Below are 102,451 nucleotides of genomic sequence, written 5' to 3'. Positions count from 1 at the left end.
GAACATGCAAAATGGGCTTGAGATTTGGGTAGAAAAAATAAAGCAAAACGTACAAACGCACACAGACACACACACAAAAACTCAGTTGGCGAACCTTTTCTTCACGAATTGGGGACGCAGCAAAACCATTCTGATACTGTTGTGTACTGCTTTGTTGTTTACTTTCGAAAAACTGACGACTTTCGAAAACTGATTCGAACTTTCGTGAACTCAATTCCTCAGTATCGGCAGTGTAGCCACTAACTTTGAGAGGAACCGGAGGAACTTCCATAGATTTCGGTCGAACACCAACAACTTGAGGAGCTTTAACAGGCTTGAAACAAGATTCATCTGATTCACTTCCACTATACTTCCAACGATCACTTTCATTTTCACTCTCCGAAGCTTCTAAACGGACAAGTTTTGGTGGCAAGACTGGTGGGGGAGGTCTTACGATCTTAGGAACTTCGAATTGAATAGGTTTTGAGGGAACTGGAGGTGGAGGAGCTTTGGATGTGAGTGGAGCTTGTGGAATGAATGTTGGCACAGAATGGGGTAAAACTTTTGATGGTCCACGAAGAAGATCGTTTTCTAGGGTTTTCTCCATTGCTTCTACGAGAGATGGCCGACGTTGTTCCGGTTGAGGGGCAAAACAGATTTCTGGAGGAGAACCAGGGACAAGATTGATATCGGGCAGTGGATCTTGTTTTGGGGGAGCTACAACAACTGGAATTGGGATTGAAGTGACTTGTTTTACCAAATTTGGTGCAGATAGTTCACGACTTTCTTGTTCTTTGATTTTTTCTTCAAACAGTTGTTTTGTTTGGATTAGTGTTTTGGGGGCTTCAGGCTCTGGTTCGCTTTTGTAACTTTGTTCGTAGTCAGATTGATAGCTGTCATAGCTGCCATTTTGAGTTGGAGTTGGGGTCCAGAGTTTTTCCATTCTTAAACCTTCAGCAGAAGGTTTTGGTGATGGGCTTCGTGTAAAAGGTCTTGCAGGAGTTGGTAAATTTGCAGCTGGTCTGAGAATAGGTTGTCCATATTCGATTTTCGTCTCCTTAACAAACGAAGAACTACGGGACATTGATTCTTCGAGTATTGGTGACATTTGGGGAAGAAGCTGAATTCCACCCATTGGAGGTTCTTTCATTATTTGTTGGGCCTGAGATTGCTCGATTTTCTTGATCTTGTCAGCTAGTTGAGGTTTTTGATAGTCGACTTTGGGGATGTAACACATTTCAGGAGGAGAACCTGGAACAAGGTTAAAGTCCATTTCTAGCGGAGGAGCTGCTGGTTTGATTGAAAGCTGGGGACCGGTAGGTTTATTCATTTCATCAAACTTGTGATACTTTTCAGAAGATTGTGGTTTCATTGGTTGATATTGTTGTTGCTGTTGTTGGTGTTGAATTTCAATCTTCTTGAAGTATTCTAAAGAGGATTTCTTGCTTACTGAAGAAGACTCAGTTTGACCATTTTCCATTACTTGGAATGGAGCTTGTTGAAGAATTGGAACTTGTTGAACTTTTGGTACCGAATCGGTGACTGTTTGATGAGTGGATTGGAAACTTTCGGAGATATTTTTGAAATCTGGTAAAGTTGGTTGTGGTTCTGTGGATTGAGGAGTTGTTGGTCTATGCAAGACTGGTAAGTCGAGATATGCAGACTTGTGTTCAAGGCGCATTGTTGCTGCAGTTGTGCAACGATGTTCGGTTATGATTTTTGATTCGGAAGTTCCATGTAAATCGGTTTCAGTTGTTGTTGTTGAGTGTTTTGTTTGGAAACCAGGTGGTTCTTGTTTAAAAGTCTAAAAATTTGGTTTATCGAAGTTTGTGGTATGAATGAGAGAGGTATCAAAAAGAGAGAAGATTGAAGTTGAAAGTAGAAGAAAAATATGTGATAATTTACAATGAAGTTTTTTTTTCAACTTTTTCGGATTTTTAACAAACCTCAGCTGTGATATCCTTGGCATCATCGAAAATGACAGTTTTGACAACTTCTACCATTCTTTCAGGAGTTGGTTCAACAATGACACAATCAGCTATGCTTTTGGCTTCTCCACCGGCGTTTGTAGCCCTAACCATAAACTTTCCAGAATCAGTAGTTTGACCTAAAATTCAAAAAAGTTTGATTCAGCGTTGCCACTCTTCAAAAAAAATTCTCTAAAATAAAAACCTTTTTCAATAATCAAAGTATGGGTATTTCCCACCGACTTGATTCTATGTTCTGATAAACCGACTTCTTTCAAAGGTTTATCATCTTTTAACCAAGTTACAGTTGGATCGGGTGTTCCAGTAACTTCAACTTCCATGACAATACGATCGCCACGTTTGGCAACTTGGGCTTGCAAACGATGACCAAAAACAGGAGGGAATATGGTTTCTATAAAAAAAAGCAAACAAATTCAAAATAAATAAATTTTTAATGACACAATAATTTTATATTATCCATCCATTCTTCGTCATTAATCTTGTGTGTTAACATAATATAGAATTTATAAAAGTCAAATTAATATCTTTAATTTGTAATTTAAAAATGAAAAAATATGATCTAGACAGACTTTCGTTGGCTTTGAGCCAAAAATAGCCTCTCGGTTGACGAATGTGGCAAAGTCCTTGAAATAAGATGCAGTAGGTATTAATTAATCAAGAAAAGATTTCTTTGTTAAAATAATTCATAGACTTTTTGCTTGGGTTTAGTTAATGAAGGCAAATTATTTTAAATTATGACAACAAAAAATTCATCAAAGTGAAAAATTAATTATAATATGCAATATTTTGAAAATTTTTGTGTTCTTTTAAATTTTTCATTTTTTTTTTGTAATTCTAATGTAGTGATGATTTTTTATATTAGTCATATTTAGAAATGATCATTTTCTTAACAAATTTTAAGTGCTTTTCAGATGAATTTGATTTTATTGGAGTCTTTTAAAAAAGATAAATCATTAAAACAAATTAGGACAATTTTATGTGTTATACTTAAAATTAATTTATTTCTTAAAAGACTTAAACAAAATTCGAATACAAATTTTAAAAAAATCATAAATACAAATTTTGAATTCTTGACTTTTTTTTTTTTTTTTGAAAAATCAGTGATTTATGTGTTAATTTCTATTAAATTTAAAGAGGGACTCCAATTTTATTTTTTGTTTGCTTAAAAATTGCTTTACGTTTGCTAACCGGGATCGGGTCAAAATTCTGGCTTCAAAATTCTGCTTTTCAAAATTCTGCTTTTTTAACGAAAATTCTGTTTTTCAAAATTCTGCTTTTTTTCTATTCTGCTTTTCAAAATTCTGCTTTTTAAAATTCTGCTTTTCAAAATTCTGCCAGCATTATACTTGAACAAAAAAATTCTGCCAATTCTGTTTTTTTTTATAGCATATGCGCTGACTAAAGAAAAATACACCTCATTAATGTAATTCAACATTGGTACTTTCCTAATTTTTTTTGTTTAAGTGTCGGAAATATTTTTTAAAATGGATAGACTGACTTTCTTTCAAATAAAATCTATAACTTATTGGAACCGATGTTGTTTGATACAAAATTTTCTTTTTCTTATTCAAATTTTTGAATATTCATCTTTATTTGATAAATTAAAAAAAATTTGAATTATTTTCTTAAAAGTTTAGTATTAAAAACCTTTTCTTAATATTTTCAAATTTATTCATTTATAAAACAAAAATTAATATGCATCCAAAGAATGACAAATTATGTAGGTAAGTAATCAAATAAGCAGACAATTTATCAAGAAGATGATTTTACAGAATTTTGCAACAAATTAAAAAAGGGTTTGGAAAATGTTAAAAAGCGCGCGCTTTTTAACATTTTCCAAACCCTTTTTTAATTTTTTGCAGAATTTTGAAAAACAGAATTTTGAAAGGCAGAATTTTGAAAAACAGAATTTTGAAAAACAGAATTTTGAAAAGCAGAATTTTGAATGCAGAATTTTGTAAAGCAGAATTTTGAAAGCAGAATTTTGACAAAAGAATTTTGACCCCCGCAGAAGTTTGACCCCAACCCTTGCTAACCTTATAATTTAATTCTATTTTTGAATAGCCTTATTATTTTATCTTGCTGATTTGTCCGAACTAACTCCCGCCAAAAAATTGGGACAAAATACAAATTTTGGGAACTAGTTTTAATGAACTTACATAAATGTTTCAAATGAAACAACTCTCATGAATCTTGGTGAAGAAAGCTAATGATGAGTGGGTCATATTGAACTATTTAAGTCATAATCGTGCAATAAAAAATTAGCTTTCCTATGTACACAATTTGCAATAAAAGAAGGCTTTAGTAACGTTTCTTGCATTTGTTTAACTTTACATTTATAAATTAATAAAAGTAGTTATTTTCAAAACTTGAAATTTTTCCTTCTTATAGTATACAGATTTTTACAAATATACCAAAATGTAGGAAATTTAGAGTTGTGTGTGAGAACTATTTCGCTTAGATGAACCTAAACTGAAGATAAGTGTAAAAATCACGATCATCACCGAAAATTTTACATTTTTTCGTCAATAACTTTTTATTGAGAAACTTTACAAAAATAAGTTATTTAATAAAAAAATTTAAGAACACGTTCTTCTAAAAAACAAGACAAAAAAATCCATTCTACGATAAAAATGAGCCGAGAAAATCACAAAAACGCATTTTTCAAAATGGGGGCCAAACCACAAGTTTTCGAGACAAAAAAAAATATATTTTTATGTTCGTCTTAACGCGCCTCTTTATATGAAATTCAAATCTTTTCCAAAAATTCTCAGATGGTTCCCTAATGCCTGTAGTAAAAACTAAAGAATAATAAAATACTTTGTTTTTTTAAGGATTTCCATTCGAAATGAAAAATATATAAAATTTCTTTTTATAGTACGTTAAGATAGTTTTTAATGGCTTTCACCCAAATAGATGTATGATGTATGTATGTGATTTGATTTTTAATACAAAACAAAAAAAAAAATAATAAGAAAAACTAACTTAAATCATTATAGTCAAATGAAAAAAACAAAAAAAAAATATTTAACTAATTTTTCTTAAATTTAAAAATAAATTGAAATGCCATTTTCTGAAAATTTTCATCAACACTTAAAAATAAACCGTTTTCTTGACATCTGACTTTATCGTAAACGACTAAGTTGATACCAACGAAAACTTTTTTACAGAAGCGTTTAAGTAATTTTAACAATGAAACCAAAAATTTAAAAAAATACATTTTTAATTTTTTTTTTGTTAAAAAATATTATTTTTTTTTTGATAAATTTATTTTTTGAAAATGGAATTTTATTGAAACTTTGTTTTTATGTAATACGTCAATTCAAATTTCCTTTTTCATTTGTTATCTATTAATTCGTATTGAATTATATTTGGAATTTCTGTACGAGTTTTATAATTAGGTATATAATAAAACACTTCTTATCCTCGTACAATAGTTGTATTTATTTACAAACGTTTTCGAAAAGTTAACTTTTCATCTTCAGGTGATAGCAAAAAATATAATTTTAAAAAATTTTTTGATAAGTTTACAAATTAATCAAAAATATTTTTATATAAATTGAAATTTTAATAATTTTGTTAAGTAATTGAAATTTAAAGTTATTTTAATAATGTCTAATAATGATAATTTTATAATAACAAGAAGAAAAGGGAAGTGAATAAATGCGTTTAAAATTTTTTCTCAAAAATGTCCTTAGATGATAATGGTTTTAAGAATTTATGCAAAGAAGATCGTTCAAAAGTTTTGTTTTTATTCATGTTTTTTGTACGATTTATGAACATTTCTTCATAAGCATTTAATAAATTTGGGTTGTTAATTTCTTTTAACAAACGAAAACCTGCTATTTTATGATTTTTATCAATCATATGATCTGCTGGTGTTGATTCGTGTAATGTTTTTGAGTGTATCGCTTTATAGTGTTCTGACCATCTAATTTTAGTTTTTCTTCTTGTTTGGCCTATATATATTTCATCACAGTCTTGACAAATCACTGAATAAATTCCAGATTTCTCAAGAATATCTGTTTTGTCTTTTATGGTCCCAATTAGATTTTTGACTTTATTACCATTGCTATTTGGTGATAGTTTTATTGAAAAATTATTTAGTACTCTTTTTAAAGAGTAAGTCAACCCTTCAATGAATGTACCACCCATATATGCTAATACATTTTCTTTAATAGGAACTAAAGAGGTTAAATTCTTCAAATCTTTTTTCTCTCGATGTTTTTTTAATAAACTATTGACTATTCTATTAGTATAACCGTTTATTTTTGCTATTCTTTTAATATTTTCAACCTCTTTATTATAATTGTTTTTGCTAAGAGGAACATTAATAGCACGGTAACAATAGGAATTCAAAGCTGCAAATTTAGTTTGTTTTGGATGATTTGAGTTGGATGGAATACATCTGTCAGTGTTTGTTGGTTTTCGGTATATATCAAACTCTATCTGATTATCGACTCTTTTCACCATGACATCTAAAAGAAAGACACACGAATATAAGAGCAAATATTGGATTTTTATTGAAATGTAGAAAAAACAATATCATCCCGAATTTCATCAAAATTAAATCAGCAGTCAATAACTCACGTACTGAAACAGCTATAAGAAAAGCAAAAAGAACCTGGCTCAATTGTGAAATCAACTATGCACACGCTTGTTTAAGCAACATCGACAAAGAGCTATATGAGCAACATAAAATCTTAACGAATTGTGTGCATTATACTACTTTAGAAATGTTAAACAATTTTATTGATACCTTCATGATCTATATCAATCGAAATGAAAAAATCAAAAAAGAAACATTAAACAATAAATACGAAAAACTTTTAAGAACGCAAAAATTTGAAAAAACTGAAGTCCACATCATCGATGATTTCGTAGTAAACAAATCATCCACAATACTCACAAATGATGAAATGAATTTTTTGAATTTTGGACTTAATTTTGCAATTCAAGGAAACAATAATTTAGATCCAATTATCGCAGAAATCGAAACAACCATTTCAAATTTTTGTCCTGACATCCGAAATGCAATCCGTGTTGATGTTGAAAAAACCATTGAAACTTTTATATCATCTCAAAAACAATATGGTACATTAGCAAAACAGCAAAACCGTATTTTAACATCTCTGCGAAAAAAGATTGCTGAAGACAACATCATCATTTTAAAAGCAGATAAAGGTAATAAAGTTGTAGTATTAGATAAATCTGACTATAAAGCGAAGGTTTCCAACATTCTTAATAATGGGAGTTATGTTCTTGTCAACAAACCACAAATAAAACTTAACGGCTGGCAAGCGAAAACAAAATTGACTCTTAAATCGTGCAATAACATCACGACAGAATATCTAAGAAAAAAGTTAATACCTTCAAACTATAGTATTCCAAAACTTTATGCATTACCTAAGATCCACAAGGTGGGAGATTTAAAAATGAGACCAATTTGTAGTGGAGTTGGATCACCAGTACATGACTTGGCGAAATGGTTATGTAAAGAGTTTTCAAAATTTCAACAACCATCTGGATATTATGTTAAAAACTCATTACAATTTATCGAAACTGCAAGAAATGTAAATATTCCAAATGACTTCATTCAAGCTTCAATAGATATAGACAACATGTATAACAGTATTCCAATATCAAAAGCTGAAGAATCAATTGAGAATTGGCTAAGAAATATAAATACGCTAGATGATTTAAGGGTAAGTGAATACATGCGTCTTGTTAATTTATGTTTTTCAAAAAATTATGTCCAATTTGATGATAAAGTCTATCAACAAACTGAAGGTCTGGCTATGGGCAACCCTTTATCTGCTTTTGCAGCAAATTGTTTTATGGCTGAATTCGAAACAAAAGCTAAAGAAAACTACCCTGACTTTCCATTATTATGGGTCAGATATGTTGACGATACCTATATTATCATCCATAAAGACAAACTTGCAAATTTTCTCGATTTTTTAAATAATGTCATGCAAGGAGTAATAAGATTTACTTTTGAAAGTGAAATTGATTTTCAGTTACCATTTTTAGATGTCATGGTGAAAAGAGTCGATAATCAGATAGAGTTTGATATATACCGAAAACCAACAAACACTGACAGATGTATTCCATCCAACTCAAATCATCCAAAACAAACTAAATTTGCAGCTTTGAATTCCTATTGTTACCGTGCTATTAATGTTCCTCTTAGCAAAAACAATTATAATAAAGAGGTTGAAAATATTAAAAGAATAGCAAAAATAAACGGTTATACTAATAGAATAGTCAATAGTTTATTAAAAAAACATCGAGAGAAAAAAGATTTGAAGAATTTAACCTCTTTAGTTCCTATTAAAGAAAATGTATTAGCATATATGGGTGGTACATTCATTGAAGGGTTGACTTACTCTTTAAAAAGAGTACTAAATAATTTTTCAATAAAACTATCACCAAATAGCAATGGTAATAAAGTCAAAAATCTAATTGGGACCATAAAAGACAAAACAGATATTCTTGAGAAATCTGGAATTTATTCAGTGATTTGTCAAGACTGTGATGAAATATATATAGGCCAAACAAGAAGAAAAACTAAAATTAGATGGTCAGAACACTATAAAGCGATACACTCAAAAACATTACACGAATCAACACCAGCAGATCATATGATTGATAAAAATCATAAAATAGCAGGTTTTCGTTTGTTAAAAGAAATTAACAACCCAAATTTATTAAATGCTTATGAAGAAATGTTCATAAATCGTACAAAAAACATGAATAAAAACAAAACTTTTGAACGATCTTCTTTGCATAAATTCTTAAAACCATTATCATCTAAGGACATTTTTGAGAAAAAATTTTAAACGCATTTATTCACTTCCCTTTTCTTCTTGTTATTATAAAATTATCATTATTAGACATTATTAAAATAACTTTAAATTTCAATTACTTAACAAAATTATTAAAATTTCAATTTATATAAAAATATTTTTGATTAATTTGTAAACTTATCAAAAAATTTTTTAAAATTATATTTTTTGCTATCACCTGAAGATGAAAAGTTAACTTTTCGAAAACGTTTGTAAATAAATACAACTATTGTACGAGGATAAGAAGTGTTTTATTATATACCTACTTTTTCATTTGATTAAAAATTTTTGTTTGGAATTTGGTTCACATGATTTTTTGTCCCTCTTGTTTGTTATTGATTTTTATATTTATTTTTTTACAATTCTTTCGTTTAAACACTGGTCAATACTAGGAAAAATGTATTTACATATAAAAAAATGTTTATTAGTACAGTAACTAAAGCAAATTATTAGGGAACCCGGCCGAACAGCTCGGATTTTGACGATTTTTTTTTCAAACGTAGGTAATTAAAAATACTTTAAAGTCTATAGATTAAAAATTGCCGATGTTGCCGTATTGTTTTTTAAATTAAAATTAATTTTTTTTTAACAAAACCATTTTTTTGCTTAAATTTCACAAAATAAATTATACCAAAAGATTCTCTAGGTAATTTAAGAAAAAAATATATATGGAAGTAAAAGACAATCTTCCATCGTTTAAGCAATAAATGCAATTTTCTCACAAACTGACTTCAAACACAAAAAAAAAATATTTTGAACACAACGGCAACACTGACAATATTTTAAAATACATATTTAAAAAGCCAGAAGCTCATTCTTATCTCTTAAATTTAAATCCACCAAATTTAATCAAGAGTTTTTGAAAAAATGGTCCTCAACCTCAGAATTTAAAAAAAAAAATGTTATTAAAAAAATTTAAAATGACTTTTTTCCAAACTTTTTCTAATAAAATATGAATTTATTTAAAAAAAATGTTTAGCCATAAATATTATCAGTTGAATTTCGAAGCAAAAAAGGTAAAATATATCACACTTTTGAAAAAAAAATGAAAAATTACTTCAATTTCAATGGTTTTTTTTATTAAAACTGAATTTTTGCATTGAAATAATTAATTTTCTCAAATACTGTGGTAAATAGGAACTTTAAATTTTTTCTATTTAACTTTCAACAGTAAGGGTTATTAAATGAATAAAAAATAATTTTATGTTTAGATGTTGAACTTAAAAAAAAAATAAGTTACATTTTTTTTCAAAACTTTTATTAAAAAAAGTTCTTCGAAAATTAAATACTTTTTAATTTTTTTCATAAACCGTAATACATATTGACATTTCCTTTTATAATTTGAAATCATAATAAATGCGGCCAAAAAAATTTGAAAATAAATGCATTTTACATTACGACCAAGTTTAAAAAACGACATGTTAAAATTTTTTCAATAATTTTTTTTTTTTTCAAAAATCTGAGTTCAATTACCATTCTTTCAAAAGCCGTTCATTCAATTAACTTCATTTTAATTTTACATATATGACTAAGCTTTTAGCTTTTAAAAAATGTATATTTGAATATTGTAGGTGTTGCCGTTGTGTTCAAATATTTTTTTTTGTGTTTGAAGTCAATTAATAAGAAAATTGCATCTATCGCTTGAACTATGGACGATTGTCCCTCACTCCCATACATTTTTTTTCCTTGTGTTCGTTAAGCTCTCTGCAAACGATGATTCTCTTCCTGTAGAAAACAAAAATTCTCTTATGAAAATCATAAACGACTATGAAAAGCAACAAAACTTTGCAGCCACCGCAGATGACCAGCAACCAGAAGAAGATAACAGCTCCGACATCCTAGCATAAAACTTTTTCTTTTTTTTTTTTTTTAACACTATCATTAATAAATCTTTTGAATTGTACTTTATTAATTATATGAATTGAGTCTTAATTTTTTTTTTTATTATTACTTTTGCTAAATCTCACTTTTGAATTATATAAATTGTATTACATAATTGATTCTTAAATTTTTCTATTACTTTTTTTGTTTTTCAAATAATTTTCATTTGTTTTTTTCATAAATAAATTTCTATAGCTAAGATATAATTTTATTGTTGTTCTGTTCCTTCTTCGTTTTTCTTTTCCTATCTTTTCTGCTGCATAGAATTGTTTAATTTATTTGATAACACGACATAATGGCACGCAATGGCATGAGTGAAATTTGTTCTCGGGCGATTTTGAGTGTATTAACTGAATCCCAGGAGGGCTTTAAGATCTGTAGTATTAATGCACGTAGTTTGAACCCATCAAAGATAGATTATATGCGCTATCTATTTAATAAACAAAATGTTGACATAATTTGCATTAACGAAACTTGGTTTAAAGAATGTATGGATGACTCTTTTTATAGTTTGCCTGGTTATAATTTGATACGTAATGACCGAATAACTAGCACAACAGGCGGTGGCACTGCTATTTATTATAAGTCTTCCATTAATTGCAGAGTTCTTCAGAAATCTTCGGGTTGTGTTGAGTACATCATTGCAGAGGTTTATGATGGAAATGTGAAGGGCTTAATTTGCTGTGTTTATGTACCAAATAGAAGTGTTTCTCCTATTCCTTTTTTCTCGGCACTTTCAGATTTCTCAGATTCTCTGGAACATGTTATTATTTGTGGAGATTTCAATAGTGATTTACTTTTAAACGATTCACGGGCATATCAGATGCGTGACATGTCAGCTTCACTAGGTCTAAGCATAATTAACTTTCATCCTACAAGATATGGTCCAAACCAACGTCCCAGCTTACTTGACTTGTTTATTGTAGCTGATAAAAGTTCAGTTCTCTCTTGCGATCAAATTTCATTAGCTGGAATCTCTGATCATGATTTACTTTTCTGTGCGTATAACTTAGACTTTTCTCATCGCAGCGTTCCTAACTCTTTTTGTTTTAAGGACTTTAATTCAATTAACATGGATGCACTTAGGCTAGCTGCTAATGAACTGCCTTGGGATTTTTGTAGATCACTTTCGGATGCTAATGAAAAACTTGATCACTTTCAAAAATTAATCTCTGTTCTTTATGATCAAAATGTTCCTATAAAAAGAGTTTTCATACGTAATAAAGACAGCCCTTGGTATACATCCGATGTTTTAAGAGCAATCAAAAATCGAAACCATTGTTACAGCAAATGGAAACACTGTCCTAGTGGAAGAAGTTGGTCGGCTTATAAGGTAGCGCGAAATAATGCTACAAAAGTTCTTCATAATGCAAAGAAAAACTACTTTACCTCGAAACTAAACACTTCCCTTCCTTCTAAGGAACTCTGGCGAAACATTCGTGAAATTGGAATTGGAAACAAAACCAAAGATGATTCCGAATTGGATCCGAACGAATTAAATGAATACTTTCTATCTGATACAGCTCAAACACCTAGCATAGATACAAATATGATAACTCAAATAGACACTAGACCCAAATTCACTTTTGAGGTTGTATCTTGTTTTGAGGTTATGCAAAGCCTTACAACTATTAAATCAAACTCTGTTGGTGAAGATGAAATATCTTTGCGATTTGTAAAAATTATTGCTCCGTTTGTAATTTTTCAATTAACACACATAATTAATTTTTGTATCACGACATCAGTGTTTCCCAACAAATGGAAGTTAGCAAAGGTTATACCCGTCCCAAAAAAAAACAAATCCACGTTTGCATAGTGACTATAGACCTATCAGCATATTACCTTGTTTGTCTAAAGTTTTTGAAGGTATATTAGCTAGGCAAATAAAAAACTATGTGGAAACGAATGATCTTCTTTTTTCCAAACAATCAGGGTTTCGATCAAAACACAGTTGCTCAACAGCGATGGTAAACATTCTCGAGGAAATTCGGCAAGATTATGACAAAGGTCATTTGTCCTTACTTTGTTTGCTTGATTTTTCGAAAGCGTTCGATAAAGTCGACCACAATGTTCTTTGTTGGAAACTTAGGAATTTTTTTAATTTTGATCAAAACGCTGTTAAGTTGATTGAGAGCTACTTATACAAAAGATCGCAGAGAGTTTTATTAAAGGACACATATTCATCTCAAAAATATCTCAAACAGGGAGTACCACAGGGATCAATTTTAAGACCCATCCTTTTCTGTATTTTTATAAACGACCTACAAAAAGAATGCTTGCATTCCTTTGTTCATATGTATGCTGATGACGTGCAGCTACATATTGCACGACCTTTTACATCCCAAACTGAACTAGTTTCTCTTTTAAATGAAGATATAAATAGAATTCATGAATGGTCAGTCAGAAATGGTCTTCTTTTAAATGCTAAAAAGTCACAAGTCATTGCAATTTCACACAAAAACTTCAACAAAAATGTGTTAGATGATATAATGCTGTCTAGTACTAAACTTTCTTTTGTTGATTCAGTGAAGAGTCTAGGAATTCATATAAATGAAAAATTGTCTTGTAGCAACCACATAAATTCTGTTATTGGCAAAATATATGGTTGCTTAAGAAAGCTTTGGGTAGCTGCAAGCTTTACTCCTGTTGATACACGGCGAATGTTAGTTAAAACTTTAATTTTACCTATCATCACATATTCAGAAGTTGTATATAGTAAACTCGACTCATTATCGAGTCACAAACTTGAAGTTGCTTTTAATGATGCAGTGCGCTACGTGTATGGAATCCGACGACATGAACATATATCAGCATACACTAGTAACATTATCGGATGCTCATTGTCAAATTATTCCAAGGCTCGAAACTGTATATTTCTCCATTCCATTATGCAAACCAGATCACCTTTTTATCTATACAATAATTTGAATTTCCCGCGATCATTAAGATCTCAAAGCCTTCTTCTGCCTAAGTTCAGATATTTAATTTCTTCCCGATTGTTTTTCATTCATGCTGTTAAACTATGGAATAGTTTACCCATTGCAATTAGAAAACTAATAAATATTGAAAATTTTCGAAAAGAAATAATGAAACACTTTTCTACGCAGCATTAATATAAAATATGATTTTTCTTTTTGCATTTTTATTTTAAAATTTTCTTTTTGAATTACATTAATTTGAATTATATACATTAATTTTTAACTTATCTTGGTTATAACTATTATTGTTGAGCTCAAAATAATTTTTTTGTTATTGTTATAGTTTTTTTATATTATCATTAAAATGTAAACACATGTAAATATTTGTACTATAAAAGATTAAGTTCTTAATGTACAGCTCTAGATATTTTAAATAAACTGAAAACTGAAACTGAAACTTGAATTTCCTAGACAATCTTTTGGCATCAATTAATTTATGAATTTTATGAAAAATTTTTGAAAAAAATTTGTTTTTGTTCAAAAAAATCTTCAATTAAATTTAAAAAATCAAAACGGCAACACCGGCAATTTTTAATCTATAGACTTTAAAGTATTTTTAATTACCGACGTTTGAAAAAAAAGATCATCAAAATCTAAGCTGTTCGGCCGGGTTCCCTAATATTGCCAATTTTTGAGCTTTAGTTACTCCACTATATGTTGATAAAATATTTTCTACTTCGTATACGCCATTTCGCTACATATTAATTATTAACAATTCGAAATTTTAATATAACTCAATTTCATACTTTTATTTTAGAACATCATTCTGATAAAAAAAGTGTAGTCATATTTTTGTATGTATGTTTTTTGTGTTCTACTTTGTTGAATTCAACTGTGGAAGCTGCAATAATAAGGCAAGTTTTTAAAACAATTAATCTTTTTCAGACCATACAAATTTTTTGTCATGGTTCTGTTTTAAAATTAAAGTGAAAAATGAAAACAAAAATGTCGTAAATATTTAGTTTTTGGTCATTTTAGCTCTTAAAAAACATTTAACGAATTATCACGACAAAGAAGCTCATACAAATTTCAATAGATAGATGTTCAAAATCATCTCTATAGGCCTAAGGGTTTCCAAGTTATTACTTTTCAAATGTAGCGTTGTCAATTTCGTCTAAATCGTATAATATTCAATACGGCTTTTAGTACAAGTAGTCTGGTCTGTATAAAACTAAGTTTTTCAAAAGGTGAATTCAAAAATGTTGTTTGAAATATTTTTGTGTTTATATAATTGTTTAAACTCTTTTCGCGTTTTCGACCAATAAACGTCAAAAATATAACTAATTTAATTTTAACGCATTCAAAAATGTATTGGTTTCGAAAAAGTTTAAAAATAACCAATATTTGCCAACCATAATGTCAACAATTAAGCTAAATTAAAAACATTTTATCATTTTTATCAAGAACTATAATAATTTTTTTTTGAACATTTTTGACATTTTTTTGAACTTAGTACAGTTATGCGTTTAAAAAAATTATGTATTATCGAAATTTTTTAAAACCTACCAAGCAAAAATTTGTTCCTCTTTTGCCAAAATAATTAAATAGTTGCAAAATCCTGTTTATAATTATAAACTTTTCCCCTAAACTATGTCAATGTTAATTTAATTCAGAACAAAATAAATAAATTCAAAGAAAAAAAAATAATAAAAAAAAAAAAAAAATAAATTAAATAAAACTAAAATTTATATTCAAAAGAAATGTGCACTGCTGCCTTTTAAAAATTTATAAACATTTGTTTGGCATAAATCGATGAGATGACATTTGGCGGGCGGCAAAATCGATTTAAAAATAAATTTTCTCTCTCTCAATTTTTGTCTAATGTTTATGGGCAGTAAAAAAAATTAAAAAAAAAAACACTGACACAGAAAATGAAGAGGATTACCACCAAATAAATTATTATTAACTTTTTTTTTCTTAAACAGAAATATAAATAATTTTTTAGGTATAAATTCGTCTAAAACTCAAATACATCAAAATTTTCCCAGAAACAAAATGATAACATCTGTCAAAAAAAAAAATATTTATCTAATGCAATAAAAATGTCTAACCAACACAAGAATAACGAACTAAACAGGAAATTCATATAAACAATTTCATAAAAATAGCTTTATTTCGAATATACTCACTCTTAACAACCACATCAGCGGTACTAGTTGACTGTCCCATAGTATTCGATGCTGTCACAGAATATCGCCCAGCATCCAAGACACCAACCTGCTTCAAATCGATTGTCAAACGATTAAATTTGTTAGTGATCTTAGTTTTATCACTTTCGAACAATTCAGCCCCATTTTTGTGGATTTTAATTTCCGGTGAAGGGAAACCATCATAAATGGCTTCCAAGAACACATCAGCTCCCTGATCAACGATCTTTCCAACCAACGGGGTTGTGAACCTCGGTGCAATTTGCTTTCGAGTGCTCTTCGGTGATAGATCACTGCCCGATTGTATCGAAACAATTGATTTCTGCTGAATTGTTGCTGGCAAATCACTGCTTTTATGGAACTCCTGATAATGATGACTTTCCACAACTTCCGGGCGTGCGCCGCCAAGTTGTTTAAGACTCTGATCGATATGAGCACTTGAAGTGTGAACTTCCATCTGGGGAAGATTCCCCTCATAACTATTCACCTGAGAAGTCGAAGTCGTTGTGAAAGTTTGCTTTTTGATAGTAACGCTTGAAGAACCGGTATTGTGTTCCTGGGTACTTTGTTGCATATCAGCTACCGAAGACGGTTGATTACCACTTCCAATCAGGCTTAAAAATGCAATACAAGTTGCTTTTCCGGTTTCATTTTCAGCAACACAACAGATTTTACCAACAGTTTCGGGACTCGCCTCGGGAATAGTCAAAACCTGCCTATCGCCACTGGTTGAAATGAGGAAATTCTTTCCATGAACTGGTTGATCATTGAAGAACCAACGGATTTTTGGAGTTGGTTTGCCTTTCACAATACACTCGAACTTAATAACTTCTCCCGGAAGACCGTTCTTGTCACTAAAAAGCTCTGTGAAAGTTGGACAAACTAGTTTCTCTTCGATTTCGATTTGCTGAATACGTTGGTTATCAGGGGCATTGACACTTTTCACGATCAAATGTGAGAAACATTTGGCATCACCCGACTTATTCGAAACCTTTACCGTGTAAACACCTTTATCATCGACCGATACACTGCTGAAGACAAGTTTGAAGATACCCTTTTCGCTATCAGTGATAACCTTGATTCTATCGGAGGTTTCTTCGAGTTCCTTGTTGCTGAGATACCACTTAGCCTGAAGAGGTTGATCGCCAACAGCTATACACTCCATTTCAACGGGATCACCTTCAGCGACTAGCACGTCACTTAGGAACTTTTCAAACTTCGGTTGTCTATCGATTGTTACTGTAACGCTTTCACTGTGATTTCTTGTCGCTGGTTCGGCGATATTTAACGGAGTCACTTTCAACTCACAACTGCTTGAAGCTTCTCCAGCTGAATTGATCGCAACAACTTTATAGTGTCCAGCATCTTCCTGATAAACTTCCTGAATCAGTAACGAACACCGATCTCCTTGGAAGAGCAACTGAACATCGGCGGATTCTTTCACAGGTCTTTCGTCATGATACCAAATTACTTCGGGCTCTGGTTGCCCCACAATCACACAGTCTAAACGAACCGATTTACCCTCAAATATCGAAACATCTTTCAGAGGCAATTGGACCGAAGGTTTAATAGGTTCCATATCACTTGCCATTTCCGAATCGGACGTTTCATTTGGTAGCCGACCTTTAACCATAACGTTACACGTACTAAATGCTTCACCTGCTAGATTTTTAGCTGTCAAAATGTATTCACCAGAATCTTTGGGATATGCTTCGGGTATCATCAGCGTGACACGTCCATACTCGTACTGAAAGTAGATTCAAAGAAAATATTGAAAATTTCGAAAATTGGGTGGTATAAAAAGCTATCTAAACATTTTACAATGTCAGAGTGTGAGTTTTTGGTTTTTTTTTTTGTGTGTTTTCGTTTCAAAAACAGGCAGTTTTTTTTCGGGTGATTTTCAAAAACTAAAGACGAAAGAAAAACAAAAAATTGCAATAAAAATTTTGTTTTTATTTTTTCTTCCTAACACTTTTCAGTCTGTGAAAAGAAGACTCATTTGAGTGAAGCATACGAAAAATTGTAACGATGAGATCGTTTGGTTATTTTTACATTTCGGTACACACTTCGGTGGTGGGCGGTAGGGATGGGCTGGCTGAGAGTGGTGAGTTATAGGCTAGCAAAAGAAATGTGTGTACAAGAAGAAATTGTCTATCCTAATTTAATATTTAAAATTGTTACGACGAGTGGGTGAACAAAAAAAAAAAAAAAATTGGGGGAGGGGGTTGTTCTATTTTTCTTTGACTTAAAGCAAGTAACAAGATCGTCAATAGTGGGATGTGTGTTTTATAATGGTTTTTCTACTTCTTGTCGTATATACAAGAAAATAATAATTATTTTAAATAATTTATAATTCTTTTGGCAAATTAAGTGGCAAAAGACCCGATTTTGCTAACAGTGAAGACAATTGTAATGATTTGTTATGGGCGAGATGGCGTGCGAATTAAAAACAAATTAATTGAGGAAAGGATTAGTTGTCAAAAAAGCAAAGTAGAGTGGGATTTGGGATTGTGCAGTTTGTTATTTTGCAATGAATTGTTGCATCAGGATGTTTATAGAACAAAATATGAATTACACAGTTCCTTTCAGTTTATTATAATTGAATGAAAAATATTAGCTATCGATGAAAAACTAAATGTTTCTTATGTAAATTTAAAACTGTTTTTTTTTTTTTTTTATATAAGAATACATATCACTTGAATCGTTTATTTCAGAAACAGCATAAGTCCATGAGCACTAACTTTTCAGGAGCAACAAAAAACTCTTTTTTTCTGGTAAAACTCCACAACACTTCAAATTTAGAGTATGCCGAGTTATAATCTAGCTAAAGACGCATTTAAAAACCTTAAAAATATAAACTTTTTTTCAAGTCTTAGCGGGATTGTTAAGACATTAAATTCGCTGGACTTATGTGGTTTCTGCTCAAATCGAATTTTTGTTGGTAGGTAAAACTTTTTTTTTTCATCTAGCTATAGCTTTTGAACCCCGCTTATGATTTTAATGAATAAAATTGCAGTAAGAATAACGTCGACCATTGTAAATTCATTATTATACATCATTGATAAAAACAAGAAAACTCTAAGTTAAGCAGAAAGAAACACACAAGGACTTACCGACAGGTTGGGGTCGAAATTCTGTATGTTGCAAAATTCTGTATTCAAAATACTGTATGCCAAAATACTGTATGTCAAAATTCTGTATGTGCAAAATGCTGTAGGAACAAAATTCTGAAAGTCAAAATTCTGTATAGCAAAATTCTGGTTGGTCAAAATACTGTATTTCAAAATTCTGTACATCAAAATTCTGTAAATCAAAATTCTGTAAAAATGCTGTAAAAAAATATCGTTTTGATAATGTAAAAAAGTGCGCGCGCACTTTTTTACATTATCAAAACGATATTTTTTTACAGCATTTTTACAGAATTTTGATATACAGTATTTTGCCGTACAGAATTTTACAAAACAGAATTTTGCTTGTCAGTATTTTGTTGATACAGTATTTTGACGTACAGAATTTTGTATTTACAGTATAATGACGTACAGAATTATGGTATTATAGTATTTTGACCCCACAGAATTTTGTCGTACAGAATTTTGACAAGCAGAATTATGACCCGCTCCCCTTACCGACTATTGTCAAATTTTTTGATCAATTTTTGCATGTGTGACACCAAAATTAGTCTTCGGAAGAACCTTGTCAAGGTCAACACTGGATTTCCATTTAGAGCAACTTAAAATCAAATGTTTGTCCATCGAAATTACGAAACAAACGCCTATAGGACTGAGTCAGTGTTGTTGTCTTTAAAACAGGTTGGGGTCGAAATACTGTATTCAAAATACTGTAAGTCAAAACACTGCATTTCAAAATTCTGTATATTAAAATGCTGTAAAAAGGCTGCAAAATCGTTTTAATAATGTTGTAAAAAAGTGCGCACTTTTTTACTTTATCAAAACGATTTGGCGGAACCTAGAATCATGTACATGACATATGTCAATTTTACTCCGACTACACGACACCAGTTGGATAAACCCGTTAAAAAAATTACTTTCACTTTTTCTCCTTGTTTTTTTTTATGCATTTTTAATTTACAGGCAGTTTGTTAAGCTTTTTCGACATTTCGCGAAAATACAGTGCTTTTTTGTAACTACTTTTCAATATACACCATTTTGAAATGCAAAATTTTGTTATACAGCATTATAACATACAGTATTTAGCTCATACAGTATTTTTAGTTACAAGATTCTGATTTGCAGTGTTTTGAAATACAGCATTTTAATCATACAGTATTATGATCATACAGTGTCATACACTATTATATAGAATTTTGATCATACAGAATTTTGAAATCTTAATTCCGCGGTTGACACTGTTATTGTGAATTTAGACTAATGTCAATAGTTTTTGAAAAAAAGAAAATTATTTGGAGCATATGATTTGTGGGAAAATCAAGGATAAATTAAAGGGGAAACATAGATTGCCCACAAAAAAATTGGGAGAAAGAGGGTGCGTGGGTGAAAAAGTGGGTGGGTTTTTTAAAATTTCTGTCAATAGCAGGTATAGTGAAAAAATGCAAAACTACGATTTTAAATTTTTTATTTTGTCTTTTACAAAAAAGTTGGACTATAACAAAACTTTGTTAAAACTTAGGTAACTAATTTTAAATTTTTTTTTTTCGGCAAAATATTATTTTTTGTGTTTTTGACGAAAAATATTTGGAAAAAATGACCGAAAAAATGTTTGATTTTTGAAAAGTTTGGGATGCCATGTTTTAGATTAAAACCTTTTATTTCAGAAAATTTAGAAAAACTATTGGACCGAGAGTCGGCAGCATATTTCGGCAGTTTTGGTATAACCGAAATTCGAGTGTGTACATATCTAAATATGCACACCAGTATGTCAACGCAAAAAGTCTGGCAGTGATCTTTTTCAGCTTTCCCTTGCCAGACGCATCCAAAGTGCAGTAAAAAATCATCTTTTGGCATTTTGGTATAACCGAATAAATGATACAACTAAAAATCAAAAAAAAAAAATCCCCGGAGTTAAAAAATGTGGGTACCAGAAGTTTTTTTTCAGCTTTCCCTCCGCCATGCAGACCGCTTTAAAGCATTTTTCTACAAAAAAAAACCCAATAACTTATTTTCTGTTAGGTATAACCGTATGATGGTAACAAATTAATATTCTATGTCTTTTCTTGCTTTAGAAAATTAAAGCTTAGGCCAGTTTCTTTTCAGCCTTTCCCGTGCCAGACGCCATCAAAGGTATCTCAAACATGTTTTCTCTTTAAAAAAACACATAGTTTCTGGTTATTCTTTCTCAAAAACCAAATAACTTTTTTTTGTTAACAGTAACCATAAGATGATCATATATTAATATAATATCTCTATTGCTGGTTTAAACGCTCAAATTATGCAAAAGCGCATTTTTTGCTAAATATTTTAAGATTCGCTTGTTTTTCACCTGCGATTATCTTTTTTGTAAAAATTAGCAGTCCTTTAAGCAATTAATGGGCCTTTCAATATATAACTCCATCTTGGGAATAAACCCCCCTCCCATACGATTTTTTTCTTGTCTGAGTGCAACCTACACGCCCTAGGTTTTTATTACACCTTATGCAAATTACCCTGTATTAGTAGGTACCTTTGTCCCTATACAAGAAATTGAAATTTTTTGAAGTTTTTTTGCCTAAAGATTAAAAACGGTCTATCAAATCAAAAAACTGAGGTTGTTGAAAAAATTAACAGAAAACATATTAAAATTTAAAATTGAAACAACGTAAGAAAATTTTACAATTTTATCAGACTTGAGCGTTTGTTGCGTTTTATCACCCTAATTTCGAACTGTTTTGTAGGATCGATTTCCAGTGGGTGCAAATTTTTTCTTTTTTTATTTAAATTGAAGCTTTTTTTTTAAAGTTGAAACAACTTTGATTTTAGAACTACTTTGATTATAAAATTATCGTCTTCAACGTAAAATCAATCCGAAAAATAGTTGAATCAACGTAGTTTACATTGATTTTAAGTTGCTTTTTCCTTGAGTGTAGGTATTACAAAAGTTCAAATAACACAAAAAAATTCAGGGGTCGAATTACGGCATACGTTCGTAAACGAATGGTTGCTATGTGTCCCTATCGTTTTCTAATGATTAAATAGAGACAGAAATAGTCAAAACGTTAACGTATGATCGTATTCGTGTGCCGTAATTCGACCCCAGATTACAAGTTTATTGAAACAAAAATTAATTTCATAATATTAGAAAATATAAAAAAAAATAATAAACAATAGAAAATATCTTCGTTTCTAAAAGAAATATGTTACCACTGTCTGTGTTGAAAAGTGATAAATTTTGACAATCTTTACAAAAAAAAAAAAAAAAAATAAATTCATGTCAACATAAAAGATAATCTATCTAAATAAAGGTGACATTAATTCACAACAAAAAATAAATAAAAAATTATTAACAAAGAATCTTTCATCGAAAAATTAAGAAAATAAATACATAATATCAATTTTTTTTCTTAACAAAAAAAATTTTTTTTTTCTTCTTCCATTGGAAAATTCCTATAAATACAAATAGCTACATGTGTCGATAATTTTTCATAAACATCAAAACATATCAAAGAAAGAAAAATGACATTTAAGCAAAATAAAATTTATCACTGGCCCACAAAATCTACAAGATAGACATTAGAGATGTTATAGTTCGAGGCTGGATATATATTAAAAATGTTCGCCCACAATATGATTTAAAATTTTTGCAGACCCACCACAGAGTTACGTTGTGTACATACAAATGAGTTTCTATATTTTTTCTAAAATTTTATTTTCAAAAAAAAAAAAAAAAAAATATGAAATGACGTAGTTTAATCGTTTTTCCACCCACTCGTTCCACTTTCACTCTTTTTTTTGTTTTGTTTTTGAAAAAAAAAAAAAATGGAAAAATCGTGTTTTTTTTAAAGAAACAAAAAACACCCACAAACAAACTTACCCTCATTTCACGACTTGCATATGGTTTTCCATTATGTGTCCAATAAATTTCTGGCCTAGGGATGCCCCCTACCAAGGCTTCGAGTCTGATTTTTTGGCCGACACGCGCCATGACATTATTGAGTGGGATCTTGAAGTGTGGCATTTCGGTTGGTTCAAGAGCTGCAAAGAAATTACAAATCTGTCAACACTTTTCTTAAAAAAATCAAAAGAAGAAAAAAAAACTTACGTTCCACAATGAGGCTAGCCGAACAGTGTTCGATTCCTACTTGATTTGAAGCACTACACGTATAAATAGCATCATCTTCTAAGAAAACTTCTTCAAATCTCAACTTTGCCTCGCCATTGTTATAACTGATGACGTAATCTGGCGAATCATCGATACATTTGTCCTGTTTGTACCACTGTACCGTTGGCAATGGATTTCCTGTCACAATGCAAGTAAACTCAAATGGACTACCTTCGGTAGCTTTGCCACTCTCGAGGAACTTTACAATTCTCGGAGGAGTCATTTGAACTTCAGCTGGGTTCTCTCGAACAGACAAGGTGGCGCTAGTGTCGCTAACTCCAACTAAGTTCGAAGCCCTACAGCTAAATCTAGCTGAATCGGCTACAAAAGTCTCCTCAATTAGCAGAGTACAGACACCATCATTGCTCAATGAAGTCTTATAATCCGGATTATTGTGAATAAGGATGCCATCTTTGTACCAATCGACAGTTGGAGCAGGACTTCCCACAACATGACACTCGAACATAAAACGATCTCCCTCTTTGGTAATGGCATCCTTTAAAAGTCTCGTAAATCTTGGTTGCGAATATTTGATTTCTGTAAACATTTCATTAATTTTCAGTTCCTTTCGGATTTCATCAATATTCTCCGAATGAGCGACTTGATCATTATTTCCATTATCCTTGATGATTGTTACAATTTCAGTTTGTTCCCGAATAATTCGATCTTTCTCTTCTTTTTCCCGAGCAATTCGTTCTTTTTCTGCACGTTCTCGGGCCAAACGTTCCCTTTCGATAAAGTCTCGTTCCAATTGCTCCCTGGCAAGACGTTCTTTTTCCGCCTGTTCCCTAGCCTTACGTTCTCGTTCCATGAAGTCCCTTTCAGCTTGTTCTCTGGCTAAACGTTCCTTTTCAGCTTGTTCCCTTGCTTGACGTTCACGTTCATAGAAGTCCTTTTCAGCTTGTTCTCTAGCTTGACGTTCTTTTTCTGCCTGTTCCCTTGCCAAACGTTCTCGCTCAGCAAAATCTCTCTCAGCTTGTTCCCTAGCAAGACGTTCCCTTTCAGCTTGTTGATTTGCCAGTAATTCTCGTTCCATAAATTCGGCTTGAGCTCTTTCCCTTGCCTGGCGTTCCCTTTCCAAAAACTCACGTTCAGCTTGTTCTCTTGCCAAACGGTCCCTTTCAGCTTGTTCCTTGGCAAATCGTTCTCGTTCGGCTTGTTCCCAAGCTTGTCGATCTTTTTCAGCATTTTCACGAGCAATTCTATCCTTTTCTGCATACTCTCTTGCAAGGCGTTCCCTTTCAGCTTGTTCCCAGGCGATTTTCTCTCTCTCCAACTGTTCGCGAGCAAGCCTCTCCCTTTCGGCTTGTTCCCTAGCAAACCTTTCTCTTTCGGCAAGTTCTCTTGCCAGTCGATCGTTTTCCGCTTGTTCCCTTGCCAATCGTTCCCTTTCAGCCTGTTCCTGTGCGAAACGTTCTCGTTCTGCTTGTTCCCTAGCAAAGCGTTCCCTTTCCGCTTGTTCCTTAGCAGCTTGGGCCTGTTGTTCTCGCAAACGCTCTTCAACTTTCATTCGTTCTTGTACAATACTGATGTCAGTCTTCAATTTTATAAATGATTGGAGTAAAGTGAAGACGTCATTTTGCAGGGTTATCACTTTCCTTTCATCGTGACCACATTGATGGGCTTTTTCTAAACTATCACGAAGTCGGCCCTCTCTTGCTCCAATGTAAGTTTCAATGTCATTGACTAAATTTGAAGCTTCAACGGGATCTCGCAAATAAGTGACTTTGTTCGAAACACTTGTGTAGAAGTAACTGATTTCTCGGTATTCAGCATCAATCTGAAAAAAAATTGAAGAAAAATGTAAAATTGTTCAAAAAACGGTCAAAGAAATATTACCTTTTCAACAATTTCGAAAAAGTCTGTTGCCGAATTCAGAGAATTCCGTTTCGATTTCACTTGATCCTTGAAATTCTTCCATTTATCTTCGAGTTTCTTCAACTCATCTCGTATAAATTGTTCACTATCTGGATTGGTGGCATAGAGTGATTGTGAATTTTCGGTAAAGTTTGTTATCCTTTTTTCTAGGAGCTGTCAAAAATTGAAAAAATAAACATTAATATTGAATTTTTGAAAAATGAAAACAAATGCGTTTTTGAAAATACTATTTTGTGAATTAAAAAAAAAAAAATCAAAAATAGATTTTTACGTCATAAGCGCCAGAGATTTATTGCTTCAATATGCGCTTCATAGAAATTTGCAGCGAAATATGCTCATTTTTAATAGCAGTGCCCCAAGAAAGATTTTTAGTTTTTTTTTTTTTGGTTTGTTTTTGAAAAAAAAAGGAAAAATAAGTTCACTTTTTTTCTTTGCAATGTGTGGGTGATAGACCATTGAAATGGAACAAATTTGTATATTGAGCGTTAAAGCAATAGCCGAGGATGAAATTTGAAAAGATTAACATTTAATTGCAATCAAGAAAATATGCACGAATTTAATTTGTTTAGTTTCTATATCGGCGGTGGTGTAGCAAAAATAGAAACGAAGATACAGATACATTCTTTTACTACATTCTAATTCGAATCTTCGTGGGGTAGGCATGAGTTTCACTTCTTGGATATTGTCGTCATTTTCAATATTCGATTTAATAAAAAAGATGCCTTTAACTAGGACAAGTTTACACTGAAAATAATAAATTTCGTAAAATTACGCAAATAGTTTCATACACTACATTTTCGTTGGCCCAACGAAACTTTCGTTGGCTCAACGAAAATATGTAATTTTTCGTAATATGAAAACCTTCATCAATTAATGAAAACGTTTCATACACTTTTTCTCCCTTTTTAGTGCCAAAAAATCCAATTCAATGAAAAGATTCATCAATTAATGAAAAATTTCATACTCATTTTAAAGAACAAACATACGATTTTTTTCCTTACTTAATCAAAGTTCCAATTAAGTAACGAAAAAATTCATTAACTTATGAAATTCAACATTAACTAACGAAAATCTTCATAAGCTTATGAAAATTCTTCATATACTAATGAAATATTACATTGGCTTATGAAAAAATACATCAGTTAACGAAAAAAAATCGTTGCCTTGACGTAGACGTAAACGTAGACTTGGGTGCATTTCTGTTTTATGGATTAAAAATTGAATCTTGCTGGATATAGTTCACATTAGGTTTTTGTTTAAAAATTTATGTAAGTTGAGCTCAATATAAAAAATATTTGCGTATTGACAAGGTGTCTGACGGATAAGTCAACTGATGAGTCCAAGTGAGCTCCACCGGGTCGAAACGCCATTTTTTTGTTTGGACTGTATTAAATTATTAATAATTTAATAAGTCCAATAAATATTTATACTATAATCTACTAAAAAAACAAAATTAATACAACGAAAAGTTTCGTTAGCTAACGAATATTTTTTTCGTAATTTAATTAAAATATTCATTAAATTTACGAAAAAATTCGTTAGCTAACGAAAGTTCTTTCATAAATTAATCAAAAAATACATTGACTAACGAAAAATATGACCGTGGTTAATTAAATTTTACGTTAATCAATGAAAAAGTTTCGTAAAGTGATGTAAAAATTCATTAATTCGCGATCAAAAATGTTTATGAAAAATTTCATTAAAATACGACAGTTTTCGTTAGTTGATGAAGTTCTTCATTAACGTATGAAAGCCATTTCGTTGCGCCAGTTAAATTTTTCATCGGCTGAAAATTAATTAAATTTTCGTTGGCTCAACGAATTTTTTCGTTGTATTTACGTAAGGATTTGGTTCAGTGTAGGATTTAACCTTTGTTGTTTTGGGCTATTTCATATAGGGAGAAATTTTTGCAACCATTTTATTTACACTTACTGCCGTTTATTTGATTTCTAACTTTTTCTAAATGACTACCGATTTCAACGAAAGTTTTTATATGGAGTGTGTAGCTTTAATATTCAAGTTTGAAAAAAATTACAGAAATAAAATATTTCAAAAAATTTTTGAAAACGTGAAATTGTGAAATTTTTATAAAAATGGCATTTTTATTTTTTTGCAAAATGTTTGCATTTTTTTATTTATAAATTAAAAACTTAAAAAAAAACGGCTCTAAGAATTAAAAAACAAAAAGTTTCTACAAATTTTTTTGGTAACGATATAATTAATGATAATCTGCAGATGAGAAGATGTTTTTGCAATTTTTTTTTTAAACATCTTTTCTTTTTTAAATTCTTCTTTTATGTAACATTTGTATATAACATTCCAAGTTACTTTTACTATGCAAGTATGTCTTACCTCGCCGTGCATTTTATTATATTTGTAATTTTTTTTTTTTTTGAAACATTTTTGAAATCGACTACTAAGTCGATTAAAACAAAATTGTAAACCAACTTCATTAATTTATTTTCTTTTTTTTAAACTTAGTTTTAAAAAAATGGCTCTCACCATTTTGAAATTTTTATAAAAAATTCAAGAAGTGTTATTTTATGGAAAAAGTCCATCTTTTCATTCAAGTTTTTCAATCTAGGTATATTAACGGTATTTTCCATAGAACCATTTTTTTACTTGCTCTATAGGGCATTACAACATTACGATGATGGAGAAGATCAAAAAAGTGATTTTCGTCATGCCGTCCGTCGCACATAGGAGTATTGTCATCAAAAACCTGGCCATAATTATTTTTCGTGGTTTTTGTTATTATTTCTGTTTAAAATGAGTATTCCTACAAGAAAATACAATTTAAATCTAGTTTTTGTTATTTTTATTTTTTTACCAAAAACTAAAAAAATTGATTAATGGCCTGTACTCTGCCTGTCGACATTATTTTTCTCAAAATTTTTTCCTCATCCCTAATACGCAATTCTCAGTTTCTTTTCTCTCTTCCCCAACCTTAATTAAGATCACCCAAAATAAAATACACTAATAACATCAGTAAATTTAATTTAAAAATAAAAAACGTTGCATAAAGTAAGGAGTATTTTCTATCAGAAAGTGAAAAACTAATTGACCCTCGATTCTCTAAAGATCACCTAAGAGCACCCAAGTTTTGTTGCATTGTGTTAAAGAATATATAAACTAACTCATAAGTTTCAATTCATCGCAGAATAACGGGGTATACTAAAACAAAATCATTAAAGTTCAAATAATAACTTACCAAAAATATCAAGTTTTTAGATACTAGTTTTAAGCCCGAATTAAAATAGAAAAAACCATATAACATTTTCAAAACTTTATTAATATCGTTAATAAATAACTGAAGAAGAATTCTCCATTTAAATTTTTTTAGATTTCTATCACAACAATAACACTTACCAAAATACTTCGAATTCAAATAAAAATGAGGTAGATGTAACAGTTAACTTTGAACTCATTTTTTAACAAGACACGATCGAAAAACAAAAAAAATAAGTACAGGATATTGACCCATGTTTATTTTGCACCCACTTTGCCAAAATTTTTGGTGTCAATTTTCAGAAAATCGACTTATAACCAGGTTTTTACTGCAAATACTCCTATGTGCGTCGGTCTGTGCGTGTGTGCGTCTGTGCGTCCATCTGTACATCGAGCTAGGGCCTAAACGAATAGATGGATTTGCTTGAAACTTGGTACAGATGATTTTTACGTTATTCCCTATACCCGTTTTTTTATTTTTTTAATATCTCCCTTTTAACGCATATCTCCCATATAACGTTTTCGAGGTATTGCAAATTTCTCGAAAACGGCTCTAACGATTTTGATTAAATTTGGTATACGTAATAGGCTTATTGATTCTAATAACACTACGTTTTTAGTTTTTCTCAAAAAATGCAGAGAACGGAAATATGGCGTTGCCGTTTTTCAAAAATTTACATATTTTTTAAGTTCATATATTTCATCAAAGCATAAGTCAATTTTATTAAAAATTTACAGACATCATTTTGAAGTATAAAATGTAAAAAAAAAATATTTTTAAAAACATTTAAAAAAAAAAAAAATTTTAATTTAATTTTTAAACTTTGTTTTTTTTTTATTACTTGCTCTATAGGGCAAGTATTGGTTTCGTGTAGAAAAAAAAAATCGAGGTTTTAATCAAAACCAACATTACGATGATGGAGAAGATCAAAAAAGTGGTTTTCGTCATGCCGTCCGTCGGTCTGTGCGTCTGTGCGTCTGTGCGTCCATCTGTACATCGAGCTAGGGCCTAAACGGGTGGATGGATTTGCTTGAAACTTGGTACAGATGATTTTTACGTAATTCCCTAGGTCCGTTTTTTTTTATTTTTTTAATATCTCCAATTTAACGCATATCTCCCATATAACGTTTTCGAGGTATTTCAAATTTCTCGAAAACGGCTCTAACGATTTCGTTTAAATTTGGTGTGCGCAGTACTCTTATTGATTCCAACAAAACTGCGTTTTTAGTTTTTCTCAAAAAATGCCAAGAGCGGAAATATGGCGTTGCCGTTTTTCAAAAATTGACATGTTTTTTAAGTCCATATATTTCATCAAAGCATAAGTCAATTTTTTCAAAATTTACAGACATCATAGGTATTGAAGTGTAAAATGTAAAAAAAAATTAAAAAAGAAAGTTTTTCAAAAATTTTTTAAAAAATTGAATTTTTTTAACTTTCGATTTTTTTTTGTTTTTATTTTTTTTCTTCACAAAATCTTAAATTTCCAATAGATATTTAAGATAAAGATGCTTTGAACTACAAGAGCAAGTACGTGCGACCCAGTCGTGCATTTTATTTTTTTTATCGACACTAAAAAAAATCTTAAATTTCCAATAGATATTTAAGATAAAGATACTGTGAACTACAAGAGCAAGTACGTGCGACCCAATCGTGCATTTTATTTTTTATAGTTTTTCACTTTCTCCCCAGCGTTTTTTTTTTCAAATTTAACAAAGTAATCAAAAACAAACTCTTCAAAAAAAATTTTCTTTGAAAAAATATATGTAATTAAAAAAACGGATATAAATTTTTTAAATTTAGGTAAGCAAATTGTTTAAAAATAAAAATGGGTCTAATGATTTTGAAAAATTTTCTTCTTAAAATGCATATACATAAATTAAATTGCTATAAATTCTTTTTTAAAACCCATTTTTAGTATTTGTGTGTAAAAAGTTTCCGTTCTTGCATTTAATTTCGCAAAGTGTTTTTTAATTTTGTTATTATTTTATTTATTTTATTTTAATCAATTTTCCGAAATTATTTGATGTTTACAAATTTTTTTTTTTTAAATAAATGGTATTTTTTTTTAAATTTCTTTTAAAAAAATATCATTACAATAGTAATATAAAAAGTACTCTAAAATAAAATATAGCTTAGCTTTTGAAAATTGTTCTTGATAATATCAATGTGACGGTTACTAAAATGCTTGAGTGGCTTACGAAAAATTCAGAAATCAAGAAAATAGTACCATGGCTATGGTGACCATATTTCTAGGAGCGAAACACGGAACAGATAAAAAATTCGTTCGATCGTTTTGAAAACATTGGTTTTTTTTGTCAAAAAAAAAAAATTATAATAAATGAGTTTTCATAATTTTTCCTAATTTTGATATCAAGATTTCTTTAACGATTTTATAGGAACGTTGAAATTATTTAGGTAAGTTCTTTCCAAGGGATCCAGAAACCAAGAAAACGGTTTTTTATTAGGTATCTAACTACTGGTAATAACTTCTAACTGTTTTTAACATTTTAATTTTGTTTTAAATGATGAATTTTGTTATATTTAAGTTTTGGAATTTAGCTGGGTTAGTTTCGAAACAACTTTTTCTGACAATCACAAGTTGGAACTAAATAATTGAAGAAAATTTTTTGAAAACTAATGCGTTTATTCGAAAAACTAGTAAAACTTTTATTTTTCAACCACTGTTTTCTTGTTTTCCATACAAATTATTTAAAATTTTGAATACAAAAATCAGAAAAAGAGGAAATACGAGACAATCACGGGACGAAGTACAAAATACGGGACACCTTTTTATTTAAGAAAACCCAGGAAAAGCTATAGAAATACGGGACAGTCCCGGGTAAACCGGGACGGATGGTCACCGTAACCATGGCAGATATGTAATAAAGTTAATAGCATTTGAAAAATTCAAATTTTACTTTAGCTGCAAGCCGTTTCCAAAAAAAAAAGGTTTTAGTGAATGTTGATTTTTTAGAAAAAACTTGTTAGTTCTACCTGGGGCCTGTTTCACCAACGCATTTTTAACAAAATTTGTCAAAAAAATCGATGAATTTTGGTTCACCAGTTTTACAAAAGATTCACAAGTTTTATTTTTGGAAAATGTCGGCACGAGATATTTATGGACACAAACTTGTTCTTTTTTTAAAGGAATAAATCGTGGTTCAATAAAAGATTTGCAAACTTGTTGTTCTCAAAAGCTAATAAGAAACATATTTAGGTCCATTTTCTTCACTCGGAGTTGAACATAACTTGAGAATTTTTAATATAAAAATTCTCAAGTTTTGTTCAACTCCGAGTGAAGAAAATGGACCTTAAGCCCCTTAAAGCACCAGTGTGGCAAATCAAAATATTCGTTTTTTTTTAATTCGATATGGTACTAAGAAGGGAAAATGTGTTCTGTTTAATACACTAACAGAGTAACTCTTTGTTAATATAGCATCACTTACTTGTGCATTCAATTCTGCCCCCTTTTAAGCTGACAGCACAAACCCTTTAATATCATAAAACAAGAAAAACTGAAAGTACACCACTTGTAAAACGATTTTTTGTACTTTGCGAAACCGAATTTTCTACTAATAAATTGTTTTTGTAATTTGCAAGACACAAATTTATAGTTGTAAATTGAATACAGAGAAATAGGCCCCTGAAATAATATTTTCTTTATTTTTCTTCTTACACTAATGTTCTTCGCATGAAGAACTCTGCCAAGGAAATTTGAATAGAGCTTTTTAAATGTGAACGCATTTTCTACATAATCTGAAAAAAAAAGGATTAAATTGCAAAATACTAAACACCAAATACTACTAATACAGTTTAATAACTTTTTAATGAGTACTACCCCATCTGCCATTTTCAATCTCAATATAAACTCTATACAAATCACTTTCTATGAAAATAAAAAAATATTTGGTATTGCATTCTATCAAATCCAGTCGGTAAAACTCATCAATTCAAAAGCCCATATAAAAGATCCAACAATAATAATTGACATTTTGTTTAGACATTTCTGACAGCATAAACCACCTACTTTTTTTTGTTTGTCTGACCTGCAGCGGCGCAATGCATGACCGGAAAATTGATTTCAAAACTTTTATATTTCTTCCGATTGAAATAGAATCAAATTAGAAAATAATGCCTTTGAGCGGTTTTATTTTCAAATTTTAAATTTTTATTGAATGTGCTTTTATTAGCAGTGATGTCATGATTGGGGGCGAGTCTTTTTTTTTTTTTGGCTCGAATACAAACAAAATTTATTATATTCTTCCGGTTATTATTGTTATATTTTATTAACTTTTCTTTTGACACTGAATTAAAAATAAAAAAAACAAGAAAATAAAACATTTTGTCATTAGTAATAAAAAGAAGATGGCGATTGAAGAAAATTGTTTTATTACTGGTGCAACAAATTAATTAATTATTGCAACATTAAACTTGCATATTCTATTTTCTTTCATTTTTTTTTTGTTATCAAAGAAAAAAAAAAAAAATGCCTTTTATAATGTAAACAATTTTGACTTGATGTTTACATTCGAGGTTTCTTTTTTGTTTTGTTTGGAAAGAAATGAAACAATTGTATAGAAAACACAAATAGAATTGTATGGTTTGTTTATTAAAACTTTCTGTTTTTAGTTTAAAAAGCAATTTTGAGGTATTATTTAGAGCATAAAATGGTCAGATTTAATTGAAAGTGAAATGCGATTTATTTAAATGATTGCCTAATTTAATGAAAGAAATTATTTACTTCATTCTATTATTACTAATTTTATCACTTTTAGCAATTTTTTTAAGGTAAATAGGTAAAAGTGTTTACTGGTTTTGATATACATTAAATTTTGTTATTTTTGATTTTAGTAAATTTGTATTTGATTTATTATCCTTATAGATAATTTGTTCATTTTTATTCATAACCACAACAAAATATTGCTTTCATTTTTATCATATTTGTATAGAAAAAAATCTATGTGCCCAAGGCTGGATTTGAACCTTAAAGTTCCGTCGAATACAAATATTTTTTTTAAATAAAACTTGGTATGTAATTCTGCAGTTATTGTTTATCAACATCTAAAACCAAAAATGCATATAGATTTAATGTTTAACATTTCTAAAAACTGATTTTGAAAAAAAAAGTTAAATTTTAAACAAGTTCTTTATTTTTAAGAAAAAAAAAAAAAGAATATTATAACAGTTTTTTTCCGAATTTATCCTAATAGACTGATTCAAAAATGGACAACCAAATTTGTTATAAAATTTAGTCTTAAAGAAAAACATAGGTACTAAAGATTTTTTGATTGAATTTGATTTTTCCAAAAGTGCAACTGAATAAAATAAATCAAGTTGCATACATTTTTAGAGCTCAAATTCATTTAGGATTTTAAGAACGAGTTTATGTTTATATTTACCAAATTTGTGGATAAAAAGTTTAAAAATTAAAGCAACTTGCCGTTTGGGGGAAACTGAAAAAATATTATAAAAGACAGGGGTCGAATTACATCATACTTTCGTTAACGTTTTGACTATTGCTTTCTCTTTTTAATCAGAAGAAAAATGATAGAGACATAAAGCGTCAATACCTACGTTAACGTACGTGTGCCGTAGTTCGACAGCAGATCTTGTTTAAGGAACATCACTTGAATATTTTCTAAAAATCGTTATCGAGAAATGTTTGAAGGACCATTTTCAACCTTTGCTAATGCGATCTGCATTTTTGGACTGGTGAGCTAAAAAAAAACTGATGAGCCACATTTGCTCAATGTCGATAACTTTTCTCAACAACATTTTTGGATCTATGAAAAAAAGGATGTACCTCTACCTATTTATTTTCGAAAAAATCTATTTGTCAACTTTTTATTGCAGAAAATCTTTAAAATTTTCAATTTGTTTGTTATATGAAAATGTTTTTTTTTTTTTATCGGACTTCAACGAATTTGAATGAAAATATTTTTTTTACAATAATTTCATTTTACTGACTCATACTTAAAACTGAACGAAAGGTTTGTTAATCTTTTCGGGACGCATCAAAATTCAAAAGTTCAAAATACCTTAAATAAAATAGCAATTTTTTTGGGGGATTTGAAACTCCTTTAATGTCCTTAACCCATGCCAATATAAATGAAAAAGTTCTGTAACTTTATTACCTGTATTGCATCCTGAAAAAGAAGTTTCGTTAAGGTATGCCCTCGTAAAAATGAAAAATTTTAAAATTAGTTCGTTATATTAAATCGCTATTTTTTTTTGTTTCGGAGTTGTTTGTTTGCCAGTTTAAATCAAATGTCAAAGAATGCTTATTTGAGACACTTAATGAAATTTGACACACTTAAGAATCAATTGGTGTGTTGCATCTGATATAGCAAACAAATTTTTTGACGGCTTAAAAACAGTAACTTCAAATAGCAATCAGCATAGTTTTTACCGACTTTTAAAACAAATTTTTTTTTTGTGTTTGTTATCTCATAACTTTGGGCTGAGTGAACCAATTTTGATAATTTATTTTGTATTATAAAGCTATGTGGTCCCATTTCATTTTCGTTCAGTTCTGGCCATAGGAACTCTTAAAAAAAAACCATTTTGATTCATGGAAGTCGGTTTTGTTTTTTGATAAAAATGATTATTTAGTTTTGTTTGAAATGAATATTCATACATAAGAAATTTAGACAAATTATTGCTAAATTTATGATTTAATGAGTTATTTTTAGGCCTTTTTTTATGATAAAACAATTTGCTTCTTCTTGGATTTGTGTCAAATTATATTTTTCTTAATACTATAATAGGTTTTCAAACCAAAATTGGATACGATTTTTCTCAATTTGGTTTTTTTTGCCATATTTTAAAATAAATGTTTATCAACTTAGGAGACCATCAATATCAAAGTTTCTCAAGAAATTCAACATATATGTGTTGTTTTTTTATTTCAATCACTTTTTAAGTCAAGTAGATTAGCGATTTTCTTTTCTTCGCATTGTCCAATGATTATTTTGAATTCTTTGATTGAATAAAAATTCAATACTCATTAATATTTTTATTCCAAAAAAAATTCCATAGGTACGAGTGCGTAACAATCGCTTTTTCGGTGCCTAAGTAAAATTTCATGAAAAAAAAATCATTCGAACATTCACTTCAAAAATCAACAATTAAAAATGTTCAGAACATTTCCACCATGTTATCTATCTACTTCTTAGAAAAAACAAAAGTACTTTTTGGAGAGGATATCTATGAACTTCTAGAATAAAAACCGGCATACAATATTTGTATTTTTTTTTTCGGACTTTGTTTGTTCAAACCACCACCACAATAATGACCAAATTAACTAAATAAATTAAAAAAAAAAAAAAACAAAAACATTTTCAATTTTTTTCCATTGATCATCGTCAAGAATATACTGGAACTTTTGGCACAAAAAAAATATATAAAATAAATTAAAAACTGCAGATGTTTTCTTTTTAAATCTCCACTGACACTGATTTTAAAATATTTCAATTAAATAAATTTATTTAAATGCGATTCATTTAAAAAAATACAATTTGTTTTCCTCATTTCAAATTGATCATGATTTTCGCTAATGCGAATATTTTCTTATGTCATTTAAAAAAAAAACGCCCCCATCAACATTTCAAAATTATTTGTCTTGCAAAATGATCACAAAACAGCTGGTTTTTTCAAAAAAACACTCAAAAACACTCAAAACAACTCACCTCAATTGTTCTCTCAAAATACTCAAATGCCAACGATGTCGTTTTAGCCGATGCCAAACTGTCAATACTCTGTCCATTAATGTCACTCAATTGCTTGCTAACACTATCCAAACTCCTATTTATATCATAAAGGTCACTTCTAAAACTCTCCAACTTCTCCAGTCGATCCAAATCCGACATTCTTGCACCGTTTCTCGACTCGAAATGAATTCGCAAATTCTCCAGCAATTTCAGAATACGATCTGTATCGACTTCGCGTGCGCCCAATGGTTCCAATGCACGCACACGATCAATCAGCAGTTCGCTCTGTGTTATAAGCGATCTAAATTTATCCATGCAATTCTCCCGGAATCGTTCATGATCCGCAATAACCCGATCGATTTTCTCACAACTATTATCGGGGAATTTCGATTTTTGCACCACGAAATATTCATCGATTTGTTGGCGCAGTTGGATGACGTTGTCGACAAAGTTCAATACACTTTCGAGGAGTGTACGATAGTCGTATTTGATGCCATCTAGCTTGTTTTTGAGAGTGCGCAGGTTGGTTATAACCTGGTCAATTTTTTGCAGAGATTCTTCGTCTTTTGTTTGAATACTGAGGGTGGTCTGGACGCGTTGTTCGATTTCGTCCTGGGCGCGTTCGATGTCATTCACCACGGCTGAGAGTTTTTGTTTGGTTTCGCGCAGAAGGAATTCGGCATCTTCGGAGGGTGATGTGAAGACCGGGTAAAGTTGGGTATCCACTTTGGTTGTTTTGATGGCAGTCTATTTGGGAGAGAATTATAAATGGGGTTTTACTTCTTGAGAACAATAAGATACTTTTTGAAGATGAAAAAAAGATACATTTTCAAAGAAAAAAGATACGTTTTCACAAAAAAAGGAAGATGCATTGGTTTTAAAAGAACAAAGAACGATTTTGAAAAGTACAAAAATGGTTTTTTAAAGTTTGAATTTGCAGTAAAAGATACTTTTTCGAAATAAAAAGATACATTCTTGAAGTCAAAAGATGCGATTTATGGATTTCACTACTTCAAAAAATTCATTTAAGAAGTTTTCACTCAAAATAAATTGCACTTTTGAAAAACCGACACATAATTCTTTTTAAAAACCACAGTTTTTTGCTTAAAAACGGTGTTTTTGAAGCTTATTTTTTGAAAAATCACTTACCTCTTCATTATCGTTCATAATCTTTTCTAAGATAATTTCAATTTCACGCTTTTCTGCGATTCTTGTTGTTAGATTTTTCAAACTGGTTGTAACATCGATCTGACGGCTACTGAAGCTGTTGATGATGTCTTCGATGTCGGATCGAAGAGATTTTGTCTCAAGATATGGATCTACAATCTGCGTGTGTGACATAAATAGATAGATTTTTTTTGGTTGAATATTCGTTTTTTTTTATATAAAAAAATTGAGTGTTATACACGTGTATGTGTGTTTTGTGTGTTAAAAAAAATGGAGAAAGAGAAAAAACCAAAAACTAAAGCCACAAACAAAAAAAAATTTCTCTCCTCATTAAATATAGTAAAAGTGGAATGTGTTTGTGTGTTGTTTTTTTTTGGGATGGATTGGATATGTGCTTGGAAATGTGTTAAGATATTTTTTTGAGATTTTTTGAGATTTTTCTTTTGCAGTGTTTAGAATAGACAGATACTTTGTTAGGATTAGTAAAAAAACACTCTTGCCTCTGGAAGAAAATAAATACTCGAGAAGAAATGTTGGGTTGTCGTACAGGGCGTTCTCTCAAGTTAAAATAAGGTTTTAAAAGCTGTCAACATAATCATTGATTTTGAGAAAGTATTATTTTTTGAATTATATTTTTAAATATTTTTATAAAATTTTGCGATTTTTGAAGTCAATCTATTTTTTGAAACCTCAGTTTTTTAATGTTAATGAATGGAAAATTGTCAAATATTTTGACATATTTTTATACTTGATACTAGATTTAAAAAATTCTAATAGCTGTCGGCAATACCATAGGAACGATCTAGGAACACTATTTCGGTGATTTAGTCGATATTTTTTTAACATTGAGAACATTGTTTTGGGAACACCCTATATAAAATTTTAACAATTTTTTGAGAATAAATAAAAGAACAAAACACTCGAATTTTTGTACAAGAGAAAAAAAAAAATAGAAACAACAACAGGGTTTTCATGTTTATTTATTGTTTTTTGTTGGTAGCGTTAACCGTTTGCGTGTGCCAAGCACACGACTTCGACCGCTGATAGTTTCGGAAATGCTCTATTTGAAGGATTGTATCTTTTCTTGGCACACTGCTTGTGTTGATGATGCAACATTTCAAAAGTTTTTTTTCAATTTTTTTTTTGGTTCTTTGGAAAAGATAGATTAGCAATAATGTATTCGTGCTAAAACTAAAATTATGCTGACTTCTCTATAAATCACAGTTTTCAATAGATTCGTGTTAGCCTAATATGATGATGGAATAGATTGTAGCTACTGTGAATAAAATGGTGTTGAAAATTGTGAATTTTGTATTTATCAAACCGATTCGCAAGGTGTTGAAGTTTTTTCCATAAACTTATATCATCAAAAAACAAATAGTGAGATAATGCCTCTAATGTCAGCACCATACTAATTAGTCTGATAAACTGACGAATCTGCATTTTCAACACGCTTCTTTACAAAACAGTTGAAATAAAAGTGTCAGAGTCTATTTTGGTTTGATGACAATATAAGAAATTTTCAAATCCAATTTGTCCTAATAATAATTATGCTAGAAGACCATAACTGGGCCGTAGCGTAGTGATCCTGTACAGGTTTGTAGTAGTTCGAAAGAAAACCTGATTTGTAGGAGCAGCTTTCTTTTGCTTTAAAATACTTTTAAAAAAGTAATGTTGTTGCTTTTATGCTAAGAAATATTTATAAAAGGGATAGAAAACAATTAAAGTTTATAAACTGACTAACTACTAATAAATTTAATATCAACGTTCACAAAATCAAAGTAGTTCTTCTTTGAAACAAATGCATCTCAACTTCTACACTGTTCAATCATCATTTAGTACAAAAAACAGCACTATTTTCGATAGTGGCAAATTTCGATTTGATCGAAAGAATGCATTCAGGAGTGATTTTCGAACAATTACTCTAACATTTTTCGCGCTTAAAATTTCGGAGCGAGTTCCAGCGATATTGAAATATTCTAGGGAGATATTATTTCTAAGACACATATGAAGGGTCACGGTAGAGAACTTCAAAGAATATATACCTAATTGCTTTTTTTAACTTTCTGATATAAAAGATTACTTAGAAATCGCCATAACTAATTTTTTTTTTAATCATTAGCCAACATTTGAAATAGTAAACTACATCATCAGTGATTGAAACAACAAAAAAAAATTCCTGTACTTATGTAATATAAGTCAAACAGAGCAGATGCTGTTTAGAACTCAACCAAATACTCTTCTTATTCACTGTGAAACACAACTGTGCATTGGCATACAATATCAATAACTTAAAATTTTTATTGGGTAGGTATAACAGTAAAATACTAAAGATGTAAGTCAAACTTAGATAAATACGACTTCTTACAGCGTCTCACCGTTCCCGCTTGTCTTTAGAGATAATCAAAGGAGTTATAACATTTCGTCCCGTTTCTGCTTGAACCTCGTAAGTACATTTTTGTTCAAGATTTTTTTTTCTGTTAAAATTTGCTATAGAACTTAAAAAAAGAATAGATACAAAGGTTTTAGTTTAGAAACAACTCAATCAATATGTCATAAACATAACTTGATTTCCTTTTGTTCAATTCATATTTTTAATTTTGAGAAAAATGTAAATTTCTTTTAAGAACAGAACGAAATTTGCTATGTTGATACGTGGTTCATGATAAACGGGACGATTTATGTTATAAGCTCTGAGGGTACCTAAACAGCAATTTTTGCGTTGGCTTGATTATGAAGACCACTTCGCAGCTAAAAAAACGCTACTTCGCATGGCATTTTTGTTGTAAGCAACCCTGCAGATAGCAGAAATACTGCAGTCAAATCTGAACGATTGTAAGGGCTGAGAAAAATGGAAAAATCTGCACAAAATCTTATATTCACTAGTAAAAACGTTGGCAGCATGAAGTGTTTGTGTTGATGGTACGAACAATCAGACAAGGTTATCCTTTCGGGAAGATTGCGTTAATATTTATGAAAGAAAAGCAGTAAATGAAAGTAAAACGATTATATTTACAATGTACGAGTAGGAAGAAAGAAAGAAGTTTTAAAATTGATTGATTTCTTCCAAAACAGATGGTGATGAAATACTTCTCGTCGGTATGGAAGAATTCTTCAGAGTTGACTGGTAACAAATTGAAAGGAGATTATTCAAATATCGAATTTGTAGTAGATAGCAAACTGGAATTTGGAAGAATTTACCAAAAAACCAGAAAGATGGGAAAATATACCAGGAATATTGTTTTACTAGAATGTTATATATCCTGGAAATCTTTATCAGGAGCATAAAAAATTTAACCAGTGATGTTTTTTTCCTAGTACAGTTGAAGTTCAACAGAATATCTAGAGAAAAAAGGCAAATCTGGTTTCTTACCTGAAAGTGGATAAATTTAATTCTACCATTAAATCTGATGTTGTCTAATATGAAGCTGATTACATTTCGTAGGATTTTTCTACTTAAAAATTCTTCTCATAAAAACTAATAAAATTCCAGGTTTTATCTACCATAAACTTAAGTCTATTAATATTTTAGGAAATATGTACCAACCAGCAAAAATTTATGAGAAAAAGGATAAGATCGTCAGAACTTCGAAACTGCAATTTTTTTTCGAAGAAATCTGAGAATATATTAAGAAAACGGAAATATATTTTCCATAGTTTCTCTTGACCTTTTTTTTTACAAAAAATGATTACCAGAAATATTTTTCAAACCCAGTTTCCCTATATATTAGAGTGGAGCGTTTTTGGACTTTTCTTTCAGATCACTGCGTGCAACTCATGGTTTATGCCTTGTGCTCTTCTGAACATATTCTGATACTTTTTTTTTTATTCGACAATGGAAAAATAAAAATCGGGAAGCCTCTGAAGATTGCTCGTATTTCACGAAAATCGATATTTTATGAGGCGTTAGAACCCATCTGAATTGACTTAATCTTTTTCATTTCACTACCAACTGCTCATAACTTATGCTGAGTGGTCTCTAGAACCAGATCTGATCCCCTTTTTTTGAGTCGTTAATGGAAAAAACGAAATCGGGAAGGCTCCGAAAAATGCACATTTTCGCAAAAATTAAGATTTTTTAAATTGTATAAAATCGGGTCGGCTACATTTCATACCAAAACTTTTCATACCACTACATTTCATACCACTACATTTCATACCACACATTTCATCCCAACAGAATCTGTTAAAATAACAGAGTTCATTCTTAGAAAGGGCCGCCCTTTTTTGTTCATTTTTTGTTGTTCTTGTTTTTTGCTGTTTTTGAAAATTTTTATTGGCCAATGAAATTAGTGAAACTATTTAATAAAGGATGCATATAGGTAAAGTAAGTAACGCAGCCGTAGGTGTAGTGTTTATGACATCATATGGAGTTCTTTTTAGTTTTGCATATTATGGAGTGGGAAAAAGAAGAAAAATTTTGAGATGGGAGTGATTGGTTGGTTTGACATTTGAGAGATTAGTTGAAGCTTTTTTTTTTTATTAGTTTGGCAGGTATTATATAGTTCAAGGTTTAAGTATTGTGCGCACTGCGCAGCTAAAAAAGAGGAGGAGACTTTCAAGAAAGGGTTCTTGTTGGTGGTTGTTTTTCTTTATTTTTTTTAGGCTTAGGTTTTTTTTAAACAGATTTTTGCGTTGATTGATGGAACATGGAATGATACTTATGTGCGAAGGTGTTTGGTTTTTGCAATTTGTTTGTTTTTTTTTTATGAAGGGACTGAGAAGTAGGTAGGGACATAGAGTTTTTTTTATCTTCTATATAGGTTGTGATTATGTACCTAACGACATAATGTTTTTTTATGAATTTAGGGTGTGTGGTCTAGGTGGTTTTCGTTGGAAGGAAAGACGTGTGGTGTATTGTGTATTCCTATATAGAGCGAGGGAGAGAAAAAAAATGTGCCAAGATCTTTATTCTTGTTTTTTTTTATTCATGAACAAAATGAGCGGTAACATATATAGGTACTATTTTTTTTTGCATTGTTTTCCTTGCTGTTTGGGTTATTGCAAATATTTTTTTATGATTTTGGGGCGTGTGGTTTAGAAAAAAATCATTTGAAGACGTATGGTGTGTAGTCTATTGTGCATTTAGGCATAGAGCGAGGGGGAGAAAAATATGTGCCAAGATCTTTATTCTTGCTTTTTTTTTTGCATGAACAAAATTATATATGTACATATAGAAAGGGGTATACCTACCTGCTATTGTTTTTTTTCAATTGTGGATTATTGCAAGTATTTTTTTATGAATATACCTAGGGTGTTTGTTTATGGTTTAGGTTTTTTTTTAATTGGGTGACGTATGGGGCAAGTGTGTGGGTATGTTAGGATAATGAGGAGAGAGGTAGGGAGGGAAAGATATCTAGGCATGTGCAAAGATTTTTATTCAATTGGTTTGGTTGTTGGTAGGTATGTATAGGTAGGTAATTCTTTTCTGTCAACGCGAAATTGATTTTGTGTTTTGATTTTTTTATGGTGAACAGAATGAGATGTAGCACGAAGGTAGGTGTGTGTGTATTTATATAGGTACGTAGTTAATGCGCTTGTTTAATGATTCAATTGATAATAAATTGATAAAAGTTCAAATTAAATATTAAATGAATCATTTTATAAATGTTTTAATCGTTAAGAATACCTAATGATACGTAGTTGGCATCCGTAATAGGGTTGTTTGGTAGGTACATATAGGTAGGTAGGTACTACTTAGTTTTTTAATTGGTTGATGAGAGAGAGAGGAATAAAAAAAATATAGTAGGTAGATATATATCTACTGTTAAGACTGTGAATAGGAACCAATCGGCAAAAATATTGTTTTTGGGATAAGAAGCAAGGATAAAAAAGTCTATAAAAAAAAAATTAGGTGGAAGAGTGTTTTTTCGCGGACAAAAGGGAGAGGGTGAAGGTCAAAAATGTAGTGAAACAAATTGTCTGTCGAAAATCATCATATGACACATGTTTTTAAGGTATTTTTTGACGCTGAATCTAATGACATAAAAATAAGGTTAATAGGTACACGATTGCTCTGAGAAAAGTTATTGCCGCTCAGTGGGTAAGAGCTCGCAGTGCTTATTTCTCGAGTTGTGTCCAAAAAAAAACTAAAACGGAAAATGAGTTAATCAGCGCTTAGTAAGACGTCAATAAGTGATGACCTTCGCGATTGTGTGCTCAGCACAAGCACCCTTGTTTTTAATCGGCAATAACTTTTCTCAGAGCAATCGTGTACCTATTAACCTTATTTTTATGTCATTAGATTCAGCGTCAAAAAATACCTTAAAAACATGTGTCATATGATGATTTTCGACAGACAATTTGTTTCACTACATTTTTGACCTTCACCCTCTCCCTTTTGTCCGCGAAAAAACACTCTTCCACCTAATTTTTTTTTTATAGACTTTTTTATCCTTGCTTCTTATCCCAAAAACAATATTTTTGCCGATTGGTTCCTATTCACAGTCTTAACAGTAGATATATATCTACCTACTATATTTTTTTTATTCCTCTCTCTCTCATCAACCAATTAAAAAACTAAGTAGTACCTACCTACCTATATGTACCTACCAAACAACCCTATTACGGATGCCAACTACGTATCATTAGGTATTCTTAACGATTAAAACATTTATAAAATGATTCATTTAATATTTAATTTGAACTTTTATCAATTTATTATCAATTGAATCATTAAACAAGCGCATTAACTACGTACCTATATAAATACACACACACCTACCTTCGTGCTACATCTCATTCTGTTCACCATAAAAAAATCAAAACACAAAATCAATTTCGCGTTGACAGAAAAGAATTACCTACCTATACATACCTACCAACAACCAAACCAATTGAATAAAAATCTTTGCACATGCCTAGATATCTTTCCCTCCCTACCTCTCTCCTCATTATCCTAACATACCCACACACTTGCCCCATACGTCACCCAATTAAAAAAAAACCTAAACCATAAACAAACACCCTAGGTATATTCATAAAAAAATACTTGCAATAATCCACAATTGAAAAAAAACAATAGCAGGTAGGTATACCCCTTTCTATATGTACATATATAATTTTGTTCATGCAAAAAAAAAAGCAAGAATAAAGATCTTGGCACATATTTTTCTCCCCCTCGCTCTATGCCTAAATGCACAATAGACTACACACCATACGTCTTCAAATGATTTTTTTCTAAACCACACGCCCCAAAATCATAAAAAAATATTTGCAATAACCCAAACAGCAAGGAAAACAATGCAAAAAAAAATAGTACCTATATATGTTACCGCTCATTTTGTTCATGAATAAAAAAAAACAAGAATAAAGATCTTGGCACATTTTTTTTCTCTCCCTCGCTCTATATAGGAATACACAATACACCACACGTCTTTCCTTCCAACGAAAACCACCTAGACCACACACCCTAAATTCATAAAAAAACATTATGTCGTTAGGTACATAATCACAACCTATATAGAAGATAAAAAAAACTCTATGTCCCTACCTACTTCTCAGTCCCTTCATAAAAAAAAAACAAACAAATTGCAAAAACCAAACACCTTCGCACATAAGTATCATTCCATGTTCCATCAATCAACGCAAAAATCTGTTTAAAAAAAACCTAAGCCTAAAAAAAATAAAGAAAAACAACCACCAACAAGAACCCTTTCTTGAAAGTCTCCTCCTCTTTTTTAGCTGCGCAGTGCGCACAATACTTAAACCTTGAACTATATAATACCTGCCAAACTAATAAAAAAAAAAAGCTTCAACTAATCTCTCAAATGTCAAACCAACCAATCACTCCCATCTCAAAATTTTTCTTCTTTTTCCCACTCCATAATATGCAAAACTAAAAAGAACTCCATATGATGTCATAAACACTACACCTACGGCTGCGTTACTTACTTTACCTATATGCATCCTTTATTAAATAGTTTCACTAATTTCATTGGCCAATAAAAATTTTCAAAAACAGCAAAAAACAAGAACAACAAAAAATGAACAAAAAAGGGCGGCCCTTTCTAAGAATGAACTCTGTTATTTTAACAGATTCTGTTGGGATGAAATGTGTGGTATGAAATGTAGTGGTATGAAATGTAGTGGTATGAAAAGTTTTGGTATGAACTACCTCGACCCCATAAAATCCAGCCCAGAACAAATTTCTTTTCCAACTTGTTTGTATTTGCTATATTTGTTAGAACCTATTTGAACCTTATAAGCTATGGAGCACTCAAACTGAGAACTTTTCTGTAATAATGACGCCGTTTATGAGGGATTTATGAAAATGCTACTTTGACATCCCTTGACCCATTTCAATAGAATTTTAAATTCTAATACTACACTTAAAAACTTCGTTAATAATTTAGTTTTTATATAAAACACTAACCTTTGTAACTGCATTTAATTTATGTCGATATCTTATTTCAATCCTTAGATATTTGACATTTAGGTGTTTCCATAATTCTTGCCCATACTAAATTCTTGCCCATGCTAAATTTTTATTTTGAAGTCAAAATGGCGTGGTAATTATACCGTTTAACGATTTACTCTTATGAATTTAACAATATTAAAAACAAAAGTTTGTGGAAAACTAAAGATTGTATGGTATTTAAGAAAACCGTATTTAAGAAAACCGTAAAGTTAAAAAAAATTAAGCTTTCGTTTTTTCCATTAACGACTCAAAATAGGGGATCAGATCTGGTTCTAGAGACCACTCGGCATAAGTTATGAGCAGTTGGTAGTGAAATGAAAAAGATTAAGTCAATTCAGATGGGTTATAACGCCTCATAAAATATCGATTTTCGTGAAATACGAGCAATCTTCAGAGGCTTCCCGATTTTTATTTTTCCATTGTCGAATAAAAAAAAAGTATCAGAATATGTTCAGAAGAGCACAAGGCATAAACCATGAGTTGCACGCAGTGATCTGAAAGAAAAATCCAAAAACGCTCCACTCTACTATATATTCGAACTTGCTCTTGATCTTAAATAAAGTGTTCGAAGTGAAATTATGAAAAATTAGTTAGTTAAACAAGTAAATGATTCTATTCTTGAAGCTTATTGGAGGTGATCAAATGGAAAGTTGCCTTTCTTCAATTGCAATTGCGGAAGTGAAAAATCTATAGAGCATAGTAATCAGCTTAAAGCCAAAGAGCAGTACAAAAAGCAATTTTTAAATAGAATATGGAAGGGCTTAACAAACTGGCAAAATGCAAAGCAGAGTTAAAACTATCTAAATTTTGTATGAAAACTTCTAAATTCTACTCCTAAATGTAATTTGGAATGACTTATAAAAACCTTAAAGAATCTATTTTTGTTTCTTGAATTTTTTTAAAATCATAAATATAAATAAACTTAAAATTAATGTCTAACTTATTACGTTATCTTATATATTATTATTATCACGTTGTATTAGTCTTAGTAATTTTAGTATTTTACAAAAAATGTAATGATAGCTTAAAATCTAAGTAACATTACAAATTTACACACTTTCAAATTTATCAATCGATTTCCACATTCCTTGAGTTCATTAAACTCCTTTTGAATCTTCGACCATGAATCTTGCATAAATCGTAATTTCTTCTCATCCGAAACTTGTTCAAGTCCTTGTTCCAAACTATTATACTGATCATCTAAATGTTCAGCTTTTTCAAAGAATTCAATTAACAAAGAAACAACATCAACTCGTTTCAATACGATATCTTTTAGCTCAATCCAATGTTTATGAAGAGCTTCAGCTTTGCTATCCACATCATATCGTTGTTGTGGACTTAATGATTCCAAATGTGATTTAATTGTTTCCAAAAGGCTATTGATAAGTTCGCCTTTGTCCTAAAAAAAAAAAATTTTAATATGAATAATGTAAAATTTTTAAATAAATTAAAAAAAATTTGGATACCTCTAAATGTTGCATTAGTTCATGATGATGCAACAAGAAACGTCGGCTCTCTTGTAAATTTCTACCCAACGACACAGATTTCTGTAGGAAACTCTGATCGCTAGTTACTAACCAGCCCAAAAGCTGATTGTACTGTTCGAGAAAATCATTTAAAGCCTGTTCGACACGAACTTGCTCTTCCGTACTCGTCGAGCAAATACTTTCGATGTAAATTTTTCGATTTTCGATTTCTTCGATAACACGTTTGATGCCCTGTGTTTCGGGCTTCGTTCGACCGATTTCTTCCAGCAAGCTATAGCCTAGTCGTAGTGGATCTTCGGTGAATCCACGAACATCTTTCAATATTTTCGAGAACATTGCAAAGCTTTCGGGTGTATTTGTGGGGAATTTGGTAGTGGAAAGTTCGATTTCGAGCTTTTCAAGAACTGCCAAGGTTTTTTCAGCTTTTCCGAAGAAGTCTTTCGATTGTGTAAGCCAGTGCTCTCGCTGTTCGATAGCTTCCAAATATTCTGTACATCCACTGAGAATATTGTAGGCTCTAGAACGAGCCTCATCCCCAGCAAAACATCCTGAAGAAACGAGCTTTTCCTCAGCGCAAGTGATCTTTAGAGCCCGATCTCTCAAAAGTAACGCATTATGTTTCAGTTCATGATACTGTTGAAGATTTTTATTGGCAGTGTGTTCACATTCACCCAAACTAAACTGTCCAGACAGTTCGCCGCGCTTCTTCATTAATACCCCTTCAACATCATCCAAGTCTCTGGCCAAAATGGCCAATGCCAAACACTGTTCTAATTGAGTCTTTCTCGTTTGCCAAGCCTGATCTAAAGCATTTCTTCGATCATGCAAAGCTTCCAACCATTGTTGAACTTGATTAACAGCTCGAAGTGCATCACGTTTAATATGATCCGGTCGTGTGTCAAGTGTTTGCTGTTTAGTTAATTCCTGTAATTGTGTTAGAAGTTCATTTCCATCTTTCAGAGCTGCCATAACTGTGGTTAAAACATCAATTCGAAGTTGTTTGAATTTGTTCAGGAAGTCCTGAACAGCTTCAACTTCAATTGGGATCATGGTATCTTTGCAGGCAACTTCTAGAGATGACATCTTGCCACGACAACTACCCATTTTTTCATGGAAATTCGCACATAGATCGAGTAAATGCTTGCGATCGTGTAGAAGCTTGAGAATATCATCCCAAACGATGTGTAAAGTATCAGCCATTGCTGTGATGAGGTCTGGGCTAATGCGTTTACTTGTGAGCAGCTTGTCAGCTTTGTGGGCGAATTCGTCGAGTGGTGTTGGGAGATTCTGAAACAAAATAGATTTGTTAAAATTTGTGTGAATTAAGCTTATTTAAGAAAAATAAAATACAGTATGTTGTACAAGAAAAATAACAATTTTATAATACAGTGAGTGTAATGGAACCAATTTGAAACTAGTTTGAAACCAATATTTGATTGTTTCTTGAATCCAATGTCTTATTTTGGCAAAAAAATTAATGCATTTGAACTAATAATAACATGCATTGGATCTAAAACCATTTAATAACCTACTTGATACTAATTTGCAACCAGTATAAACTGTTTTGAGATCGAATTTAAACTATTTTACCGATAAAGTATATCTGAAATTTAAATTATGATTCAGATAAGATAACATGGGAATAATGCTAAGAAACTTGAAACTGATTTGAAGTTAAGTAGCAACCGATATGAAACTATTTTGCGACTGTTTTGAAACTAATTTTTGTCACAAAATCAATTTTTAATGGATTTAACATTAAACTGGTTTGCAACAAACTAGAATGTTTTTCGTAATCATTTTTTATTTTCGAACTTAGTTAGGGTCAATGTAGATTTTAAATGATAAACAATACCCAGCTTGGTTATGATTTAAAAAAAGTGTGCAACTAATATGAAACTATTTTGCAACTCTTTTGAATTTGAATCAAAGTGATATTTTTATGCAATTGATTTTAAACTAATTTTCAATCAGTCTTAAACTATCTTGTTAATGATGAAATGAAGAAATAAGGCATGTGAACAATTTGACGACCAAATTGACAATGTTTTTCTTACCTTTTTGATTCCAAATTAAAATTGGTTGAAAAAAAATGAATGTAACTGAAACGTTGAGAAGGGGTTAAGTGGCATTTTCGGCCTTTTTTCCAACGAATAAAGGGGGCAAAAGAATACTTAAATTTTGATGTTATTTCCATTCATTTAGTGTCTCTAGTTTAGAAGTTAGCCTTAGATCATTTTTCTTAATCTTAAAAAAAAATGTATGTCAATATACCGTTAACTAGTTGGCAACTGAAAAGCAACTAGGTTTTAACCACTTTGAATAAATTCAAAAACTTATTTGAAATCACTGTATAGTATTTAAATAAATAACGTTGCAATTCTCTTGAAACCAATTTGCAACTTTTAAGCTACTATATAGCAGGGGCGTAGGTACATACAATAATGGCAGTGTCCTACGAGAAAAATGTTGTGTATTGTGTGTTAAGAAACATGTTTATGTACAATAAATATAACATTTCTTTTGATGTCTCATTCGATGGACTTGCGAAAATTTTATAGAATACTTTTTTTTGCTAGAGTTCAATTTTAATTTTTTTTAGAAAATCCGAAATATATTTTTTATTATTTTTTTTAATAAGCCTAGTCACTGTGACAAACCAAAAATTGTTTGAAGTCTTTGGTCCGCAGATATCTGCCTTTGAACGTTACAAAACAAATTTGGATGCTAATAACTTAGAAACCAGAACTCCAAGAAACTTTTAGTTTTTAGCTACTAAAAGAGCAAAAAGAAACCTTTCTCTTGATGTACCACTCGATGGATTTGAAGAAAATTTTTTGAAAACGTATTTTTTTTTGGCAAGGGGTTAGCCTTGATTTTTTCTCAAAAATCCGAAAATTTTTGTTTTAATTTTTTTTTTTAACCTGATTGCATAAGTAAAGTTACTGTGAACTCATATCTGTAAACCAAAACTTTTTCCCTGACTTTGGTCCGCAGATATCTGCCTCCAAATGTGAGGAAAAAACAAATATTTGGATGTAAATTACTCAGCAATCAGACCTACAATAAACTTTGGTGACTCATTTGATTAAAATGTTTTGCTACCGGAGCTTGAAACTTGATAAAAATAAAATTTTAACTTTAGGTACATAACGAATAAAAATTAGGGGATTGTTTCAGAGCTTACTCCGATTGAACCTCAGAATATATGTACTTTTTATGGTCTTAAATATGTTCAAAAAAGAGCTTTGGAAAGTCCAAAAGGTCGCACCTATAAATGTTTAAATTCATTGACGAAGCTGATGTAGTTTGCAGTGAAACAGGGCCCAGATTTTCAAACCAATCTAAGTTTATTTTGAAATCGATTTTTGAAAAGGTAAATGAAAAAAAAAAAAAAAATTGAAAAATGTTTGAAACCCTTTTATTACATACAAAATTTACGAGCTTGCAAGTTAAGTGAAACTTGTTTTAAACTCCTTTGAAATCAATTTGCAATTTATTTGAAAATAGTGTATTATATTGATTTCAATGAATTTGAAAACGATTTTAAATAAACTATTTTTGAGATGAGCTCGAAATGGTTAAGTTTAAATAACAACGTTCTATTTTGTTAAAAATACTTAATAAGTTCAGCTAATATCCGTTTAAATATTCAAAAATATAAAATTTTTAATATTTTTCTTGTTCAACATACTGTAATTAATTTCATTAATTTTCACAACTTACTTGTACTTTCCTAAGAGTCTCGTCATGTTGCTTTTGTAGCGATACAGCTTCTTCGATATTTTCTCCAAGCGTTGTTAATCGTGGTTCAAGTTCCACAACTTTTATATATGTTTTGTCTGGGCTCTAAAAAAAATTATTCAATTTTCAATTTTATTGTTACGTTTTTTGTATGATCACCCTTTTAAGGGATCTTTACTTAGGAAAAAAAAAAAAACGTTTGCTACAATCTCAGTTAGAAGTTTTTTTTTTATGACGACACATTATTTTCAACATTTATAATATAAAATGTTATTCATAAAACAAAGACTTTTATGGTATCAAAAACTATTAATATTACTAGAATAGAAGTTATATATTTTTTTTAGTTTTTTATTTATTATTATTTTTTATGTAAGTAAAAAGACATGTGCAACTTGTAGTACTAGATACACTTCACGTTTTGTTACACTCATTTACATATACAATTTCATCGAAGCGTGAATGTTTTAGTTTCCAGCAACATCACCGCTGCCGAACGCGTGGAAAAACAACAATTGTGTATTTTACAATAGAATGCAAAAACTGTTTTATAAATAGCTTTAGAAGAGAAGGGTTGCACACAAAATGATATATTACCTCATCACTTTTGTCCAAAGAAATAAATATATAAATAGATTTAAACCAGTGGCGGAATATGTCATATTATGGCCTTCATATAATATAACAACTCAAAAAAAAAAAAAAAATATATATATTTTCAAAATTAAAATTTCGTTTTTGCGTTTTTTCATAAATTTTGAATTTCTTAGGAGCTGAAATTTCAAAATTAAAAATAAACTCGTATGATCTTAAAAACTCTAACATTCCAAAGGCCAACCATTCGTAAGTAAAAAATTTCGTAAATCCAAAAGCTCAAAAATTGAAAACTCTGAAAACCTAAAAAATCGAAACACTATTATAAAAGACCAACAAAGTAAAAATGACATACATTTTTGGTTTTTAAAATTGGTTTTGGACAACTTAAAATAAGTCCAATAAGAGAAACGAAAAATCGGAAGAACTTTGAGTTTTTGTGATTTTTTTTTTTTATTTTACTTTTTTTTAGATTTTGGTTTTTAAAATTTTGTCGAACCAAAACTTTTGGGTTTTTTTTTCTGTCAAAATTATTGTTATTTTTTAGTCTTTTTGTATTTTGCAAAAAGTTTTGTAACTTAAAATTATAATTTCACTTTCAATAAAATTTTGTCTCCTATATAATTTAATCTAGCTATAAAGAAAATATAATATCCATTACTGATGCGGTCCTGGATTTTGAACACAAATTTTCTGACTGAAAAGATAATGTTCCAGAGTGAAAGATGTATTTTAAGCGCAAACATGTCGGTTGCAAGCATGTATACGGTTTGTTTAGGATTAATTGTTTTTTATTTTGTTTTTCTCAAAATGAAAAACCATTTAAGTTTTAGTTTTTGTAAATGTTTTAAGAAAACTGCAATAGATATTGGGCCATCGCCAATAATCTTGAAATAAATATACATTTTTGTGGTTGTTGGTTGTTATGTAATTTAATACCTTCTAAGAACAAGATACTTGAAGTTTTGTTCTTTCCTTGAAATGGTAAAAGCTGTTTTGTGTGGATTAGAAATACTTAGATGAAAATAGTCACAAGAGCTATTAAAGAACACAGATGGTTTATAATGCTGTTACAAAAGTTGCAGTTAACTTATTTAACTTAAGTATAAACTGCAACTAATTTGTTGAACTACTGAATGAACAATTTAATGTTAGAAGAAAAAAATCTAAATTTTCAAAATTTTATAGTATTTAATTACTTGAAAAAGTTTTGTTAATGGGTAAATTTATTAACCACAGTCAATGACTTGACAGTCAGTCATAGTAAACCTTGTGAATACTTTATAATTTTATTTAATTTTGTTTAAAATTTTAAAACTGGCTAATAAGATACATATCAACCATTTTTGTTATGTTTTTGCTGTGGGAAATTAATTTAATTTGTTACCAAAAAAGCCCAACAAATTTTTATTCAATTGCTATATTTTTGTTTAATATTTTAATTTGCGAAAAAATAAAATGCTCTGATGTTAAAAGAAGCTTAGAATGTTAAATCCTTTTATTAAAAAAAAATCAAAATAGATTTTTAAGCATTGATTTAATTTTAAATAAAAAATGTAAAATTTGTTTTTAGATTACAAAACATAGGTATATCTATTATACATATTAAAGTTTGGTTTTGTGTACGTTCGCTAACCGGCCACACCGACTGACTTATTTTCTTAAGGAGGAGAGGGTTTAAGGCAAAAAAAATCAAGATTTTATAGGGTAAATAGGGGTAACACGACATTGAAAAAATAGGCTATTTTCTAAACGGTAAGTCGTAAAGAGTTGACTTTTATTTTAGATGATAGACAAATTTATTCAATAGTTAAAAAAGGTATTGAAAAAATTCAAAAAAATTTCAAAACCAAGTTGTGAAGGTTGCAGTCATAGACCTTCGACAAAAGACTAATTAGAGGTACGCAAAATTTTGCACAGAAATTTGAGTTACACCATGAGAAAGATATTAAAAAAAAAAAATAAGGGGTCTAAAACGTATTTTTTCATAGGCCCTGTATTTTGAAATAAAAATTTTTGAAAAACAACCTAATTTTTAGATACATTTTTGAGTAATCTTTTATTTTTTTGGAATTTTTAAAAGTCTGCAAAAAATCTCAAATTTATAGAAAATATAGGTTTTAATCATACTTAAATATAATACTTAAAAAAAAATTAGGTGTCTCAAACGGGTTTTTTTATAGGAACTGCATTTTGAAATATGAGTTTTTGAAAAACAACTAATTTGTAGGAACATTTTTGAGTAGTTTTTTTAATTTTTTTGAATTTTTAAAAGCCTGCAAAAAATCTCAAACCAATAGAAAATATAGGTTTTAGTTATGCGCATGCCTAAGTATTTTGCATAGGCCACTTTTGCTAAAAGTTTAAAAGTGAATATTTTTAAACTCATTTTATGAACTTTTCAAGTTTTGATCCTCTTTTTCATTTGAAAATTAACTAATTACAGAGTCGAAAATTAGAAATAAATACAAGAAATACCGGAACGAAGTTCGCCGGGTCAGCTAGTAACACTATATTTAAATACAATCTAATAAAAGATGAAATTTAAGAAAAAAAAAATTGTTTAAAAATTACTTATACATACACATATAAAAATTTTCAAATATTTTGAAAATAAAATGTGGTAAGCCATAGAAAAAAATACTCAATCTCCACATAAAAACAAAGTTTAAAAAAAATTACTGCATCGTTTTTAAGAAATTGATTCTTAAAAAAAAAAAAAAATACTTAAAAAATTTTTAAAATCTTCATAAATGTGATTGTCGAAAATTCATATTATTAAGAAACTTACAGCAGATGAAATATTTGGGAACGGGTCAAAATTCTGGTTTTCAAAACTCTGCCTTTTTTTGTTTACCTGTCGCAAATATTTTTTAAAATACATTTTAACTGACTTTGTTTTTCAACTAGCATCTATGTAGAATGTAGATACTAATTAGAAACGATGTTGTATGATACAAAATTTTCCTTTTCTTATACATTTTTTGAAGTGAAAACTTTTTTAGTACAATAGTGATTTGAAACAAGATGAAACGAAAAAGCAACAGGACAAATCTATTTTGTTTTAATAGATAGATATATGAAATTTATACTGTGGATAGGTAATTAAATAAACTATAATTGTCCAAAATTATAATTAATTTCGTATTCAATATCCTGAGATAACGGTAAAAAGATGTTCTTTTTCTAAACACGTTATATCTTTTGATCTAGAGCACATAAACATTTTATGTGACTTAAATACGCATGATGATAATATTACCCTTCATTTGATATGTCACACATAACGGTACATTTACTACAAACTACACAATGTTAAATTAAAAAACTCAAAACACCTGTGGAGATCTGTTGCCCATGACCAGCCACCAGTGTAGAATAGGAAGTGCCGTAATCTCAGTTCGAAATTTTGACATAGTTGGCTTTAAAAAATTCCTTTTTTTTGTTGCCATGGTCCAAATATGTTTGAAACGTCGCATCGTATAAAAGGTGAAATAAGCTTTCAGATGATATAAAATTTATTATAGGTTGACAATTAAAAAACATGGATTTAAAGGTGATAGAATAAAAAAAGGTAGGTTTTTTTGATTTTTTTTTGCCAAAAAAATGATTTTTTAAGGTTTCACTTTTACCACGTGTGAATTGCACACATGAATTTTTTTTTTTTAAATTAATTAATTAATTAATTATTTGAAAAATTGATAAATGTTAAGTTATTTTTCGATAATATTTCACGTTAAAAACCCTTTGCAGCAGTAAATTTTGCAAGAAGATAATTTTACAGAATTCTGCAAAAAAGTAAAAAATTTTTTAAAATGTTAAAAAGCGCGCTCTTTTTAACATTTTCCAAACCCTATGAAGAGCAGTATTTTGAAAAGCAGAGTTTGGAAAGCAGAATTTTGTAAATAAAAATTTTGAAAGTAGAAATTTGACAAAAGAATTTTGACCCTGGCAGAATTTTGACCCTAAACCGAAACTTTTTCTTAATTTTTTTTTCTAGTTGAAATTAGTTCTCAACGGAGTGTATTATGAGTCGCACAAAGTGTTATCATTCAACCCTTAATTACAAACTTTCCTCATACATAATGCATACAACTGTTTTCAAAAAATAAAATTTTCAAAAATAATTTTTAATTATATTAGTTAAATAATAAATTTCTTGTAATTTTTTTTTTGAAACTAAAATCATCCAAAATTGATGGTTTTTGGTAACAATTAATTTTTTTCAAATTAGTTTTGGAAAATTTAGGTAGGTATCCGCAAACGTACTTCTATTGCACCCATCTATTGCAATTTAAAACTTAAACTTTATTTTTCGTTGGAGACAACGCAATTTATTCATTTAAAGATTATACATTTTTCCAAATTCTAAGGTTGTAAATCTAAAATTTCAAAACAATGTGGACTGCATTTGTTAAAGCACTACCATCACGACATCAGCTTACCTACCTACTTCTTACTGTCCATTTAAGAAGTGCACATTTTTTATCTTGTATATCTACTTCAAATCCAAAATTCCACATCCGAACAACAAGCCTACCGATTATTATCTCACTCTATATAGTTTTATATCTAACGGCTATACAACCCATAAAAGGCAAATTCTGACCTTCATTCATCGTGATTGTCTACACCCTGATAAACAGTATATACACATTTTTTTTTTGGAATAAGAAAAAAAAACCAACAACATGAAATCCCAGCATCAACAAATAAACAAACAAGCATAAAAAATAGCTTCCCTACTTCCAGTAAGCCGCATGTTAAAAGTGTTCTACCGTATATGTATGTATGTTTTGTTGTTTGGCCCAGAGAGAGAGAAACTTGATTTCCATAGGAGGCCAAGAAAAATAATGTTTGCATTCACGTTAAAGAAGCTGTGACGCTTGGGTAAAACTATAATAATAACAACAGCCAGCAACATGTTGCTAAAAAATAATATATATAAAAGAAGTAAAAAATCAATATTTATGGTTGCCAATTTCCCAAAAAAATAATTATTCAAGAATCTACAAAAATTTTTTTGGAAGTTAAAATCCTTTTTTTGAGATATCATTTTTAAGCACTTTGTTGCAAAGTGGTCAAAAAGTTGTAAAATGTCTTAAAAAAATCGCTTAAACCCTAATTTTGTTGATAACAACTTAGTTTGCAACCATAGCGATGATTCAACTACTAAACATGCTGCAGCATTAGCCAAATAGGATTTAGCAAACACCCCCACCGCAGATTCGAAACGAGAACGAGTACTTAGCCATCTAACCCCCAGGGGTCAAGTTATGCAGCCGCTGTGTCTATGAAATGCGAGTGGACACTCGGACTCGACAAGAGCTTGCTCAGAGGAAAAATCATTAGCAATTTTTCTTACAATACGTCGAGTCGCCTCTGGACTAGCCTTTTAAAATTCATCTAATGTGAATTTCACCAGCAACATAAGTCAAATGTATAGAAACTATTTCCTCCTTAAACGTTGAACTACATTTCCGGTGAAATTCCCCTTGTTCTTGTGGTGGTAATGGCGCTGCAAATCGTACTACTAATTTTGCTCGTCATAGTGTGGACTAGAAACGACGACGACTGCTGGCGATTGGGTTGAGTCATTTAGCGTTGATCGACATGCGGCTGATCGAATTACATCCGCAACAACCAACTGCAATCTGTATCTCTGTGATGTTGGTTTATATACATTTTGAAGTGAGAAAAGGGGGTATAACTGCGGGGGTGATTTGGATGCGGTTGCAATCGTTTTGTTATACTTGAAATGCGTGTGTTAATGCATGGTCGAGTGACGTGTGACGCATATTGTATGGATCTACTAGAGTGCCATTGATAACGCAATGATGCTGATCGAAGTGTGGACCATATTCAATTGGCAACATTCTATACACACTCCGTCTGCTGATATAACTAATAGATTAATGGGGTGAGCTTTATAGTCTCGTACTTTGTCTGTCTTCAAACGATTATAGACATTTTGGGTCATTTGTAATGTAAATAAACAAAATGAAAAAAAAAAATATGACTCATTCTCATGGGAATATAAGACAATTTTGAAATTTCAATAAAAATTTTATAATACCCCACGATTTTTGACATTTTTATTGATTCTAATGTGTGTGGGTGGGTTGTCTGGGTAAATAAACTTTTAATGTACATATAAATTAAATATGGATTTGTGAAAATTAGATCAATTTTGTTTCGTTTGGTTTTATTAGAAATAATTTATTGAAAGAAAAATAATATACAACTAAACAAGCCATAAAGAGAGGTAAGTGAAAACAGATTTTTAAAAATCTGTCAAAAGAATTATTTTATCTCACCAATAAATAAAATATGTATAAGGGTTTTGTTTTGAAACATTGGAAGAAATTGTTTTCCATAAGTGAAAAAAAATGTCACTCAAATATTTTATGATTGAATATAAAAGATGTAGAAACATTAATTAAAAAATTCAATAAAAACTCAAGTAGCACAAAAGTCTAAAATACACCAAAATATTTGGTGTATTTTTTGCACTTTCGTGATATACATTTTCAATATAAAAAATACACCATTTTCTCGTATATAATAAACTCCGGTGGTTTAAAAAATATACCGATTTTGGTGTATAAATGGCGCTTGTGGTATATTAAATGATCTGGTTTTTGGTGAAAATTATCCCTTTGAAATTGAAAAATACACAATAAATCTACGGATAAAATACACCATTTAAATTATTCTGCTTTAAAATTTGAACCAAAGTTTATTTTTTACCTCAAACAGTGTGATGAATTCTAATTCACACCATTTGTTATGAAATAAATGAAAATGAATTTTTATTCACTTTCATAATATTGCTATAAGAAACTAATGGTTAAATATGAATTTGTTTGCCTAGTTTTAAAACGAAACACATTCTGTCTACTAGTTTTAGATACTACCCCCTCTAAAAATCGAGCGCCTCAAAAATGTCAGTGAATTAATGATTTTTTTTCGATTTTAAAAATCAGTTTTTCAAAAATTATAATTTTTTTTGTTGCTTTTACATTTTTTTAGAAGAGTTCTTTTATAATATAATATACCGAAGCGAAAAAACCAAGAATTCAGGATAATTAGGTCAATAAATATACTATTATAGTAAAATATTTAATCGCTGTCTTCTTTTTTTTAATGGCGGCCATTGAAAAATATGTCGTCTCCCACTTATGCATTCTGGTGAATTTTATGTCCACAGGGTGTACTTCCTACACCAAAGAGAGTGTACAAAATATACCGTTTTGGTTGATTACAAAATCGATTAATTTTATGCACCATTAGTGGTATATTATAAAAACAACTGAATATCGGTGTATTTTTTGCACGGAATCTTTAAAAAATGTTGAAATTTTTTACAGAAAAGACAGTGGTATAATTTTTATACCAATAATTTTGAGAAATACACCATATTTTTTCAATTTCCTCAATTTTACACCAAAATTAATGAATTTACACTGATTTATACACCAGTGTGCTACTTGAGAATATGTTTTTAAATAGTTCGTTGTATACCCAACTAACAATAATTTATAAGTTATCTAGAGATAAAATATTCCTTCCATTTTGTATTCCTCTAAAAATATTATCAATTTTAGTTAAAAATAAATTTAGCTTTGTTTGAAAAAGCTATTTAAAAAATTACGTATTCGCCATAGTGTACCTCACGAAAATATTACTGCAGTTAAGACATCGATTTTAGTATATTTTACTGCTCCATAAAAGGAATTTTGAATATATTTTTTAATAACTTCTATTAAATTGTTATAAGCTTCTATGAAAGCTCCAAATTCTATAACAAATATCCAATGTGTCATTTAAACGTATCTATTTAACTTGTTTATTCGGTTAGAAAAATATACGTGAGGTTCAATACCTACAACGATCATGAGGCTAACCTCAGAAAATGTTGGTATGTCTACCAGTCTTGAATTATTATATTATGTACATTTTGTACATGAGGTAAATCAAAAAATCACCCAATTGCCTTCAATATACTCAAGATAAGAGTATGCCAAAATTGTCGGTTTCATAATTTTGTTCGTCTGTGTTCTATCTTGAGCTGCAGCCTGAACCACTGAATTGATTGGTTTGAAACTAGTTAATGGCCTTTTGGGCCAACTTTTTTCTTAGTACCTACCAAATTTACGGGATTTGCCAAACAACCAAAATGTAAAATATTGCTTTTCTCAAAAACTACATGTGGCTACTTTAGAGAAAATTCAATTTTTTTTTTTTAAATCAATTTTTTCTTTTCAAAATGGATTTATGAATTTTTTTAATCATTGTTTTCATTTTCTTATTAATATTTCATTTTTATTAGCATACGTTGTTTTTTTTTTGTTTAATGTTAGAACATTTTTATATACCTATAAAAACTAGTTTTTTATAAACGGCTCTAACAACTTTCAAACAAAAACTGCTTAAAAAAGTTTTACGACATACTTGATTGTGTGGTCAGAACCATTTAATTTAAAAAAATAAACTTATTTTAAATAATTTTTTAAAAATGTTATTCATAATTTTTTAAATTTTAATAACTACATTTTTAAAACGCTTTTTTATTTTAATACATAAAAGTTAGGGCCGTATTTTAAACAAATTTTTTGGTAAAATTAATTTTACTTTTACGATTTAACAAAATATACCTATTATGCATCATGCATGGTATTAGTCCAGCCATTTTCAAAAATGAAAAATTTGTAAAAAGCCTCCAAAATCGCATGTACTAAAAAAAATAGTATTAATCCAGTCAAAAAAAGGGTTTCACCTCGGAATGAATGCTAATAGAAATTTTTTTTGCTCAATATCTTTGTTTTGGCATTCTATAACATACCTACAAAGTCTAGAAAAATCTCATGTCCGCAAGTCGCGATTTTCAAGGTCAAAGCGCGAAATGGACATTCTCAAAATTAGCAAAAATAGAGAATGGTATTATATGCACATATGATACATGACTTCGAGGTATTTTTTAATGCTGATGCCAAAATATCTAAAATCAAGACAATCTGACGTCTCTGAAAAAAGTTATACCTGTTTTTCATCTGTCAACCCATATTATTATAACGGTTGCAAACCTATTACCGAAAAACTCTTAAAAGTTATGGTAGAGGGACCAAATTTTGAATGAAGGCTTTCATATCCATTATCATTAAGAATATAAACAATGCAATGAAAAAAACCTCATATCTATGAAAAATTGGTATTTTTTGAATAAAGGGGAAATTTTGGGATATGCACTAAAAAACATCCTGGTACAATCTTGGAATTAGTGCTAATAGGCTATTTTTTTTTTTGAAGATAAGGTGCAGATTTTAAAAAATTGAAAAACAACACTTCATATATTTGTGTCAGATCAACATGAATAAGGTGTATTACTTTTCAGGGATGGTCAGGTTGACTTGTTTGTGAGTTTTGTTGGAATAAGTGTTAAAAATACCTTTAAATACTCAAGTAGCACAAAAGTCTAAAATACACCAAAATATTTGGTGTATTTTTTGCACTTTCGTGATATGCATTTTGAATATAAAAAATACACCATTTTCTCGTATATAATAAACTCCGGTGGTTAAAAAAATATACCGATTTTGGTGTATAAATGGCGCTAATGGTATATTAAATGATCTGGTTTTTGGTGAAAATTATCCCTTTGAAATTGAAGAATACACAATAAATCTACGGATAAAATACACCATTTAAATTATTCTGCTTTAAAATTTGAACCAAAGTTTATTTTTTACCTCAAACAGTGTGATGAATTCTAATTCACACCATTTGTTATGAAATAAATGTAAATGAATTTTTATTCACTTTCATAATATTGCCATAAGAAACTAATGGTTAAATATGAATTTGTTTGCCAAATTTTAAAACGAAACACATTCTGTCTACTAATTTTACATACTACCCCCTCTAAAAATCGAGCGCCTCAAAAATATCAGTGAATTAATGATTTTTTTGTTCGATTTTAAAAATCAGTTTTTCAAAAATTTTATTTTTTTGTTGTTTTAACATTTTTTTTAGAAGAGTTCTTTTATAATATAATAAACCGCATAGAAAAAACCAAATTGCGGGATAATTAGGTCGATAAATATACTATTATAGAAAACTAATTAATTGCTGTCTACTTTTTTTAAATGGCGGCCATTGAAAAATATGTCGTCTCCTACTTATGCATTCTGGTGAATTTTATGTCCACAGGGTGTGCTTTCTACACCAAAGAGAGTTTACAAAATGTACCGTTTTGGTTGATTTCAGAATCGAATAATTTTATACACCATTAATGGTATATTATAAAAACAACTGAATATCGGTGTATTTTTTGCACGGAATCTTAAAAAAATGTTGAAATTTTTTACAGAAAAGACAGTGGTATAATTTTTATACCACTAATTTTGAGAAATACACCATATTTTTTCAATTTCCTCAATTTTACACCAAAATTAATGAATTTACACCAATTTATACACCAGTGTGCTACTTGAGTAAATATAAAAATTTAAACTTTTCTTATTAATTTTTTTTAAATCTGCACCTTACTTAGTTTAACCTGCAAAATTAGGACTTGCGGACATGAGATTTTTGAAATAAGTTATAGAAAATTAACCTATTAGCACTAATTCCAAGATTGTACCAGGATGTTTTTTAGTGCATATCCCAAAATTTCCCCTTTATTCAAAAAATACCAATTTTTCATAGATATGAATGTTTTTTTCATTGAAAAACGAACGATACTTTCAAGGCTAGATAAATACACTTTCTCTTCAAAGGAAGAACTATTATCAGGAACCACCTAGCTAACCCACATAACTATTGAAGGCACTTATTCAATATTACAAATTTTCAATTTAATAAAATCTTAATAACTTTTTAAGCAGAAAAATGTTTTTTTTTATTAGAAATACATAAATCTGAAACCACACCTTTCGCCAAGTGCTATTTCCATAAGCCATAATCATGAGTACCAATAAAAGACTCATATTTTTTCTTCTTTTTATTGAAGTAATAAAACTCCGCATCTCGAAAAAGGGCATAAAAACTATTTTCCATTTCATTAAGTGTGTCAGTATTTCAAGACTGTTTAAGATAAACAAGCGCTCCATTACTCGACTGAGCTGCAGTCAGTAGGTTTATTGCACAAAATAAAAAGAATAAAAAACAAAAAAAAGTCTATTGCGCACGTCAATGCAAAATGCTTTGATGCACCAGCCGCTCCGCTACAAGTAGTGTCTGACCACAAAAATGCAAAATATACTACATAAACCTTGAGGAAGAAAAAAAAATCTCAGCGCTCTTACTCGCCGCCGCATTCAATCGGGCACAGAGCGAGGACAGAAGACACTTTGAGTAGATCTTGGGTGTATCGAATTACCGCAATGCAATATAATAAATCCTCGCCTCTTCGCCCTTTACATCACCTAAATCTCATGGAGACTTTTTTTTTTATAGGCTTTACAGTATTAAGTTTTTTTTTTTTTGTAAAGCCTTTCCGTTTCCACAACTTTGTTGCTGGGCTTCTGCCAACTAAGATTTTCCACAAGATAGCCTCAGGAGATGAATGGTTAGAGCGTGAGTTGAAAGGTTAAACAATTATTTACAACGATGCGAATCGCTCTCCAGAGACTTTGTTGATGGTAAGGAAAAAATCTATAATCATATTTTTTATGGGCGGCTTGGGGAAAGTTAACTGCAATTACAGCAGCACTATAATTTGCCAATGAAATCAGGCGAAAAGAAGAAGCAGAGAAGGCTTTGAATTGAATGGAGGTCTTTGGAGTATCTCTTGGATGCGAGAGACTCCACGCATTGAAATTATGAAGAAGGAATTTTTATGAAGTAGCGCTTGCAGCATTATGATGGTTGTCGAACATGTTGATGGCTATTTCTGCTTTTGGATATGTACCAAGATTATTTTATAGTCTGGGAAGTAAAAATGAAAAACATAATTGTAATAAGACCCCATTCAAAATACCACAATCGATTTTTTTTTATTTTTCAACTTCAATTGTTTGACTATTTAAGGAATTTAAGGTAAAGGCACATAAAATATCTATATGATTGCTTGGTTCTTTTCTTCCATGACCTTAATTTATGTCAAGAGTCCAGTCGATAATGATAATTCATAAATGGCGATATGTTGTACAAAAATTATTGGCATGTCAGTTATTTTCATGGTCAATTCAATTTTGTAATTTTGTGAAATTAAGAATGGAAAAGGATACGGAAATTTGTTGAAAATTGGTTTTAATGGGATTATTTATGTTTTAAGTTTATTTGTTGTGAATATATATGTACGGCAAGATTGAAATCTTTTTGTGCAAAGTAAAAACTCACTAAATAGATTGGATTTCAATATCAATTAGTGAGTTTTTCTTTTGAACCAACTATGTTATGTAGATAATATCACAACAAAAACATTACTGTTAAAAAAAGAGCCAAGTTCTAATATGTTGAAATTATGCTGGCACAAAAAGTATTGACATGTAAAAGTGTAGGTACCAAGTTCTAAAGTTCGGGTTCAAATTCGTATCAATAAAATTTTGATTGTTCTCTTGACAATTTTTCTTTTAATTACCGATTTTTAAAGCTATTTCAAAAATTGCCAAGTAAACAATCAAAATTTTCAAACCTTAAATTTTTTCCTTTGTATAAACTATAAACTATCATTCTACCAAATTTCAAGATTCTACGATAATCAGAAGTGCTCTATAATATTTTATGAAAATTCAGAATAAATGGGAGGTTGCCACGCCCCCTGGCTGAAATTCTCAAATTTTAAATTTTTTTCTTTGTAGCTCTACCATTCTACCAAATTTCAAGATTCTACGATAATCAGAAGTGCTCTATAATATTTTATGAAAATTCAGCGCAAATTGGCGGTTGCCCATTTTTAGGACCAAAACTAACGATACCTGTCATATAACGGAAATAGAAAAGTTATTTTTTTTTTCAAAAATGACTCTAACGATTTTGTTAAAAATTTTTGTGTGTAGTGTAGCAAATAAAAGCTTACTTTGGAAATAAAAAAAAATATTTTTTGAACCATTTATTAACGGTACCTGCCATAGAACGATTTTTTTGATTTATGAATTTATCGTAAATGACAAAACATATTTCGACCAAAATTTTTGTACAGAAACCTTTAAACTATCGTTATTTCAAAAAAATTTTAATTTTTCAAAAAACACATTTTTGAATTTTTAAAAAATATTTCAAAATTTTTTTTGAAAAATCAATTTTTTGGAAACGGGTTGATAAAAAATTTTGAAATTTCGTTTTTATGCTTAAATTAATTATTTCTTTAAAATGGCATACCAACTTTTTTTTTGAAAAATGTTAGAAATTTTTTATATATAAAAAATTATTTTGTTTTAAACGGCTCTAACGATTTTCGAAAAAAAATTTCTAAAAATTCCGTTTTATACAAGAAATAAAATGGCATACTTAGTTTTTTGTAAAAGATTATTTGAAATGGTATTTAATAATTTATAAAAAAAGATTTTATTTTTTTTTCGTACCACTTATGAAATTCCGTGAAAATATCAAATTTTCCCTTATTTAGTTCAAAGAAAAGCTTTAAAATTAGATTAACTTTTACCATAAGAGCAAGTACGTGCGACCCCAGTCTTGCATTTTTTATAATTTTTTTCCTTTTTATTCTGTTAAGGGGGAAAATCCCTCTGGACGACAGCTTTTTCAATATTTTTTTTGGAAAACCGAAAGCATTTATTGAAATTTGGAAAAGTATATTATATTATTGACACTATGAAGTATTGATAACATTTTTTTTAAAGTAAAACAAAAACAAAATGGCTGCTCTATTGCTCTTTAAAGTTGATGCCTCAATTTTGCGCCGTGCAATGCCCAGGCCCAAAAAATTATTTATAATCAAAAAAGAAATTTTTTTCCAATAAAATATATTTATACGCATTGCATGAACCTAAATTTAGTAAAAAAAAAAGTGTAAAATAAAAATTAGAGGCCAAAAAAACGAAAAAGCACAATGTTTTTTTTATAAACAAATTGTTTAAAAATATATTTATTGCAAAAAATTTATTAAACTTTTAGGTTTATGCAATGGCCAATAAATTAACGAGTAATTTGCAATTTATTTCAAGTCGATAGCTTCATTAGTTTTTGAGTTACGTTGCACGGCGAGCGCGGAAAAAACGTGTTTCGAGAAAAATGCGTTTAAAGTTTGCGTTTTCGTACTGTGGGAGGTTCGGCGCGCATGGGTTTTGGGACTATTTAGGAACGTTTGAGGCTTCATTTAAGGCTAAGACAACTGAAAATAGTTTTTTCGTTTGATAAAAGAATTTATTAAGCAAAAAAAAAATAATGCAAAAATAAAAAATTCCAGAGGGATTTCCCCCCTTAAGTATTCAAAGATATTTCCAACTTCACAGTTCCTGAAATCTGATTTATTATCATCTTTTCAATCAAATTAAGCAAAGAATTTTAATTTGCCATATATATCTTTTACAATAAGAGTTCAAAAAATCGGTTTTTGGTTATTTTATTTTGATGGATGTTTTAATTTCGGTTGAAAATTAGCTGAGCAAAAAAATGTTAAATGATTTCAACACAACACAGAAATTTCAAGAAAATTTCTTTTCAGTTGGTAGGTTAACGAAACTAACAGTTAATCATACCCTGAGTTGGGCTAACTACGGCGTATCCTCGATTTTTTAACTACTTGCACTACTCAGTGAGATAAGTAAAGTATGTAATTCCTAATTTCTGGTATGTTTCAGAGTACAATTTTATGTTAAAATATGAATTAATAATACCCAAATTTTTGGAAATTGATAGTATTTTTTATTATAGATTTGGCAAAAATTGAAAGAGTTTATCACTCCTAACGATTATTTACATACTTTATGGCCCAGTGATATAATTGTATGTTATTGTGCCAGAAATAAAAAAAAAACTGATTTATTTTGCTAATTTATTCACTCTCCATTAAATTTAAAGCCGTCATTAAAAAGGGTATTTTTTAAAATTTGTAGGCTATTTGAGAGTTTTTTAATTTTTAATGGAGACTTTAAATTTAATGGAGTGTGAATAAATTGGGCCTAAAAGAGTATACATTTGGTTAGCGCCAATTTGGCTTTTCGCCAAAAATTTGTCTATACAAACTATTGAGATTTTTGAGTACTTATCTCTGAAACATCTCATTAAATGATTTTGAGCATTCATGGGAAAAGATTTTTTAGGGTGCACGGAGGCATTAAAATAATTTATTAGATTTTTTTAATTTTTTTTCTCGGCACTGTTTAAAATGGAAGAACTTTTATTTTCGAGAGCAATCCTAAAGCTTTATCTATTCATGGTGTAAAATTATCTATGTTTTCTAAAAACAAAATTTTGTTCTCCTCCTAAAGAAATAAACATATTAGCAATTTTGCAAAATAAGTAAAAAAAAAAAAAAAAATATTCATAAGAATTAGCATTTTTATCAACTCAATGTAATTGCAATTTATTTTAAAACCTTACTCACGTCTCGCGAATAATAAATATTATACCTCTCAGACACTGAATGTAGGTAATAAAAGTGTTCAAAGTATTTATTTATGATAGGGCAAAGTATTATTTAAAAGAAAATTTCCTACTACAATCGCGTCGAAATCAATCAATTCATCATACTAACTCAACAAATACTTTATTATTCATAACCAAACTTCAAAATCACTTTTACTTTTTTTTCTCTCTTTTAATAAAAAAATTTAAAAAATAAAGTAAATTGTAAATGGCGCTTCAATGTGTTTGTTAACTCACTAGCACTCAAGGGCTTCTCATTTTGTGCATAATTTAAACCACAATGAGTCTTGAAATTATAATAATTTGAATATTTTACTTTATGTCAGTAAATCAAATAATAAAAAAAATATGTCTTCAATAAAAATCGATGAGAAATTTTATTTCTAAAAATAAAACACCCATCTGGAATCAATTATATGAATGAGAATCTAGAAAAAACATGATTCATTAAATTATATTAACAAAAGAATATTTAGAACTCAATTAACTCATAATTCAAAATGTAAATATTGTAATTAATTAATTTGTTCCACTTTTAAATTTAAAAATATTTTTAGTTAAACTTGCCAAAACAAGACCTACACCTAATTTCAAAAAAGATGATTTGTTTAAGATCGCGTTTTTTTGGCAAAGAGAAAATCCTGCCAAAAATAATTTAGAAAAAAAAAAACAAAAAATTATAACAACTACAACAGCAATTAAATTTTTAGAAATACAAATTGTATATGTATTTACATTACGAGACAGTTGTAAATATTCGCATTTTTTGTTTAAAAAAAAAAAAAAAAATAAATAAAAGAACATTTTCAGAAAAAAAAGAAGAAATTGTCGTATTTTTAAATGCAAAAAAAAAAAAACCTAGGACAAGAACAAGCTCAACCTGATTCTCACACGACATCGCTATCGTTTCAAATATTTTATGGTCAAAACGACCATGAATTAAAAATAATAATGATAGGCTGGTTTGTTTGTTTTTTTTTTTTTTCGTTTTGTTTTGTGTACTCGCATCTTTGAGATACATTTTTGTAAATATTGGTGGGTGATGTCATCAAATAATAAATAGGGCTTTGCCTTCGAAAAACTTGACCTAACAGTTGTTTCAACTTTTTTGAGGAAATCAAACAATTTATTTAATTAAGAGCCAATTTTTCAATCTTCTAATAAACAGTCAGTTAACTGTTCGACGAATACAGTTATTAGGCTCATAAACAGTCAGATAAAAACATTAAATTTTTCAATCAAGAATAATTTATTCTGCAAAATAACAAAACAAAATTGTCAAATTCAAAAATATTTAAAATTAAACGTCATTTTTATTCATGATTGTTTTTGTTTTCTTGTGTTCCACTGTATTTTTTTCAAAATTCTTTCAAAACAGCTTTGACAACTGACACAATATTTTTGTTGAGATTATTCCTTAGAATAATTTTTATTCGTCTCCGAAAGAAGCAGATAGTTTTATTCTTAGGAATAAGCTATATCTGCTTGTTGAAAAATTGATTTTTTCTCTATCCTTAGGAATAAGTACTAACTGACTGTTTAACTGACGATTGAAAAATTGGCCCTAAATCAAATTAACTTTATAGGTTTTTTTTTCTATCTAAAATAGCTTACATGAATTAAAGATCAAAAAGAATTCGCTAATGAAGAATCTTTATGTTAGGAAAAATTATTTATATTCATGCGAACACGGGCCAAAAGTGACACACTGAGATGAAGATAAAAATTAAAACTAATGGCTTTTTATGTTTGGATCTCCTCTCATGGAATAGAAGATCACAGAACCGGATTAAAAGTAGGTATTACAATTTGCTCTAAGCACCCATTGGAATGGTTTTTCAAATCAGGAATTCTGGAATGCCGCATATAAAAGAAGTGTTATTAGCTGTAGTTAGTTTAATCTTCAAGGGGATATAATTAATCGTTTCAAAATCATTATTAGACATTTGGATGGCAAAATTAATTTCATATTTAATGGCATTCTACATATTTTAGATGTAATAACTAGGGAACTAGTTTGTAGTGGATGCGAGAGGATATTAATTAAAATGTCTTTAGATTTATATACACACCTAGATTGAAGATAGTGGTTTTGTGATTAAAAGAAAAGTAAATACAAGTATAAGCTGGAAAGTACTTTGTTGTGTAGATTATTTGAAAGAAAATGTTGTCTTATATGCATTTGCCATTTAAGAGAGTAGAAGAAGCTCAGTCCATTTGGTTAAAAAATGTTATTAAATCGCATTTTCTAAGAGAAATTTGACTTTTTCCAAAAAAGAAAAAAAAAAAAAAATACAAGGGGTATCCCTTTTCAGAAAAATTGCAAAATTAAAAATCCATCAAGAAAGGGCTCTCTAAGCTCTATTCGTGGTTGAAAAACAAATTTTTCTGTGTTGTCTTGTTGCTGAGTTATATGCAACCAAACATGTATTTTTTCACATTCGGGTCAATTCCCGATCTGTGAAACTGTGAAGTGATAAAAAAATTTATGATTTTATTTTTCATATGAAAATTTTTGAAGTTTGTTTTAATTTTTAAAATTTTTTTTATTACATTTTTGAAGTTTGTTTTAATTTTTGTGTCAATCCGGAATCGAATTTATTATGAAAACATGGTAAAACTTACCACTTCACAGTTTCACACATCAGGAATTGACCCCCAGGTTTCGAAACAAGTTTTTATTTAAAATATGAGTTCGTAGTGAGCAACCCGATCCATTGGTAAACAAATTAAAAAAATATTTTATTTCAGATTTTCAAAAAAAAAATCCATGGGGTACCTACTAGACCAGTGCCGATGCCTTCAAAAACATTAAAAAGTACAAAAAAATCATAGTAGAATGAAACCCATTGGAAAAGGAGGTGAATATGATAAAAATGAAAGTAAAAATAAATTACGGGCGAACCAAGTTCGGGAAGTGGGTGGGTTGAGTTTTTAATGGTAAAAAATGGTATATCTCGATTTCCGGCAAAACTACAAATCCTATAGAAAAAAGTCGTAGGTAATAAAAAGATCTACAACTTTTGTATCAACAATTTTTTCACATAACCTCAAAATTTATGTGAAAAATTCAAAAAACCGAGTTTTTTTGTTTTTTATTTTTATCTTTTTTCAAAAACAAAAATTTTTCTACGAAATTTGGTGAAAACTTACCTTATTATGTCCCAAATACACTGTAATTTATTTGATTTAAAATATTATTTTGTTTACCTTATTTTGACTCAATACCAAAAAAACACCCTAATTTTCAATCGAAGGTTCACGTGTCAAAATATCAGCTTTTTTCAAAAACTTTCGTTTGTTAAAATGTCTATTTTCTGATGGTGTAAAAAAAAATTACATTAGTATACTATAGAACATGTTCTCGTAAAATTCAAACAATGAAAAAGCTTGAATTCGAAAAAATTTTTTTATCATTGTTTACAATTGTGGCCTATTTATTCAAATTTACACTTTAATTACTAAAAAAATGTAAGATTTATCAATGTTACATGAAATCTGTAAATTTTACCATTAAAAACTCAACCCACCCACTTCCCGAACTCGGCTCTCCCGTAATTTATTTTTCCTTTAATTTTCATCATATTCACCTCCTTTTCCAATGGGTTGCATTCTACTATGATTTTTACTTGCGATATAGGTACTATATATCAAGTTATGTATTCGTAAAAAAAAAAAAAGTTGAGATAACATTTTTCCATAACATTACGATAGTAGAGAATGCCAAAAAAGTGGGTCCCGGAAGTCCGTCTGTCTGTCTGTCAGTCTGTCAGTCTGTCAGTCTGTCAGTCTGTCAGTCTGTCAGTCTGTCAGTCTGTCAGTCTGTCAGTCTGTCAGTCTGTCAGTCTGTCAGTCTGTCAGTCTGTCAGTCTGTCAGTCTGTCAGTCTGTCAGTCTGTCAGTCTGTCAGTCTGTCAGTCTGTCAGTCTGTCAGTCTGTCAGTCTGTCAGTCTGTCAGTCTGTCAGTCTGTCAGTCTGTCAGTCTGTCAGTCTGTCAGTCTGTCAGTCTGTCAGTCTGTCAGTCTGTCAGTCTGTCAGTCTGTCAGTCTGTCAGTCTGTCAGTCTGTCAGTCTGTCAGTCTGTCAGTCTGTCAGTCTGTCAGTCTGTCAGTCTGTCAGTCTGTCAGTCTGTCAGTCTGTCAGTCTGTCAGTCTGTCAGTCTGTCAGTCTGTCAGTCTGTCAGTCTGTCAGTCTGTCAGTCTGTCAGTCTGTCAGTCTGTCAGTCTGTCAGTCTGTCAGTCTGTCAGTCTGTCAGTCTGTCAGTCTGTCAGTCTGTCAGTCTGTCAGTCTGTCAGTCTGTCTGTCTGTCTGTATAAGGAGCTACAGCCTAAACGGATGGACCGATTAATGTCAAACTTGGTGTGTAGCGTTATTTGGCGACTCTCCAGAGGGATTTTTGGAATTAATTTTTTTGGACCAAAAATAACGGTACTTGTCATATACCGATTTTAGTAAAGTTGAAATTGCTCAAAAACGGCTCCAACGATTTTGTTTAAAAAATTCAAATGTAAGTTTTAAGACAAGGTCTATCTTCTAATGAAAATTTTTTTTTTGAAAATCATTATTAACGGTACCTGCCATAGAACCGTTTTTTTTAAATCCGATTATCTCCGAAAGTGCTTATTCTATTTCAACGAAACTTTTTGTGATGAAGAATTTATATAATTTAAATATAAGCCAAAAGCAAAATTTTGAAAAAAATACTTTTTGGATTTTTAAACAAATTTTGAAAATTTTTTTTTGAAAAATCCAATTTTCGAAAACGGGACATTAAATTTTTTTTGAAATATTGTGTTTAGATGTTGATCAGTGATTTCTACAAAATGGCATACCAATTTTATTTTAAAACTTTTTTTCCAAGAAATTATTTATAAAAAATTAGTTTTTTAAAAAACGGCTCTAACGATTTTGAAATTTTTTTTTCTAAAAATGCATGTTAGTATATCAGTCAAAACTGCATACTTGTTTTGGGGGGCAATTTGATTTCAGATTTTATATTATTTTTTTAAAAAACGAATTTCCTTTTTTTTTCTTTCCCATATATTTAGATTTTCCAAATTTCTATATAAAAAGTCTTTAAAATTTAAGCAACGACCCCAGTCGTGCAATTTATTTTTGGTTTGGTTTGGTTACCCCTTGCCGAAAAAAATGCATTTTTAAAAAATTCTTCCAAATCCATCGAGTGAGAAATCAAAAGAAGCACTCTTCGAGCTCATTTCATGGGTGGAACCTGAAGTTTTTTTGAGGTCCGGTTTTCAAAAAAAAAAAATCCAAGGGGAACTATTTATCGAAAAACATGCATTTTAAAGAATCTCTTCCAAATCCATCGAGTGAGACATCAAAAGTAGGACCCCTTAAGCTCTTTTCATGGATTGACCCCAAAAGTTTGTTTGAGGTCTTATTTTCGAACAAAAATCCAAATTCAGCAACTCTTGCTGAAAAAAGTTGCGTTTTAAAAAATTTCTTCCAAATCTATCGATTGAGGCATCAAAAGAAAGAATTTTAAAAAATTTCTTCATGGATGAAACCCAATAGTCTCTTTGAGGTCTGATTTTCGAATAATATCCAAGGGGTACCCCTTGTCGAAAAAAATGCATTTAAAATTTTTTTTTCTAAATCAATTGAGTGGGACATCTAAAGAAAAGTCTCTTTAAGCTCTTTTCATGGATGAAACCCAAAAGTTTCTTTGAGGTCTGATTTTCGAAAAATTCAAAGGGTACCCCTTGCCGAAAACTAATTGCATTTTTTTTCTAAATCTATCGACTGAGACATCAAGAGAAGGGATTTTTAAGATTTGTTAATGGATGAAACCCAAAACATTCTTTGAAGTCTGTTTTTCGAAAAAAAATTCAAGGGTTACCCCTTGCCAAAAAAATGCTTTTTTAAAAAATGTCTTCCAAATTCATCGAGAGAGATACCAAAAGAAAGACTATTTAAGTTCTTTTCATGGTTAAAACCCAAAAATTTCTTTGGTCTTGATTTCAAAAAAAAAAAAAAAAAAATCAAAGGAGTAACCTTCTTCGAAAAAATGCATTTTAAAAAATTCTTCGAAATCTAACAAGTGAGACATCGAAAGAAGAACTTTTTACGGTCTTTCTATGAATGAAACCCAAATTTTTTCTTTGAGGTCTGGGTTTTTGAAAAAAAAAAATCAAGGAACCCTGCAGAAAAAAAAATTATTTTTTTTTAATTTCTTCTAAATTCATCGAGTGAGAATCTAAAGAAGGACTCTTTAAACTCTTTTCATTGATAAAATCAAAAAAATTTCTTTGAGGTCTGTGGGATGAGTTACATATTTGCATCATCATCATATAATTAAACGGCGAGCATAGTTTTTGTGGTACAAATTACCGGGCCCCCAAAAACCGAAGGGGCATAAAATATACACGGAACGAAAGAGAATGACGCGTAGATGTGCAGAATCACATTTTTTTTTACTTTTTATTAACCGAAATAACGAAATTAAACAAATTAAAATTCGATAAAAAATATAAAAAAACAAAAACAAAACAAAAACAAAAACAACTGGAATTCTATTGGAAAATTTCCAATCGACTGGAATGAAATGTCATTCATGACTGAATGAATGAATGAAAGCATTCAGCGAAAATCAAAAAACATTAAGGTGGGTTCACATTGGTGCGTTGTTTTAAGATCGCACGTAATCTATGGTTAACTTTCATTGTTTTAGTTATCTAAGTTTAGAAAGTAAGATGTTTGTTTTATTACCATGAATTTTTTTGTTAAAATCGAATTCTATTAAAATCAAGTCTATTACTTTTGTAAACACTTTTGATACCAATGAAATCTATTTTCGTCCTTTTCTCTCTTGAAAGAACATAAGAATTTGTCAGCAATTACATGAAGCCTCAAGAGGCGCGACTCTTTTTAAACATAATGAGTGCAAAAGAGAAAAAAGATGAAAGAAAAAATTATCCGACGGAGAGTCGTGGGTCGTGAGTCCGAGACTCTTTTTTGACGTTTCTATTTCCACTTTTTCTTTTTTCAACATTCCCTCACATTTCTTTTTGCTTCTTGGTGCAATACAACAACAACAAATTTTAATTCAAAAGATAAATGTCAAATTTGAGTCCTTGACTCAAGAGGCATCGTGTAATAGTACGCGCCTCACAGAATGATTACACACCCGACAAACAATTTTTTTTCTATAAAGCTTTACAGATGCAATTGTTGCTTCTTTAAAGCATTATAGAAGCAAAATTGTTAGTAGGGCAGTCACACAAAAAAATATAAAAGTTCTGACCTGGGATTGCGACTAAATTTTTCATATAGTTTTTGGGTCGCTGAAACCGAATCCGAATTCCGTTTTGCTCCATCACGTCAGGTTTTCGAGATAACCTCATAAAATGTCACGAAAACAAAAAATTTGTTTCTCTGATCTGGATGTGCGAATATGTTAATCATATAGTTTTTGGATCACTGAATCCAGATTCAAAGTCAATTTCGCCCTATCACGTCGGGTTTCTGGGATATCCTCAAAAAAATGTCAAAACCAAAAAAACAAAAGTTTTTACCTGGGGTTGCGACTAAATTTTTCATATAGTTTTTGGGTCGCTGAAACCGAATCCGAAGTCTATTTTGGCGTATCACGTCAGGTTTTTGAAATATCCTCAAAAAATGTCTAAACTCAAAAAAAAGTTCTTATCTGACATTTTTTGAGGATATCTCAAAAACCTGACATGATACGGAAAAATAGAGTTTGAATTCGGTTTCAGCAACCCAAAAACTATATGAAAAACTTAGACGCAACCCCAAATAAGAAATTTAGTTTTTTTGGTTTTGACATTTTTTTGATGATATCTCAGAAACCTGACGTGATAGGGAAAAATTGACTTCGAATCTGGATTCAGTGATCCAAAAACTATATGATTTACATATTCGCATATCCAGATCAGAGAAAAAAAAATTTTGTTTTCGTGACATTTTTTTAGGTTATCTCGAAAACCTGACGTGATGGGGCAAAACGGACTCCAGATTCGGTTTCAGCGACCCAAAACTATATGAAAAACTTAGTTGCAACCCCAGGTCAGAACTTTTTTTTTTGTGGGTGTGTTATCAAAAGAAATTTCGAAAAAAGAGTCAAGCCTCTTGAGGCTTCATGTAATAGCTGACTTTGACAGTTCCTTTACCATTTTACCAAGTTTTCACTTTTAGACGTTTACATTTTTGCATAAAAGGCACTAATATTTTATCGCCGCATGGCAAAGCGTTTTTCTTATTAGGTTCAGGGAAAACTAACAAAAACGTCTTTTTTGTTCCTTATCTACAATAACCTAAAAAGTGAAAAAAAAGGGAAATTTACAAAATTAAATTTTTTTATTTCTTTCTAGCGCTATTTGTTTTTGTTTATTAAAGCAAAAAATAAGCTTTTTGCATCATTATTTTTGATTTTAAGGTAAGTAAAACTGTCAAAAAATGAATTTGAAAATTTTGTAAAAAAGAGTTAAGGTATAACTACAACGGCCACTTTTTGCAAAAAGTCAAAAAGTGAACATTTTCAAACTCATTTTGTGACAGTTTTTCCCATCACAAAATTAAAAATATTGATGCAGAAAGCTTATTTTTTGGTTTAAAAAAAACAATTTTTGTAGTTTTTTTCTAAAAAAAAAATAGCGCTAGAAAGAAATAAAATTTTTTTAATTTTGTAAATTTCCCACTTTTTCACTTTTTAGGCCATTGTAGTTATGCCTTTAACAAATTGTTTTTATACAAAAATATATGGTTTTCGCATTTTTTGTTTTAATTTTCTAGCCCGAAGAACCATACAAAAATGCGTTTGAAAATTGTCACTTTTGTACTTTTTCACTTTTTGAGCCAATGTAGTTAAAAGCCACTTAATGCAAAAAGTCAATAAGTCAACATTTTCAAACTCATTTTGTGATAGTTTTTTCGACCAAAAAATTAAAAATAATGATGCAGAAAGCTTTTTTTTTGGTTTGAAAGACAATTTTTGTAGTTTTTTCCAAAAACAAATGGAGCTTGAAAAGAAATAAATTTTTTTTACTTTTGTAAATTTCCCACTTTTTCACTTTTTAGGTCATTGTAGTTAAGCCTCAAGGCTTTAAAAGTATAACTACAACGGCAACTTTTTGCAAAAAGTCAAAAAGTGATAGATTCAAACTCATTTTATGACAGTTTTTACGACGACAAAATAAAAAATAATGATGCAAAAAGCTTATTTTTTGGTTAAAAAAAAAATGTTTGGTAGTTTTTTCCAAAAATTAAAAAAAAAAACAAATATTGCTAGAAAGAAATAAAAAAAAAATTTAATTTTGTAAATTTCCCACTTTTTCACTTTGTAGGTCATTGTAGTTATGGTTTTAACATAAAAAAAACGTTGTTGTGCGACGCAATTGTCGTAGTAATGCCTTAAGAATTGATTTGTTTGATTAAAAAATGTCGCTTCTCACCACATAGTACCACGGATTACCTTTTTACTACTGTATATTATGAAGATCTACACATGAACGCACCTTTAATAAATGTGAACATATCTTTAATCATTATTAAGTGTCTGAACGCATTCATTAAAATTTTCCTGGAAGATTTGACATTTCTCAAACGTCAAGCTGAAAGTTTTCTTCGTATTGTTAATTTGAGAACACCAACTTCAAATAAAGAGTAAATTCTAATTGAATATCGTTTTTTTATTGCGGAAAAATATAAAATAAATAAAAAAAACCATTTGCGATCAAAATATATTTTTTCCTGGCATAGTTATTGTGAAAAAGTCAAATTACTGTGACTTTTCTTCCCGTGATTGTCTTCAGGATATTTTGTCTCTGTAAAACGACAGCATACGGCCAAAATAATTAACTTTCTACTTCATCTTCACTCAGATCTTAATAATATCTGCAATTTCCTATTGATTTTGATTTAATTGAATTTATATTACCGAAGAAAATAAAAAAAATTATTGATCAAAGGAATCTCTGGTTTTATTTTGCAGAAGTTGTTTTGATTTCAGATTGACGTACGTGTTAAAATTGTTGTCAAAGGACACATACACAATCGCAAAAAGAACTCGGTCTGTTTTCATGTTCCTACAAGCTAAATGAAAAAAAAAAAAAAATGGTGTGAATGACAAATTTGAGTGAAGTTGGTGGAGGTTGAATGATTGACGGATGGAATTTGAACGAATGGAACATGAAACAGGTTGAATTGAATTGAAATGCAAGGTGCAAACACAATGACCTTAAGGAGATTACACTTTGCATTTTCTTTTTCGATACTTTTTTTACGTAGTTGAGCGTGGTTAAAACGTAGTTCAACAATATCTAAATCAGGCTTAAAATATATCAAAAAATAGGTATATTATATATTCCTGTGTAAAAAGTGTAGTTAATCGTAAGAAAACAACAACAAATACTATAAAAAATAAAGAAACTATTTTGGTATTATTAGGTGTGTTTTTTTGTTTATCTATATAGATTTTGTGCAAAAAAACGACATCGAGATTTTTGAAAACAAAACAATTTACGTGTTAAAAACAACAAAAACTTTATCTGTATAGATTTTTGAAAAATCCAGATAATTATCCAGATTTTACTTTCTCTCGATAAAAACAGTAGTGCCAAGGTACTTTATTTGTTGTGTTCATACAAAAATATCTGAAAATATTAACAAAAAAAAAAGCGGAGAAAACGAGGTTTGAAAAAAAATCTCATAGGAAAAAAAAATCAAAAATTTGTTTGACATGGTTGCATTGAAATGTTAATATCTCGAGATATACGCAATGCACTTTTCAGATAAAAGTCTTAAATGGATCCTGATAAGGTTGTTGAACAGATATGTATATAAAATTACCAAAGTTTTTTCGAAAAATTAGAAATAAAAATAAAAAGGTTTTCACATTTGATTTTTAAAAAATCGAAAAAAAATTCAATATGGCTACCTTCAAACGCTTATAACACAAGAACGACGCAACTAATGTTAATGGTCATGGTCTTAAAATGTAGCTAAGAATATACAGATAATTTTTGGTTTTTTTGTAAAAAAAACAATTTTTTTGAATCCAACATGGATGCCATGGCCATAAAAAAATTTTTGTTTGCATCCAACATGGATGTAATGGCCTTCCCACTTCGGTGTTAAAATAAAAAAAAAAAACAAAAGCAACATTCTTGACAGACAGCTGCCAAAGTATATGTACAGTGGTGCCAAACGTTTGCATGGATTTCAAAAATCCCGATGTCGTTTTTTTGCACAAAATCTATATAGATAAACAAAAAAACACACCTATTGTGTTCAAAATTGTTGCAAATAAAAACAAAAATAAAGAAATTGGCACTCGAATTTCGAGGGCTGGGTCGGCTAGTCTTGTATTAATATATAAAAAAAAATCCTATGAATAATGCACCTATGCACACAAGCTTGCATAACTGAAAATCAGATTTACAAAAAGTAAAAGATTATGTAGACCTGTCAAGGCAACATTAACATCATTTGTCATTTTGTAACGCTACCTTCTTAAACTATAAGACAGATAATGAAAAGTCCAAATCGTGACACTCAAAAAAACAGTGACACATTATTATTCAAAACCACTCCCTTTTGCGAAATTCACTGTTTTTTTTTGTTTTTTGTTCATTGAAGCTTAAAAGTAACCAAAAAGACTACATAACATAAACCACTTCTCAAAATCAAACTGAAGTCATTTGGTCAGTTTTCGACTATTTTTTTGATCATTAAAAGAAAAAACAAATAAAAAACTGATTTAAATAAAAACAATGATCTCAATCGTAGTGTTTAACAACAATTTTCGTCCATTAATGATCATATGACGCAATATGTCAAAAAAAATTAAAGCTGCACACACAATGTACAAAAATTCATAGAAATTATTTTTATATCAAATGTTTGTTATTTTTTGTATGTGCTTTAAATTTTTTTTTTTTTGTGTAAAAATAAACAAGAATAACAAAAAACTAAAAAAAAAAAATAATAACAACAAAACAAATTAATTAACACATTTATTTTGTGTGGCAAGGTTGAAGTACAATAACCTATTGCCACACTCAGAGACGTATTTTTTTGTATTTATTTATATTTTTTGTCTTGGTGTAGGTGATGATGTTGCACAGGTAACAAAAAAAAAAAAAAAATAAATGTTAAACTTAAAAATATATGTCACCCATTGTGTCGTGAATTGAATGCAAAAGACGAGACAATAATCTCGCACGACATTGTCAAGATTTGTTATATGCGCTAACTTTGAAAAATTTGTTTCGTGTTGTCATTTAAAACTGATGATTGCAGCTGTTGTATAGTTTGCAGTTGCAGTTGCAGGAGGATGAGAAAGAAAAGTGGGTCACATTATAAATTTTCTTATAGAAAATTTTTTTTGCAAAAAAACGTTATAAGATTTATGCAATTACAGATGGACTTTCTAGATTAGAGAGCTATTGAAATAATTTTCTATAGCTATTTATTTTTTTGTGCATATAGTTTATTTTTGTAGGGGCAAATTTAAAACTAATTTTCTTAGATTTTTTGTAATTTTGGGGATTTAATATGTAAAGTTTGAATTTATTTTCAGATGAAATCTGAAAAATTTTTTTTCATAAGCAGTTTGAAGCTTTTTTTATGGCATTTGTAGCTCTTACGAAAATTAGAAGATCAACTCCACGCAATTAAATTAGGTTTTGTTTTTAAATAAACTTTAAGTAAATACGTTGATATATCTGTAAAGTATTAAATATTCTATGATCATGTATGTTAATTCTTTTCCAAATAAACATGAAAAATGTTATGCTTAGCAGTGGAGTAACTAACCCGTGAACCCGACTCAAAAACTCCAATTTTGATGATCGATCATCCCAACGTCGGGAATCAAAAATACTTTAACCTCTATAGGTTTAAAAGTGCTTTTTGTTAAAATTTTATAAATTAAATGATTCCCAAATATTGTACAAGGGGTTAAGTCAGAAAAGGTTCTTTTGCGGAGAATGAAATTTAAGTTTCAATTTTTGTCTGTTATTCTGTTATAAGATCTGGGTATTTTAATATCCATATTGACCAGAAAATGAACGTTCTTAAAAAATAATTGTGTTGACTTAACACTTTAGAACCATTTAATCTTCAAAAATAGACTTGATCCAAAGGAGTTAAGTCAAGAAAAAATCCTTGTTTATTAATTTATAAATTAAAGTTGGGAATATCAATGTGATTAATTACCATATGTGAGAATTCATTTTAAGTTAACATAATACTGTAAAAAAATGGCTATTCTTTTTCTGTCTTCCTCTTCACTTTACCCCTTAGGATCAATTATTTAATTTAAAAATGAAAAATTAATGCAAACACAAACGAACTAAGTCAACTTTCGCCCTTAGTACCACACAATTTTAAAATTTTTTGACTTAAACCCCATGTAGGACCAAACGAAAGAGAAAAAATAACTGAGTGAAGTCCAATAAAAATCCGAAAATCGATTTTTTTGACTTAACTCCTTTGTCGTCGCTGTTTAAGAAAACCGGCAAAACTCAAAAATCCTGCTTTTAGAGGTTATTAATGCCAATCTACTGGATCACAGCTCTCCCACTTTACTACTTTACACTACGGCTCCACATGTGGTAAAACAGCTTTTCTGAAGAATTAAGATTTTTGAATTATGCCAGTTTTCTCGAACACATTTTTTTTTAAACTGAAGTATATCTTTTGTTAACCTTCAACAACATAAGTTGTTGAATGAAGAAAAAATAACTTTATATTTACATAGGTATTGATTTTTGAAAAAAAGTTAGGTATATTACATATTTTCAAAAAATTGTATTAAAAAAAATGAAATACTTTTTATTTTTTTTTTTATAAACTGTGATAATTTTTTACATAGCTTTTGTGAATTCAAAAAATAATATACATAAGTGTGTGTCACTTTTGTATGGCAAAAAAAAGAACTCTAATTTTGCAATGTAATAGTGGCAAAAAGTTTTATTAGGGTCTAAGGTTTAATAATATGTAAACAAAAACTATAATATCGTTCGTCTTTGGCTCGCTCAAATCGGTTGAAGTTGTTAGGAAAAAAACGATTTTATATGAAAAAATGATTTCTTTTCCTTTGCATATTATTTCGCAGCTTCTTTACTTAGTGTTCAATTCCAACCAATATAAGCTTAAAAGTTTTTTCTTATATATATAATATATGTATAGTATATATTTAATATATTTGTTTTTGTATTTAAACGGTGCAATTAAAAAAAACATATATTTTAAAAATCTCTAAAAATCCAAATTTCTTCTATTTCTTCCTATATTTTGAGCGAGTCTCAATATTAATTAAAATGAAAATTGTAGACGCAGGATTTATTTTTGATAAGTAATGCAACTTTTAAAAGCTATTTGAAAATTCCATACTTTAGCATTTTGACACACTATAATATACATGGTACAAAAAAATTGAAAAATAAGTTCATATTTTATTACGGATATTAAAAAATAGAAATAAGCTAAGCCTTTAAAAAATGTGTATTTAAATATTTTAGGTGTTGCCGTTGTATTGAAATATTTTTTTTTTGTGTTTGAAATCAATTTGTGAGAAAATTGCATCTGCCGCTATGAACTGTCCCTCACTCCATCGTATTTTGTTTTTCCTTAAATTACTTAGTCATCTTTTAGTATCATATAATTTAAGAAAATTAAGCAAAATTTTCGAAAACAAATTTTTTTTGTTCACAAAAATCTTTAATAAAAAAAAGGACGATACGTGAAACAGCGGCAATTTTCACCCTATAGAGGATAAAGCATTTTTATTTACCGAAGTTTAGAAAAAAGATCATTAAAATTGGAGCTGTTCGACCGGGTTCCCTAATATTGCCATTTTTTTTTGCTTTACTTACTTTACTTACTCCACTATAAAAAGAATTATTGCTTCCAAAAATTAAATGTTGAAACCTTTTATTTAATAATTTCGTAGGAATTTATGTATTTGCATTAGTCATAACTACTGCAGATGTTTTAAAACATAACTAATGTTACATTGGTACACTGTGGCGTATGTGTACTATTTTTTTATTTTCATAGTTTCATTGTGTTAATGTCTTACTTTTTGTAAAAAAAAAAAAAAAATAAAACCACTCAATGAATTTATGGTTATTGTTTGCATTTTTATATTCAATAAAATCAGAATATTGTGAAATTTAAAAACAAATCAACACTTACTTAAAGAAGTGGTTTCATTTCAGCAGATGTTAATTTATTTTCATTCGCAGAATATCATATTTTATTTCCAGACTCATTTATATGTCGACAGCAGACAACAATATGTCCAAAAATGGCATAAAGAAACATAAATTATTCTCGAGTCTTCAGTGATATTAAATTAAATTGTTTGTTTCTACTTGATATAATAATGCTTTAACACAAGTTACAACGATACAATAAATTTATTGATTTTAATTTAAAATACCAATACCATGACCATATTAAAAATGACATTTACACTTTATAAAGCTAAAATTCAATTAATTTTTATGATTGTTTATGAATTACAAGAAAAATGCTTTGAACTTCCTCAAATGGTTATACTTCGATCCATTTTAATATTGACAAGGAGCTATTACGAGTAGTTGAACTGATGCAGACTAGACGTTAGAATATTTCTAGTTGATTTATTGCTTTCACTATTTTTTAAAATATTTTAGTTTTTTGTTAAAAAAGTTAACCATAATTTCCAAAAGTAAAAAAAGTTTCTTAACATCATTGATAAAAAGCCTTACATCTTAATTGTTTTAAGGTGTGAACTGTGAAGTAGGTAATTTAAAATACTGATAATTAAAAATGACAGTAACCTTCTGATAAATATAATTTTCAGACTTAATTCTGTTAACAGATTTATCAAATGGCAAAAAAAAAGAAAAAAAACTGCAACAACTTGGTGACTAAATCCATAATAACCAACTGACCATATATAGAACCAGGCAGAAAAAATGACTTCATCACTGGAAGTATTATTATCGAAAGTCAAAGTAATGTTCTGTTTACCTCAGATCTTTTTTTTTTCAAAGTTAATTTTGTAATTACAATTTACATACTCAAACTAGTAGTTCTTGCGAGATCAATTTTAATGTTTCCTTTCATTTTTTGAAAAAGTTTACATTTTGAAAAACCATAGAAGAAATGTATTTTAATTTTTTTTTGCTATTGCAAAATAAAAATCAAACATAAAATTAAAAACTACACAACACACAAAACGAGAAAAAAAAAAACATTAAAGCAAATTAGATTTCTAAAATTAAATGTTTACGTTGTTTAGTTTGTTGGGGATTGGTATTTTCTTTTTTTTTTTTCTTCTGTTTTGTTCTAAATTTGTTCTAATTTTGTCTGTTTTTTTTTTTCATTTTGTTGATGCCATCAGGTATGTAGGTAGGTTAAAAAAATATTTTGCGCGTAAATGTGCAATTTTTAAGACCAATTCACAATGCAATTGCCAATTTGTGCATAAAATACATTATTGACGTACCGCTTAGAATGATGATGCAATGAAATACTCGCACAATTATGTGATTTTTTTTTATAAATTTTAAACATTTAAAATTTATTCAACACATCGCATCGTTTCACCTGTCATAATGTGAAATGACTCATTAATTAAATGTGACAGTATTCTATACCTGAACAGTTTTTTTTTTTGTTTCTGTAAAAAAAAAAACTACAAAGACGTAAAATTCATTCAAGTGTCGGTTAAAAATCTAAGAAAAAAAATTTATAATTCAGATCATTTATCAATTAAAAAAAAAAAAATAAAATCGATTTTATGATAAATTATTGGTTTGGCGGTAAATCCAAGGAATTATTGTCTTTTACACGTATTTTGTTCAGTATGCAAAATTTAGATTTTTTTTTATTAAAGATTGTTTTAATTTAATATGTAATCCATTACACTGGTCTAAATGGAACACCAAAGCTAGTTTGTACCTTTGCCATATTTCGTATTATCTATCATTATTCTTAATAGATGACAGTTATAATGCCTCTTGAAAAAACGTTTAATTAAAAAAATAAAAATGAAAATTTATTATTTTTTTATCACTATCTAGTTTTTAAAATTACTTTGTTTTAATCTCAGTGTAAATATTATTCAATGCAGCAGTTTTGCTTATTTCAAATATGAATGAAGAAATGAAAAACCTTCTGTAGTAGCAGTATTCAGATCGGATGCAAATTGAAAAAGGTAAATAATAGCTAAGCAAACCAAAGGTAAACCAATCAAAGTTGCATACAAATTTTGAAATTGAATTTCAGTTGTGGTAGGGAGTAGATTCAAAATTAGCAACAATGAGCTTAAAATAAATTTTTATTTGTCTTTTCAAACGGTCAATTTTAGTCTCAGATTCTAATTAGTTTATATCAAAATAAAATGCACGACTGGGTCGCACGAACTTGCTCTTAGAGTTAAAGTTGCTTAAATTTTTTAGACTTTTTATATTGTTTGGAAAAAAAAATAAAATTCGTTAAAAAAAAAATAAAATAAAATCTGAAATCAAATTGCCCTCCAAAACAAGTATGCAGTTTTGATTGATATATTAACATGTATTTTTAGAAAAAAAATTTTCAAAATCGTTAGAGCCGTTTTTTAAAAAACTAATTTTTTATAAATAATTTTTTGGAAAAAAAAGTTTTAAAATAAAATTGGTATGCCATTTTGTAGAAATCACTAATCAACATCTAGAAACAAAATTTCAAAAACATTCAATGTCCCGTTTTCGAAAATTTGATTTTTCAAACAAAAATTTTCAAAATTTTTTTAAAAATCCAAAAATTATTTTTTTCAAAATTTAATTTTTGGCTTATACTTATATTATATAAATGCTTCTTCACAAAAAGTTTCGTTGAAATCGAATAAGCGGTTTCGGAGATAATCCGATTTGAAAAAAACGGTTCTATGGCAGGTACCGTTAATAATGATTTTGAAAAAAAAAAAAATTTTTCATTGAAAGATAGACCTTGTCTTAAAACTCATATTTAAATTTTTTAAACAAAATCGTTGGAGCCGTTTTCGAGATATTTCAATTTTACTAAAATCGGTATATGACAAGTACCGTTATTTTTGGTCCAAAAAAATAATTCCAAAAACCCCTCTGGAGAGTCGCCAAATAACACTACATACCAAGTTTGACATTGATTGGTCCATCCGTTTAGGCTGTAGCTCCTTATACAGACAGACAGACAGACAGACTGACAAACAGACAGACAGACAGACAGACAGACAGACGGACTTCCGGGACCCACTTTTTTGGCATTGTCTACCATCGTAATGTCATGGAAAAATGTTATCTCAACTTTTTTTTTTTGTACGAATGCATAACTTGATATATAGTACCTATGTATATCGCAAGTAAAAATTGGTAAGAAGCAAACTTTGATATTTAGTCTACTAAAAAGTTGTTTGGTGCCTTTATCATGTTCATATACTTTGAATGATAATTTTATGAAAATTGCAAATTATGCGTTTTAACTTCCTGTGATTAGTATGAAATAGACTTGAAGTCGGGAAAACCGAAAAAGAATGGGTACTATGAGAATATTAAATTGTACTAAAATGCATTTTATGTCATTTTTTTTGAACGGTTTTTCTTATAGTGGCAAATGAAAATTATATTATAAGAAAAATGCGAAAGCCTTAACACGTTGTTCTTAACAGTATAATATCTTCATCAAAAGCAAAATTCCCTCATTTTTAACACGGTGCAGTTCTCTGTACAATATTCAGTATATCTTTCTGTTTTTTATAACTCCAGCTCCTACTTGTGCGATATTCTTCAAACTATGTAGTTCACAGTCTTGGAAGATTCCTTAGAGGCAATAATAGTCGAAATTTGTTTTAAAAGTGCAAAAGCATGTTACCTGCACATAAAAAACATTTTTTTGTTCATAACAGAATTTTTGAAAAATTTAGCCATAGAATTTTTTTTTATTTTTACATTTCTCGTAATCGACTTAACCGATTTCAAACAAAATTTTTATACAGAATCGTAAAGTCAAACGCAATATTTTTTTTATTAAAAAAAAAAAACACATTTGTAAATTCTTTTAAATATCTACTAGAACTTTTTTGAATTTTTTTACATAAACCTTTCTCAGTTTGTGTTTTTGCTCTGAAAACCCTATTTTTTTTACTCAAATTATAATATTTTTCGATCTAACTTCAACTTTGGAAACTTTTATACCTACTATTTTGAAAACTGCAATAAAAACTTGTTTTAAAATATCAAACTAGTATCACACCTAACAAATATTTTTTCGGCGTATTTTGAATAATTAATTGTTTCTTATTTTTAGGCAATGTATTAGTGAAAGATTTGTTAAATACAAAATATCAATTATTAGCGTAGGAAGCATAATTCATTTTTACACAAAAAAATAAAAGATCAAACCTCATGGCCAGATAATTTAAAACGGTTAAAATAAAAAAAATTACAATTTTTTCCAACATTTTTAAAATAGGTTCATATTAAAAAGCTTTAACCATGAGCTGCAGTAATTTTACCATAAGAGCAAGTCTGTGCCACACAGTCGTGTTTTTTTTTTTTTTTTTTTTTTTTGAAAAATCAAATTTTTGAGATTCATTTTTTTTTTAATGTTGTTGATTATTATAAAAAAAAAATTGTAAAAGGATTTTTATGTGAAAGTTATTTTGAATTTTTCAAAATAAATTTGAAAAGTTGGATTTTATGTTTTTGTTTTTTTTGGAAAATTATTATTATTGAAGTGAAATTCGAGTACGTTTGTTATACCTTAAGTGACAATTGAGTAAGGCTTAATTCTACAACACAAAGGTTTTTCAGGATATTTGCGCTGGCACATGCAAAATTATTAGGGTCAATTAAAACCGAATACATTATTATTTTTAAATAATTTTTATACTATTTCATGGATGACATTTACTTTATAGATCATCTTAAATAGGACCAAAAATTCAGCACATATTTGAAATTTATTAACATTCCACAATTATGTTGTTTTAAACAACTGAGTGACTTTGCACCCACATCAAAACAAAAAAATAAATAAATTAAATTTAAAACTAAAAACTTATAATATCTTGCTTACTGACATATTTATCCATCTCTCTATAAAAAAAAACCATAAGTAGGAACACAAATTATTCGGTTTTCTTTTGCTCCAGCGCCGTTAAAAGCATCTAATTACCATCAATTAAAAAATTAATCTGACAAAAATTTAATTCACTGATATTGCACCGAATAAATTGACTCGCATCGCGCACATAAAAAAAAACGCAAAAAGCCATTATGTACCTTTTTAGATTAAATTTACTAAAATAATTGCACTTTAATTCACGGTTGAGGTATAAACTTGGTCGGTGGCATCGAAGATAATAGTCTAAGAAGTAATGTTGATGAGATTTTTTCCACTTACCATAAACTGACAATACAATTTTCATTTCCATAAAAAACACAGTTTTATTGCCCAGACTATAACAAATTACTTTGTTTAGCGGTTAATACTTTCTTCAGCGTTTCTTGCACGTTTTGAGATACCAAAGAAGCGGTTAAGTAAATTGCCCCAAAGAGTTAAGAGAGTATGCGCGCACGCTTTCTGATTTACCGGATAGCGGTATAGGAGTAAAATTAAAACGTAAAACAGCCAAAAGCCATTTAAAGTTAACAATTAGGAGATTTGAAGAAAAGTTCGAGGGAGTCGTGTTTGTTGACAATAAGAAGATCAATTCAAATATCTCTCGAACCCGGATTTCTTTCAGTTTTTTTCCTTTAAGCGCATCATGCAACAAGCAATTAAGTGGCAACATGTCCAGAGACAAGATATCTAACAATTTTATATGCAGATTTACCTTTCTTAATTGCGCATTGGCCAACTGTGCGAGTAGTTTACAATTCCGCAGCATGTTAAGGAACCATTTGGCTTTTGGAAGAAGACCAATATTTGTTGTTGTTGCTAAGTTAGGTTATGGTCGGTGTGTGTAATAGATGTTTGGATGATGCCACATCTAGTGCGTTCCTCTCGAGACTCGTTTAAAGTGAATCGCTTGAAATGGTGAAGTGGCCCGTTGGCAAGCAGCTTTTAAAAAGTCCCCCAGTCTTAGCCTTTAGAGCTCTACGAGCATCATAAAGTAAGAAAAAGAAGTTCTATTCTATATCTTCTTCGATGGGATAAAGTTGGTGAAACGCGTACATCTTTGCCGCGGCTTGTCTCCTCTGTGGCATTTCCACGACATGGCTTCTAATCTGTGCCGCTGGTAGAATAAAAACAAAAAAGCGAAAAAAAAAACAACTTCTTGACAAGACGAACATGATGTAAAATTCTACACACGCGAATGCAAACGCGTTCATAAATTTGAATTTAGAATTAGATATTCGCGTCGCGGTCCATGGCGGAGGTACTCTATAGAGAGAGAGTGCTGTGTTCTGATGCTGATGGGCCACATCACAGCCATCATTGGACTGGAGTAAGTAATGACCTGCGGCACTTGAAGCTCTGACACTTCTTCTTCTTTGGCAAAGCGCAACGTCACTAATGAGGAAGCAAAATTTTATTTCATATATTCGAGATAAAAAGAACGCTTCATTAAAAATTGTGACGTTTTAATGGCATTAGACCAGCTGTTGCTTCTGATATTTTATAGATATTGGAGAGATATTCTTGCTTTCAAATGAAGGTAGATGAATTTCTTTGGAGATCTTATGACTATAAGTCTTAGAATTTTAAGTGAGACCAGTTCATTGACATTAACTGATATTATATAGGATCAAAGAAAACAATTATTAAAAATTTGTTCATTTTTTTTTTGAAGTGACTGTATTTCCCTTAAAAACAGTCATACTGGAATTTTAAAAAAGTTTTAAAGTTCAAACTTTCTACTTTTGAGATCTTTCGATCTAAAAATGTGTCAAGCAACGTGATAAATTCCATTGTAATGAATACCGACAGTTTTTTTTTTCTAATTCGAGTAATCTTCGAATTAGAAATTTTTTTTCTCCAACTTAAACATTTTATGGATCCTTAGCTAAGTTGGAAAATCGAGAAAACGAGTAGGTAAATGTGCTTTTTACAGTGCCCACAAAAAACCTACAAAGTTTCAGTCCAATCCATCGAGTGGTTGTTTTTGTTTTATTCGATCGAATTTTTTCAATGATAAATGATCATAATCTTTGACATGATGCAAAATGTTTTTTTTTGTACCTTTTTTATGCATTTTTATTGATAAAAATTTTTGAACTTATGGGAAAAAATAAACAATTTCAAAACAAAAATATTTTTAAATATTTTGGAATATGAAGGTATTTTTTTTTTTATAATGAAAAATAAATTTTTTCCAAATTCGTATACAAAAGAAAAATGTTGAAAAAAAAAAATCTTTTGAAACTAAGCTATAACGTTTTTTTTGAACGTTGTACAATCGTTGGGGCTATGACAAAATGACGATTTTGGGTAGGGGAATTTTTTTTTTGACAATTCTAAAGGAGCCAGGTGAAAGATGAGGAAAAAAAAATTAGGCGTCTAATACGGATTTTTTTCCAACACTTTGCGTTTCGAAATATGAATTTTTGAAAAACACCTTGTTTTTTAGTGGTATTTTTGAGTAAATTTTGATTTTTAGCTTTTTTTTGGAGCGTTCAAAAAATCTGAAACTTATAGGACATGTAGTTTTTGGCCTTATGCAAAAAATTTGAATCGTTTTGTGAGTTTGTACTGAATAACGGAAGAAACAAGTTTCAAAAAACACGTATTTTGACCGTTTTTAACCGATTTTCATCGTTTTTTATTTTTATCTTTTTTTCTTTAATAGATACAGGAATATAGTATATGGAGTAATGATGGATACAGGAATATAGTATATGGAGTAATGATGGACCATGACCACAACTGAATGTGTGCGAAGTTTCAATCATTTTCGTAAACACAATTTTGAGATAACGGTAAAATAAAATTTTAGAATTCAACAGGTCATAACTTTTAACCAAGAGCAGATAGAAATTAAATTAAACTTTCATGAGCATCCTGATACAATTACCTTTCATTAAGTTAGTATATCAGATCACACATAACGGTAGACCTACTACAAGCTACACAATGTTAAATCAGGAAACTTGCGAAAAACCTCAAAACACCAGTGGTAAATAAACAATTTCAAAACAAAAATATTTTTAAATATTTTGGAATATGAAGGTATTTTTTTTTTTATAATGAAAAATAAATTTTTTCCAAATTCGTATACAAAAGAAAAATGTTGAAAAAAAAAATCTTTTGAAACTAAGCTATAACGTTTTTTTTGAACGTACCTGTAGTTGCCCCCCCGAACAGCCACCAGTGTGGGAAGTACCGTAATCTGAGTCTGGAAATTCGATATGGTTGATTTTAAAAAATTCTAACTTCTCTTGTAGGCATCTTTGAAATAAGATTGATACGTGAAAGGTGAAATAAAAAGCTTTCACATGGTATAATATTTTTTATAGGTTGTTAAACAAAAAAATTGATTACATAGGATATCAGGATATCAAAAAAATTTTTTTTTTGCTTTTTTTAATGAAATTTGATCGAGTTCCAAAAATTCCAGGTCTTTTTGTAGATGTCTCATAGACCTGATCGATATATATATTTAGAGCTAAGACAATAAGCTTTCAGATGGTATAAAAATTTTTATAGGTTGTTAGGGAAAAAAAAAATGGAATTAATGACGTGAGAAGATAAAAATTCATGTTATTTTTTGCTTTTTTTGATGAAAATGATTGTTTTCACTAAATTATTTTTATACTTTTTGCGCATTGTAAAAATTTAAAAATAGTTTTATTTTTAAGAAGAAATACTTGGCTTTTAAATTGCATAATTTTTTTTTGTAAGCTTTTAAAATAAAAAAATAAAAATTAATATAATGAGAAAATAAAAAAGGTATTTTTTTTTTTTTAGCTTTTTCTTGTAAATTATGATTGTTTGAAATAAGTAAACGCTTCAATTGACTCATTTTAAACAAAAGCACAAAACCTGTTTTCTGACAACGTTATCACGTAAAATCATCGTAAGTAAACCGGCTTTACAGACAACCTCTTTTTCAGTATCGACTATCGGCGGGCAAAGTTTCAATTTCCTACAGTATAAACAATTAAATCAACGGCTGAAAACAGAGTAATGTTAATTGCTCTAACTCTCTTATTTAAATATTTCTATTCAATATGGAAGTGTAAAAAGTCACATTCGCTGAGGCAAAGAATCTTCAAACTTTATAGAAGTTGTATGTAAATTCTTAAGCTTTACTTGAGCGGCCTATGAGTCATATGGTTTTACTACTTGGTGACATTGATATTTTAAAATCGCTAAATTTTTCAGAATTCGAAATTAAAATAACAAATGCATCAATACCTCAATTCATATTCTCAGTCCATCGATCTTGTGTCTAGACATTCTGATGTTCACATCATCATCATCACTTCTTATTTTAACATTCAGTGTGATTTCACAGAAAATGCGTTTGCCTACATAAAATATTCCACAAGGATCTTTTTTTTTCCAAGGGAGTCAGACTGAGCGGGAGACACATCTCGCTGATCGTGTCAAAATGTACTTGTTTTATGCAAATCCCAATCACAACATGCGTGCATGAGTTGGCTATAAATTCTTTCGTTTTGAAATGACATCAAGACTTTCCGCAGTCATTTCAACAGTCTTGTTGGTGCTGCCAGTGTGTTCTACAACAGAATGATGTACAGCTCAAGTATTTGAGATTTTTTTTTTTATGTTTTTCCGCAATAGATAGATTAATGCGTTTCGTAGTTTTTCTTTTTTTTTCTCTCAACAAAAAAGATCCCCATAGAGTTAGTTGAAAGTTTTAATCATCACTACTTTTGTATAGCACACACACATTTATCCATTCTTGAATGCACTTAGGTGGACGTTAAAGAGAATAATGTGTTTCTACTGCGAGTTCTTGTCCGCGTCGTCGTCGCCGTATAATAGAGCAAAATCAGAGCAAAACGAATGGTTGTTTAGATTTTTACTGACATTAATGGTTTTTTGCTCCAAACTGGGTCACTGGGCATCATACAAGATACAATACCGCACAAACATATTTCCACTCCAGAACCACATTGTATCGGGAAATCAGCGCGTTAATCAGTTCCAATCCAAAGGAGATTTTTATATCTACTTTCTGTCTATACTTATCGTAAAATTATATTGTTTTTTTTTTTTTCTTCGATGTGGCCAAATAGTTCGCATTTCTATACGAAAACATCGAATGGTTTACTTTCACAATCGAAGCATATATCGACTTGAGAATGATTCATATGAGAAACTATTCATCAACAAATTCAGTAAAATGCTAATTTTAGAAATCATTGCATTTTTTTTGAGTAATTTTTTTTAATCTTTGAAAATAAATCTCGTGCCAAAGTTATCCATTTTAATAGAATGAATATTTGAAAGAGATTTTATGGTTTTTTGGTTTTTGGAATAAAATTACACTATCTTACACGCAAATAAAGTCATTTAGTTTTAAATTTTAATTCAAGAATATTTTAACTGAGATAAATTATTCAATATTAATATGAATTTGTTGAGGGTCACTGTGGTGTATGCGTAACTTTTTTTTAAGAAAAATGTTTCCATGACTGAAAAAATAATTCAACTTATTGAAATTTGTAATTCACTATTATACCCTTAAATCTTTAATCTTTAATATTTTATCAAGTAAATATTCATATCTAGTATTTCATGCAATTTTCTTTGCCTTGTGATTAAAATCATATTTTTGTTAAATTTACATTGATAATAGTTTTCAGTACAATATTTTACCTATGTGGCTCTATTTCGTCAGAGCTGACTGTATCGAATTCATACAACTAATGACCAAAAATCAACCCCGAAAATTTATTGGGGCCAATATGCTGGATGGGAGGATATATTTTCAGCACACACAGACAAGAACTTCATACAATTTCTTTGCGGTGATGTAGCATGGTGATGTAATTGCCAAATAAGTTGGGTGTCGAAAATTCGTTTAATGTTTGAAGATACATTAGAATCTATAGAATTAAATTGGAACTTAGAAAAGATGTATATTTCGTGGAGGCGTTGTTTTATACACATTTGTATGTCTATTGCAAGTTTGTATGAATATAAATTGAACTCGGATTTTGTACTACATCATTTTCAATTGAAAAATTGTTATTTCTTTTTTCCACTGGGGTATTTGATGTTATTTTTTTAAAGTATAAATGATTTGGAATTGCTTTTGTTTTTATTTTATTTTTTTTGCATTTAAGAATTCTTAAAGAATGTGCAAACGATGTTTTGGCAATATGCTTGTTTATTTGTTTTTTTTTTTTTTTTTTTTTTTTTGAAACAACATGTGCAAGTAATTAAAATGAATTATGTCAATCGACATGGTGATTGGAATTTATGTTTTTTTTTTTTTATAAATAAACAGCATAAGACTTTTAAAAGTATTGCTTAATTTCAAAATTTGTTATTAAAAATAAGTGCTTTCTTTAAAAACAAAATTCGTTTTAACATAATAAAATACATAATTTGTAATCCAGTCAAATAAGGGTTTCACTTTGGAATGAATGCTAATAGAAATTTTGTTTCCTCAATACCTTCCTTTTGGCATTCTATAACATGCCTCAAAAGTCTAGAAAAATCTCATGTCCGCTGGGCGCGACTTTCAAGGTCAAAAAGCGAAATGGAGATTTTCACCTTATTTGACTGTAGGGGAAGGTGGCCTAAAATGGCCCCCCTAAGGAAAATGTCCTATATCTCGAAAAACAGTAGCATTCAAACTTAAATGCTATATACTTTTCAAAGTTTAATATATTACTCTCACATTTTTTTCATTTGCGAGTTGAAAAAGTTCCAAAAAGTATTTAATTTTTTTAATTTTCAAGACGTCTACAAATTTCACTGATACCCGGGTAAAATGGCACACTGTCCAAACATACGTGATTTTAAATGCAAAATTGAATCAAAGGGCTTCTTTTCCATTTTATTGGAACAAGTGGTGCTTAATCCCCCTAGATCTTTCATCGAGTCATTCAAAACCCAGTTCTTGTTGGTTGCTCGTCTCTTTTTTGTAGTTTTTGCAACTTTGAGTGTTTTGGAAGCCCTTTTCTAGGTTTTTGACGGAATCAAGGGCTTTCCTCAGTCCAGGACTTGCTCTCTGTACATCGTTCATAAATAGCAACTATTTTCACTTTAAAAAAATGAAAATGTGAAAAAAAAATTTAAAATGACATGTGATATAGGTATGCCATTTAACCCGAGCACTAAGTAGGCCATTTTGCCCATTTTGAGTTTTTTCAATTTAATTTTTACACCAAAAAATTTAAAATCGTTTTAAACCAACTTATTTCAGTTAATTAATAAGAAATACTTCATGAGTACACACATTAACTTCTATTTCCAAAATACAATGTTTTTTATACTTTTTTTTTCAAAAAAAATTTCACAAAATTTTAACGAGTGTACTTTTTGATGTGGATAGAGACAGTTTGACCTGTCAAATTTCAAATAATGGCTTGAAGTTCCTGAAATTTCGTATATGTTGGTTTTGCCAGATAAACTAAAGAATCGCGTTCATAAAACTTTCTAATTATTTTCGATTCTACGATTTCTAGCAAGGGGGCCATTTTACCTTGGGGTGCCATTTTAGGCCACTTTCCCCTATTATTATACGTTTTGGAAAAATACAAAATTTTTGTAGTAGTTTCTAAAATTTAAATAAAAGTTTTTTTTTTTGTTTTTTTTTTTCGCTCAAAAAAGACAAAACAAAAAAAAAAACTACTTAAAAAAGTAACACAAGCACTTTTTCCTTTTTTGAAAATAAAATTTAGATTGGTTGTAGGTACATCAAAATAATTGAACTAGTTATGGTTAAAATCATGAGTGAAATTTAAATAATACCTACATATTGAGAAAAGTTAAATATTTTCTATGACGGAGCTGAATTTTCAAAGTATTGACAATTTTAAATTCAAATTTATTTCTACAAAATTGAAATTGATATTCTTAAAGATTTTCTTAACATTTTAGGTATTATTCGTTGAACTAAAATAAAAAAATTGGTCCTTCCATCCTCCAAATTCTAAATTTCCCATGAAAAGTTCTAAGTTTTTATAATTTTGTTACACTTTTTCTTCATAGTACGTTTTAGAGAGTCAATCAACAGGAAAAACAGTTAAACATTTCAACTTAAACATTTGGGGCGTACTCAATTAATAGTTCAAGTGACTTCTTCTCAAAAATGCATTGAAAAAAAAAAAACAAAATTTTAACGCAAAAATTGTTAATAACGAAACCTGCCATAGAACCGTTTTCTTGATTTCTGACTATCTCATAAAACACTTAACTAATTTCAACGATTTTTGTTTTGTAAAAAACGTAATACTTTAAATATCCAAAAAAAATTATTTTTGTATTAAAAAAACATGGTAATTTTTTTTTTGTTTTGTTTTTGAAAAATCAATTTTCTAGAAATGGACAATTAAATCAACAAATTGAAAATCAAATATTTGATAACTATTAACTTATTGTTAAATTTCTCATTTTATTCTTTAATCTATTTTTACATTAAAAATCTTTTTAATTTTAAGCAAATTTTTCCCATAAGAGCAAGTACTTGCGACCCAGTCATGGATTTAAAATCATTACAATTCTAAGCGATATAGTTTCTGATTAAAATTCCTCAACTATATTTTATCAAAATCCGCTTTTCTTCATAATCACTATAACTATTTTAGTTCTTTTAAGAATTTAGAAAGATTTATTTAAAAACTCTACATTTAATTAATAATAATAAATAATTCAATTAAGTCCTGAAAGAAAATTAATATTTAAAAAAAAGATTCCTTTTTTGTTTTTGTTCTAAATTCTGAGTTTGATAACTTAAATCTTAATAATTTTAATATTTTTTTAATTTAATTTTCTAAATTAAATGTATGTTTTAGTCAGCGAAAACTTGTCAGTCTTTGATGTTAATGAAATAAAGAAGAAAAACATGCAAAATTTTTAATTTAAATGTTTTTATTTAAAAAATATTTAATTTTTAACAACTTTATTTGTTTATTATAATATTTAATTATTAATTAATTAATTAACAATAAAATTAAAAAATATAAAAAACAAAATAAAGTTTTAAAAATTAAATATTTTACTAGATAAAAACATATAAATAAAAATTTTTTTAATGTTTTTCTTTTTTTTTCATATACAAAACAACTTGGAGACTGAACAAAAAAAAAATTGAGACAAAAATCACTCTTCCTCGAATGATTGAATAAAGAAAAAGAAAAAAAAACAGTTTTTTGTATTCCTTTTTTCCGAAAACGCAAACAAAATTATTTCCTTAAAAAAGGATTGATGATAGTTATAATAACACTTTTGTATTATAATTTTTTCACTAACTTTGAAAATGTTTATTTTTACATTTGAAAATTCCCTCTGAAATTTAATGTCTTCAAATTTAATATAAAATTGGGGTAAAATAAAAGTAGGTAGTTTGTATCAAAACACAACACGAATGACTCAATTTAAACCCAAAGGGAAGAACAATTGATTTTAAATTCGTTTTCTAAACAAGACAACAACAAAAAAAAAACACTGTTTTACACCATTGAAATCAAACTTATTTTCAACTGTTTAAACAATGGATGGTTTGAAATATAGTTTTTTCCTTGTTTCACACAAAGTGCGTGCCATTTAAATTAAACACTAGTAACCTTTAATCGGCTTAAATGTAAGTGTTGTTATGTTATTAAAATTTCATTATTTTGTTAATTACACAGTTTGATTCCTAGGCCTATTGCCGTAAATTCACAAAAACAATATCAACCAACTAAAAAAAAACAGCTATCAAACTTTTCATGAATATCAAAAAAATTTAAATTAATTCAATCATTGAATTTATTTTTTCACGGCCACACACTTCATTAGTGTGACCTTGAATTTATTGTTAATTTTTGTCTTTTCATTCTTTTCCCTCCACATAGATTGTAGCAAACGTTTTTTTTTCTATCTTTTTTAAAACACGATCAAAATTTGTTTCCAAAAGAGAAAACAATTCAACTGAAAAAAAAGTATCTTACTTGCAAAAGTGCGATCACCATTTGAATTGGTCCACTGCGTACAACAACGGTTCCAATAGTTGTAGCCCGTATTGCTGTTAGTCCGTCAGAGTCATTATCGCCGCGCGAATACAACGAAGACATTGAAGAATCCATGGCTGTTGCTTGCAGCAGTTTGCTCTTGCTCTTGTGTTTTTTTAATAACCGTGAAATCTTTTATGGCACTAACTTTATTCTTTTTTTTTCAAACCCAAATCAGGTATTCTACAGGCTTCCTTTTTAAGTTTTGCACAAAAAGTCCACCAAAAAAATAGCTCGCTCTTTCTTTTTAGATAGATATTAAGTATATCCTGGCGAATTGAAAGGTATCCAAAAGAGACTAAAAAAAAAAAAAAAACTTGCACAAAAAACTGTAACAGAAAAAAAAATTCGTTTAAAATTCTACAACGCCCGCCGCGAAGCAGTTTCTTCTTCTGCGAAAAATGACTTCATTTGATTGCGTGTTTTTATTTCTGTTTTTGTATTTCTATTTTTATTTTAATTCATCAAAAAAAAAAAATGCGATGGTTTTTTTTTGTTTTTTTTTTAGGTTTCAAATTTGAAAGAGGTAGAAAAAAAATCAAGGTGCGAATATTTTGGGGTGGGATCACTTTCTATTCAAAAGATCTCTAAAATCGACAAAATATCGATAACAATAACAAAAAAAAAAAAACGACAGAAAAAATTAATTTATTGTTTTCAACAACAAATAAAAAAACGCCGCAAATGTCGCACGATTACGAGAAAGACTTTGGCATTGAAACTTCAAAACGTTCAAAAAATTTTACAATAACGTTGTTAGTTTTTTTTTTTGTATTATTGTAATTTTTTCTATTCTTCCTAAAATATTATATTATTGGTGCTTAAAGGCAAAAAAAAAAACAGAATACAAAAAAATGTATCTGCTAGATCGTTTTATTTTCTTTCTTTCAAATTATTTTGGAAGAACACGATCATCACACGCGCGATTCACTGACGAGACTAAACTCGCCGAGTTATTCTGAACGGATTGATCACTTGGCAGCGAAGCACACCGGTAGCTATGTTTTTTTTTTTTTATATTTTGTCAGAGTGTGTATCTGAAAGATTACTCTTTTGGCTGAAATGGCCAAGACCGATCAGGAAAGTATTAAAATATGCAATAGAATCTTTAAGTAGATATAGTCATTATACTCGCATGGGAGATATATCAGAAGATTTTTAGTCAATTTTTGAGAAAGAGAATTTTTTGCAAAGAGAGGAAGAAGAGAATTGTTGAAATTTATTAGGCGCCGATCGCTGTATTCACCTGTCAGTACAGAAGAGGTCATAACTAGTTGTTTCTAAAACCTGAAGATGTTTGTATAAGTATTTAAGTTAGAACATCAAGTTTTCGGTTTATAGCAAAAAAAAAAAAAAAATATTATTTGCGCCAAGTTTTCTTGATAACAAATTAAAACTGAAATTGTTCAATGAAAACAATAATAATTTAGAAAGAACATTGGCTCCAAGTTTTATTGCATGATCGTGTGTGAGAACAAAATTATTGAAGATCAGAGATCACGTATTTATTTGCTTTTAAAACATCTTAAAATATTTCAACTTAATGGAAATAATAATTGTTGGCATCTTTATTGTGTTTTACTTTTGGTTATATTCCAGATTTCGCTAGATTTTAATTTAGTGGGTCACTGTGGTGTATGTGTAACTTTTTTTATTCAAAAATACCTACTCTTTGTAAGAATCAAAAATATATTGGGACGGACCTATCACATTCAGTAGGGCTTGTCAAATTGATAAAAAAATGATATGAAATAAATTGCACGACAAGGAAATTAAGGAAAATTAAAAAAAAAAAAAATCTGTTTTTATAATTAATTAAACACCGTTTTGAAAGATCTTTTACAAAAAAAAACCCAAGTATGCCAGTTTATTTATTGTATAAAAAGGAATTTTAAAAAAAAAATTTTCCAAAATCGATAGCAAAAAAATAATTTTTTATATACAGGGTGTCCCAAAAGTAATGGATCAAACGAAATATGCTGATAGGCCAACTTTAATGCTCTCAGAATTTGGTAACTTGTTCATCCCAAATCCTTACGGTTTTCGATTTACTACAGTTTTTTTTTGAAATTTCGAAAAATCCCGACTTTGCAACAGTATTTTGCTTCCTCCGCTCATAATTGGTTTTTGTTTTTCACAATTCTTTCACTAAAACATTGCCTAATAATAAGAAATAATTAATTAATCAAAATATTTTTCATTCCATACGCCATTTTGCTGCAAATTAATTAACAGTTCCATGTTTTATAAAAAAATCAATTTTTTTCTTTTATTTCAGACCAACACCCTGAAGAAAGTTGAAGTTAGAACTGAAGATATTTCAATTTAAAAGCAACAAAACAGGGCTTTTCAAAGAAAAACAACAAAGAAAAATAAACACATTTTCTCGACTGTTGTTTGTTTATTTCATTTTGAATAAAAGCCTCGATTTTTGTTTGTTGTTTTGCTCTGAAAACGTCTGTTTTTTTGCATTCAAATTGTAATATCTTTCGTTCTAATTTCAACTTTGGAAATTTTTATACATTTTTGAAAACTGCAATAACACGACAAGTTTTCAAAATAATAAACCAGTGCCATACCATACAAATTTTTTTCAGGTTGTTGCTCTGAAATAAAAGAAAGAAATTGAGTTTATATAAAACATGGAACTGTTAATTAATTTGCAGCAAAATGGCGTATGAAATAAAAAATATTTTGATTTATTAATTATTTATATGAGTTTTAAGGTTTTCGGGGTTATTAAGACATGACATTATTAGGGGTTTTCGAAAAACCCTAATAATGTTATTAATTATTTCTTATTATTAGGCAATGTTTTAGTGAAAGAATTGTAAAAAACAAAAACCAATTATGAGCGGAGGAAGCAAAATACTTTTGCAAAGTCGGAATTTTTCGAAATCTCACAAAAACTGCATTAAATCGAAAACCGTAAGGATTTGGGATGAACAAGTTACCAAATTCTGAGAGCCCTAAAGTTGACCAATCAGCATATTTCGTTTGATCCATTTCTTTTGGGACACCCTGTATATAAAAATTTTCTAACATTTTTCAAAAAAAAGTTGGTAGGAGAAAATCGCTCCACCAGTTTAGGCTGCAGCTCCAGGTACTTACAGACGGACAGACAGACAGACAGAATTGCCGGACCCACTTTTTTGGCATTCTCCATCATCGTAATGCCATGTAAAATTGTTATCTCAAGTTTAATTTTTTTTACGAATCCTAAAATTGCCCTATAGTACATATATTGCAAGTAAAAATTCAGTAAACCGATAAAAATCAAAATTTTAGGACAGAATTGCAAGTTTGTTTAACTATTTTAGATCTGTCAATTTTCAATCAAATTTCATGAGAAATATCTCTTTAATGTTGAAAATAAAAACTGTTTAAAGATATTAATTGAAAACAAAATGCTTAAAATTGAAGAACATGAGAAAATATCAGTGTTTAGGACAATCTTCATTTTGTAAAGTGTACCTATATTTTTTGTACTTAAAATATATACACATTTCTTATAAAAATGAATAGGTACAAACACTAAATTCGGTTGAAAATTGATGATTCTAGAAATTTTCAATGAATGTAGTTTGAAAAATCCGTTTACTTGTTTACTTAATTTTATCATGATTAAATTCTTGCGAATTGGTTTTTAGGGTCTTTAAAGAACAAAATGAAAAAAAAAAAAATAAGTTTATGAAGAGATATAGGGAAACAATGTCATAGCAGGTATGCCTAAAAAAAATTTGGTAGAAAAAAACCATCATGCAAAAACAAATCATACTCTTAAGTAAATAAATTGCATGACTGGATCTTAAATTACCTATAAATTAGTTAACACCCTATAGTAGGGGCAAGGTCTAGTGAGAAATGACTTTAAACCATTTTTGTGTGTGTGCAATTTATTTGTAAAATGGAAGGGACCCACAATTTACGAACGAGTCCAAGCGACTAAGCCGAGATGAACTTCATTGCACATCAATTATTCAAATTCCTAAAGCGTTCCCGGAACCATTTCATCATAATTTTTTTTATTTTTTATTTTATATGTCACAATACATAAGGAAATATTTTTGAGATTATATTGAATTGGCCTCGAATTCTGATCATACTCGTAATATCACAAACAAATCTTGATATATCCTAAGACATGCGTTCCCGGAATGATAGTTAATTTATGAACGCCGCTTCTTTTAAATAGAAATAAAACTTACATATTTATCTATAAAAATATTTGGTCAATGATAAATCTACGTAATGTCAACTTAAAAAATCGGAACCAAGATCGATGGGGAAAAAATGACATTGATTTTTAGAAAACTTTGAGTGGCTATAAAAAAGGACACATAGTATTTTGTTTACTTATAAAAAAAAGATACTGACTTTAACTATATCAAAAATCTTCACATTTCCCTTCCTCGAAAAAACACCTTTTCATCCAAAATAATTTTATTGGTTCCTTAGATTTACGGTTCCTTCGGTCAATAAGACACCTTTTCACCTAATTACAATACATTTTTTGAAACATACTACATTAATCATTGGCTTTTTGGGACATATACAAAAATTAGCCCCTTAAAAAAAAAAAAAATATACAATAAAAACAATAAAATCGCTCAAAAAAACACCCTATTCCAAAATATTTTTTTTTAAGAAACTTTAAAGATGTTATATTTAAAACCCTCATTTTATATTAAGTCTTCCATGTTCTTCACATCAGTTCCGGTTTATTTTACTTTTTGAAAATACAATGCGTTTGTCAAAAATCTACAATGATTTTTTTACAGTAATCGTGTTGACCGTTGATGACATTAGATTCAGTATCATAAAAATTAAAAATATTTTTAAAGATTTCTTTCATCTTTCAATTGCAAATGAAAATATTTCTCCAAGTTTTTTGTATTATTTACCGGTTTTTGAAAAAAAATTAATTTTCAAAAACAAAAAAATTATTTTTTGTTAATATTTAATCAATTTCGGTTAAATCGTTAAAAATTTACAATAATTGTCAAAATTCTATTTGTTATAGCTATTTTGAAAATTATTATTTCATTCTCTTTTTACTTTTCCCTTTAAATAAAACGAAACAACTATACAACTGTTGACTAATTTTAATTCATAATTGAAAGTTTCTATCAAATCTCTATTTATACTTTTCATCAATAAAAAGTACCTAAGCAAATATTTTCTTTAATTTCTTAACATTCACGGTCGTCTGAAAAGTGATGTATGCCGGTGTGTGTGGAAATCAATTGAAAATTTACTGTTAATTTCATTTTTCCTCGTGTTGTAAATATTCTCCCTAATTATGCAAACAAAAATAATAAATTACCATTAATATAAGTGCACATACTACAGAAAACATCAAGACACTTTATACACAAATAACTTCTCACAAAAGCCAAATGTGTGTGCCAAGAGAAAATGTAAACAGTTTCAACATAAAAATTGTTTAAATA

At 29.4% G+C, this 102,451-nt stretch overlaps 1 protein-coding gene across 1 annotated transcript; it reads right to left on the bottom strand.

Annotated features, from left to right (window-relative positions):
• Positions 1–1,916: 1,916 nt before the first annotated feature.
• LOC129908235 (kettin homolog) lies at positions 1,917–97,423 on the bottom strand. The gene is given in 12 exon segments (XM_055984605.1): positions 1,917–2,086; positions 2,152–2,358; positions 15,804–17,568; positions 22,806–22,966; positions 23,034–24,873; positions 24,933–25,124; positions 35,889–36,656; positions 37,059–37,235; positions 46,553–46,933; positions 46,935–48,269; positions 50,709–50,831; positions 96,939–97,423. Coding segments are annotated over 12 exon segments (7,254 nt in total). The 5' UTR covers positions 97,074–97,423.
• Positions 97,424–102,451: the final 5,028 nt, after the last annotated feature.

This window comes from Episyrphus balteatus, chromosome 2 (assembly GCF_945859705.1).
Source record: "Episyrphus balteatus chromosome 2, idEpiBalt1.1, whole genome shotgun sequence".
Taxonomy (NCBI): Eukaryota; Metazoa; Arthropoda; class Insecta; order Diptera; family Syrphidae; genus Episyrphus; species Episyrphus balteatus.
The sequence above is the reverse complement of the archived record's forward strand: the minus strand, read 5'-3'. Positions and strand labels throughout refer to the sequence as shown.